General features: G+C 40.1%; 1 protein-coding gene across 7 annotated transcripts; it reads left to right on the top strand.

Moving 5' to 3' along the window:
• The first annotated feature begins 7,686 nt into the window (after positions 1-7,686).
• SLC36A4 (solute carrier family 36 member 4) lies at positions 7,687-120,216 on the top strand. Of its 7 annotated transcripts, none has more exons than XR_008746852.1 (13): positions 7,687-7,828; positions 21,043-21,166; positions 21,950-22,040; positions 23,126-23,214; positions 24,534-24,629; positions 26,250-26,334; positions 34,486-34,713; positions 36,527-36,625; positions 55,233-55,402; positions 62,335-62,504; positions 97,592-97,801; positions 98,051-98,151; positions 115,419-115,520. XR_008746852.1 is itself a non-coding variant. In XM_005230535.4 (11 exons), the coding sequence occupies exons 1-11, from the start codon at positions 7,801-7,803 to the stop codon at positions 115,724-115,726; spliced, it is 1,488 nt and encodes a 495-aa protein (XP_005230592.1). In that variant the 5' UTR covers positions 7,687-7,800; the 3' UTR covers positions 115,727-120,216. The 7 variants fall into 7 exon arrangements, 5 of the variants coding, with proteins under 5 accessions (XP_005230592.1, XP_055658040.1, XP_027632803.1 ...); XR_008746851.1 differs by lacking the exon at positions 115,419-115,520 and adding an exon at positions 99,057-101,095; XM_005230535.4 differs by lacking the exons at positions 97,592-97,801; positions 98,051-98,151 and having other exon boundaries at positions 115,419-120,216.
• Positions 120,217-144,179: the final 23,963 nt, after the last annotated feature.

A 144,179-nucleotide genomic window follows, 5' to 3' on the forward strand; every position in this document is an offset into this window, starting at 1 on the left:
CAAGCCCGCCCCTAGTTTCTCTTCTGTAGTTATCGGTTCCCACCTGCAACATTCTTTTCCCACCGCAATCTTCCTGTTATTGTGTAACAAGAACAGCCAAGGACAGTGTATTTTTGCTTTACTTCAGATAAGCTGAGAGCGATGTGCATTTTTGTCCAGCCGGCTGGACTATGTCTATGTGACCTTTCTCAGCTAGCCCGTTATCCACAATTCACCTGTTTTTATTTTGGGCGACATAGGCTTGGTTGACCATTTTCAATAACAGCGTTTTAACACAGGAAAATACACAGCTAAGCACTACTAAAACTATTACAATAATGATCAAAAATAATAATCCCGTTTGCAAAATGCCTTTAAGCCAGCCTCCTAGCCCCAACCAATTTCCCAAAGCGTCTAAGCCAAAAAAACCCCCCAAAAACCCCGGATATCTTTCTGTACACGCTGGGTGTGGCTGATAAGGTCTTGTATCTCCTTATGTATAGATTTTGAATGATCCTCTAGATCCATGCAACACATCCCGTCAAAGTCTTCACATCCATGCCCGTGGACCAGCAACTACACCTCTTATTGATGATTCCGGATTGTTGCTGAATAAGGATTTTGGTCACTTTCTTCCTAATCGCGTGAAGCTCTAATATAAGTGTTTGCTTTTGCTAAACAAATTCACAATTCCCACATTACAACCCTCGCAGTTACGTTTGATAAATCCAAAGTTCACGGTAACACCCTGCACACCATAACAATACCCGCGCCCCACAGTTACAGTTACCACATTTAAGGCAGCTGGAGTGACCAGTTGGCCTTGGGTTATGAGATTGTATCTTTGCTGTCAAAAGTTCGAGTTTTTCACGCGTGGTCCCCTGTATGTGGGATCGGAACAGATGTCGAATAGGTTCCAGAACAGGGTCTATCGCAAGGTGCAGGCGAAGCAGCGTTCTCGCGTCGAGCTCCTCCAGCGTGCTCTACAGCAGGTTTTACCCAACGGCTGGGAACCCAAATAGTGCCTGAATTGGTAGAAATACAGACATAACCACTCCCCACATAAATCACCTCCACAGGACCTACCCATTGTCCTGTTTTTGCATCCTTATACAGTACTTTCATGTGTGGTGGCCTGGGGGGTTCTGAGCCAGCGTGGTGCCTTATTATAGGTGGCTCATTACTGTCCCCAAATACACACAAATGATTAAGCACAAAAAGAGCCTTCTCTACCCTTTCTCTTACATTCTGAATCCCTTTGAACTTTTCTATATAACGTTTTAGCGTCCCGTTAGCCCGCTCTACGATTGCTTGTCCAGTTGGAGAATGAGAGATTGCAGTAACATGTTTAATATTCCACATTTGCATAAAGCGTTTAAGTAATCTGCTACCATATGCAGGACCGTTATCAGTTTTAATAGTAATAGGCACCCCTAAAACAGCAAAGCAACTAGTTAAATGCCGGCGCACGTCCCGGACCTTTTTCCCGGGCTGTGGTGTGGCCCATAACATATGGCTATAGGTGTCTACAGTAACATGCACATATTTCAATCGACCGAATTCAGGAACATGAGTAACATCCATCTGCCAAACATCATTAGACTTTAGTCCTCGCGGGTTGACCCCGCAACCGAGCCCTAAGCCTGAGTTATGGTGACTACATATAGGACAAGCCTTCACAATGGCCCGAGCCTCCTCCATAGAGAGTTTGTAGGCTCGTGCCAGCCCCTTCGCGTTTTGATGGAAGATCGAATGGGCTTCTCGGGCTCGACAATGTGGTGCTAATGGGGGTTCAGTAGCGATTGCGACGAGATGATCAGCTCGAGCATTGCCCTCTCCGAGGCCTTCTTCCCACTGATGGCTTCGGATGTGGATCACCGCATACGATTCCGATCTCTGTGTGATTGCAAGCTGCAAGCTCACAAGCAGTTCTGTCAAGCGTTGATTCTTTAAATCACGCACGCTTGCATCTCCAATCCGGCTGACTATGCCAGCAACATAGAGAGAATCTGTGACTACGTTCAGTGGGACATCTCTCCATCTAATAAATGTCCAGACCACTGCAAAGAGTTCTAGCGTCTGTAGGGAATCCTTTGGCTGCGCTTGTAGAATTTGGTGTTGCCACCCTTGCTCATCTTTCCATGTTATGGCAGCGGTCCTAGAGCGTCGACCCGCATCAGTAAAGGCCGTGAGAGCATGCGGGATAGGCTGGCTGGATCGCTTCGGCTTAACAATCCAGCCCATGTTCTCCATCCACGACAGGATGGGCGATGGGAGTGGTTTAACTATTATCGCTGCTCCATCGTGGAGTAATGCAGCCTGCAGTTCCTCGGAGTTCTGCAAGTACCACTCCAAGTCGATCTGTCTCATCGGCACCCATATCGTGCCAGGAGGAGTGCCATCCACCTGTAAGATACGGCAGCGACCTTTCTTGATCAGCTCCGACAGCGTAGAAATTTTGTCTTGTATTGTGCGTTGTGGTTGCAGCGGGGGAGCTATCCATTCCAATACGATGGTGGTGTACTCCCCTTTCTCCCCCGTTTTTATTTTTTGCTGTGTTAGAGCACCCAAGAGGTACTGAGTGCCACATAAGATAGTCAAATCAATGGGTAACCCTACAACACGCCGATGCGTGGAGCGCGTAGTCACCATTGATGCTATTTGTTGTAACGTTTGTTCTTGCTGTTCAGTAAGCTGTACTGGGGTTGAGGGATCTGTCCCTCTCAACAGGGGGTGTAGTTGATTTAACAGTTCGTTGGGGATGCCCACTACAGGCCGGAGCCATTGCAGATCACCGAGCAGTCGTTGGGCGTCGTGAAGGGTTTGGATATCCAGATGGAGTGACAACTTTTGAGGCTGAATTGTTGTATCAGTAATGCGCCACCCCAGATACTTCCAGGGGCTTGATTCTTGCACCTTTTCGGGTGCTACTACCAAGCCTCTATGCTTGAGTTGTTCTGTTAAAACCTGGTTTTGTGGGCAAGCAGCCGCTTTTTGTGTCGGCGCGGGGCAGCTCTTCCCACTGGGTCGCCTGTTTCCCGATCGACGACAAGCAGCTTCGTTGTGAGTGTCTGAGCGGCAGTTTCGACACCATACGGAGTTGACATTGCAGTCCCGTCTCATGTGTCCGGTGACACCGCAACGGAAGCACCGTAGACAAGATGGGCCACGGGCATTTGATCGCCCAGCAAAGGCTTGCAAAGGAGCAAGGGCTGCCAAGACCTGACTTTGGGTAGCCTGCGCCTGCTCCTTTAAAGTACTCCCTAGTTCTTTTATTGCCTCAACTAACATAGCCTGGGGCCCGACCGGCACTTGTGCCATTCTTTCCAAAGCTTCTTCTATGGTCCATGTCCCTGGTAGCGTAGCTAGGATGTTACGTGTGGCTGGGTTACAATTCTGTATGGCACACTGCTTTAAAATGGAGCCTTTGAGATAGTCTTGCACCCCAGCCGCCTGTATGGCGTTTGCTACCCGATCGATAAATAACCCAAATGGCTCCTCTCTTCCCTGCTTGATTCCCATATATGAAGGGATTCCCCCAGGTTCCTTTATACGGTCAAGCGCTAGTCTAGCTAGCCTCATCGCCTCCTTCGCCTTATCCAGTCCCATCAGTGCCTGAGCTTCGGTTCGAAAATAGGGTCCTAAACCCATCAGCTCCTGTAGAGTAACCCCATGCAGCGGGTCCCCTGGCTGTCTAACCACTGCTATCGATTCCTGACAAGCAGCCTGCCAATGAGCGTTAAACAGCAGCTGCTGATGTTGGCTCAAGATTAACTTCATTATACTGCGTATGTCACTCGGGAGTAAGATATTAGTTCCCCAAATATAATCTAACATTTGCCTGGTGGGTTCCCCTTTCAAACCTGACTCACTCACCGTAGCCCGTAGCTGAGTTAATAACTTCCAATCTAAGTTAGTGAGAGAAACCGTGATATTCCCCTGCGCATCTGGCTGTGAATACGTGACCGGGAAAGCCTCATGCACGATTCCCGCGGCAAAATCGCGTTCACCCTCAAGCATAGCGCTTTCTGCTATCTGCTTCCAGACCTTTTGCCTATTTTGGGCAACCCGAAGACATTCTGCAAAAGGATTCGTACATTCCCTACTCTCTACCGGGTTTTTACGCTCTAGTTCCTCGCTTACGTCATCATTCCCCGACGGAGGGGCTGAGGGATTCGAAGAGGGCGGCGACGGGAAGGGCGACTGGTCCCCCCTCCCCGCAGTCCCGTGTTGAACCGTCAGCGAACGCGCCGAGGGAGGCAGCGGGCAGTCGGGGGGGGAAGCCGATTCCCCCTGCCGTGTGGCTATTGCAGTCCCGCTTGCAACTCCCAGTCGCTCAGAGGCAGCAGCAGCCGCTCTCTGTTCGGCTCGATGTTGCAAAAGGGCATTAGCGACAGCTTGCCACGGTTTCATCAGTTTTTTGGCTGTTTTATTGTCGACTATTACTTCGGCAGACAGCGTTTCCCCATAATTACGCCACTCTGCAGGCTCGAAAACCGTATCCGGATTCCCAAAATGACCCCTCGCTACCCCATACGCTAATAACCCGGGTAATTCCTTTTTACAATCTATGCCCCGAACGCTCCGCTTTTCTAAAAAGCATTTGAGCAAATCATACGTCGCTTGTCTCTCCATACCGTCCTCAGCGCTGTTGCAGCCTTTGCGAGACTTCGGCGACGCGTGGCCGGCGGGACCCTCTGTAGGCGCTCCCGGGCGCGGGGACTGTGCCCTTCCGCCTCCCGCGCTGCTTTCAGCACCGGTACCCGATCTCCCTCGACTCGTGGCTCGCAAGTTCAGCCCTCTCTAGGGTCCCTGTTCGGGCGCCATTTGTCGCGACGGAGGGAAGACACAGTCACTCAATATGAGTGATCAGCAGGCTTCGTTTATTGTGCCTTACAGTCACCTTTTAGGCCTTGTTATAATTAGCTCATACATATTACAAAAGTTAAGCTCATTATTGGTTAGTTGCCTAAATACCAAGCCCGCCCCTAGTTTCTCTTCTGTAGTTATCGGTTCCCACCTGCAACATTCTTTTCCCACCGCAATCTTCCTGTTATTGTGTAACAAGAACAGCCAAGGATAGTGTATTTTTGCTTTACTTCAGATAAGCTGAGAGCGATGTGCATTTTTGTCCAGCCGGCTGGACTATGTCTATGTGACCTTTTTCAGCTAGTCCGTTATCCACAGGTATTGCGCTCCATCTGGCCTTGCTCTGAACCAACAAAAATAACATGAGTTAAAGCCATGATTTCCAACAGGCAAGCTGTATATGCTATTTTGAATATGAAGCCTAGGGTACATAAGCATTTGGTGACTGCAGCATTCACATCATGAAGTAATTTTGCATCGATGGATGGATGACTAGAATTTAACCAGATGTTTGCATTAAATCAAATCTTTACCAAACAGGAACCAAATGCATATTACAAACTCATGACTATCCATCACATTATAGTATCACCTAAGTTTTTTGAATATTCGTTGATCACCACTAGTTACTGAGATACTTGATATCAGGTTTTGGAGGACATTAAAAAAATCTCTCTGAACACATAACAAACCTCCTTCTGGAAGAAGGAACTTTGACGCAAATAGTGGCAAGTAGTAGAAACAAATGTTCTTCCATTGGGTAGGATGTGAAATAAAGATGTATTACAACCTTAATGTCTTCAACATTTATGTGGGATTTACTGTGAGACAAATCCTGAGGTGCAATGACAAGGTAGAAGGAATGAAGACTCCTAACTTAATATGTTTTGAATATACATTAATGACCTGATATGTTTTTCTGAACAAACTCTGGCATTGTTAGAAACAATGGAGAATACAGAATATCCATTAATATAAAGAAAATACACATACACTGTGCAAAGGCTTGAAACAAACATTGTAATTAGTGAGTTGGTTTCTTAAATCAATAACCTGCAGTCACAGATTGCCTACTGAGAACCCTTTTCCAAAATAAATTTAAGGAAACCAATAGCTCACGCACACGGCTCATTTTTTAAATGTAAGTTTGGAGAAGTACCATAACCTGAAATAAACATATATTTGACAATTGAAAATGAATGCTTTCCCCATTGGAACTTATTCACTGTAGATAAATGAATTAATGAAGCATGTCTGAAGATGACTGAATCTTCTGAGGCTTCAGAAGATTCTTGCATTTCTCCTGTGCAGAAAAAAGTCAAATTATTTTATCATACATTCCCATTGCAAACTAACAAACAAAAAAGTTCTCTTTTAGGAATCCAACAGATGGAAACTTTATTACTTAAGTCAAATCAGCCATAGATACAGGCAGAACCTTGAAAGTTTTGATGACAAAATAGATAGGTTATTCTGGGAGCGACTAGCCTGAAAGATGGGTTAAAGGGTGCATGACAGGTTAGTAGAAGATAAGTCTCTAAGTGTTCAAAATTCACAGTAGACTAAGCTTGCAAGGAGAAAGTTCTATTGAAGGTTGATTCTTTTAGACTGTAACAGTACAACTTCAGTTGAAAATCCAACAGTGTAACTTCAGTGGAAAATCCTCTGGAGCATTATGTCTTACTTTAAGATAGGACAACATTCTTTCCCTTCTTTCCCCCCTCCAACAACCCTATATTAGGATGTTCAAACAGTGAAAATAGTAAGTTCAGGAATTATAGGAGCTTTTATTGTACAAGTCTAAAATACTTAATTTCAGAGGAAAGGTTTAGAGAGTAAGGATTCTGAGCATCACTTTAGAGTGGCCTGGAGCTCTGATTATGGTTTTCATTACAGAGTACAGCAGAAATCTATTTTAGCGCCTTGATATATTTGATTTCCAAAGATTAAAAATCTAAGGAAATACAGAAAATAGTATTTTCTTTTAACATGGATAAGAACATTTACTTCTAAGCAGAGGACTTCTAAATCCATGCTGCTTCACGTTGTTTCACTATGTGCATTTCCCTCATGTTTATTTTGCTTGTTGGTGAAGCTGTTAAGAAATATTCTCACCTACAAGAGCGCACAGAGAAGATGCAGTGTTACTGTGGAATCCACAGAAAGTGGACATCAGTTTCAGGCAGTAATCTGTAATGAAACGATTAGTTACCCATGACACTTCAAAGGTTGATCCATCATTACCGCTGATTCTCACATGTCCTTTTGAATAGTTGTTTCAAATGGGGAAAAACATTTGAACTCCTTGAAGCTGACTGGCTTCCAGGAGGCCGAGCTGCAAATCACTGACAAGCCGAGCTGTGTCAAGCACTGCTGAACTCTTGACTCCCACCCTTCTTTTCACTCTTTGCTTATTAATTACTGCCCTGTGCTCCCAATGCCCTGTCCAAAGCCAGGCCCAGGCCTGCTGCTGGCGGTGGGGGCTGGAGCTCCTGCACGCCATGGCGCGGGAGCCGCGCAGGGCCACGGCGGCACGGCCAGGCCCGGGTGCCCCCGAGGCAGCGGGCAGCTCTGCGGAGAGCGAGGCCTGAGGCGGGCGGGGGGCGCCGCCATGTCGTGAGGCAGACCTGCGGCACCCGCCGCACGCAGGGGCGGGCCGTGTTCGCGCCCATGAGGCGGCTCAGGCATTGTACAGTGCGGATGCTTAAGGGGGTTCCTGTGCCAGCGAACGAAGGAAAGCACGGGCCATAAACCGGGATGCATCACAGAGCCGCCATAACACACCCAGCCTGGAGGACCCACGCCCACCCTGCCGCGCGCAGGTCTTGTCTTTCCGCCTGGTATCTATGGTTCGCTCCGGCGAGGCGCGGCCCGTCGGGCAGGGCGCATGCGCCGCGCCGTTACCGGCCGGCTCCACAGTGGCGGAAGGGCGAGCGGAGAGCCGGCGGGGAGATGGACGGCGTCGGCAAGGAGGAGCTGGGTGAGGCGTGCCGTGCGGCCCGGCGGCGGGAGCAGCCGAGGGGCAGCGGCGTAGCGGCTCGCCGCGGGGTGGAGAGGAGGCGGGGTGGGCGTGAAGAGCGGCCGGCCAACTCCCCCCCCCCTCCCCTCGGAGCGGAATGGTCCGGCCCACGGGGGGATGCGCTGCAGCCCTCAGCGCATCGAGGCGGGAGGGATAAACCATCCCGCCTGGGGGAGGGGTGGGCCCACTCGTACCAGCCCTCCGCGTCAGGCGGCGGCGGCCGGGACCTCCGGAGCGTACGGCGCCGGGGCGGGTGATGAGGGCCTGGCGCCTCGAAGCCGGCCCGGTCGCACCTGGGGCCAGGCGGCGCGGAGGGACCGCGGGGCCTTTCCTCCTGCCGCGGCCTCCTCGGGGAGGGGGACCCGGCCGGGGTCTGCGGGCAGCGGGGGCGGGGGGTGGGCAGGTCCAGCCCCGCCTGGCAGACCCCGCCGCGCCGGGCGGCCGGGCCGGCCCCTGAGGGCCTCAGCCGCACCTGGCGGGCTCTCGGGTTCAGTGGGAACTCAGAGGCCTGCATAGAACTTTGTGGAAATACTTTCTCTTCGCATCGTTTGGGGGTGCTTTTATCTACGGTGGAAAGCAGAGGCGGTTTTTTTCTGTTGCTTCTTCGTGGTTTGTCGTCCACCCCGCCCCAGCGTGTGTGGGGATGCATTAGCAGTGTTTATTGCAGATTAGTCTTCGGACCTTTAAATCTGACTGTGGGAGGGCATATACACGTTCACCTCTTAATTCATCTGTCTGTAGATGGATGACTCGTAGCAGGTGTCGTCATAAAGCATAGCTTATTCTGGGCTGGACTGGGCAGGCTGAAAATCTTATCTCAAAGCAGTGTTCCACTGTAATCTGAAGAATTTGGCCTGTCCAGTGGTAATGATGGCAAGCAGGAGTCGTGCTTCCGATTTTATTGTCCCAGGGCAGATCCATCTTGCAATGGGAGATTGCCACCTCCTGAGCAAAAGTGGTAGAAATAAAAATTATCTTTTTTTTTTTTTTTCCCGAAGGTTCTCAGAACCCTTAGAACCAGAATTTTTTATGGGAGTAACCGTTTAAAAATACAGATCAGCCAGTACCTGGTAAGATTTCAACAGAGCCAAACCGTGTAAAAAAAATCTGAGTACTTAATAAAACTTAAGTCTTACCTATGTGTTGTCACTTGAAAGTATGTTAATCCTGTAGGAATGTGTGGCTTGGTCTAGACAGGATAGTGGATTATTGAAGACTAACATCTTTCCAAACAAATGATCTGTCGTGGGCTGGGGTAAAAGTGCTTCTCTGAAAGTGTGTAATAAACTATGGAGACCTGTGTACGCTTTGGTTTAATAACTCAAGTGTCTTGGTTTATTAACCTTCTGGATTTGACAGTTATGATGCAAAAGCAAACAGTTCTTCCTGCTTCCTGAGTGGCATGATTCACTTTTGTTTAGAAAGTTGTTCTCAAGATTAATAAATTCCACCATAAAGCAGAATAAATCTACTTTATTAAGTTACAGTCTGTAATGGAGAGGAAATAAATGACATGAAGTTATATTTTCCCATGAAAAAAGCAGAATGATTCAAATAACTGCACCAAGCGTAGCTTTGAAGCTCTTGAAAACCAACAAAAGCTAATGCAAACTTTTACTATTCTGGAAAATGTATTTAATAGACATTTTTAAACCAGATGAGTTTTGCTTTTTAATTTTCATTCTGAAAAATATATTTAGTAGCAAAAAAAGGAGTGTTTTTTGTTTGTTCTTGTGTCTCTTGTATTCAGTAGGAATTGTGGTAGTAGAAAATAAAAAGGGAGCTCACTTGTGTATGGTTGAATGGGATTATCTGTTACATCCCCCTTGAACTTGAAAAATGTACAGAAGTTTATAAATCTGGACCTGTATGCTCCTAGCACTATTATACATAGTCATATTGTGTTGATTGTATTTTCTTTGGTGGTTGTGGAGGCATGTGACTGAGTAACGTGGCAGATCCTGCCAAATTCACATGTGATTCGTGGATGATGGTGTACTTTCCAGTTTGATGCCTTCTGGAGACATGCTGGGAAGGTTTATTTGTAGGCTGAAGTTTGGGGAGTGGAGAAACAGATATTTCTTTCTGTGGTTGAGGGAGTAACAGTGTTCTGGGGTGAACTGCTTACTGAACCAGTTGTAAATTCTGAAAATAATTAGTGGCAGTGTTTTCTTTGTAACTAAATTTTTCCTGAGAGTCCTGGTTCAGAACACTGAATTGAAAAGTGTTAAGATGATAAAACTGACTATCTGTAAATTGAATGCCATTTCTGGGAATACCAAGCTTTTCACGTTGTCACAGTTGTGGTTGCCGCCCGATACTGATGTGTTCTCTGTGTTATGCTGTAGTGATGTCTCCTTGACTGTGTCTGCTGTTCAGAGACTCAATCACTAATCTTGTCCCTTAAGAGCAGCCACAGGCTTGGTTAGGTGACAGAAGCTCTGGGTATGCCCTCTAGATCATGAATATAGCATTCTATAGCCTGTGAGAAAATACTAGCATAAAACCACATTTTAGGCTAATGTAAAGGTTATGTGGTTCTGATTTTTTTCTTTTATACAGCAGGCAAAACAGCTACTTATTAAATTGAGTCTATACCCCTATTGCAGAGACACTGTGTCACACTTTTAAAATAAAAAAATTTCACAGGACTGCAAATCTTGTGCTGCGTTTCTGCACAATAACATGCTAACGCAGCCAGAAGCTGACTGAGCAGTGAAGTATCTACAAGACTCCCTTTGCCTACTGCTTTTTGTCAGGTGTTTAATATACATGTGAGGTGGTGGTCCAACAAGACCTGTATGTTCCTTTTCCCATAAATGAGTAAAAACAGCTGGTGTAAACAACTATAAGCTATATCTTGTCCTCCAAATCTTTTCATGCTTATATGTCAAATCCAGTTCTCTCTGTTTGGTGCTACTGACTTCAAAACCCTCAAGGAAAAAAAAAACGTATCATATTGCAAAATTTGATTTGGAAAAGGGGTTTTAGATAGGAGGTTGGGGGGTGACCTTTTCTGAAGGAACAATGGAAGATGGTATTTGGCTTTGTTTTTAATATCTCCTTAGCCTTTAACTTGCTATGCAGCCCTAGCAAACTGCTTCACCCTTTTGTCGCTGTTTCTCCCATAAAATGAAAATGATGGAGATTAGTTTTATCCCTTGTGGTGTTAAGAGGTTCAGTTAATTTCGGAAGTGTTAATTGCTCGAGCAGTATAGAAAAATTAACTAAAGTTCTCAGTGAAAATTCATTTCTTTGCAGAGCTTTTGAACCTAAAGATTACTTGAATATGCTATGAAAGCTTTAGAATTAAGGACATTTACTAACAGCTCAAAGGTTTCTTTGGCATTATGTCCATAAATGTTGGCAAGATGCTGGGTATTTCTAAGAGATAGAAAATGACACTTGAAGATACAAAAAGAGTGGAAATAGTGGTGGTAACAATTGAAACGCTACAGATTTAATCTCATTATGTAACTAGTGATTGACTAGTGATTGGAATTGGTCAGGTGTTTTTGAGGATACAATGTTGACATTTATGCATGCTTATAGTGTGAGGCGTAATGAATGTCTCTCTCCAGTAGGTTAAGGAATCAGTTTAACATTGCCGTGGTAATTCTGGGAAAAGCTGAAATGCATTTCGTGTTGCCTTGCTTGATAGTAGTAGTACTTGCGGAGCTTTTTGGCATCCTGCTTACGTGGGTGTCCACAGAAGAAAGTGGAAACAATGACAGATATTTAAAGAACTGTTAAAGACAATCGTAAGACAACATTTGGTCGGAAAAGATTTTTGTGGTACGAGGAGAAAAGGAATTCGTAGTAGCTGAGGGAAAGACGGTGCTGAAAATTGGCTGGTACTTTGGCTAAGTACAAACAAAAGGGTGTGGAGAAGTGAATTTCCAAAGTCTTACTTGTGCTGAATAAAGATGAAGCAGAATTTTCAGTGAGTACTGTGACTGAGGACTGGAGTGGATCATTAATAGCGTATGGTGTTTGGACACGGTCTGGACAGCTTGGTGGAGCATGAACCTAAGGTAGGCTGAGGTGTGCTCTGCACTGTATGCTTTGTGAGACAGCAGGAAGCCAACTTCACCTCTGACGCAGGTATGGCATGCATATGCTGTTCTTGTAGCTGGAGTGTGAGATCACGTTTAAACTGCACATACTGAACCTTCCTAGGAAGGAATCAAAGTGAATGTGTGTATTCTGTGCTGATATTCTGGCAGTGATTGTGGTGTGATTTCCAGAATAGTTAATTTCAGGCTTGGTTAGACCAAGTAGCTACTCTTCTGCTTTGTGGGGCAGGGAAAGCTCAAGCTTTCTTGCCTGGTGTGCTCTAGACCACAAGTTTGGACCCATTAAACTCAGGTGACATAAAAACATGTCACTGTGAGCATGGACTGTGCAGTGGGGATGTAGCCACAGTATTCCAACAGTGGAGATGGATTATCAAATGAAAACCCACGCTTAGAAAGGCGCATGATCCAAACCTCGTGCTGTGTCTTAGTACCATTACTGTTAATGGATCCACGTTTTAGGCCAAAGCTATACACCAGTCATGGGATAAGGGAGGAATGATGGGGAATAGAGGCAATTCAGGGGCATTTATGTGGCTAGAATAGAGACCTTACAGCATTGCTGAGTATTTGATGTAATACAGTATTTCAGGGGAACCTGTAGTAAGCGTAGTTATCGCAATATGAGTTGGTGCTGATTGCTATTACCTGTGTTTTAAAACTCTTTTATGGAATTTATTTTCACATGAGCTATTATGTTAGAATAGGACCAGCAAACTGCCAGCCTGGGTGTACAGATAGGAAGTGGATATTCTGAGATCGAATTTAAGCTATTTCTAAGAACATGGGTGAACAGTCAATCTAATCTACTCCTGTTGCCCAGGACTGGTACGCTAAAGGATGGTTGAAGATGTTAAAAGGTACTGTTATCATGGTTATGTAGTGGTCCCACAAGACAAAAAATGTACATAATTTGATGTAGATTTGAAAGGGTTATATTGTTCTGTGGAGTTTTACAGGCGTAGAGTTCCACTGGGTGCTTGGTCTAAAATAACGTTCTTTCACTCTGTATTCAATTTCTTCAGAAGTAGTCTTGGATTTCTACTGGTTTTTCTGCTGACCTGCAAATATATTTTAGAGGCAAGAGATTTAGTCTGTAGCGGTACACAGAACTTCTCAAGACTTACTATGACCTATATACATAAATGACATAAAACATTAATTTGTGTTGTATGGGGTAAGATATTACAATAGTAATGTTTTTCTTTATTGCTGTCTACATTAAATTAAAATTTGTTGCTTTGAATCTTGTTTTTTTTATTAAAATAATTTCTTTTTTTCCAGGCATACACTCAGACAAATAATTGTCTACATCATAACGGTTAAAATAAATGCCTCTCATCTGGTAGAAAAGGCCAGTCATAGAACATAATTAACTAAGCCTCCTACTGTGCTCCAGTTGTGTGCAATTTTGGTGCTGTTGTGATCAGCTACCACCTTAGGGAAAAGCGGATGGCAGTGATCTTGGAGCTTTGGAAGGCCTGGTTGTATTTTTGAGATATATTAAATTAACTTTTTTTTCTTTTGAGGATTATCGGTTTGATCAGCATTTTAGAAGTACAGCAGTGTGGTAAACTAATAGCAGTAAAATCAGTTACACAATGCAAATACTTTGCAGTGAAGGTTGGCAAAGATTGTATCTGTAAAAATAAACATATTCAAATGTTTATTTTAATTGAATTCAGCTTTAAAAAGTTTTTTAGTGGCACTTTCTTTCTCTGTGGCCAAGTAGACCCATTTTCAATGTTTAAGTAAGGTGAAGTCCTCCCTACTCTCTGGAACAGCTGGTACTATATTCTTCACATAAGGAAATTCCCTCTAAAAACATTGTTTTGACACTTAATTGGCTTGACATGTGAATGTTGTCTGGCTTCTTCCACTTAGCTGTGTTTGAAAGAAGCATAGTTTAAAAAATCCCAAGATCCTGCTATCCTAGTAACCCTTACTGACATTCAAGTCTCCGTTCATATCAACCTGTAGACCAATGATGGACAGGTTAGCATGATGTGTAATGAAAGCAGAATGTAGGTAACTGTAGTGTGTTGTAGAAGGTCGTAATGGGTGCAGAAAATGTTCAGTTCTTGCATATAGTGACTACAGAATAGCAGCTACTCCTTCCAAATAGGAGGTTCCATCGTATTGGGACTCAAGTTTTCTATGAAATGTGTTGCCTTGTACATTGAACCACTTTGTAAATAAAACTTTATTCACTCTGAAGACCACATTAGTTTTTATGATACATTGCCTTTCTGTCCTTATCAGTGGTAGCTCATGGCTTTCAGCTGGGAAGGCAATTGAGTATGAAACTGAGATGTTCTATTGCGTAAGTGACACTAATAAAATAGCAGAATAGTGTGGGGAAACATAACTAAAAAAATATGTAGCTTATACCTCCTTAGGACTTGGAAATAAATATTCAAACCACCGTGATAAATGTATTTGCACACCATTTTTTCCCTGGAAGGATGGTCAAGTACTTAGCTTAAGCCACTTGGATAAAAAAGTGGGGATATATTAAAATCCCTGTTGCCTTCCTTTCTGGTTAAGATGATGGTGTAGTGTGGAACACCTTGTGGTGAAGAAGGAGCACAACTATGCTTGAAGTGGTCTGAAGTTGGAATAAGAAAATACGCTGAGTGCACCTGCTGACAGTTGTTTTTCTCAGTTGTGAGGTTGTGTGCTGTGCTGTAGTTCAGAGAGCTCCACTCTGATTTTTGGCAGTTTTATGGCTCTTCCTGAATCTCGTCAATGAATCGTGAGATGGCAGACTGGCTGGACAAAAGTTCAAGTACAAGAACCAAAAGGCGTAAGGAGAAGTTACAAAGAAGATTTTAATAGACATTTGTACTTTATGCAGAAAAAATGAATAGTTACGAGACTGAGAAGGAATGTAATGTCATGGAGGTAAATGCACAAGGGTGAAAATAATCGAACCATAAGTATTTTATGTGTGATTTCGAATTGGAGATAATTTAGTGGATCTAGCAGAGAGTGAAAAGATGAAAAAGAGGAACCTGTTGTAAAAGGTTGTGTGTGCTTGAAGATCATTTATATGGGAAATCATTTAAGTGAAAGCTCAAGAAACAGCATGAGGACAAAATATTCCATCACAAAAATCCAAGCCCAGTAAAGGTTAGCGTATGCAACTCATGCATCGCAATAGTTTTTCTTATGGAGGGTTACTTTTACTCACTGTGTTCCAGCAGTATATGATTGGAAATGCAAAGTCTCTCCTCCTGTGAATTTTAAAAAAGGACTATTACGATACTGTTGTTAGCTTAGGAAGTGGCATAAAATTGCACCATATGTGGATTTCCTCTGTTCAGATTTCATGAGATAGTACCCACCTGGAGTACTGCATCCAGCGCTGGGGTCCCCAACACAAGTCCAGAGGTGGGCCCTGAAAATGGCCAGGGGCTGGAGCACCTCTCCTATAAAGCCAGGCTGAGCGAGTTGGGGTTGTGCAGCCTGGAGAAGAGAAGGCTCCAGGGAGGTCTCATTGTGGCCTTTCAGTACTTCAAGGGGGCTTCTAAGAAGGATGGAGAGAGACTTTTTGCCAGGGCCTGTAGTGAGAGGAGAAGTGGGAATGACTTTAAACTGAAAGAAGGTAGATTTAGATCAGATATTAGGAAGAAATTCTTCACTGTGAGGGTGGTGAGACATTGGCCCAGGCTGCCCAGAGCAGCTGTGGCTGCCCCATCCCTGGCAGGGCTCAAGGCCAGGCTGGACGGGGCTGGGAGCGACCTGGGCTGGTGGGAGGTCCCTGCCTGTGGCAGGGGGCTTGGAACTAGATGATCTTTAAAGGCCATAAACCTTTTAAGGTTTATATTGACTACAGGTATGGACCGAAAGAAAACTTTGCGTAGGACCCCTTCTGGTGGCAAAGCTGGTTATCTTTCTTTTGGGTCAGTATAGTGGGTCACGTGGTTGGGTGCAATGTTAGGAGTAAATTGTGTGGTGAAAATTCTGTGTGAAATATACTTCCTAAAAGCTGCATCATGCTCATGTAGGTATCTCCTTAAAACTCAAATTTACTATTACCAGTAGCAAGCAGAGTAGTAGTCTACTACCCAAGTGTCCTGCTGTTTCTCCAGGAGGTGTCCCTGTAAAGCACAGTGGTTACTGGTATTTCAGATGGCAAAGGATTTTTTTCCCCCACAAGAATTAATGTCTTGGAAGTGGTGAAATATTCAAGACAGTGTGTATGGTATGAAGGCTGGAGAGGCAGGAACAGGCTCATCGGTTGGAGGAGAGGCTGGCTTTTTGGAGTGGATTGCTGGTGTAAATCTTTTAGTGTGAGCTTTCTTCCTGCCTCTTTGAGAATGCTTATGCTTTCACTAATGCCGTCGTCTCAGTCCTGAACGAAGATCGGGATGTAAGTCAAATGAGGAAGAAATGAAGAAAAGGGGTGATGGTCAGACATTCAGTCTCATAGGTGAAGAGGCTGGCTTCTCTCTGAGTGATGGTTCAGTCTGGAAAGACAGCATCTCCTCCATTTCTTGGGTTATCTGTCATCCTGGTTATCATGGTCTTCCATGACAAGTAACAGTGAATTTAAGGAAAATGGGACAGTATGCATTGTCTGACCTGCATGTATCTTCATTCTGTTCCATTAATTCTTACATCCAGAAATGCTTTGCTTTTTGTCATAATCAGTCAGCTGTTGTGTGGGACAAATGAGCTTATGGCTCAAGATCAGAGGTAAAGCTAACCAGGGCAATGGAATGGTGAGTGTCTGCTACAGACCACCAAGTCAGGAGGAAGAGGTGGATGAAACAACTGGAAGAAGCCTTCTGTGCACAGGTCCTGGTTGTCATGGGGGACTTTTACCACCTAATTCCTCCCAGGGATGCCATATGTTAGGGCCTAAGGAATTGAGGATTTTTTTGGAGTGCTTGTAGGATGATTTCTTTCATGCAAGTGCTCAATGAGCCAGCTAGGGAAAATGTGTTCCTGGTTCTGCTGCTCACGAGTATGGAAGATGGTGGATGGCAGCCTTGCTGCGGTGACAATGGGTGATGAAACTGAAGATCCTGAAAGTAAGGAAGACAAGTTCCAGATTAAAGTACACTCCATGAGGACGAACTTATGCATGTTCAGGTCATCTTGGTCAAGAGTGTAGTAAGAGTATAGTAAATGTTTTCCACTCTACTGTTACAAAATAAATAGAACAAAAATAAGAACTAGATTTTGTGTATCTCTAATTTACACAGAGAAGAAAACTTTTTTTAATGATGTAACGTAGAATTTACATAGATGCTATGCATTAGTTTCTAAATAGCTACTAGTTTATTTTCCTGCCAGAGTAGAACCCACAAAAAATCAGTGTGTTTTGCCAGTCTGATTGTGCTGTTCTTTGGTGACGAAGTTCTTTGACAGTGTCTGATGGAATACCAATAACTAGGAAAAATAGACTTGTATGTGAACTTCTTTGAAAGTTCTCTGAATATCTCTAAAATTTCTCTGTTGAAGGTTTTGATACTGAAATCTTGTTCTGTGGTGCTTTAAATTTTTGTTTGTTGGTTTGAAGATGTGAATGAAACCTACCAGTTATTGTAAGTATGTGTATTTTGCTTTGGGCTTCTTTGGTACGGTGTTTCACATGTGTGTTTGGAGTTTGCTGAAGCAATCAGGACTGGTATTTACATAGATTACAGAATAAACAAAACCCATAAAACCACTCAAAAGCAATCTTACTTAAGGACAGCTTGCTTTGAAGCAGTCCTTCAGTAAGCTACAAAACTACTTCACAGGAAAAGTTAGAAATGACAAATGTTTAAAAAAAACCCCAACTTAAAAAAAACTTAACACGGTGAACTGAGGAGGATTAGATTGCAAACTCTTCAGGGCAGAGGCTGTTTTCTTATGTTTCCATAGTTGCTTAGCAGTTCTAGACATGACAAGTTAAGTAATTATGAGAGCTTGGATAGCGATAACAATAACCCCTACATGTCTAGATGGCTTTTGATGTGGGCAGAAGAATTTAGGAGGGAAAGAATAGCTTGTTTTAGAAAAATTCCTATTACTTCAGAAATGAGGGAAATGCTTGAGTATGTCTAATCCATTCCTAGAGGACTACCTTTGCAATCAGAAGAAGGGTTGGGAAGCTGGATGGAAAGTAAAATGGGATTTCTATAAAATTCAAGAGTCTTGAGTGTGATGTGGTTGCCTGGTAAACAGTGTGGAAGTATGTGTATACCTAACGAGTCGGTAGCAGGCTGGAATGGAGGAAGAGAAATTCACTTTTCTCTCTTGACGTCTGTTGTGGATGGTCACCAGTGCTGTTTGTCCTAAGAGTTGTGTCAATCCCATCACGCTGCTAAATAGGAACCTTATTGCTGCATGTTGTCATTATTGTTTAGTATTACAAACAGCATCCTACAAAACTGGAAAAGTAATTTAACGATGGTTTATTTCCTATGTTGTTGAATCTCATGTGATCACAGACTTTGCACACTTGTAGTTTGGCTTGTTCCTAGTGACAACACTTCAGATCGTTAGACTCAATATTTTGAAAAAATGAAAATGAGCCTTATCACTTGCCCACTGGGTAAAACTTCCAGCATTGGCACTTGGCTTCCTCTGCCCCCTCTGAGGACAGACTTTTTTACTCCAGTACTAGGGTATGCAGGTCTTGGTGAGCGTGGAATGATCTCAGCAGTGGCTCAGAGCTGGGAGAGGGGGGTTGTAGCATCCTCGAGAACTAGTCAGCACAGTGCTGTGGGTGTAGCGGGAGGGAACTTCTTTGCTGACCCTACTTTTGATCAGTTCATGGACTATATGCCATGCAGTGACAGATGACTCAGTCTTGACTTGTATAATTAGAATATCACTGAGTATGAACGTGCTTTACAGTGTACTTTATGACTGAGTCTCTGACCTCTGTTTTTGCTCTCCGCTGGGCATTCTTGCTTCTGACAAGTGCTTTCATTACTGGCTTTCAACTTCATTGACAGCAAATTCAGATGACCCTTTGCTGTTTTCAGGAGAGTTTGAGCTATATGCTTTTAATTTCAGTAACCTGGATAAGCTGCCTTCTGCTTTATAGTATGTATTACACTTGTTCTGCAGTTCTTCTGTGGAAACTCCTCTTGCTTGGGATTGTCTACAGTGCCCTGCTGATGGGTCAGACAGCTTCAGGGTTTCATAAGAACCTTAACGAGTTGTTGAATGGCTGTGGTGGGTTGACTCTGGCTGGTGGCCAGGTGCCCCCCCCAAAGCTGTTCTGTCCCCTCGGCTGGGTGGGGAGGGGGATACAAGGAAAGCTCTTGGGTGAAGATAAGGACAGAGTGATTGCTCACCAGTTACTGTCATGGGTAAAACAGACACGACTTGGGGGAGATAAATTAACTTATTGCCAATTAAACAGAGTAAGATAATGAGAAATAACCCCAAATCTAAAAAGCGCCTTCCCCCCACCCCTCCCTTCTTCCCAGGCTCAGCTTCACTGCCGGCACCTCTGCTCCCACCGCTGCGCTGAGGAACGGGGCTGGGGTCGGCTGAAATCTGCCCGGCCCTGCCCCGGGGGGCTGCGGGGCTGCTGCTCGCCCCTCCCGGCCCCCCTCGCTGCCGCCGCTGTTCCCCCCCGCGGGGGTTTTTCCCCTTCTCAGCCCCTTCTCCCCGCGGCGCTGCCCCCGCGGCTGCGGGGCTCGGCCTCGGCCAGCGGCGGGCCCGGCCTGGAGCCGGGGGGCAGCGGCTCTGCCGGCCGGGGGGAGCTGCCCGCGGCACCGACGCCCGGGCACGCAGCCCCGGTACACTGGCTGGTTTTTCCGTCTTCGGTATTTCCTGTCTGGTTCTGTGTGTGTATCTTTCCACAGGAAGTACAAATTTTGATCAGATTGACCATAATAACTCCCCCAAATAAAACCCGTATTTGGCAGGTTCCTATCTATGGACTTTAAAGATGTCAGTTGACCGTACCTTCTGTTAAATGTATTTCCTGTTTCCCTGGCGTTACAGATTTCACAGCTATTCAGTTAGCATCTCTATTTTCCTTACAAAATATATAAGATTAGTCCGGTTAAGTTATTTAATGGTCATTCAAACTATAAAATATTTTTGCTTGCTGAACTGTGAAGCATGCTTTAATGCACCCAATATCTTTTGTGGTATTCTTCAGTGTTTTCAGAGTTCCCTAAATAATGCCTTAATTCCGTAAGGTGTGCTCTTGCTTGCTTAGAAATACTCAGTAATACTTTATTTTTTTTTAAATAGAAAATGTTAGATTTGTAGGGATTTCTTTTTTTGGTGAAATTGATGACAGTTGACACTTACCAGTATATTTTTTGAATGGATACTGTGGTAGGCAAGTGAAAGGTGAATAATCTTTTTTCTCTTGGCAGAATTTGTTTTGCTTAACTGTAATAATTTTAAAAATGGTTATAATTTGACCAACATTAAACTGGCATAAGCTGTTCGTTTTGCCTGAAAGGCACTTTTATTCACTGCTGGCTGCTTGCTGTTGCTTGGCGCTGTTATTTAGCAGGGCAGTGGAATTGCATTTGTTGGCTGTGGTGGCAGTTCATGCTACTTTAAAACGTTCATGAAATTGCAGCTTTCAAAGCATGCAGCCTAATTTCTTTATGTTGGTTCTCCCACTGTCCCCACTGACTGGGGACATCTTCTGTGGTACCTGTCTTACCTGTCCATTTTGGGATGGATGACTCTGGGGAGTGCCCTTGCTCAGCCCTGATTAGAGTAGACTAAATGCTTAGTTTTGCAGTAGCTAATGGTGAGTAAGATGAATCTCATCTTTTTGGAACAATGGATGACTTTTCTGTTGTGCTTTGTTGTATTAACTTGCAAAATGATCTAAACCATCAACATTTTGATGATAAAGAGTTGTTTTTCTTAATGAAAAAGTGTAGTGTTTTCCCATAATAATAATAATGATATGGATAATGAGATGGTGTGCCACTTCATTTATAGAGAGACTTTCCTGTGGGAACTTGTGCTGTGTGTTATCTATCTGCCTGAGTCAGATTTATAGTTAGGAGCACATGTAAGCCTCATGGCATGGGAAGTTTTCATCGTGTTTCTACTTCATAAACTTCTAAAGTATGTTTCTAATGGTAATGTGGTGCTAACTCTGTTGTACAGACATGGAAGTAATGAAGCCTTTAATTGATGAACAAAATTCAGATGGCATCTCAGATGAAGAGCATGAAAACAATTTCCTGCCAGTTGAGAAGCATTACCAGCTTGTTAATGAAGAAGGCATTACGTATGTATTACTCTTAAGTATTAGCTTGTTAAAATTTGTTGCCTCTGACTTGTTTCTCATGAGTAGAACTCTTAGGGGGTTTTCTTGCACCTGCAGTACAATTTTGTGGTTATACATCAGGACTTCACATGGTTCTGGCAAAAAACAGCCCACATTGCGTAGGTTGTCTGTTCTTTGGAAGCTAACAATGTACTGGTCATAAAATATTCCAGGGTGCTCATTTGTGAAGTGATTGGGTCACTGTTCAAAATAGGTTCTGATTTCTTTATGAAAAAATAAAATCAACTTCACATGCCTTTGGAAGTGATCTGTTAAAGTTTAGTTAGAAGAACTTGCAAAGGTTTGGGTTTGGTTTTTTTTTTTGGTGTTTTTGTTTTTTTTGATAAAGCTCTGGCTGTCAGACCTGTGTTTTCTGGTAATTGTTTTGAATGTTACTGTTTCTAAAATAGCATTGATGAAATTTGGTGATTTTGACTCTGAGGCAAGAGGACAAGAAAATTGCACAGAAAATAACCTTTCACAAGCTGGAGGAAGGAACTGAAGATATAACTTGGATGTAGTATTTGAATGAGCTTGCATGTAAAGATAAGAACATCATTTGAATGTGCTGGACATTCTTTAAAGTAGCTGGACCACTTCAAAGTAGTTGAAGCTCACAATTTATCCCTTTTATCAGGAAATGACAGAGGGTGTGGCTTTCTTTTTGCCCTTTTTTTTTTTTTTTTGATTGCTGCCCCCCCCCCCCCCCCCCAAATGTGACTCTTTTCTTTTTTTTATCCTCAGGTTTATACAAACACTTACACACCTCCTCAAGGGAAACATTGGAACTGGGCTTCTTGGTCTTCCTCTTGCACTAAAAAATGCTGGCATTGTGGTAAGAATTCAGTTATTTTTCACAGATTAGAAAAATTATCTAGAAAGATCTACAGATATGTGCCTGGCCTGAAAAAATAGTGTCTTGATACTTTTTTTGTTTGTCACTACCAACTTCAACAGTCATGTTCCCTTCTTTCCTCTTTAGTTAGTACTGAAGATGGAGATTTTTTTTTTTTTTGTTACTACTTCAGCCTGAAGACTTTTTAGCATGTGTTATATTTTTCCTTAGCCAAAGTGTTTTAGTCTGGCAAACCCAAACACTTTGTCAGAAAAAAAAGATTTTTATTCACTCTGACTCCTATGATGTCTCATGGGAATTGTTATTATGGGGTTGTCTTATCTTTGCCCAGACTTCTCTAGAGCCAGGTTGTTTGTCCTAGGATGCAGCATCAGCTTGCTAAATCAATCTTGTGTTTCTGCAGAAACAGGGTGTAGCACAGCTTGTTTATACCAGGCAGCAAACAATGCATTTCCTAAGGCAAGGTAAATTTAATCAGGTGAATTTTTCACCTTACAAAAGCAAGTACCTTCTGTGAAAACTTTTGGTCAGAGTTCTACCCTGAAACAAATTATTTAATTTGAAAATTATCTAGAACTTCTGTAGTAGAAGTTATCAGTGCTGTGTTTTGGGTTTGTTTTTTTTTTTTTTTAATATACTGCAGATCAAGTCTTATTAATGTAAGGGAAAGAAACTTTCATTGTTGTTGCCACTTTAAAATGGTTCAAACCACTGTTTTGAATTGTGCAGTATGTGCAGTCTTCTCTCTTGACAATTTTTTTTTGACAAATATCTTAAGCTGTTAGAGGAGTGAAGTTGTTTATGCTGATTTGGTATATATGGCTTGATCGCCCTGGAGTAACCTTCTGTCAAGTAGTGAACTAAAAGTAGGGAACGCCATAAAACTCAGCAGCAAATCCTCTGAGGGGAAAGGAATCCAGATGTGTAAATTTTAAAATTATTAATTTATTTGTTGCAGTGTGAAATTTTTGCATGTACAGATTTTCCCTCAGGATATTTTCATGAAAAATTCTGTTTATCTCCTGTGTCCTTTTTCTTTTTCTTTTATTTTTTCTCTATACCAGATTGGACCAATCAGCCTTGTGTTCATAGGAGTTGTATCTGTTCATTGTATGCACATCTTGGTACGTTGCAGCCACTGTCTATGTCAGAGGTAAATGTGGAGCTATTCATTCTGTTGCTGAGTTTGAGTATTATTTTTTTGTTTTTCTATTTTGATTTTTGGCTTAATGAATGTCTTGATGCTGTAGCAGTTTCTTCTCTTCAGTTCAGAACCTTGTACTTGAAAGAAACAACACTCAAATTCTTATTGTGCAACTATAAATGATAGCTATGCTTTGTGCAATACTGTTTTAATACATTGAAAAATTATTTGTTCTCTGCTTATACACAAAATGAAGTTGTTTTAACTTGTGTTGCCCAGTATCCTGGTCCTTGTCTCTGCTGACAGCTAACCAAGTCTTTCTCATTGCAGTTTTAATTGCTTAGCTTCAGTCTGTTAGTCCGTCTTTATCTTAATAGCTTTCTTCATTGCTTTTGAATCCTCATTGTTTTGAAAAGTGTCCAATTTATAAATACCCAGGTTTTGAATTCTTTATAAGAGTAAAAGATAAACTGAGAAATGCTGTGAATACTTTCATGATTATATGTGAGCTCGGTCTCTTTGGATTGTGACAACTTGATTCTTCAAAATTGTAGTGCTGAAGGAATGTGTTAAAGTGATGGTAGTGAGCAGATGAACACTAGATACTCCTCCAAGTGAGATGTACAATACCAGGGGGAAGCAGTTACTCAGTTTGACTGATAGAGTATTTTGATTAACAGTGACTTTTATTGAACACTTTTATCTTACTGTCAGGTGGTAAAGAGAAGCAGTGGGAATGTCTTGTATTTAAAAAGTGCAATGAAGTTTTTGAACTGAGTAGAAACACAAAACAGTTCATGTCCCTGTAGCTGGAAAAACTGTCTTATCAGTTTAATGTGATATTGTACTGTGAAGGCATCCTGTCATTCCTGAAGTCTTTGCTTTTTCCTTTGTAGTCTTGAATGGCCTTTTAAGATGTACATAAAATTAACATCACTGAAACAATTTTGATTGACTGCTTGTCCAGGAAGATCTGTTGAATCCTGTTGAAGTTCTTTGTGACTTGTAGATTTGAGATTACTTAAGATACTATAAGAACCTGATCTTGGATTAGAAACTTGTGACCAAGAAACTTGTTTTGTAAGAAACTGATTTAGTACTGTTGAACTAGGGGGAAGCCACATCGTGGTTGACATGCTTGCAGAGTGCTGAATAGCCCTTCCTGGGGAAAGAAGCCCAAACCATACCTCTAAAATTCAGCAGCTGCACAATGGTGCCAGAGATGATTACTTATTATAATCCTGGGAGGCCACCAGCGTTTTCAATGCGGGGATCTAGGCTCTCATAGTTTCTGGTAACTCCGTTCTTTCTTCACTCTTCAATTTCAGGATGAAAAAATCCTCGCTGGGGTATAGCGATACAGTTAGTTACGCCATGGAGGTGGGGCCCGTGACTGCTCTTCAGAAACGAGCTTCTTGGGGACGGTAAATTTGCATTAGAATTTAATTTAATAAATTTGTTATTAAAAAATAATGGCTACACCTGGAATGGTTAGGAGATTTCCTTTTCACTAAGATGCTACCTACATGATGAATGTGTTCTCCATGCCTGAAATACTCTGATGCAGTGTTATTTGTTCTTTCCTGCAGCCAGCTAGTAGCAGTGACATGGGAGGATTTGCGGAATGTCTCTCTCTGTTAGGCATTTCAATTTTCAGGTCTACGAGAGCTGTGAAGGAAAGAATTCTGTTTAGTAATGTGGGAAGAGATGTGGTAAAACCAGAAATGCGTTTTGTATTGCTTAATGTAGTGCAGTAATTTAAGTTTTCATTCTGTTTTGCCATAAGCACATTTCTCTGCATCACAGTTCACTCTTTAAATAGATTGACGCTGCAGATGTTAATTACTTCAATATGTTTATTCTGAGAGGAGGCAAAGAAAGTATTTGATTCCTGTTTAAATATAGCATACAAATAATGGAGAAGTATTTACTATACTTCACAATAAGGATATGTGGACATTAATAACTTGTTGTCTCTCTTAAAGTCTTAATTCCTTTTTTAAAAAAGGCCACTATTTTTTCTTTGCATTTGTTGCTGTATAGCTGTTTATGGAGTTTATTGTATGACTGCACAGTAGTGAAACTCAGAAACTGAGACGTGTTGTTCAATGTTAAAGTGGTTGTTTTCCACACTTGAGGAAGAATATTTTTTGGTCCTGTTATTTTCAAAGATGCAGCATCTTGCTTGCATCATGTGTTTTGGCAATTACTTTGTTTGAAATAAGGAAAAGGTGAGCTAGTCTTTTGAGATCTTTTGTGATGACTTCATAGGAATGGAGTAGGGCTCAGTTAGAGGGAAAAGTAGTTTGTAATGAAATAAAACGATAATTCTGTAATGCACCAAAGTGTTACAAGCCACAAGTGGTAATTTGATTTCCAGAGACACTGTGCTGCAGCAGATCCGTTCTCTGAAGCAGATCTCTGCTGTATGCCTGACTCTAGCAAAGAGTTTCGTTACACAACAGTGGCCTGAAGATACTCTCTGTAAGATTTTTCAAAAACAATCTGAACCATAGGTTAGAGTGTTTTTTCAGTGAGATGCACATTCAGAAGCTGTATCTGGATACACTGATATAGGCTCACTTAACAAACATTTTCACATCTTACTATCTTGAATTGCTAAAACTCACATAACTTTGACTATGAGAGACATTTGATCTCTGGTCCTGGTGGAAAACTGCTGTCTTGGGGGCTGACGGATGCCAGCAGATTTTATATGTGCATTGAATATGTATGTCAGTTGTTTATATTTGTACCACATTGTTAAGTCTTTGAATTTAATTTTATGCCACTTTAAAATATGTGAGTACATCTTTTTTTTTTTTTTGAGGATCTTTGATGCCTACTTAATGTTACCTTAAAAAATGAACACATAAACCCCACCCTGTTTTGCCATAAGAGGAACCTGCATTGCAGCACTTGTAAGACTAACGTGGCATTTAAGTCTAGCATACTGTGACAAGGAGCAATAATTGCATATTAGGTAGAAATGGGTTAATTGTTTTGATCCTAAGTATAATGTATATTTGTGTTTTATTCCTCAGGTATGTTGTTGACTTTTTCCTGGTGATAACACAGCTGGGACTTTGTATTGTTTATGTTGTGTTCTTGGCAGAAAATGTGAAACAAGTGAGTAATGTTACTGTATGGAAACAGTTATGGGTTTAGATTAATTTTTCCTCATTTTTTATTTCCTATCCTGATAAAGTCCACTAGAACTACTTGTAAAATATGAAGTTGACAGGTGTACAGAATGGGTTCTACCACAGTTTCCGTAAAAGAGCTTTTGGTAAAAAGGAGTAGTGTGCAAGGTGAAGTCAATTCAGATCTTGTGCAAGTATTTGTGGCTTCATTGCACTCTGATTTCTGTGTTGAATTAAACAATTGATTGTGGAAATGATAGAAAATAAGGCTGAAACTGGACTAGGAGACAGTTGTCCCTGATTGTTTGTGGTGTGTGGCTTTTTTTGGTTTTGGTTGTTTTTTTTTTTTTTTGCCAGGCCTTGTGCTGGCTTCCTTTCCCCCTCCCCCTGACCTCCTAGGCATATTTTATCCTTTTCATGTCACTGAAATATTTCTTTAGTTCTGTTTGTCCCTTCCATTTTCTAGAATGGTCTTATCTGCCACATAATCCATTGTATCTAAACCAGTCCTCGTTTTTTTTTCTTAAAAATGCCTGACATTGACATTTCTGCAGCCTCCTAGTAGCTAGTTCCAATGCTTTCTTATCTGTCAGACAGCTCTTTTTTTGTAGAAGCTTAAAATTTATCAGCATTTTAAGTCCTTTATTTCATGTTCTAGCTAAAGTAATTTATTCTTTTCTATTTGTGGATGCCTTTTATATTTTGAATATTGTTATCATGTCTCCCCTTTATTAGATCGAGGGGGGACATGACAGAACCTAATAATTCATCTTGCTTTTCTGTGGATGCTCTGTAGTTGGTCACATTTCTCTCTTTTTTTTTTTTTTTTTTTTCCCCAAGTTTTATCCCTGAAGTTGGTTATGCTACTGTAGTTGAAGTTTTACTTGTGACCAATAGAGCTGAAAGGTTATTTCACAGGTCTTACAGATCATATTTCAGACATGACACTTGAGTATAATGGTCATTTTGCAGGACCATGTCATTGCTAATCCGTGATTGATTTGTGATCCACTTTGGTCTCTTGATCCTTTAGAGCTGCATTCTAGGCAATTCTGCTGGTTCTTTCTTTCTGTACGGATGGTTTCTGCTTGTTTATAGAATCCTTTATTTTTTTCTTACTGGATTAATTTTTAACAGTTCTCAAGGTTGACTTTTAATCCTTTTCTTCAATATTCTTTCACTTTCCATCTGGAATAGATGTTTAAACCCTGCTTACTACATCTTCTGTGTTATTAATGAAAATATTAAATAGCATGGCTTGTGTAGCATTTCATGTGCTTTACTGTAACTACCATTATGCATATAATATGTAGTGTTGAACATATGGAAACACATTTCTGTATGTTGTAGATTTTTTAAATAGACTGGGTATTAATTATTAGAAAAATACTGTGCAAGTTTAAGGATGTCTAAAAAGCAAATATTTCATCATGCCATATTTGTGAAAAAGTCAATTAAAAATTTCAAATGGATCCCCACACCCACAAATGCCTATGCACCTCCCACGCAACTCCCAAACATTTCAATGAAACCCAGCTACTCCTTTTCTCCCCTACAACCACTGGTCGCTGACAAAAGCAACCAAAACCATGCCTGTCACTTTCATGACAGCTGCTCCTGCTTTAGTTCATGCTTTTTGTCTCTCATCCTCCAGCCTGCTTTAGTTCATGCTTTTTGTCTCTCATCCTCCAGTCCTTCTAGCTCTTCTTTTTCTCAGTGGTGGAGATTTTTCTGTTGATGGGTTCCTGATGTCTGTTGGTCCTTCCTCTTTGCGTGCTCAGCAACCGCAGTCAGCAGCTTGTGTGTCTGAGCAGGTGGTCCAAGGGAGGTCAGCCAGCACACGTTGGGTGCTCAAACAGGAGCCACAGGCACTTTGAACTTGGGGTGTGCTCTCCTCCATGGGCTTATTAAGATGCCAGGACTCTACCAAAGTCCTCTGCTGTGTTTTCTGATCATAAGCTTATGTTTAGTCACTTCCATAAAACTAATGGGGAAGAATCTGGGTCTGTGTCTAAGTATGTGTGCTGCTGTAATTAGTGAAGTGGGTGAGGAATAAGGTATGGCAGGTTACTGGGTATTAATCATCCCTATGGACTCTTACTCTACGCATGAGGTAGAATAAAGGTGTCTTGGCATAGCTTAATTTAATTAGGAAGAAGAGTGTCCCTTTGGGGAGTTAGTACATAGAAGATAGTATGGTTTTTTCCTCCTCTTGTAGATAAGTTCTATAGGTGAAGAACCCTGTCAAGATGAGGCAGATTTGTGTATTTGGAAGCTGGATACTCTGTAATTTGTATCTTGGGAGAGAGGGGGGGACAAAAAAAAAAAAAAAGACAACCTCAAAACTACAGTCCTACTGTCACAATCTATCTCAATACCTAAAAATCCGATTTTACATCTGATGTCCTTGTGCTGCTGAAGTGGGGATTTTTCTTGCATCGTTTGTAATGTAAATTCAAGTTAAAGACTTTCCTATCAAATAAGTGTCTAATCTGCCAGTTGTTATATATGTGTTTGGACTTTAAGCAAAAGATGAGACTGAACACTTACTGACTTTGGCTTTTGTAGAGATTGGGAGGAAAAAAACCCAACCCCAAACCAAGAAACCAACTAAAACCTTTTCAGGAAAGCCGTTTCTGCTATCTTGAAGAGAAGTTGAAAGATCTTACAGGAAAGCAACGACTGAAAAAGCAGTAGCTCCAGAGACCCGTGACATGTGCCCTATGGATAAATTAGTCATCAGCAATTCGGAAGTTCCACTTCCAAGTGCGTTTGGTTTAGCTTGCCCTGTGCCCTCTCTTCTGGCGGGGGGGGAGGGGGGGGGGAGAAGTCTGTGGTTTCTTCCGGGCAGCTTTCTGTTGCAGAAATGTGTCCCTAGAGGGCACCAAAGCACACAGGTCGGTGCTGCTTGAACTTGTTTTGGGGTGGTGGAAGGATGGGGAAGGTGACCAGGGGGAACGGGGGGGTGCGTGGGGAGCTAAGATCAAAGAAGAACATACTACAAATGTTACTAATACCACTACTTGATCAATACCTCTGCGTTGTGCTCCCTACTCTTCTGATCATGTTTGCATGTTGGTGTGTGCAAATTAAGCCCGCTGGAACTAACGGGAACTTCCACTGGGATCTTTGCTTTGATATTAGTTAAAACTAGCATCAACCCAAATTTCGCAGTCTCCTCCTTCACTTTATTTACCGTTTCAGAAAACTAAGATGTGACAGAGCATTTTAAAATGGTTCTGGCACATGAATGGAATATTCATCAGTCCAGATTACTTGGAGGTGAATATTTAGCTAGACACACAGTGGTACATGAAGTAAATATTTAGACTCACATCTTTCGAGTTCTGTGAAATGTTTTGATGCAGTATAACTTCTGGTGTTAAATCTTTTCTCATTAGTGTCTGTGGGATTAAAACAATGTTGCCTGCATTACTTTCAGATGAAGCTTTTCCTAAGGAATATTTTCCTGAGGCACCAAAGAAGCTTAAGTTGGTGGAGAGTTCTGGTTAACTCTGACAGGATGCAGTAAGGGGCTTATGGGTGATGTTGTCTAGAGTCTGAGAAGAATGATGAAACTGGAACAAAGAGCTTGGGGGTTGGCTGCAGCAATACTGGGGCAGGAACACACTGGCATAGGAAAAAGAATCTGTGCTCGAAGGAGCATGGTTCTTTTTTGTGCCATAGTTACTTTGCTTTGCCTGATTAAGCAACAGAAGACCTTAAGTAGAGCCTTGGCATTTATCAGCTTGCTCATGAATATTTGAGTTCTCTGGAGAAGTGTTCTTTTCTCATTGTTTGCTGATACAGCATGAACATGTTTTCATTTTTTGACTTTCTGGGAGCACTTTATTAGATCTTTAGCACTTAGAAGATGACCCATCAGTGGGATGCTCCCTACTAGAATTTAGATTTTTTTTTTCCCCCAGTTTTTATAAAAAGGTAAAAAACCCTCCCAAAACTTAGGTTTTGATCCTGCTAGATGTTGAGAAGTCCATAGACTCTATAACAGGAAGAGCAGGTTTTGGGGTACAGGCAAGGAAACAGGGGTCTTGGTTGAAGAGACTAAGGAAACATTTCTTGCTTCTGAGATCGTTCTTCTAAGTATCATGTTCATCAGTTGAACTGAATTTTCTGCTGTCACTAGCTGTGCATTAGTTGTTTCCTGAGTTGCCTGACATAAGGAATCTGATAACCAGGTTTGCACAAGTGTTTGATCTTCCTGGATACATCTGAAGTTGGTAGATGCTGTGCTTGGGCTATGAGACATTAGGTGAAGCACTCCTGGAAAGAAAACAGACATTACACCATAATGTAAGTTAATGTTTGAATAACTGAGGTAACTTCTGATGAAGTCACCTTGTGACTGGGCACATCATTAGCCTTTGTAGTCGCTTTGTCTAGGGACCTCAGTGGTTCTGTACTTCCTTTCTAAAACCACAATGATACTTCCACATGTGTTTTATGGAATTATTTGTGGAACTCCCAGGTGCAGTCATGATAAGCACAGAACAAAATGCAGATAATGTGTGTTCAGGTTGGAAGTTGAACAATGTTCACTGAGTTCTGTGACATACATAAAAGAATATGTATGTAAGCCTTTTTCAGTAACAGATCCATTGGATGGATAAGTGAAAAGATTCTTCTAAGTTGGCTGATATTCCATTGATATTTCAGATTATGTTGCTTTGTTCCGGAAAAAGACAGTTAGATAATAATGTCTGCTGTTCGTGGCCCAGCATGACTGCCATGTGCAGTAATGCACTAGCAACAGGAGACTGAAAGTATTTGTTGTCTGGAATAGGAATCTGAGACTATATTAATTCTAACATCGAGGAGACTAGGTTAGACAGATAGTGAGTCATAGTCCACCCTAACATAATCAGCAGTAAACTTGCACTGAGCTAAACAGCATTTGAGAAAGAGTCTAAAAAAACCCCAACCCCGCAACAAAATGTACTCCTGCTGCTTTGTATTTTGTTACTTGTTAGAAGAATTTTAAGTGTTATCTGATGAATTTTTTTAAAAAAATCTAGTAAAACACTTTCAAAGTGACCGTAATGTTAGCCTGCACTTGAACAAATCATTATGATCTCATCTTCATTAGAGGTTTCCTCCGCTGCTTCTTACTGTCACATCTCCCACAGCCATTTGTTCCACTCTAAGAAGGAGAACAGTAATCATTACTTTTTATAATTTTTGCATTTTACTTTCTGACTCAGCTTTCTTCCACTCATCAGTCACCCTTGCCTGTTTGTTTAGCTCTCCCACAAGATAAACCTTTGCTGGATGTGGTCTGGTGTGTGTCTTCTGAATCAATGTACAGAATCATTATTCTGTCATGTCTCAAAACCCACCTCTGCAGTATGGATATTGCCTGTGGCCTTGCCTAAACCCATAAGTGGTACTACCTTGACTGATGCTATTAAAGCTGCTTTATTGATATGAAGTTGATTTAAAGGTGTATATATCCACAAAAGGGGATAAACTGACCTCCTGCACTTATATGTCAGTATAACTGTGTCCATAATGACAGTTACGTGCTTACATGTACATGTATGTGTACAATAAATTAATCCCCAAAGGATTTTAGTAATGCAAAAACCTGCGTGTAATGGACATAATTAAAACACCTTGACAGCCAACAGTTGAACTGAAACTTTGAAAAGTTTCTTTTCTTTAATAAATTAAAATATAAATTTTATAAGTCATGGGCTTCACATTTTATAGCTGATGTTTTCAATGGGACTTACATGCTCAAAGCACATTATAAGTTCTTAGAAAACTGTCTTACAAGTCCTTGTGTGCAGAGCAGCTCTGGCTATCTGCAAATGATGCAAGTAAGTAAACACAAGAGACTTGTTAAAGTGTTTGTTCTGTGTTTCTATTTGAAGCATGGTGGGAAAGTAGGAAACTTGTGCAGAGAGCTGTACTTCATGTGGCATTAGGGAGGTAATTTGGTTAAGTGGTTGACATACTGCTTGGTAAAGTGGAGTTACTGCAGCTGCGTGAATTCACTAGAATTCAGTTCTAAATGTATTTAGATCTTTGTAGCTTTCTAAAAATGTTATCATAATGAAAATAACAGACATTAAATGTCTTGTAAGTGACAAGATTCTTGCAAGGTGGAAACTGTTGGTGTTTGAAATGAGTGGTGGTCTCTGCTTTCATTTAAAGTGAGATTTCTGCAAAATGTGGTTGCAGAATTGTATCTTTTGTCTTTGTCATAATGATAAAATTTGTTTAGTGCTTTTTGTTAGAGAAAAGACTCTTAATTCTGTTTTGTTGAATTTGTGGATTGGTTGAAACAATGGAAATGAAGTGAATTGTGCAATTATTTTTTCTCCTAGACTTCTGAGTTTTGGCGTACTGGCCAATTTGAATGACTTGGTTTACATACACTTGGTTTTAGATTATCAGCTGACTCCCTCCGCCTCATGACATAGTGCCAGTGTCCCTTGATTGCCTACCATATCTCCAGCCTGTCCTCTTTTCTCCACTTCGTCCTCTTCCTCAAAGTAAAAAAACCCACACAACAAAACCAAAAAGCCCTGTTGTACTGTGACCTATTAAATAAAATAAATGCCATTATGTACTGGCAATTGTAGTGCTTGCTTAGGACTGCCATGGCTACATAAAAACTTACGCTGTAATGGTAATACTTGCCCCTTTTATTTTAACAGCTTAACATGTTTGGATTTTTGAGGCAGGATCTATAATCTTACTATTTCACTTGCACAGATGATAACTGACAGTTTAAAGAACAAACCACATAGAAGGAATTGTCCGTATATTAATCAGTCTTGGGATTGTGCCTGTGAACTGTGTGATAAGGATAATAACATACAAGAATTGCTACACTTGTATGTATACTTCCACACTTCCTGGGATTATAGGGTTATACAGCCTTCCTCTGAGTTAATTTCTGTATTGACTGTGGCTAAGTAGTTGGTAGTCTGACAGTACTTAGGAATCAGAGTGTTGTCTTCAGTTGTTTTTTTATATACTGATTTCCCAATTGTGTTTAAGTCTTTGTGCTATAAGGAACTGCCCCTCCTCCCCCCTGCCTAGGTATCTTTTCACAGTTGTCAAGGCCAAGGCTTTCTGCAGCATGAACAGGTTAAGCACAGTCATGTGCTGATTTGTAAGATGGCAAATGCAATGGAAGGGAAAAGGAAAGGATACACTCCTAGGGAAAAGGCATGATAAGATTAAAAAAAAATGGATTTGAACTGTTGTTGTTTTGTAGCAAGCACGGTAATTGCCAGCTCTTGATGTTTTGATGGTGGTGTGCACATAGCACAGAATGCATTTCCACAAAACGAATGTTGGCAGTTATGGCCACATTAACGTTTTTCTGAAAGAAGCAATGAGAGCTGTGAATAGTGCCAAACTCAGTCTTCTGAACTGCACCATAGGCAACTGTTGTAATGTTATATACAAAAAACCTAATACTCTTTCATGTTGTATACTACTGTTTATCTATAAGCATTAATTTATGTCAATTTTGTGGATACAGGACTTTCAACTCCGAGCTAGTGGTTTTTAAATTGAGATAACATTGCTTAGTAAAAGAGCGAAAAATGAAATAATTTGTATTAGAAGAAAGACAGGGAAGTTCATATTCTAACATTATTTTGTATGTATGCTGCTATGATGTGTATGGCAAAGGCACAGGTTATTGGGCACTGAACTCAGGTACAATAGCAGTTGGTCATCTAACCCCTTTACTCTGCCTTAGAAAAATTCAGACTCTTAAGATTTAGGCCTAGATCCATCTTGCTTGCCTTCATTTGGTTCGTTTTACCAAACTCGCCCTTTCTGAAAGAAATCTGATCTAAACTGCTCTCGTGGCTTTCCTCTTTAGTCAGTGGTGTGATAAAGACGCTTTCAGGTCCTGATTTTATCACTTGTCTGAAGGATGAAACACTTGCTAAAAGTGCCTAGTCTTGTCCTCTGCACTGAGAGTTACAGGGATCTCAGAACACCCGACACTTAGCAGGTAAAGCAGAAGGACAAATGACACTTAGCAGATAAAGCAGAAGGACAAATTTCCCTATAGAAAAATAGTGATGTGACCATATACTCAGTGCTACCACTGTGTAACACTTTTTTTTTTTTTTTTTTTCTTCTACAGGTCCATGAAGGATTCTTGGAAAACAAGAACGCTCCCATAAATGTCAGTGCCACCAGCAGTTCTTCTGAGAAAAGGAGTACTGACTTACGAATATACATGCTGTGTTTCCTGCCATTCATAATCCTTCTGGTCTTTATTCGTGACCTTAAGAACCTGTCTGTGCTTTCATTGCTTGCCAATCTGTCCACGGCTATCAGCCTGGTGATCATTTACCAGTACATCGTTAGAGTGAGTATAAAAAATTTTATTATCTCTTTTTTCAGTGTGGCAAGTTATATTTGTTGCATATGGCAGTTGGTCTCTGATAGACACATACTGACTGACAGTTTCTGAAAGGCAGAATTATCTTGTATTTAATTGAAGCATCTTAATTTAAGGAGATGCCTTAATACTTGAGACGTATTTTAAACATAGCCTTTTAAAGTACTTTTGAAAGAAAGGATAATATTGCTGCACTTAATAAAAATATGTAATGTAATGACTTGGGGTTCTTGAGTGGAAGAATACATGAATTTTTATGGGTTGCACACAGAATGTGCAAGGTTTTAATCTGTGGTCAATCTTTTTGTTGCAACAGAAGAACAATTCCAACAGCAAAGTTTATTTCTAATGTTTCTCCAGTAGAGTCAGGAAAAATTGAAGACTTTCCCTTTAGAGAATACTTATTGCAAACTTCATCTCCTGAGAAGTTGAATAGTTGCTGCGTTTTCTGGGTTGCTGCTGTTTTTCATATTTGGAGGCATTTCATAATGAAACACATTAAACTGATGGCTTGTCGTGGTTTAACCCCAGCCAGCAACTGAGCCACATGCAGCTGCTCACTCACTCCTCCTGCATCAAGATGGATGGGGAGAGAATTGAAAAGTAAAAATGAGAAAACTTGTGGTTGAGAAAAAAGACGATTTATTAAGTAAAACAAAAGCCACGCACGCAAGCAAAGCAAACCAAGGAATTAATTTGCCACTTCCCACGGGCAGGCAGGGGTTCGGCCATCCCCAGGGCAGCCGGGCTCTGTCATGCGTAATGGTGACTTGGGAAGACAAACGCCATCACTCCAAATGTCCCCACTGATTCACGTGGGGGACATGATTCCATACGGTATGGGATATCCCTTTGGTAGGTTGGCGTCAGCTGTCCCGCCTGTTCCCTCCCAGCTCCTTGTGCCCCCCCAGCCTACATGCTAGTGAGGTGGTGTGAGAAACTGAAGGGGCCTTGGCTCTGTGTCAGCCCTGCTCAGCAACAGCTAAAACATCCCTAAATTATCAACATATTTTCAGCACGAATCCAAAACATAGCCTCATGCTAGCTACTATGAAGAAAATCAAGTCTACCCCAGCCAAGGATAGCACATGGCTGAAAAAAAAAATCACATGTAGAAACGTCTACATTTTTCTTTCTTAGGATTTTTGAAAAGTGATGACAATCACTTGCACACACAATGTAGGTAAGTGGTGAGTGCCACTGTTATTTGAGAAAGCTTTCACGTGTTATGAGACAAGTAGGAAGCGGATGGGGAGGAAGGCAGAAAAGCCAGCGAGAGGTATTGGCTGGGCAAGGAGGCAGAAGAAATTACAGAAGAGATTGGAGGAGACAATAATTAATTGTTCTGCAGGAACTCAGCTTCTGTTAAAAAGGTTTTCTTTTACTGTCCCTTATGATTATGAAGAAAATCTGTGCAGTATGAAAGCAGATTAGAAAATGCAGTACTCTGAGAAGTTTGCAGAGGATTAAGCTTAAGATGTGAGCTTCCCCTTTAGTTTTAGCTGACGCTCATTCATACACACCAGTGTGATACTTTAAATATGTAAATTTCTAGTGTCAGTAATGTGAACCTAGAATAAATATATGTGCAAAGATCTGTGGGTGAGTGGGAAGGTGGCTATAAATATGTACCAAATTTGGGAGGGAAACCAGGGATTGTAAATAGCAATGTATACACCATATGTATTGAGTTTTCTTTCCTGTAGCATAATGCATCAATCAAAATTGTAGGAACAGCTCATGTGCTTTACATAGCACTGTTTTGCTGTGTGTTCTTCAGGGTATAGCAGATCCTCGAAAACTGCCTCCTGTGGCTGACTGGAAGAAATACCCACTGTTTTTTGGGACTGCAATATTTGCTTTTGAAGGAATCTCTGTGGTAAGTGCTTTTTATTGACTCTTCAAAATACCTGAATCTGTGCTAGACGATGGGTTACGGGCAGTTTGTCCTGGTTTCAGCTGGGATAGAGTTAATTCTCTTCTTAGTAGTTAGTGCAGTGCTGTGTTTTGGCTCTGATGTGAGAACAATGTTGATATGACACTGATGGTTTCAGTTGTTGCTGGGTGATGTTTATACTAAATCAAGGACTTTTCAGTTCCTTGGGCCCTGCCAGCCAGAGGGCTGGGGGGGCATGGGACATTGGGAGGGGACACAGCCAGGACAGGTGACCTGAACTAGCCAAAGAGGAATTCCATATCATATGACGTAATGCTGAGTATATAAACTGCGGGAAGAAGAGGGAAGGAGGGGACATTTGGCATTATGGTGTTTGTCTTCCCGAGTAACCGTTACGTGTGACAGAGCCTGGCTGCCCTGGGGATGGCCGAACACCTGCCTGCCCAGGGAAGTGGGGAATGAATTCCTTGCTTTGCTTTGCTGGGTGCGTGGCTTTTGCTTTACCGATTAAATTGTTCTTATCTCAACCCTTGAGTTTTACATTCCTTTCCAATCCTCCTCCCCATCCCTCTGGGTGGGGGGGAGTGAGAAAGCAGCTGAGTGGTGCTTGGTTGCTGGCTGGGGTTAACAACAGGAGTAAAACTGTGTCGTGGTTTATTTTGTTGATTTTGTTGAAGCACTAATCTCCCATATTGGTATGAAAAGGGTTAATTTACCTTGTCAAATAAGGCAAAAATTGAGAAGCAACAGCCCCATCAAAGGGGAATTCGGTGAATACTGATTGCTACTTGGACACTTAGTACCTTCCCGAATTACAAGAATGCCTTTCTTTCCAAATAGATTGAGACACTAGTGTAATAATAACTCTTATCATAATATGCTATATAATAAAATAATACTCAGCTAATAATATGATGATACTATAATTATAAAAATTCAGCACCTCAGTTTTAGGTGATGAGTGTGTAAAAACAGAAACATATTCAGAATCCTCCTTTTCATTTGGGATCACTGAGCACAAAGTAATTTATTAGAAATGTCTTACTCTTCCTGCTGCAAACTTGTCTATAGATCTGACTTGATAGAGATGTCGATGCTAAGTAAAAGGATAGAAGTTTCAGAATATTTTTTTTGATTCATGGCCTTCTGACAGTGAACCTCAGTTCCTCATTGTTTCCTGAAAGGTGTCAATTAAATAGATCTATCATTCTGAAAATTTAGTTTTTAAAAGTGGATCTTTTTTAACGTCTTGCTCACTGCTGTTTCTAAGGGCCTTCTGATCGCATCTCACACTAGCAAAGTTTGCAAGTTAGTTAGCACTTTTGTTTCACATGGCATATTTTAAAAAGCAGCTGAAGAGGCTTCTGGGAGTGGGAGGTCATAATGTCTTTAAATTGTGAAGAAATTACTGTAGACACTTTATTTGTTACTAATATATTTACATGCTTCAGCAAGTGTTACTGTATACTTAAAACTAAAACAACAAACCACCAACTCACTCTTCTACCACCGAAAAAACCCAAATGAAAACAACAGCAAAACAGCATGCAATTAACCTGAAATGACCGTCTGTCATTGACATTACAGAAGAGTTTTCAGATCTCTTTTGTCAGCTCTGACTTGAACCAGAATATTTCACCTTGCTGCTGCATTATAACTGCTAGAAGAGCTGAACAGGAGAACCTTTTAACTCCTATTGTGTTACAAAAGTGTGTTTTCACACATGGGATATGTGGATCTAGTGACTGTGAGTCTCCATTCAAACTGTTCTGGACTGCTTCTCGAACTGAGATGACTGATGCAGAGATTTAGCTACCATATATCTGTGTGTATCTGGACATCTTTCCTTCTGTCATTTGTCTGGGATTGTTTGATGGCTACAAGTCTTGGGCAAAAACTCCACAGTCAGTAAGACAGATTGGACTACGCTAAGCTTGTTGCTCTTAAGTTGTATAGCCTGTGTAGATAAGACTGTACTTAACTGTGTGTGGGTAAACGCGAGTTATTTGCAGGACATCTGATAGGTATCTCAGTCATATTAGATTTGCTCGTGTGCTGCCTAGCCCGCAGGTGTGTATTTGTAGCCAGGAGATCCCAAATGAGAGTCCTGCGAGCCTCAGGGAAGTGTGGAAGGCTTACCATTTGGTGGTGGTAGTTTATTGAATTATAGGTAGGGAATTGGTATATGGTAACTATTTTCTGGCATGTTAGATCCCACATCAGACAGCTCCTTAAATTTACATCAGCAGTAGCAACATTGACTTCTAATGTAAACCTTTAAAGAACTGCCTAGAGCATTTGCTTGATTGAATTCCTGGAATTCTTAAAAGATGCATTAGTAACGACCAGACTTTTTCCCTTTTTTTTTATTCAGGAGCATGTAATGTAGGTTTCATTTGACTTGTACCTTTAAACCCTAAAAATACCGCTTAATATTATCAGGTCCTAGCATTATTCAGTTATTGCATGCATTTCTGTATAGGCTGTCTCAATTTCTTACTTGATCGTAATTTACTTTTCAAAGTAAATGAAGTGTTTCAGGTTTTTTACTTTTGTTCCTGGTGTTTATAAACTAATGTTTGTTCATTATGGTTTGATATACTTTGTGTGTGTGTACATTACACAAGACCATTAAAATGATGTGGCTACCTTTAAAAATTAAAATTAATCTGAAAGTGAAAATGTAGAGCTTAATATTTCTTCGTTATATGCAGAATGATATTAGTATGTCTCTGCTTCTCAGGGGTATTTTGAACATGCAGAATGTTTGCAGTGCATTCTTACGCTGTTGTTGCGTGCACCATAGAGAAGATTTGAAGAAAAAATAATTTTATGGGTTTGAATAATCAGGACTAAACAAAATTTTTGAAGCATGAAGTAAAAAAGATGAGTGAAGCAAAGTGAGACATTTCCACTTTACATAGTTAAGATTTCATACAATTCTTGGTGATTGATTTAATTGATAACTAGATGTTACAGCTCAGTAAGTTACCATCATAATTGGACTGTGATATATGTGTATGTGTGTTTGTGGCCTCTTGCAAATGTGAAGTGAGACAAGTGAGTTTAAAATTCCCTCACTGAGATGTAAGCTGTTGTGTTTTAATTCACATTGCAATGGATCAAGAATACTCGCATAGTCAGTTGCTGTTGTATAGCTGAGGTGGCGCCTTGGTACCATGTTCCTATATCCATGTGGCTGAACTGATCTGGTAAGGAAAAAAAAAACCCCACATTTAATCAGATTGGCTCCGTAGTCTGCTCTCTCTGATGAAGGCACTCAAAATGGATTTACATAATCTTGGTCTTGTTAGAGACTTGATTTTAGATTTTATTCTGGAATATATTGCAAAGAAGATTTATTACTGTGAATCTATCTGAACATTATAAACAGATGCCTTAAGGTCTTAATTTTATCAGAGAAGGTGATTGTGATTGATTCATTTTATGCAATAAGTTGGCCATAAACGGTTATGACACTTCATTTTTCCTTTTCCTTGATTCCAAGTATATGTTATGGTAATTCTCATCTGAGAACTGCCAGGTTAATGAATGTTACAAAGAAGGACAGCAAATGAAATTCTGAGATTTTTGGTCTGGTTAAATCATCTTAAGCAGAACCTGACAAAAGTGGAAAAATGCCCTTGGTGTGGTTTTTCCACCACTATTGTTCTGTGTAATATGGTCTTTCCTGCTAGGAATATTTAATGATCAACAATTCGAGTATAGGAATGAATGGTTTATAAGGCTCCCTATAAAACAGTACAGCTTAGCCATAGCAGTCAGGAGGATTTAATTTCAGAGATACTTAACTGATTTTGTTTTTATTATCAGGGGAGTGGCTAATGTAGACAAATAGTAATTGCCAGTTCATAAATGCCACGCTTAGCATGGAAACATGTTTGTCTGGTTTCTTTGAACTGAACAGTAGGCTGCAGGGGAAATACTCTAGCACCGATTTATTTTTTCATCCCACTATTCTAAAAAAATTTTTATACATTGATTTTTTTCTTTCTAGTTCAGCACTTGTCATCACTTAAAGTATGACTGTAGTTCTTCAGTAATTCTATTAAAATTAGTGAGACTAAGTAAACAGAGGAGTATAAAATCCTGTTCACTATGGGGAATGTGATTCAGGGAGGTGCAGTGATTCAGCAGATTCCTGGTAGAATTTTATTCTTCATCTTGAGACTGTATTTCTCTTTTAGACGGTGAGTGTATTAATATGGGCTTTGGTTAAAACCTGTTGTTAGTTTAGGACTCATTAGCTGTCCTTGTGTAATAAGAAAATCAGCAGTATGGAAATAATTTGGAGTATTGTTGCTTTGACTTTGGTCGATCCCTAGATAAACAGACTTTAAAAAGCTTAATTTTACTGACTTGCATCTGTAATAAAGGAGGAAGGACAGCCTATTTATAATTGAAATACAGAATCTCAAATAAACCAGGGTAGTGCCTAGAAACTAGTACTTGCATAATGCTAAGAGCTAGTTAAACATTTCATCAGCCAGTGCTATAAAACCATTTTGAGATATTTTAATTAAAAAATGTTGAATTGATGATATTAATATGATGAATTGAGCTGTTCATGTCTGCCTTCAAGGTGAATTTAAACTCCTATTTGAGGGCAGATTTGACCAATTTTGTCACTTCACTAAAGTCCAGGCCAGCTGTTCATTTGTTGCTACAACTGCTACAGCAAAGGTAAAGTTAGGGCTGTCAAAAGGCTGATTAATGTTAATGCGTGCTAAACGGAGTGATACTTGTAACAGGATGAGAAAGTGCTGCGCTGTGTTGCTTGTGCTGTTCATTCCTTTGCTCCATGTTTGAGTTGTCTGTAAAGGTGGGGTCATTGCTGATTGGTATAAGGTACCTGCTGCAAGTTGTGAACGTCTTGGCGGCCAGGTGGTAATCGCTGCTGTGTGCTAACAGGAGGAGTTGGCATCGGGGTACCCAGCGATCCCTTAATGCTGAGTTAGCAAACAGCAACTGGGAGCTCAGTACTGTCAGTCTGGTGGTTGTAATTTATAGTGGTGAGAGTTGGTTTGGGAATTCAACACTTGTAAGATTTTAAGATTATCAGGGTGACCTTGTGAAAATTGTATTGACTAGTGGCATCAGTACAGTTTGTAGAATGGTAGTAGCAACTGAAATGCAGTACTCCTAAGTGGATACAACAGACCATTTAAGATACTTGGTTTTGTTTTAATATTTAAGTGAAGGTGTTGGTTCAGAAAGGAATAACATGTTAATTAGGAGATGGAGAAAATGTATATTCAGCCCTCAGTGGACCTTTTTGAGTAGAGGGCTCTGCTGGGAGTGGGAGAATCTGCAGCTGCTTCTTTTCCCTCTGTACTTTGGCTGTGGATTCCCTGTGCCAGTTGATGCTGCCTGGTGAATCACAAGGCTGGTGTTCAGGCCACAGAAGAGAAGAGAGTACCGACACTATTTCTGGAATACAGGAGCTGCAGGTGGTATAATGGGGTGAATGTGTCTTTCACAGAACATATAACATTGTTTTGTAAGAACCATGTTTGAGAGCCTCTTGCATATTCCAAAGGCGAGTAGGTCAGTTCTTATAGTAAATGTGAGATTTTTGTTACTGAATTAAAAAGTAACTTCAGACTGTGCTCCTGAGTGTTCCCAAAATGTTGTTAAACCTCTTAAGCGTACTTTTCAGAGGAGTGTAAAAGCAAAGCCTTCAGGCTTGCGTATCCCTGTAGCATTACTATGTGCAGGTAATAGCTTTGCATAATGTTACACAGTTACACTTAATGAATATTTTGCAGTGAAAGTCTGGTTGGCTTTCTTGTTTGAAGTATAAAAACCAAATCCAAATGTGGAAGTGATGTTTTAACATGAGCTTCAGGGGGAAGGAAGATGAAATAGATTCATAACATTTAAACAAGAAAAGGATGAAATAGATCCATAATATTTAAAAAAGAAAGATAAATTTTCTTCTCTGTTCTATATAATAAACTAAGTTAAATATGGTTTCTACAATTAAGTGTGGTTTGTGGCTTTGTTTTTTTTCCCCTGTTGACTGCTGCAGACTGATTAGCCTAGCAAAGAGAAAATGTTATTTTCCAACATTAATTTCAGGTTTGGAAAATTAGGCTTCTGATATTTTAGCCTATTACTTGAAGATGTCTGTTCAAACTGCTTTTAAACTTGAATATCACAGCTTCACAGTAGAAGGCAGGGTGGTATTTGTATAGCAAAAGACAGTCTCTGGAATCTCATTAGGCAGCAGCTAACCAATTCCAGGAGATTTAAAAAAGAGAAAACTAAGTGGATTATAATTTTAAAATGTCGTTATTTGGATTTTGAAAGTGATGTGGATGAGCTTGTTAGGCCTGTGGCTTTGAGATAAAAGCCTCTCACTGTCAAAAATTCTTTTGCCAGATTAGTATTGTCCTTTAAAAAGAAATAATAATGAAACCAAATGACACTCTTCTGTTGTCTTTTAAGACCAGACTGGATTTGTCAGAAGCAGACATTTAACAGGTAGCATGACATCATCTAAATCTACTTGGCCATTTCTAGACTGGAGTGTATCAATTTCCTTTGGTGTTCTTTGAGGTGATACAAAGGCTTGTCTCCTCAAAATAGGAAAGGCGGGAGTTCTCAGAGGATGTTTTTGCATTTGGACAAACAAGCGTAGGTGACTGGAGTCGATCACTGTGGAGATGACCTGCTCCTGAATGTACGTGGTAAATGTTGTGTCAGCAAAATCTACTGTGTTGGCTACAACTACTATACATAATCACTTGGTTTGGATGTCTTCTGAAGATGAATGATGTGAGAGAGGAGGAAAAAGGTTATGGGCAGGTGGAATAGAGAATGTTGTTAGATATAGCAGATAAAAAAAGAAGTTGTATCCAAAACTGCAAAAAGTTCATCATCTGCCATATTCAGCTGAATGTTGATAAAATCTCAGGCAACTCGGTATTACCTCTTTGTCAAGTTAAATGTTCCTTACCAATATGCTGGACTTCCTGAGTATGGAGGAAGTTCCTTTGACCCTGAAGAACCATTTGTTTGTGCATATTCAAAATTTAATACATCCTGTATTGACAGTGAATCTTACAAACAGAAGACTCTGAGTACGAGTTTCTTTCAGGCCGCATCCCGTACTTGATGCTTGCAACATTCAAATGTTTCTTTTTCCTTAGAAAACCTAAGATATACATGCATTTACACAAATAGGAAAATAATGGCGTTTAAGTTTACTGTTTGGTCACCTGAAATGTTTCTTAATCATCACGTGATTCGGTGACTTTGGAGGAATGGGGAAAGAGCAAGAGTGACAGCATGCCAAGCTGTCGTGTTCTGCTTTGCCAGCTCGTGGGAGATGTGTTTTGGGGCCTGGTATACATGGCTTCAGTGAGGCACAAAAGCTAATTCTTCTGTTTAGACGTGACCCTGGTTTAGATGGAAAACTTGTCTGTCTTTAAGTATACATGCAGTAGAGCCAGAGTGAGATGCATGCTGCTTATGCTAAACATATGTATAATTCAGCAGCGTAGTTAAATAATTTCAGGTAGAAATATTTTTACGTAATTTACTTTGCTTTTCTGGTGTCAGATTTTTTTCATTCCCCCCAGCACATTATTCTGTAATCTTTCTAAGCTGCTTCTATTTTAACTTGCAATGGTCTCAGGTAAGATTTCCTCCTTTCTGCTGTTCTGAGTGCTTATCTGCAGTGTGTGAAATTGTCTAAGTAATACTTAAATACAAGTCCTCATTTTATGACAAACCTTTTGAATATAGCTATGAAGATGCAAAAATGTTAGTACTTTTTTCTGGAGAGAGCAGCTAACTGGAATAAATGCTTGTATCCTTAGTTTTAGACTTTAGTCATTTAATTGTCAGCATCTTAATTTCACCATCTTAATGATTAATTTCACTAGGATTTTTCCCACTCTCTGCAAGCCTTTTCATTGCTGAAGGTAGCATTGTAGTGTGTGTGTATATGTGACAATAATTAAAATCTAAGTTCTAGTTTCCTTCTTAAATATTTGGCCAACATAGTTGTTTTGTAGATTAAATCTACTGTAATTCATAGAATAATTTTCATTTATTCGATCAAGCATGATGGAGACAGTTTAAAAAAGAAAGTGATTTTATTGATCGGCTCAAAGTACTGATATTAATAGACCTGTGATTTTTGTCAAAGGACTTTTACACTCAGTAGTGTCCTTGAATGTTCACTAAAGAATAGTGTTCCTAACCCAAAAATTTTTTATGAATACATGTTCTCCTGATTTGAAAAAGCCCTAATCATTTGCTGTTGAACACTTCGCAAGCATCAGTAGTGGCTCCCTAATAAATATTGCGGCTTAAAATTATCATATTGATCTGTCAAGAGCAGCAGAAAACTAATCCTGTGGGAAATGGGAGAGGTGAAAAGGAAAAATTGTAATGGCAAAGGTGTTTGAAAGAAGATCATAGCAGGAAGTGCTATGTTTTGTATTCTTCAACTTGTCTTTGTTGTGTATCCTTCAACTTGTCTTGTACTGAAGCTGTTTTAGCACTTCACAGAAGCAGCGATGCGTGGCTTAGCTGTCAAGGTGCCATGCTCTCATGTCAAATGGAAGTGTATGAAACTTTCTGCTCATCTAAGAAGAGCACATATCAGTCAGTGTCTTCCCTCCCTATTTTGGATAGATTGATTTTGTTTGGAATAGGATGATTATTTGTTTTGATGATGGTCATATTAAAATGTAAGATGTGATTTGCAAAATGCTTTCTGTGTTGGACAACAAGCTTAAAAAAGTTAAAAGGAAAAAATAACTTCTGGAGAAAATGTCAGATTAAGATGGCAAGCCAAGTAGAATATATATAATTCCTTCAAGCATTGTTAAATCAAGGCCATCAGAATTGGGCAATGGATTGGTGTTTTGTGGGTATGAGTAATTATTTTTCCTGGTGAAACAAGTAGGAAGCTGCTTTGCTGGAACCCGAGAAGATGGGATTTTGGAGTGAATTAGGATTGCTCATTACATTTCAGAAGGCAGTGTTCTGTAATGAGAACCTGTCTTCTGGATTTATTTGTATAAATCTTTCATTACAGAAATGGATGTACAGTCACCATTTGGCTTGCATCTTTCCTTGGGTAATAGTAGACACACTTTCATTTGCAGTCATAAGGGATCTGTTAAGGAACGTTAGTTTGTTTATTGTACTTGTTGCAAAACAGTGAGGTTCTGCATCTTCCTCAAGAGAGTGAGCTTTAAAAATGCATCTAAAAGACATGGACTCAGAAAGCTTGTTGCTCAGAAATTTAATTAAAAATAATACCTTTTCTGTACAATGGAAGGGGAGAGGTGCAAGGACAGAGAAGCAAAACATAGCAATGTAATAATGACATATGTCATGATCCTAATTTGACTTGGAGAAACCATATTTTTTCTGCAGACATTCCCCAGTGTTCTGCGGGGTTGTAGTTCCACCTTTCAGTGAACAAATAAATACACTGGTACTTCCTGCAGACAAGGGGTGGGCCAGGCCTGGGCTGCATTGATTTACTGAGGATTCAGCCTTCTGTCTTAGGGGGTTAGGTAGTAGAATTTATGTTTGCATACCTTGAATACCTTTGATACCAGCTTCCTCAGCTTTTTTGTTTTAAATGAAAAGAGCTTTATTTTGTTACGGTAGGACATGATTATAGCTATTTTTTTTGAGTAAATATTGCTATTGGTTTTAATTTTCCAAAATTCTTGAGTTGTCTGTACCTTAATCTAATCAAAACATCTGTTTAGCTGTCTCACCTACATGAAATACTTATTTTAAAAGTTTAAGGGATGGAGAATTGCTTTATTCTTACCATTTTAGCAGTATTTCTTGGAAAAAGGAAAGATGACCGTATGCATTTAAACATTAAGCATGTCTGCTAGTAAGTTATCCATTACAGGATTAGTTTTTAGTGGCCATGACACTTAAATCACAGTTTGATTATCTTCAGGCTGAATTCTCTTGTGTTTGTTGTTTGGGTTTTTTTTTTGTCCAGTCATATAAAATATGCAGTAGAGATTTTTGATGGGAATTAAAGTCCCCTGCAGCTTAGTTGAAGGAAGACTGAGTGGAGCAGTAATTTCAAGGCCAGGAATGAGGAGGCGATGGTATTCCTGGGGGATGTTTATACCTACTTCATGCAGCTTGAAATGAAAGAGAAGGTACTCTGTATAATGGATGATGGTAGATGAACCAGGTTATTTCAGAGATTCAGTTACGCTGCTTTTCCAGTAAATTACAGGTACTTTTGAGTTTATTTGGTGGAGGGTGAGAGGAAGATGGATTATACTTATTTAGTAAATTAAGAAATCAAAGCTTGATAGTTACTAAAGGAAACAAGTAGTAAGTTTCACGGAAGCTAATAGTAGCAACGTGTGCCACTGTCTCAAAAACAACAGGAAGAATTTTGTGAGCAGGTGACAGAGGAAAAGGTGGAGGAGGGAGAAAAATGGTGGAAAATGAGAAATTATGAAAAGGATCAGTTTCAACTAAAATATCTGATTTCATAGGTGTCAAGGGCTAAGATAGGGGACTAGTGTGAACTGGGGGAAAAAGAGCATGAAGGAAACAGCAGAAAATCAGAAGCAGGAAAAAGACCCTTTAAAAAAGTCATTTTTTCTTTTTTTAAAAAAATATCTTTGCAACTCTGAAACTTAACTCATCTCATGGTTCTCTCACCTCCAGTGTTCTGCCCCTGGTGATCTTGCCTGGGAGAGAAGGCAATTCCCCAAAGTTTTCCCTGACCGTAGTATTTAACATCACTAGGTTGTGCAGTGGTTGTATATGTGGTGATAGGTTATAGGTCTGAAGAGTGTGGGAGGTATTGGACTAGATGAACGATACTGTGTGTTACAGCAAAGTGGCTGTTTGAATAAGCATATAGTAACGTTGAAGCCTTAGTGTGAGATAGTGTGAATTGACATGACATCTCTTTTGAGAGAAGGTGTTACTATGCAGGACAGAGAGAATCAGAGGTGTGGTGTGGTGCTGGTTGGTTTATTTTTTGGTTGGGTTTGTTTTTTTTTTTTCTTTCAAAGCTATTCAGTCATCTAGGTGGGGTGTTTGCTGTTTAAGGAAATAATTGAAAAGAATTGAAGAGTGGAATTAACTTCTGGCTCCAGAAAAGGTACAAGAAAGCATGTTCAGCTTCAGTGTTCCAAAAAGGAAGCAATAAACCCCCCCCAAAAAAGGATTTGGGAAAGGAACCATGTCTCTTTCACATGCAGTTTAAATGTTACGTTTTCTGAAGTTGTTGCTACAGGGACTGGGAAGAAAGGTAGAGTGACAATCTATCCGGCAGCTGCTACCCAACAGTGACATAGTGTCAGAACAAGCACTGACTGCCATCAGCCTCTGTCTCCTTATGAACACTTCATGGATCTTTGGGATCCTGATGCAGTTTAACAGTTTAGGGAGCAGGGAGTTTGGGTAATATATGTGTAATTGGTTTTCATTTGGCTTCATGTTAGTCCTGTGAAGTACAGAACTTTTCCGCTTGTCTGGAATAATTGATACAGGGGTACTGTGTAAAACCTGGCTCAGTTCTGCCAAGGGAAGCATCTCCTGCAGTGACAGCAACTGTGCTGTGTAGGGTGCCTGACCCTGGGAAGGCTCACTACTGAGGCTGGAAAAGGGGACAGGGTCACCTGGACCAAGGAATGTGGGAAAGGCTCCTCATCTGGGCAGGCTGGAGGCAAATCTAGTCCTGATACCACCTCAGGGATAAGCAGGGAGAAATTAGCAGTTTCAGATTTGAAGATCTGGTCTTTGGCTAGTGATATTATTACCCTACATTTCTTTTTCCATATCTTTTCCTTAAATTCAGTATAAATGAAGGTTGCAATGTTAAAAGGAGATTGTTGATGCGGGGACACGTTTAGATGTAGGATGTTTCATTTTGACCTAATCATTACTGAGCATGAAGTGATATTATTGAGGTTAATGAGTAAACTTGATTGTACTGGGTTTGTATGGCCAGGTTTTGGTGTTTGGGGGGGCCGGGGTGCCAGGGGCCGGCTGCAGCGGGGGGCTGCGGGCAGCTCCCCCCGGCCGGCAGAGCCGCTGCCCCCCGGCTCCAGGCCGGGCCCGCCGCTGGCCGAGGCCGAGCCCCGCAGCCGCGGGGGCAGCGCCGCGGGGAGAAGGGGCTGAGAAGGGGGAAAAACCCCCGCGGGGGGGAACAGCGGCGGCAGCGAGGGGGGGCGGGAGGGGCGAGCAGCAGCCCCGCAGCCCCCCGGGGCAGGGCCGGGCCGGGCCGGGCCGGAGGAGGCCGGGGGGGCTCCGGGCGCCGCAGCAGAGGCTCCCCGGCAGCCCGCGGGGAAGGGCAGGGCAGGGCAGGGCAGGGCAGCCCCCGGCGGGGCAGGCTGTGCCCCTCAGCCCACGGAGCCCGCGGGGGAGCAGCTCCCCCCCGCAGCCCGGGGCAGGGGGTGCCCGCGGGGGGCTGTGACCCGCGGGGGCCGCGCTGGAGCCGGCTCCGGGCAGGGCCCGTGGCCCCGCGGGGAGGAGCCCGGGCCGGGGCCGGGCTGCGGGCAGGGCCGGTGCCCCCGGGGGGGCTGGAGCCGGCTGGGCCTGAGGGGCTGCGCCCCGCGGGGGGCCCCGCCGGGACAGGCCGTGAGGAGCCGCAGCCCCGGGAGGGCCCCGCGCTGCAGAAGCCCGTGCAGGGCTGTCTCCCGTGGGAGGGCCCCGCACCGGGGCAGGGGCAGAGGGCGAGGGGGAAGGAGCAGCAGAGACAGCGGGTGATGCGCTCACCGCAGCCCCGTTCCCGGTCCTCCGTGACGCTCAGGGAGGGAGGAGGGAGGGAAATTGGAAATTGAAGTTGGGCTTGAGAAGAAGGGAGGGGTGGGAGATGGGTGTTCTTAAGTTTTTGTTTTAGTTCTCGTTACCTTACTCTATTTTGAATGGCAATAAATTAAACTAATTTCCTTCAGTGGAGTCTGTTTTGCCTATGCTGATAATTGCTAAGTGATCTGCCTGCCCTTATCTTGACCGAAAAGCTTTTTCTATTTTCTCTCCCCTATCCAGTTGAGGAGGAGGGTGACAGAGCAGCTTTGGTGGACACCTGGCATCCAGCCAGGTTCAAACCACAATGCTTAATTTAATGGATGGTTAAAAAGCAAGAGTTAGTATGCTTAAGGGAATTGTCCTATAATGTTTTTAAATAGCTATTTTATTTTCTTTAAGTCTTTTTTTTTTTTTTTTCTTGGAGAAACGTGGGTCTTCAGACTGGGGTTAAATGCAAAAGACTGAAAAATTGCAGTACAGGTAGAAGTTTAAAGGAAATTTATATTTGAATACTTCCTCTGGATGTAAGCACGTTGAACATAATGTGTGTCGCTGGTCCTTTGTTTTCCTTTATGAGCTAAGTTTGATAGACAACTCTATGACAGTCTTGTCTGCTTGTACAAATAAGTTTATTGAAATATAAAAAGCCTAAAAATAGTAATAAAATCATAACAGCTGTTAATAAATATAACAATATTTGTAGGTTGCCTGTGAGGAATTGTAAATGGTACTTGCTCTTTATTCTATTGATTTCACATTACTTCAATTCACATATTGATGTCTAGGTTGAATTTCTCATAATAATAACATTTTCAGTTTTTTCACATATGACCTATGGGAAATCATAGCATCTTGCTGAAGGTAACAATGTGCATCATTAGAACCACAGGAAAATTAAGTTGGAAAAGACCTCTGGAGGTAGTCAAGTGCAAACTTGCTCAAAAAATGCTCTACCTTCAGCTGGATGAGTTTCCTTGGGACTCTGTCCAGCTGAGTTATGAAAGTATCTGAGAATGGAGGCTCTACAATATCTTTTGGTAGTCTTTCCCAGTAATTTGCTGTTCTTTCTAAAACAATTTTTCCTTAGGTACAACTGAAAATTCCCCTTGCTGCAGCTAATCACTGTTGCTTCTCATTTTTTCATAGTGCACCTCTTAGAAATGGGCTCTGTCTTCTATGCAAGTGCTCTATCCCTTTGGTTAGCTGAGGGCTTCAAGGAGATTCCCTGCTGTCGCCTTCTCTTCAGGATGAATAAACTCTGCTCTCAGCTTCTCATGTGCTCCAGCCTGCTAGCCACCTTGACCTCCCTCAGCTGGACTTCCCCCTATGTCAATGTCTGTCTTGTGCTAGGTGGTGAAAACTGGACATGGTATCCAGGTGCAGTTCAAGTGCCACAGAGAGGAAGAATATTTGACCTGCTGCCTCTTCTCTTGCTGGTGTAGCCCATGTGCATGCACAGTCTGCTTGAAGGTGGGCTGGTGACTCATGTTTGACTTCTTGTCTGTCAGGATGCCCGGGTCCCTTTCTGCAGAAATGCTCCCTAGCATGACAGTCCTCAACTTCTACTTCTGCATGGCATTTCTCTGTCCAGTGTTGAGGACTTTGCTTTTGTCTTTGAGCTTCGTGAGGTTTCTGTCTGCCCAGTCCTCCAGCTTGTTGAAGTCCCTCCGAACTGAGGCTCTACTTTCCTTTTTATCAACTGTTATTCCCAACTTAATGTCATCTGCCAACATGCTAAGGATATGTTCTGTCCCATGATCCACGTCATTAATAAGGATATTAATCAGCATCACCCCTACTATCAACCCTGCAGGAGCAACATAAGTAACCGGTCTCCTGATGAACTTTGTACCCTTGGAGCCTTCTAGCCCAGACTGTTTTCACCCAATTTGTAATCCTGCCATCCAGTTCCTGTGTCTCTAATTTTGTTAAAAAGGATGCTGTGGGATCCTGCATAGGTAGCCTGGCTCAGCTGAAGTAAATGACATCCACTGCTTTCCCTTTATCCATAGAGCCAATCTTTTAATTTCAAAGGGCCGTGAGATTGGCTAAGTGTGGTTTATCCTTGATAAATCCATGCTGGCTTGGGGGTTCAGAGAATGCTTTGGGCAGATGAGGCAACCATTGCCCTGAGCCTTGCCTGTGAGGAAGGAGCACTTCATAGTCCCTATAGTCTTAGATCTGGATGGTGTCTTCCCTCAGGAGTTTGTCTTGGTTCAATCCCGACATGTCAGGGGTGGCCACTCAAGCTGGTGCAAGGGACCTTGCTGTGCAGCTAGTCACCACCTGTGTTATGCAGATCCAGCAGTGGCACATGGTCTTGAGCAATGTCTCCAGGCTTCCTGTGCACCCCCTCCCACAGCCATGACTGCGCCAGCTGCCTTGATCCTGGTTACTGGAGCTGCCTGGGGTCAAGTCCCTGGGAGGCTGGACCCGAGTCCCTTCACTGCCTCGCAGCATTTGCTGCTCAGCAGGAAAACTCCTGTGCTGTCTTTCAGCTCCCAACTGCTGCTTGCTTACCTCCTGGATGCTGCTGCGTGCTCCTTCCTCCTGCTCTGCTCTCTGTACAGGGAGTGGAAGCCATTCTGCATTTGTGTGTATATAAAATGTCATTACTAGTAATAGTTATTGATTAAAATCTGATGCAGTCATATAAACTTATATTCTCTTTAGAATGTCCATAAGCCGGTGTTTGTTGTACATTTGTAATGTTTTTCTATTTCAGTTGGAGGTTTAGCCAAAAGTAGGAGGTTTCTTTCTCTTCTGCATTTTTATGAATAGCCTGCAGGGCTTTTTTTGTGAAAGAAGGTGTAGAATCATAGATGAGTTTTGGTTGGAAGGGACCTTTAAAGGTTCTCTAGTCCAAGCCCCCTGCAATGAGCAGGGACATCAACTAGATCAGGTGGCTCAGAGCCCTGTCCAACCTGACCATGAATGTTTCCAGGCATGGAGCATCAATAATGTCTCTGGGCAACCTGTGCCAGTGTTTCACTACCCTCATAGTAAAAAAAAATTCTTCTTTGTATTTGGTCTGAATCTAAACTAAAAGAGGGTAAAACCGTCACCCCTTGTCCTATCGCAGCAGGCCCTCCTAAAAAGACTGTCCCTGTCTTTCTTATAAGCCTCCTTTAAGTCACAATAATGTCTCCCTGGAGCCTTCTCTTCTCCAGGCTGAACACCCTCAGATTAGCCTTTCCTCACAGGAGAGATGCTCCAGCCCTCTCATCATCTTTGTGGCCCTCCTCTGGACCCACTCCAACATAGCAAACAGTCCCATAGTCTTTGAGTTGAGCTCCTTCTGACTGTGAAACCACAGGATTTTAATTTTTTGCCCCCCTGTTAGTAGTCCCCTACAGATTGCTTTTGCAATTTCAGAGGCAGGCAGTCCCCAGCATCCCTTTTGTGACAGGAGTTATGTAGAAAAACATCAGATTTTTTTCATGACTGGCATGTGTGTCTGTGCTCTCCTTCTGCCGGGAATGTAAGGAATGAATGCTGGAGACTTCGGAAATCAAATCTCCGGGCCAGTGAACTTGAGACACTTGATATCTGTAAGCTGGGCAAGCAATTGCCACTAAAGCTCTGCAGAGATAATGTAGCTTGGAGTAAGATCTTACTGTAACAATTTATGTTTGTTAGGATTTCCAGAAGCTGTAGAACATGGCAGAACTTATGAAGAAAATGTATTCTGTTTATAATCACCAGAGAATTAACACTGATAATTTTTATTACTGGCTGAGGCTCAAATACTGTCTGTCTTTAGGAAGTCAAGAATGGGAAAACTTGGATGAAGGGAAAAATTGCCTGTAATTTTCATCCTTCAAAGCTCTTAGTAAGGAGGCATATTAAAACAATCTACTTCCAACTGAGGGCAAAATAAATTGAAATGCTCTCTGTTCTGCCTGGAAGTTTTTGATGCGAAATACAAAAAGATGACTTGCTAGGCACTATGTGGACACAGAAGCTTCATTCATTTAGAGGAATGAACAAATTTTTTGTGTGTGGCAGTAAAGTAATACTTCTAGCCACATGTCTCCTTTTGTATTTTTCCTGCTGCCTAACACTATCAATTTAAAATTGATAAAAGTTTTGAAACTCTTCTTTGTTTAGGTTTTGCATTCTCCACCAGATTAAGTTACGGTGCAAGGTCAGATTGCTTTTGGGAGGAAAAACATCAGCAATGGAAGCTCTGAATTGCATAAAGATCATCCTCATTTAAGATCTTTAACATTTTAATTGAAAATGAATGAAAATTTTGAAATGCCTCCGAATGTGCTTCTTTTTAGAGATCTCTGTGTTAGCAAGTAGAAAATGACTTCTTCAGGATTTCTAGGGTAGGAGAAATACAAATGTGTGGGATGGATTGGCAGTGGTGATGCTCAACAACAGGTCAGGAAGTGAATACCACTGAGTGACCAGAAGGAAAGGAGTAATTGCCCTATAGAAAATAATATGACAGAAATTCAAATATATCAATTTGTTAATTAGTGGATGAAAGCTGCTTTTGTCATAAGTTACATTGGTTAAACTGAAAACAGTAAATACTCAGTCATTTAAAAAGCAATTTTCTGTAATGTAATGGACGGTAACTTTTACAGGGCAACCCTCTTGCACTGAAACTGTTTTGTCTGTATTGGATTTGGCAGAAGTGTTAACCAGAGACGACAAGCTTGTTAAATTAGTTCTGTACTGTTAATCAAATATAACCTGCATGTCTACCGAAAGATAAGCTGAACTGTGGTCTTTATTCCATTGACTATATTGACTAGATTATAGTTACCTGTCTTCATTACAGAAGCTTAGATGTTTTACTTAGATGTAGACATAAAACATTAGGTGTCTTAATCTTCAGCTATATCCCATATTGAGTGTCTGAGGTGAGTGTACAGTTCTGAAAGAGACAGGGAAGATATGCTTGTCTAGGAGCATCCACATACCTTCAGTTTGTGTTTTAATGAAGACGTGAAAGGATCTGTTATGCTGATGCTATTCAAAGTGGGAAGAGCAGATTGTGAGCTTGTTGCTTGGTTTTTCTGCCTTGCCTGGAAATTTTGTCTTCGCGGCTAAAAAGTTAACTTGGAACTTATTAAGCATATTCTTCTATATGCTATACAGTTCATGTAAAAGGCAATCTTTCCCACGGACTGCATGCAGTAATAGTTGTAATGTGTCTTCACTTTGAAGTGATGGCAAGCCCAGCAAGGCTATAGTTCGGGCTCAAAGCACATACACTATGTTCAGCAAAAGCAGTGCTCAGTGTGCTTGGCCCTGTCTGCCAGAAAAATGAAAAAGAGCCTGGGTCTGTATTCTGGTAGTCATGGACTCAAGGTTCCCTGCCAGGAGAGCTGAGGCTGTCTGCTAAGCGTGAGCTTTTGTGTCAACCATGTGCGTGGTAGGTTTGTCAGTGATGCAGACTGACAGTGCAGACATACCTAATAAAAACAGAATAACCCTTGGATTCTGAATGATTCTGTTTAAAAAAAAAAAAAGTAACCTTACTCATATGTATGGGTATATGCCCACACGTATTCTATTGTCACTTTTTCTAACCTATAAATACTGCTTTGTCTTTCCACACTAATGCTGTTTTGCAAACAATATAGGTACTTTTCAGTAATTGAACTTTTCTATTGGGTGCATAAACCACTGTGATCTTTCAGGCTGTAAAGCGTTGTAGAGTACTTTTATTTATTAATAAAATCACCTAAGTTTTGGAAATTGGCTTTGAAGGGGGGGAGAAAAGTTGTTTTACTGTGAGGACGTAAAATGTAATTGATTTTCCCTCTATTTCCAGGTACTCCCATTGGAAAACAGAATGAAAGACACAACACGCTTCCCAATGGCACTGAACATTGGTATGGGAATAGTCATGACCTTGTATATCTCACTCGCTACTCTAGGGTATCTGCGCTTTGGAGATGAAATCAAAGGCAGCATAACTTTAAACCTGCCACAAGATATATGGTAAGTGCACAGGTGACTTAAAACCAGTAATCTAGAAGGCAAAAATATTGCAAGGGTTGTTCATTGCCTCAGTGCTGTCATACTTATAACTGATAGGTGCTCAAACTGTTAAAAAAAATTTCTGTATATACTGTCTCTGTGGCTTCTTTAGTATGGCTGTGATCCTGGCCAGCAATTTCTTGCATATTAAATGGAATTGCATATGGAAACGGATCGATGATCTTTATAGTAAAATATTTCAGCTCTGGCAGGCGGTAGTGCCAGATGTATTGAAGGAAGTAATATGTGGTTTCCATATTGCATATTGCAGTTCTGAAACCAGCTAGTTTTATATTGGATATAGTGGCCTTTTTTAGTGGAATCACTGAGTTTAGCAGGTAAACAACTAGAATAGAAGACATCAAAGCTGAATAGATTTGTGGTTCAGATGCAAGTCCATGGATAATGTATAATAATGGCTTCCTATCAGAAAAATGAAACTTGTGCTTGCCAGTGTCTCAGGGATATTATAATTTTGATTTAGCTTTTCTTTTTAATGCTATGGGAGCTCCACATATCACATGCTGAAGAAACACTGAAGGCTATTTCAACTGGTGCATTGTTAGTTCTGTATCTGTCTATGGATGGATATATACTGTAACTATTAATTTAACTTCAATTTGTTCAGTACCTTTGTGTCTGATGGGCCTAAAACTAGGTATATCAACAGTGCAGAAGTGTAAAAGCTGAGAAGTATTTTCATGTTTTCAGTCTGATCAAGTGATGCCTTGCAGCTTATACGCTCACATCTACTTATTTGATGTCTCTTGTGGTACCATATTGAAGTAGTGAAATCTCAAATTATGTGAAACAAATTGCTTTGCTAAGCTGAATTTTGATTCCTTTTGTTATTCTTTGAAACAAGTAGAACACATTTGGAGAATGTTCTTAATCTTCAAGTGATACTTTTTCACTCTTCATTTTCATTCCTTGGAGTCAGTGTGAGCTGTGCATTTTTCATATTATTAAAAAGGAGTTTTGTTTAATTGCCTGACTGATCCCAATGATAAATTCATGCAAGTATAATAAAATGTGCCTTGAAGGATGAGTGGTTCTTTTTTGGTTGCTAGAATTTTCATGTATCTGTTGTTGCTTGTTTGCATGTTTTGTTTTTGTATTGCTATCCTAAAAACTGAAATTTGGGCATCAATTTTTTGCCTATTTTGTGTGTTTTGGTGGGGTTTTTTTTGGTGGTGGTGGTTTTGGTGTTGTGTTTCCCTGTTTTTCTGTTTTTGGGGGCATATTGCTCATGATACGTTATTTATATCCTTTCATTGTACATACACACACATTAATAACACCCAGAAGTCTTCAAACATTTACTACATCCATTATGTCTGTATGATGCATCTGAAAGGGAAAATACTTCTATTTGTAGCATTACATGGTAGTGCTCATTGTTGATATGATTAGTGAAAGGTTTGTTTTAAATGGTGGCTCTGGGTTTATTTGTGCCCTAAGAGAAGCGATCTTAAAAAAAGGCGTGAGAGGAATGTGGAATAAGAGAGGGCCGCTACTCAGATGCTTTTTCTTGTGCTCGTGCAAGCAACAGAATGAATTTCATTCTGCTGTAATATTCTGCTTTATTCTACAGGCCTGCTGTCTAACAGGGCTATTCAAATGAGAGTTTTCAAATAGCTATTGGCTACAGTGCAGATGTGGTGATAAGATGATATTTATCCTGATGGCTTTACAGGCCTAATGCAAAGAAAGAGATAATAAAAGAGGTGGAAACTGGTGCTCTGTAAGTTGTGGAATCAGCATTATAAGTTTAATAACCTCAGAGCTACTCAGGGCACATATGTAGAGGTAAGTCATCTGTTTTTGTCTTACCCTGGATAGTACCCCAGAGCACCAAACAAAATTAGGAGAAGCAGGTCAGTGGTTGTGTTGTACAATGTTGTTGCTGTGCAGTACTGTAGGTCTACCTGATACAGCACTGATGAGCAAATGTGTGCAATTAACTGTGCTAGCAAAACAAATTTCCAGTGAACCATATGACAATATCTTGTTATTTGGTCCTCACATAAAAAGCCGTTAAGTGGTCAGATTGAACTAGAGAAACGCAAGGAGCAGATGAGTTTTTTAAGGAAGTGGTGATGTGAAAGAGCCTGGAGCATAGCTAAGCAGTGAAACTTGGCTTATGTGTTTAATTCCAGCTGGACAATTCCTGTCTTAAGAATAAGCCTTTCCTGATAAAAAAAAAAAACAAACTAAACCTAAAATTCTGCTGCTTTCTGAGTTGTGTTTGATGTTCTTATAGATGAATTGACCAGAAAGCAGACGCAGGCCCTAGAACAGTTAAGTCCTTAAGTTTAATTTAGATAGACAATTGCTCATATTCCTAAAAACATTCTGCTAGATTGGAGGTCTTGGAGAAGAGACTTGTTGCAGTTCTAGTTTAGGTCGTGTTTTGAAGTACAAATTGTCACTCAGCGTAATATATTAATTAGAATGTGTTGAAAATGGACTTAATGAAAAGAGAGTAGTTTTCAGCTTGATTTTGCTGATCTGTTACAACATCTTTTTTCTGGAATCAAAGAAATTCTGTTTTATGGCATTACATATTTTTTTCTTTCTTTATATGCAGTTATGTTTAGCTGTTTGGAATATCTTAGTAATTGTTTTTTGTATCCTCAGAAGTATACAGGGTACCTAGGGGATGGATGTTTTTGCTCAGTTTGTTGCTGACTGAGGAGAGGACACAGAGGCACAGTGTGTCGTTTACCCGATTTATCCATGATCGTGAGGTACTTCCTGACTGAAGCCAAGGAGGAGCACTGTTTGCCTAAATCAGTACATATTTATAGTAAAAAAAGTGCATAATTGTTGTCATGTGACCATCAATTTGAACCAAGTCCTGCAGCATCTGCAAATATAGATTATGGGAAATATAGATTATGGGACATTTAGTAGTGTCCTTGGTTGGGGTCTCATAGAATCATAGAATGGTTTGGGTTGGAGAGGTCGTTCGAAGATCATCTGTTCCAACCCACCCTGCAGTGGGCAGGGACATCTTTCACTAGTCCAGGTTGCTCAGAGCCCCATCCAACTTGATCTTGAAGGCTTCTTGTGATGGGGCATCCACAGTTTCTCTGGGCAACCCTGTGCCAATGTCTCAACACCCTCAGCATAAAATATTTCTTCTTTGTCTTTGGTTGGGGTCTTATTTTCTTGAGGCTGAAGGTTCTTTCCACCATTTGTTCTTTTTTAAGATGTGACAGTCTGTGCAACAATTCCCTTACTGTGAATCCCAAACATTAACTACTGTACTAATATTGTAGCACATTAAAATTCAAGATGATGTTACATGGCACTAGTTCAGGTGGAAGCTTAGCATAATTAATGCCCTATTTGGCCTAGCTGTATTGATATGCATATTTTGTTATACTAGTTTCCAATTTTTTTCCTTTGAAAGAGACACAACATCATCTAAACTGTAGAACTGAAAGAGAGGCAGATTTTTTTTTCTTCTTTTAGCACATATGAATGATTTAGAATTTTTTTAAAAAGGTAGCCTAGGGAGCCATCCTTGTCTGATTGAAATACAGTATTAAATTACTATTAAAATCAGTTTGATAATATAAGCAATTGTTTCTTAACGTGAAAAATTTGAATCCTTATAGACCTTGAAAAATAGTTACTGTAATGGAGATGCTTACTTTGAACCACTGTGTATTTAAAGCTTTGAATCCTGCTTTTGAATATCTTTTAAAAATTGTTTTTGTAAAGGTTTGGGGTGATCTGAAGCCTGAGGATTACAGGCAAATTGTGGGTAGCTGGTCAGTTTTTGTTAACCAGCTAAAATCCATCTAAGCTTCCAGAATAAGGACAGTGATGCAGAGCTGATAGAAAAGTGACTCTTTCGCTCTCCATTTCTAAAAGCTACTCAAAAATCAGTGTGTTACAAAAGCAGTGGCTTCTAAACTAGCTACACCATTATGTCACCATGTATGGTGATGTAATAGTTTTTCTGTCCCTTTTGAATATGCCTTTGGAGCTTTATTGAGTTATGTATAGTGATGGTCAAACCTTTGATGCAATTAATTTAGGACCAGTTAGTCAAAATGTATTTTTACTTAAAGTGTATTTTTCTTTTTTCCCCATATATATGCTTCTAATTCCTTCTGTATATTTGTCCAGCTAATAAAAGAGCTGATTTGTTTGTTAGCAGTCTTTCAGTATCATAAAAAATGGAAAGCTTGATGAACTGGCTTGCAGTTGTGGACTGAGAAGCACATAAAACTCATCAGCTGTATTCCTCTGTTCAAAACCACTCAAGCGTACCAAACCCGTTACTGACTGTGTGTTCAACACTTCCTTGAAAATGTTGAAGAAAGGATGATTGAGGCATCTTGTTGTGGTGGGAAAGAGCTGAGCTGTATGAATACAAATTTTGCCATGCCGTGCCATTTGGCCACAGGACAAGGGGCTAAAAGCAGCACTGGCTGGATTTTATTTGCTAATACAGATACAGGCTGTGATACTCAAAGGGAGAATTCTTTGAGTGACCCCTGCTAGGCTCTCAGAGATAGAGAGACAAAGGTCCAGTTTGTTCTTATCTTATCTTTTGCTGCTGTTTTTTTCTTTTCTTACTGTTGCAAGTTGCTTTTGCTTTCTGGTTGGAGTTGAACCTCTTTCTGAAGAACTGAAGCAGAAAAGGGTATTTGAGGCTTTGGTCCGCTTGGCGTTGTCTTCTGTTATCTTGGGTTGTTTATGAGAGATACTTCCTCTCTCATTTCTGAACACACAACACCCCATGGCAAGTGAACTGAATCCTTACCCAAAAGGTTTGATGCTGTTTTTAGTTGCGTTCTTAGAAAATCATACCAAGAGGCTCATAACTTCTGTCAGTTGACTGTAAGCAGACCTATGACAAATGCTTGTAGTTTATGCAGCATGGATTAAAAATGCATCTCAATTTAACTGTTAGTGGCATGGATAATTCTTTGTCACTTGTTTATTCAGCCAGAAGTAACAATGGTAAGAGTGTCCGCGCTTAACATTTTTTTTGGAAGATTTACTCTAGTTTCTTGAGAACTTAACAAAAATTTTCAAACTCATTTCTCTGAGACCTTCTCTTGTAGTAGACCTGCAGATGTTTTGTTTACAAAAAGGTGTAGGAAAACCTTCTAAACGGATCATGAAGGAAAAAACAATAACACTACAACCATATACAACATATGTCACTGTGTTAAGTGAGATAAGAGCATGAGCATGATATTGGAAAAAAGAATCTTGGGAGAAGAAATAGTATTTGTTACCGAGAATATGGCAAGATAGTGCCAATATATGGGTTATTTTCCAACATATATAAGGAAGCAAAATGCACAAGTCCATGCAAAATTGTATTGAAGTTAGGTTGCCAACCCATTCAGACTTTTTTTTAATTTTTAAAGTATTTTCTGTATTATACACTTGAGCCTCACCTCAGGTACTTTTATTATATTTCTTCCTGAGGTACAGTTTATATGAGGGTAGATGTGAACATTTTTCTTTGATTATTTTTTTGTTCTTTCACATTTGGTATGATACTTTTTTTTCTGATAGATACTAATAATCTTTTCCTTTACTCTTATGATAAAGTTTTCTCATTCTGCACAGATCCGAAAAAAAAATGCACAAAGACTAAAGCTGGATGATCTGATGTCAGTTAATATTTTTGGAATAATAAAGGGTATTTTGAACCAATTTAGGCAGAAAGATGTTAAATGTAGCAGAGTTTTATATTATAGGGAAACTGTCCACTGTGTTGCATTTTGGGAAAATTTTTATCTATTTTTGGTGACATGCAGGGTGCAAGAACACTAGGATGGAAAGAGATTAATAATGAGAATAGAAATACTTCCCTCTTCTTAAAATGCAGCTTGTGCCTTTTACCAGTCTGTGTAGAGATAATTTTGCTTTTTGTGTAACTAAATTCATGGAGTGGTGCAAGACACAGCAGCTTGTCTTTGTCTGGCACAGAATTTAAAACCATCCCAGAGTAAATTTTCAACAAAATACACAATGTTCTAAAAAATTCTCTTGATCCATAAAACGTTTGTCTAGTTAGAGCAGCTCTAGTCCTGTGTGTTAGGAAGGACATCCCTGCATCTGAATGAACTCTTTTCTACACATGCATACATTCCTTTTCCAGTTTCTTTTTCTTAGTAACATATCCCACCAATCCACTGCTGGTATAAGATTGGCACATTTGGGAGCTGTAGAACTTGGTGCTCCTTTGTGTTGCTATGATCCCTACGAAATACTCTGACATGGGACAGTAATTTAATGGTGTTCTGTACCTAGTGGTTTTGAAGAGAGGGGTGTGGACAGCAAGCATATTTGGTTATAGATATTTTCTAGCCTTAGAAGGTACTCCTTGTAATTATAGTAAACAGTATTTCCTGAGATGCCCGTTTCCCAGTGTGAAAAAGTCTTTTTAGGAACACTGTGAATATGCAGAAATCTGGAGGCTATTGACATTGGTCTTTAAAACATCCGGTGTTTACTGCCACTGTGACAGGTTTATCAATGTACAGATTATATTTGACGTGAATTTGGAGTTTTCTTTTCCCAAACAATTGCTGTCTGTTTAACTTGTTCTTTTAAAAGTTTATTCATTTATGATTGCTGTCTGATGAATTTGTTCTTTTTAAAGTTTATTCATTGATGACTGCATGATGTTGGAGTGGTTTGGGTTGGTTGGGGTTTTTTGTCCATATTTTGATAGTCAGCTTATCTTCTGCAATTTCATAGGCAGTTATAAGTTGCAAGCAGGTAATGTTTTCTTTTTGTTTGCTGGGGGAAAATATATATTTTATGTATATATAGCTTTAGTGCCATTAGCAAGCTAATTTTTTTATGAAGAGTTTGCAACTTACAGGAATGTGTGTGAATGTTTTCAACAGGTTGTACCAGCTTGTAAAAATTCTGTACTCCTTTGGGATTTTTGTGACCTATTCAATTCAGTACTACGTCCCTGCAGAGATTCTTATTCCAGCTGTCACCTCCAAAGTGGAGCAGAAGTGGAAGTTACTCAGTGACCTTGTGGTGAGAGCACTATTAGTCTGCTCAACCTGTAAGTATGTGCAGAATATTCATAAAAAACCTGGCTATTACACATTTTTGCATCCTGCTTATTTAAGTACATGTTTTGTTACTTAGTTTTCCAGTGCTAGTAAACCTGAAATTTTGTTTCGATGATTCAGTACGTTTTGACTTCTATGAACAAGTAAATCTAATGTTGTATTTGTGTTCTAATCACACTTTTTTTAGTAGGTGTGACCAATTCTTTGACAGCCATATCTTTTGCCAATAATACTCTAAAGCTTCCAACTTAAAAACTTTTATTCTAAGAAAATTTTCAAGTAATGGATACACATTGCTCTTTCATGTCACTTTTCTCTATGTGATCTGCAGTACATGGTGCTTATGGAGAAATCGTTTTTCTGTTGTGTTGGTCTGAGGATTAAGCCTAAGGTGTGCTGTTCTGTATCCATAAAATACCACTGGCAAACATGAATGCCTGGTCATAGAGTTCTTGGAGGGCCACTTTAGGTGATAGTGCTCCAGATTAATTTTGTGTCTCTACCCTCGCTGCCTGTTACTCCTGCTGTTTTTCTCACTTGTCCCTTACTCTTCCCATGCCTCCTACCATGTCCTTGCTTTTCTCACAGCTAGTTGATATCATAGATACTAGCGGGAATCAGCAGTGCTTATAGAGCAGTGAGCATGGTCTCACCTAGGAATTGAAACTCCTGAAGATAACAAACTCAGGAGGTGGTTTAGGTTTGACTTCACAGCTCCTATCTAAAGTTCTGGATAACATAGGAGACTTTCCTCAAAGATGTTATAAAAAATTGTTTCTAGTACAAAGCTGGCTTCTTGACTCCACCATTTCTACTGAAATGAGCTGTTTACCTTAAAAAGAATCAAAACCACCAATCAAGTGAAAAAAAAACCATCTTGTTTTTTAGGGGGGAAAGTATTGATGAAAGAGAAGAGTTTATTTTGTTGGCTCTGTTTTAGTGAATGCTGACCAGTGACTAATGTGCCGGACAGCAGCTAATAATTGTTTGTTGTCAAAGAAAATTTGAAAATCCAGTGAGACCTTAAGGTCAAACCTGTTAAGAAACAATTTATTGTTGGTGCAGGTTAATTACTGCAGTAAGCAAAGGGAAGTGCCAGTGATCTGATAACTTGCTGCTCTGAAAATATATCTGCTATGTGAAATTAAATGAAAAAGCTTTCCTGAATAATGAAGTGCAAATCTCTTGAGGCATCGTATAGCCCATGTTCTACTTCAGATGTTTATGGTACATAGCAAATCTGTTAAGATTTTAAGATTGAGGATAGATGAATAGCTCTTGTAATACCTGAGACACAGCTAGATGAAAATGCTTCAAGCTCCAAAATGCTTTTTAGTGTCTCTCCAGGACCCCAGTAAACTCTCCAGTCTTAACCAGATCTTGGTGTCATAAGGCCCTCAACTTCCACTCATTCTCTTTATGTGCCCCTTGTAACCTGCCCCGGTAATGATACCACAATAGAATTGAAAAGCTAAAATTCTTGTAGATCCAAACTGTTGTTACAGCTGAAGGTTTCGGGAATTTGTAGGTGAAAGATGTTTTCAGAGCTGTGTCTGATGAGAATAGCCTGTGGTGAGTAGGTTTAAAAGTACATTTCCCTGTTTGACTTGGGAAAATTATAAATTACTCTGTTTATAGTAGAATGTAGTCTAGTATAATCTATTGGGTATAATTAACTACATTTGGGTGAATTGGGACAGAAGAAATCTAATCCAGCACAGATTGTGGTGGCTGTCTTTCAGAGGTATGTTGACATGTATTCTGTTTTCATGCAATTGCACATTGTGATTTTTTTCCTGTTTTAAAAAAAAATTATAAAACAGCTAATGGTCTTTCTGAAGGCATAATAAATACTTTTAAATGATTCAGTATAAAGTCAATGCTATAGCTTTATTTCTTTTTAGAAATTGTGTATAGTAAAATTGGACCTGGTTTTTGCCATTGAAACTTATTTGTCATGCAGATCTCTAGAATGGATCTGCTGAAGTGTTAGAGGTGTTACTGGGATATTTGCGAGTATTAAATTGTTTGCTGCAATATACAGAAAAGTGAAATTAAAAGTTTACTCTTAAATGTTTGATATTTGCCAGGCTGTTGTGTGATATGTTGTATTTACCCTAGTTGTCAGTGGTTCCTACAAATTGTATGCATGCAGCATCTATAATACTTTTTCACCAGCAACTGTGTGTGTAAGCTCCCAGGCTTACACTCATGTTGTTTGTCATTTTTCATTGAAACAGTGGTTATAAACAGAATTGATTTAAATAATGCTTCCCTTTTATAAAGTGCAGAACATGGTTCCTAAAATGATTCAAAAATGTTTCTTGAATAGAAAAATTCCAAACCCTTTTAAATAGAGTTTTAAAAATGAAATGGTGTTGATATAAGTGACAGAGTATGTTGTAATGTCTGGACCATTCAGAGGTCATAAACTGATTAAAGGGACTCCTCTTGCTTGAAAATAATTCTCTGGAAGGAGAACCTTCAGCTGTGTTGCTAATAATGCATTAGCTTTTAAAGAGAAGATTTGAAAAATCAGTTATTACTGGTTTTGGGGCCTTTTGCATTACTCAAAAATCAGGTCATTGTTTTATTGTTGCAATATATCAGAAACTTTGCTGGTAAAAAGCATACCCTGGAGTGGTTTTGATGGTATTTTTTTGTTTGTTGGTTTGTTTTTATCTGGCAAAGTTTGCTTTAAGTAAGGATTTGACAAATGACTGGAGATGTAACATGCATCCAAAAAACCTGTATGCGTTCCTTAGATTTTTTCATTATTTACTTGCTCACTTTTGGGGACTTTGCATTGCAGGAGGGTGATCAAGTATATTATGTATTTTTAGATTTAAGTGTTTACATCCTTTGCTACTGTTTCACAAAAGAGATATTATCTGAAACATACTATGGAAAATATACTTCACGCCTAATGTCACCAGTCCAAGCCTTCAAGCTTGGGGCAGGGGAGAAGAATACCCAGCTGTTGGGAAGTGCATGGCTTGGCTGGATGGTTGTCACTCTGGGAGTGAGTCTTGGCTCACTGGGCCATTCACAAGGAGCAGTGAAATCACATGGACTCTTTTTCAAGACAGAGTTGGTAGTTAAAGCGGTTGAAAAGCTTGTTTCTTACCATATTGGAAAGGAAGTTACAAATAGATACAAGAACAAGGCTCGCAGTAGCTATCTAAAATTTCACATCTGTTCTTAGAAACTTTTTCATGGAATCACAGAACAGTCAGGGTTGGAAGGGACCTCTGGAGATCATCTTGTGCAACCCCTGCTAAAGCAGGGTCACCCGGAGCAGGCTGCACAGGATCACATCCAGGCAGGTTTTGCATGTCTCCAGAGGAGACTCTATAATGTCTCTGGGCAGCCTGTGCCAGGGCTCTTTCATCCTCAAGGGAAAGAAGTTCTTCCTTGTATTCAAATGGAACTTCCTATGTTTCGGTTTGTGCCCATTGCCCCTTGTCCTGTCGCTGGGCACCACTGAAAAGAGCCTGGCCCTGTCCTCCTGACACTCACCCTTAAGGTATTTGCAGACATCGATGAGATCCCCCCTCAGCCATCTCTTCTCCAGGCTGAACAGCCCCAGCTCTCCCAGCCTTCCCTCATCAGGGAGATGCTCCAGTCCCCTCATCATCTCTGTAGGACCCTGCTGGCCCCTCCCCAGTAGCTCCCAGTCTCTGTGGAGCTGGGGAGCCCAGCACTGGACCCAGCACTCCAGGTGCGGCCCCACCAGGGCAGAGCAGAGGGGGAGGACCCCCTCCCTCGACCTGCTGGCCACCACGCTCCTCCTGGTGCCCCCCAGGGTCCCACTGGCCCCTTGGCCACAGGGCACACCGCTGGCCCGTGGGCACCTTGCTGCCCACCAGCACTCCCGGGCCCTTCCCCGCAGAGCTGCCCCCCAGCAGGTCACCCCCAGCCCCTGCTGGTGCCTGGGGCTGTCCCTCCCCAGGGGCAGGACCCTGCTCTGGCCTTTGCTGAAGGTCACTCGGTCCCTCTCCGCCGGCTCTCCAGCCTGCCCAGGCCTCGCTGGATGGCAGCGCAGCCCCTGGGGCACCAGCCGCCCCTCCCAGTGGGGTGTCACCAGCACACGTGCCGAGGGGACACTGTCCCCTCATCCAGGTCATTGATGAGTAAGTGGAACAAGGACCGGACCCAGCGCTGACCCCTGGGCACACGGCGAGCTCCCGGCCCCCAGCTCGACCCCGCAGCACCGACCCCAGCCCCCGAGCTCTGCCGTCCGGGCAGCTCTCAGCCCCCCACTGCTCCCCTGACCCCTGGCCCGAGCCTGCCTGGGGTGCTGTGGGAAACGGTGCCAAAAGCCGGGTGGAGGTCAAGGTAGACACATCCACCGCCCTCCCCTCACCTCCCCGGCCGGTCATCCCATCGTAGAAGACAATCAGGTTGGTCAGGCATGATTTCCCATTGGTGAAACCATGCTGACTGCTCCAGATGACCTTCTTTTCCTCCACATGCTTCCAGATGACCTCCAGGATGAGCTGTTCCATCACCTTTCCAGGGATGGGGGTGAGGCTGACCGGCCTGTAGTTTCCTGGCTCCTCCTCCTCACCCTTTTTGAACTCTGGAGTGACACTGGCTTTCTTCTAGTCCTTAGGCACCTCTCCTGTCCTCCATGACCTTCCAAAGATGATGGAGAGTGGCTTGGCAGTAACATCTGCCAGCTCCCTCAGGAGCACATCCTATCAGGGCCCATGGATTTGTGGGTGTCAGGTTTGCTTAAGTGATCTCTAACGTGATCCTCCTTGACCAAGGGAAAGTCTTCCTTTCTGCAGACTTTCCCTTTTGCCTCCAGGGTCTGGGAAACCTCAGGGTCGGCCTGGGCAGTGAAGCCTGAAGCAAACAAGGCATTCAGTAACTCTGCCTTCTCAGTGTCCTTTGTTACCAGGGCACCCACCTCATTCAGCAGTGGGCCCATGTTTTCCCTAATCATCCTTGTACTTCTGTCCTTTCAGGACTCTTGACATGCTATTATTCAAGGTAAAGTCAAATACCAAGTAGTATTTCTTCTGGGAGAGTGCTAGACTTGCAAAAGCTTGTTTTTCCTTTGGTTGTAACTCCTTGTTTGTACTTTTTGAACCAGGAGACAGTGAGTGCAAATGACTCAACAGAGCTTATTTCCTAATACTTTTCTCCCTTCTTCCATTTTAGGTTGGTGTTAAAATAGCATCTTAGCATTGCATAGGTAAAAATACAAGTCAGACACTTTTGAATTTTAAGAAAAAAGAGGGAGAGTGGGAGTTTCCACTTTATTTGATATTGAACACTTATTTCATTTGTAAGAGACATTCATCTCTTCATCTTTGGTTGGATTTCACGGTGTTTGGTGTAGCGTGTTGGAAGATCACACTGTACTTCAGAAATCACAACACTAAGCTGTTTTACAAACTCAGATGAACACCGTGTGCACTGACTGGAGAGATGAGCTAGGCTTGTGTTGGAAGTTCAGACTAGAGCTGGAGACAGAGTTTGGTAATTGTTGAAAGCAGGTGGGAGCTAGTCTTGTAGCTAGCTAGGCAGAAATATAATTGAAAGCATCACTGTGGTGGGCAAAGTTGGAAATTAACAACACATACAAACAGAAGGAATAGGATGAGAGCCACCATAGGATGTTGAAAGCACTGAGAACACATGAAGGTCGTGCTTGAAGTTCATCACTACAGACCTCTATACGTGAGCGTAAAGATCTCCAGATCAACAGCAGCTGCTGGTGTTGCAGCCTCTGCCTGATGACTTGCCATCTTTGTCCTTTGGTGGGTCAGTTCAGCTTGTAATATGTAAGAGGACAGGAAATCTCTCTGATTGTGCCCAGATAGGACAACCACATCCTTACAGTTTCAGTAGGTTCTGTTACTGTTGCATATGCATTTTTGTTGAAGTGGGGTTTTTTTTATATGAAGTTTATTTTTCTAACAGATTTAACTTTGTGTTTGTGGCATTTGATTGTCAGATAACTGCAGTGCTTGGAAATATTTGTCAAGGTGTTGTTTTTTTTTTAATGTTGAAAGTATTTACCCTAACTTTAATATGTTACAAAACCAGTTTGTATCAGTGCTTGCTGCATCTGCTTGGATAGAGTTTGGGCACTGTGCCCGTGGTTGCCCCTTAGCTGAGCCCGTTAAGTGATGGGGTTGTAGCTACTGCATGTTGGATTAACCATTTTAGTGTGAGCTTTTTTGCTTCTGAAGGAACTGGACCATCCTGGGTGAATTTTTAAAACCTTTGTTAATATCTTTACATAGATCACAGTGTAAGTTTTATCTTTTGAGACACCCATTTGTCTGGGAGGACAAGAAAAAAACCTTCTACTCATTTGAGTCCTGTTTAGTGCATTGCCTGAAATAACCTGCCATTACACTATGAGAGGTTGGATTTTTTTTTTTTACTCTTCCCTGTTTACCTGGCACTGAGACCACGGTGATTCTGGAAGGGGAGAGTTTGGAGAGGTTTTATTGAGCCTAAACAGTTAATTCTATGTAATAACTTCAGAATATGCTGAGCACAGGGAGATTGAGAGATCTGGAGATCATCAGCTCCAACTGCCAAGCATTAGTCAATATTAATGCTAATAGTGTTGAATGTATTAATTTCTGTTGATGCCTCTCAGGGAAAATTGTAGTTAAAAAATTTAACGTGGGACAAGAATGTAAATTTCTGGCCTGCTGTCTAACAAAGGCTTACTCATGTCCTCTACCAGAAGGGCGTTACAAATAAGTTGTATTTGGTTGAGGTGTTGGAAGAATTAAATAAAAAAAAAAAAAAATGTTGAGAAAATAGTTTTCATCTGAATGATGGCAGCAAATCCATGAAGTAATAAAATAGAAAAGAACAATTTAAGCAGTACTTTAGTTTTTAAAGAATAAGTTGTGTTTAATTTATTAGTTTCAAGATAGTAGTGAACAAATTTTTTTCTGTGAATTGTTAAAAGCTGCTGAAGAGCATCAGCAAATGTAATGGAGAAAACTGGAGTTGGAAGTTAATAGCATCTTCCATCCATACAAGAAATATATATTTTATTTATTTATTAAAAAAAAATAGCTTAATTTTGGGCTATATTTCTGCAGCCACGGGGCTTCTGTTAAAATGAAAATTAAGCAATACTGTGTTTGACTGTGGCTGTGCAGATACTGGTTGAGTTGTCAGCTGTTTTGATTGTTAGGTTGAAATGAAACAAGTTTAATTGAATGGCTGATCCAGCTGAGCATGAACTGAGCTGTTAGTGAGCTGCTTTCCATTAAAAAAATAAATTAGCCTGATCTGAGTGAGTAATTTTACCAAGAGAATAAATGCATTATTTAGTTGAATTTATCAGTGATGCTTGTCTTAATATTTCCCCACTTTAACTGTAACGGGTTAGGAAAGAACAGTTCTTGATGCTGAACAATTAGACACAAGATAACATGATGTTTACCAGATATCTTACACTGTTTAATAATGTTGTGCCAATAAAATACTTGCTTAGAGTAGCAGCAGCAGAGGTAACATGAAGGAATTTTAAGATCTGTGTAGATTATAACACATGCTTTTAGGATTAAGGGATAATCATTTATATAGAAGTAATTTGTGTATCAGTCATTAGACACAGAATTTTTGTTAAAAGAGCTTGTTCATTTTGAAGGGTAATGTTAATGACAGATAAATTGAGTAGCTACCTTGGTGATTTAAAAAAAATTCCAAATGGGATTTAGAATATTTGTGTGGACTGTTAACAGGCCCCTCAATGTGGGCTTAAACACAAAATAATTGTTCATGAATTAGCAGAGGAATAAAATGAAATATTCGATAAATTAATTTTTTTTAGTGTGGGTTTGTTTTTGTTTTTTTTTTTTTTTAATCTGAGGGAATGATGGCCATAATTCTTGTTTCCTAGTAGAAGATACTGTGCTGCGGTTTTCAGTTGAGAGATGAGAACAAGCACCGTTGGGTGTTTTGTGTATGTTTAGGCATAAGAAATAGGAAATCCAGCTTCTTCCAACCTTTTTTAGTATCTTTGCAAGAAGAATGGATCTCTTAATATCGGTTATATCCTGATTATGGTTTCTTTCTTTTGATGGGCCATTATGAATTATGGCACACCTTAAGAGTTGCTGTTGGTGTAGGCGTCATTTTATATATGTGTAATAACACATTCTTTCTCCAAGTACAAATGTTAAACTTTTTAAATCAGATTTTAACAGATGGATACCGAAGGTCTATGGATTACGATTAATGGTTAGATGTTGTGGATTATTTGAATGGTGCTGGTAGTGTTTCTTATTACTGGTTGTTCTAGAGATGTTAACTTGTGAGTATAAGTTGTATGACATAATGGTTTAGGGATTTTCTTTCTAAAACTAGCACTGCTCCAGAAATAAGCATAAGGTCCAGCAGAATTGTCTAATGTTAATATTTATCAAAGCCTTATGAAGCCATCTGGTTTAGTTCTTCGTGTTGGTCCATTGCTTCAGCTGATGTCAGATCTTCTTTAACAGTGACTCTGATATGGACCCAAACAAGATATTACTTGCAAATTATTATATTTTTTAAACCTTGTATGGAAAGTTAAGGTTGTAAACTAAATTCCTAAAAAGTCAAAACATGTCTTGCCTTTTTTTTTTTTAATTACTGCTGTTTAAGGCTGGACTTCTATTGAGTTGTTAATTAAGATTCTGTGAATAAATTCAGATTTTGAAGTGCAGCTGTTTTCCAAAACTTTTTTGTGTTTATGGGAAAGGAAGAAAAGTACGGGCTTTATGATTGAGGCAAAAATTAGAATTTTTTTTAAGATTTGGAATAAATAAGAGAATTTTAAAATAATTTAAAATAACAGCAATGTTTTTGTCATAAAATTTGCTTGCTTTTTCTTTTTGAGGCATTTGTTTTATTATTTTTTAAAAAAAAAAAAGGAGCTTAAGAATAGATAGTGTAATAATGCCTTTATATACTCTGAAATAGTCTTATTCCAGGGCACTAATTATTTCCTAGTGTACAGACCTTATTATTTGCCACAGTTTAGTGTTTGCATTAAATATATATTTTACAACTCTGCAGCAATTCTTGTTGAAAAGCATTATGGTATTTTAATTGAAAATTGGATTAAAGTAGAGCCTTTTTTTTGTTTGTGTTGTTTTTGTTAAATTTATGGTTCCTTTTACAGGCTCCTTTACAAAATTTATTCACTTATTGTGAAGTGGAAGTTGAAGATTCATGATACCATTCACACTGTAAACCTACGTGGCACTCTGTGCTCTGAAGACTTTAGGTGACACATTGCATAAGTTGCAAAGTGCTATGTGGCTTAAGAATGAGTCATCTAGTTTAGCATGCAGAAGTCTTTGTCTGGACCTCTACACCTGCAGTGGTCATCCTAGCTAGACTCCTTGTAAGCAAGAGAGAGAAACAGGTGCTGGTAAGGGCACAATTTATCTGACCTGTTTTACATATTTTCTTCTGGATGAGTTGAACTGGGCCAAAGGAGTGCTTGTTGCCTTCTTAGGGCTATTTGAAGGAGTATAGGTCAGAAATACATCTAGTGTTTGGTATGATGAAACATTCTCAGGAAGAGTGAGAAGTGATGCTGAATGATGCTCGGTTGCCTGTAATTCAATCCCGCCTTTCCTTTATAACAATAATTGTAAAACTAATGAAACCTGCTTTTATTTTTGGTTCCACTTTGTATTTTCAATCTGTATGCGTACAAATATAATGAAATGTCAATATGAAAATTCTTTGTCCAAATAACAAAAAAATATATGTATCATCTAACTCATGGAAAGTGAACTTTGTAATATGTTCATGACTTTGTAGCGCTCTGTTATTTTGGCGCATTATATTTCTATGCATGAACTAGCTTAGAGAAGGTCATTTATGGGGTGCTTTTCTTAAATGCCATACACAAATCCATGATTTTGTGTCATGCTTATTGAGTGGAGCGGTTATTTTTGCGTGTACTCCTTATGCATTTTACATCTATGCAGTGGTTCATAGACTTGGAATTTCTGTAAGATCCAAAGATTCCTAAAGGGGAAGTAAAGGAGGAGGCAGTTGGAAAACCGTCCCTTTTTCCTAGTACCCAGTTAAGAGGAAATAGATAATGTTGCTTGGCATTGTTAAATGGCATAGGTCTTCCTTCCTCCCTTTTGATACACACCATCACAGAGTTGAAAAGGTATACTGTGTTAATGGGAATACCAAAAGTAGTAGGATGCCTTGCTGTGCTTACTTGGTTTATCTGAGCTGAATAGTATGAATATTCATCTGTACTTTTTTCACTTGATAAAATTGCAGTGTAGAAGTATTGATAAGGAGCAACACTAATTTACAGTTAGAGAAAGTCTAAGGGAGCTGTAGCACAAGTGATACCCCATTCAGTTTTTAATCTTTGTTTTCAACATCATGTTCAAGGATTCAGTAGTTTGTTCTTTCCTGTTGCATCCTGTAATTGTCTTCCTTTCTCTATTTTTTTATTTCTCTCTTTTTTTTTAATCTCTCTTTTTTCCTTTTTTTTTTTTTTTTTTTTTTTAACCTGAAACTTTTCTTTGATCTGACTTGCACTGTGACCCCCAGAACTTTGTCCTGGTACAACCAGAAGAGCTGTGTTCTAGAATTTAGGACATGGAGGGAGGAAAAGGAATATCTTTACATTTTGATGATACCCAAGTCAAATGAACAGCTTACTGCTTACAAATGTAGTGTATCTTCTCTTATCTCTGTTTTTCTTTATCTTACTGTGGTATGCAATCCCATATTTCTCATGCTGGCTCTGGCATTCATCAGAGAAGAGCAGACTGGGTTCACTAATCAGCACAAACCCCCATGTTCTGTGTTTAACTGTTTGTGTATTTTTCAGTTCAGCAAGTGATGGAATATATTGTGTTTTGACTTACAGTAATTGCTTATTGATAAAGCTGTTCTGTAACACAGAAAAATAAAATTTCTGTGTCTTGTTCTTCGAAGTCAAATTGTGTTTTTATTTCACATGGGCTTTTCTGGTAAGGTTACCTAGAATGTAGTTCTTCCTTCAGTAAAAAAAAATCTTTTAAAAAGTTACTGTCTGATAAACTAGTAACTTATTAGCAACACGTTTTTTGGGGTAAAACAAAGCATATGTAACTGATAATCATACAATATCAGGCTGTCCCTTTTTAATTATAAGCTTGAAAATTGCAGTAGGCTACTTTTGAAGTTCTGTATATTCCACATTGTTTCAGCTGAACGCCCTACCTACTGAGACTCCGTGTTCTCAGAGGGCAGTTTTGCCAAGATACCTGAGTACAGAAGACATACGGGATGCTTTGCTTCTGCATTAAGGTTGGGCTGCCTTAATTTGCATACTGTTTTGGCTAATTTTTGGGGCAATGTTTCAGACATACTCTAGTAAGAGGGCTTAAATGAAAAGGACATCAGAAGTATGTCTATGCTGTGCTAAAAATTGCTGTTTAGTATCAAAGACACTTTTCTAGCAAAGAAATATGTAGACAAATTTTCAGATTACAGCAGAATTGATGTGTGATGACTTCTGTTCACCCCAGTCCTGACTGGCTGAGGAAAAAGCCTGTGTACATTTACTCACCTTCCTTGATGGATGGGGCTTTATGGTTGTTCTCTACTGCTGCCAATAAGGAGTTGCAGTAAGACTAAAATTGTTCTTTTGATTTTTTGTTGTTGTTGTTATCTTCAGAAGCTTTGTCCTCCAGCTGAATCTCATAAGGTGTCTGTCATGCTTATGTTGGTATACAGTATGTTCTGTAATTGCAGATAATGACATTGCTAACCATAGGGGAAGAGTTCTGTTACCATGTCCCATAGAATGTAAAAAAAAGAGAAGAACATCAGTTTGGGATATGAGGCTAGAAAAGTACATATTGCTTCTTTTTATTTCTGTGTTCTCTTAGAGCGAGTAAGTTTTAAAATTCCCTTAGGTAGTCTCCTATTTTCATCTTGGTAATTGTCCAGATTACCAAGTAGCTTTACCAGATTTCAGACCAGTTCTATAAAAGTAATGAATCTTTTTTTATTTATGAATTTATGAATGAATTTAAAGAAATTAAATTACTTCAGTTAGCATGAGTAGCATGGCTGTGTAGTTGTTTTTACAGAGCATGGTTCCTAAAGAGAATCAGTGAAAGATGGCAAACAGATTTCTGCAGTTTGAATCAAAAAATTGTAGCCTTTCAGGACAGAGGTATCCTCTTGTCTTCTCGCAAGTGCTAAGATACATTATAATGCATGTTATGTAATTGTAGGGTTTGAAGCAGGTCAGGGAATTGTACAAATTACCATTTTGGCTATAGCTCTTGGGCATTGTGAGACCTTTGGTATTCAGAATCAATTCTCCATGACTACCACGACCACCAATGTGATTGTTGAGTAAGACAATCTTGAATCATTATCTTGAACAGTGTGTGCATCACAGTTCTTTTAATTGGTTGTTGGTATTTTTAGACTCTGTTTTATTTCCTTTGAATAAATTTCCTAAATAAAAGAAAAAATAAATTTCCTTTATTTCCTGTGGAAACAATGAAGTGATTTGTCTAAGCATAGTAAAGAGGAGTACACACATTTATTCAGCTCTGAAAGGGCTGAAAATTTGTTATGATCTGTGCAGTAGTTCTGTCTTGGTTTCCTCTGGTCTATTCTAGCTCAACAGACTCTGGCCAGATAATTAAGTCTTTCAAGGACAAGGAAAGTATACAGACATGAGGGAGCTGAATTTCAAGAATCTCTTCCATTAGAATCAGTATGGATGTATTGTTTCTAAGGAAACATAAGGAAAAATAATTCCTTACCAGTGAAAAGTTCCATATCAAATAAATGTTACTACTAAATATAATCCAATACCTGTTTGAAATGAGAGTTGAATTACTGTGCTGTGCCTATTTTTTGCCTTGAATTATTCCAGCTGTTTACTGTCCTTTCAGTGGCACAGTGTGCACATGCATTATCGGACCACTTGACAAGCAGTTACTTGCAGTAATGTTGCATTTGTATAACGTAAAAGAGAAGGTTTATGTCTAGATCCATAAATACTTGTGTTTCAGTTTTGAGAGGCTAAGTCAATATTTCAGTATTTTCAATATATATTCAATATTTTCTTTTAAAAGTAACATTTCTGTTTGTTCTTTTGTTCTTTTTTTCTTAAACTGAAAATTTTGTAAGCTTGTAAGTGTGAGTGATGTGCCAGGATAATTAAGAGACTCTTTCCCAGTTTTGTTCTACTTAACGTACAGGTATTATGTTTAGGCACATTAGTAGCTTATAAAAATAAGGGAAAAGTAGAAGGATGTACCAAATGCCAAGGTTGTTTTGTATTGTAAAGAAGAATCCAGGACAGAAAAACTGCTAAGTGATTTCTTCCTGTAGAATCACTTGCCCCAGCTCTAATGTGTTACTTATATTTTGGCTTTATTGCCTTCACTCTGTGAAACAGTTTAATAAAAATTAATTAAAAGTATTCAAGGAATCTGTGTCTAATCAAATAAGATATTTAGCTACAAACATTGACTGATTAGTTTAAAACATAATTTCTGCTACTGGAGACTATTTGGTTCGAAGTCAGGTTTCTGAAGGAATTAGGCGTATACAATTGTGCTATCAATGTACCCCCCAAAAGTAGCTTTTAAAATTATGAAATAATAGAAGGATTTAAGATTGGAAGGGACCCTTGAAAGTCATCTAGTCTAACCTTGTGCTCAAAGTTAGCCTAAACTCAACTTTTTCAACCACTTCTGAAAGGAGGCTGGTGGTCTGAATAATGATTGAATTAACACAAATCTTTCATAAAACCTAAGTATGAGAACCAGGCGTTTCCACAGCTGGAAAGATGGGTAGATGGGTAGAGTTTAATCTTGTGTATTCTGTTCAGCATTAGATGTTTAGCCTGAATGCTCAACTCTGCCTGCTGGTAAAGTATAACGCTGTTGGGAGGGCAGTAGGGACATGTGGAAGAGAAATTGTGGGAGGCAATTTCCAGGAGAAAGTTGAGTGGCAACACTAGCAGAATCTCCTTTGAGGAAAACACTGAGACAGCACATTTCATTTTGGGTTACTCAGGCATATATGGAAAACTCAGCCTGTACGTTGCAAGGAACGGCTATGCATTGTTTTCAGGAGGCCTGTTGAAAGCGGCTGTAAGCGCGCTGCACTATATTATTAGACTCAACAACAGACAGTCCTATACTGCCTCCTATGCAAATATTTTCATGAAACAGATTAATTTCAATATCAAGTAAACCAATGAGAAACTTACAGTTGAACAAAAACATCTTAACAAGGGAAAATGTTTCATAGGGTTAAATAACTTGTTTTATCCAAAGATCAAAGCATGGTAAATTTGGCTTCTGAAGCAGGCTTATCCCTGCTGGGGGGAAGGAGGGTGGGAAAGGGGGGAGATAGGGACGTTTTTTCTCTGGGTAGGTCTTATTTATGTGATTGATTATACCATGTTCTGAATCGTGGTAATTGAACAGATCTAGCTTGTGCCTCAATAACAGAAATACTGCGTGTAGGCCACTTACTGGAGGCTGCCATTTCTGAGAACAGAGAAGAGTGGGGTCTCTGCATCTTTTTGCCTTCGTAATGCTTTTGTGAGTGTGGCAGATGAGGAGCGCTAGCTAAATCTGCAGAGCTAGTCATTACGTTTTTGGTTACTCTTCCATCTCTACAGTCTGTTGGCACTCCTTTTAGTAGGAGTGCATCTTAGCTGAGAGTTACTAGACCTATTTTTAATAGTTATATCCTATGGTTTTTTTAAATATATATAACAAAATAAATACACAGAATGAAAGTCACGCTTTGTGATAGCTTAACCAGCATATGTATGTGTATATATATGTACGCACTATACTGTATGGATTGTGCTAGGTATTCAGATATTTGTTCTCCCATTGGCAACTTTCAGTCCTTTTGTTGTGTTTTGTTTGGTGGGTAAGTTCTCACATACTGTCTCACATATCTGATGCATGTGTGCAACACTTGTGCTCATAGGAAATAAAAACAACCTTAAACTCACAACGGGAGGATGGTGTGTAATGCTCTAGTTCGGTTCTCATGACCCCCAATTTACATATACTATATGTGTTTACATCAAAATTAGTTGTGTTGGCTCCCTCTACTGTGAAGTAAGTTTTAAACCATGTGGTCGGTGGAGTGTAAGGGGTTGAAGAATTTCATATTTGGTTAGGTGACTTGTACCTAAAATTTAATTTACAATGTTGACGTGGTCTTTACCTAATATAATGGAGTCTACACAAGTAGCTTGTCTGTAGGCATCTAGATTTAGGTGAGAATAATTCAATCCTATTTTTTTATATTTGTATAGATTTTTTTCTATGGTAAGAGGTGAACTGGTTTCTTTAATATTCTTGTTTTCCTCTGTTAACTTTATTTACCCAAGAGCCCTGAAGGAACTTAGTACTCAGATGCAGAACTGTGTGTGAACTAATACTATAAACAGCCTTTGTACCATAGGACTGACAGGCTGTCAATATAATTTTGGCATATTTAAAAAAAGGTCTAGTGGGGATGGAGATGATTATCAGACTTCGTGGGCAGTAGAATACCACGCCAGTGGTAAAGAACTGTTGAAGGAGCTTGCAAAGCTGAGAAGTTTGCAAATAGCTGGCAGATGAAATTCATTTTAGATAAATTGTTAGGTAACACATAAAGGGGGAAGTAATCTGAATTGTGTTTACAATAGTGCTGGGCTTAGAAGAACCCACTAAAACTTGGGAAGGGATCTTGCAGTCATTGTCAAGATGTTTCTGAAGCCATTAGCTCAGTGTCCACTGGCAGCAAAAAGGCCAATGAAATTGTCAGAGAAGGAGACACAGGATATAACTTTGCTGCCATATAAAACTTGGCTTCCCGTGGCTTTAAGTGTCAGTGCAGTTCTGGTCTCTATTTTGACAAGAATGTACTGGGGTAAGAGAGAGTATATCCAGAAAAGCAAGTATTCTCTGACTTCAGCCCAGATTTAGCTCCTGGAGATTCAGTGTCTTATTAATACATGCTGGTAAATATATATTTCAAAGCCATTCCTTGGCAAAAAAAAAAAAAAAAGAAAAAAAGAAAAAAAAAAAAAGAATCTGATAGTTCGGTGCAAAAATAAGTAATACAGTAGCTATTTTTTCACATTACTGTTACAGTTTCTTTGGTGATTAGCAGAAGGATCAGAAGATAATTTATTATTTTCATTTACTTTCTGAAATAAAAGGGAACAGAGAAATTATGGCTAGATTTTTTATAACATACTACTTCAGCTCTGTCACTTGGAATAGCTACACTTTGCAAATGAGAAGATTCTAGAAAAACTGATCTGTATTCAGCATAATTCATATAAGGCTGATTTTCTGTGTTGTGTTACCTGAATCTCTTTTTATGCTTCAGAGAGAACTGGAGAAGGAGTTTCTATTTAGGATATAATTACTATTTGCTATTCCAAAACAGGACATTTTGAAAGGGGTTAGCTTTTCTGTGAGGCTGCCTGGGGGTTACGTGCAACTCTAGTTATCCTACGAGCTGAGAATCAAAACAATTTTCTCTAATGATATCACAGTGAAAACAATTGGAAAATACAGTATGTAGTAGTTGTTTTGTTTCATATATTCAGATATATGTGTCTCTTTCTCATTCAGGCTACAAAACATGAGGGAGAGAAAATTTATGGAACAGACTAACCACTCATGTATAAAAAAGCCAGGTTCATGGATTCTGTCACACAGCAGTAGAGTGTAGATGAGCATTTCTTACGCTATAGGCTATAGTCTTTAGTGTATAGGCTAAGACTTTAATTCTGCAATAACAGCTGGTATCAAAATCATACGTAATGGCTAATATATTAACCTTTTCCCCTAATTGGTATGCTTGCATAGCAGCATTTCATGCACTAAAATACCAAGGCAGTTTCTGTGTTTCTCTTCCACTAAGTGTCTTTCTCCTACCTTCAGACCACTTTTCCTTGATCCACTTAAAATCTGTAGTATTTTTATTAATAAATGTCAAGCAAACTGCTTGCTGAGATACCAATAATATTTTTATCTGATACTGAAGAGTTTAAGATGGTGCATGTATTGATATATATGTGTGTGTGTGTGTAAAAGAGGGGAAACAGATAATAGGGAGCAAAGACATCTGACACATATTTGGAGTCATGAAAAAACCTAACATGTCATTTTAGTTTCATCATTGTTATCTAAAGGAATACAAATAGCTTTTCCATTCTTCAACAAAAAGCACTTTGTGATATCTCTCTCTCCTTTCACAAATTCATTGTCCTTAGAAATGGTACAACATTAATGGATATTGGACAGTGGGTACTGGAAAAGATAGCTATTGTAAGTTAAAGAAAAAAATTTAAGCAGAGTAAAATACTAGCACAAATAAGTTAATATTGTTTATTAATAACTGGGGGGTTGTACCCTTTGAAAGATGTGGCCAGAGTTGGTGTGTATGTTAATCTGTAAAGTGTGATGAAGGACAAAGCATGTGCCATTATAAACGGTAATTGATGTATGAATGGACTAGATGTTTTATGCACAGAGAAAAACATGTATCCCTGTCAGTAAAGACTTTTGATCTCAATAGAAAACAAACAAAATCAGGCAAGAAAACAAATGATTAAGTGACTACCTGAGAATTGGTCATTGAAGGCCAGAATTTGTCTGTATAGCATAAGCAGAGTCAGTTTATTGAGAAATTCCTGGCTGCAGTGATGATGATGCCAGAAGTACTTTGAGGAAAATGGGTTAAGAAGTATATGTTCTGCTGCTTAAGTCTTCACAGAGCACAGTTCAGCTGCATGCCAGTGCCTAGTGACAGAGCTTCTGCAAAGGTGGTCTATGAGGTTACAGTGAAATTGTAAAATTTACTTTAAAAAATCTGCCAATAACACAGTCCTGATACCAGGAGTCTCTCCTCCTAGGCAGACAGGCTCATGAGAAAAATGTGTCCCTTGGTGGTGGTGATTCCTTGGTTGAACCAGGAATCATTGAAAATCCTGATACTGTGCTTGTTGTGTATGAACTTCAAATAACTCTGAAATTAGAGGACCCTGAAGAGACTTTACAGAAGCTCATGGCTGACGGTATAACCAAAGAAGGACAGTGCATATTTTCAAGAGTTGGGTAATGCACATGAGGTGTCAATAATTCCTTCAAGAATCACTTAACTCTTCTTTAAGTGCGAAAGAGTAACTCCTGCATGGAGATACTTAACATTAGGAAAGTATTATCTGTGTTTGATGCAATTCACTGGACTACAGAAAACGAAAAGGTAGGGAAGATCTACTGTTACTGTTCTTTTCTGCATGAAAACACCTGCTCTTTTAAAAAAAGCTGTTATACTGTTGTTGTCCTCTCCTTGCAACTCACTTGTGCTGTGATCTCCAGTGTTGCCCAGGCTATTAAATATTTCATCTGGCTACTAGCATGTATTGAGAGGGTTTGGAAGAGATTGTGCTTGTATGTCCTTTCAAGGTCTCTTATTACCAATTTCTATTTTTTCTTTTGCCTTTCTTTTTGTGGTCAGAAGGTTAATTTGTTTGAAATTCCTGCACCACACAACAGTTTAAAATCCTTTTTCATTTCTTGCGTGTGCATGAAACCATGGAAAATTTGGAGTTTCACGTAAGTGGTTACCTAATTACAGTTTCCTAATATATAAAAATACAATGTTTTCTAAAAAAATTCCACCATAAATAGTGTTGAAATAAAAAAGTGTGGGAAAAAGTAATTTTGAAGGAGACTGTTTTAATATTTATAGGTGTTTTACTTGCAGAAATATTGGGACTGAATCATTGGTGATAAGTACATGTTTTGAGAACATGGGAATTTATAGAAACAAACATAATTTTCAACTTCTGTATCTAAGTAATTCTTTCATATTTAGTAGCTGTAAGTTCATAAAGCTAAACTTAACTCTTTTTGCTTTTCTCCATTTTTGGTAGAAGTCCTTCTGTGTTGATTTACTTTTATATTGGGGTATTTTTGCACAGAGGGTACTATTTAAATTTTGGAGCAAAGGAATTGTTTTGATTGGAGTGATAATCTCTTGTTTATAGACTAATGTGAACTTTTTGAGGTTGATGATTTCATTATGTGGTTAGTTATTTCTTGAACTCTAAGGTTGCACCAGAATCTTGGGACTTGTTTACAGTGAAAAAACAATGAATTACTTAAAATGTAAATTAGTTTGACCTTGAATTGATATAGAACATACAGTGAAGTGGTTTACTACAGGTTGTAATGTAGAACTGCGTTTCTTATGACATAATAGCTTTTTTTAAATAATGAAACTGGGTAATTGAGTATATAATTGTAGTTCCCTTAATTTTATAATTCCATAGCCTTTTCAGATGATTACACTTTGGTCTTGATCGCAACTGTTTTAATCAGTGTAGAGCTGTAATGGAGGAAGCTATAATGCAAAAGAGCAAGATTTTGGAAAAATGCTGGTGATTTTTTTGCTTTCTAATAGTGGGTTCTGGTATTGACTGCAGCACTGCTACAGAGCAGGTGATTTATTTGCCTGACCTCTGACTCAGTGAGAAGAGAGATGATGGTAAAGATTAAAACAGGCTGTTGGGGGTTTGGGAATTTCTGGAGCTCAGGTAGGGAAGGAATGTTTTATGATGAAAGGTTATGCACAGAGAAGTGGGGGCAGATGGTTGAATGGCAGGAAAAAGATGGAAAACTTCATTCTTTCCTAGAGACTTGTTGCCTCCAGGAGTGGGGAAGTGTTGATGGTGCTGGGAATATTTATTTCTGGTCCAAGGAACTCTTTTCCCTTGTAATCTACTGCTGTTCACACAGGGAGAGACCAAAGCAGTTCAATGTAACTGTTAGTGTTGTATATGCTAATCTGTTCAATGCATGAACTGATTATCTCAGATGTATTAAGCCTCTTTATTTACAAGTTCAAATCTTGGTTGTTCTGAGCAAAAAAAATTTATTTTTTTTTTTGCTTCTACATTCCAAAATTTAGTTGCATTTTTTGCTATGTTTATGTAGAAATTGAGACAAATTGCATAAGTCTACTTCAATATTGTGCTTATGCTTTTGGGGACAAACAAATTTGGACCTTACATTTTGCAATTGGTTGCCTCATTTAAAAGTGTAGGCTTCAGGGTCTGAGCTTTCCTTGAGTTGAAAACAAACATTCTGCAGTAGTGTAAATGATGGTTAAACCTCTGTGATCAGCAGTTGCTCTTTTAAAATAACTAGATTTACAGGTACAGGCAGTAGCTTCTTACCCTTCGAAGAAACAGCAGAGGATTTAAAACTAAGCAATCGTTTTCCTTGTAATAGGCATTTGAACTGATTTTTCAACTGCTCGTGTTGGGAATATGATTTTGTGTACTAGAATTCCTTTCTGAAGTGTGTAATGCAGAGATTAGTATAAGGAACCTTTTTTTTTTTTTTTTTTTCTCCCAGCTTTCTACGATTTTGCACATTTCTTTCAGGCCTTATGCTATCAGAGCCATTCCAGGTTGATCATAGGATATGTATGTATAGTGGTTTTCAGCTTCTGTTTAGAAATGTCAAGTGGTATAGCAGTGTTGTACTAAAACCACTCTATATACTTAGAGTTAAAAGAAAATGCACTAGGACCAGGGCACAAGTCTTGTTTGACTCGTTTATGGTCCTCAACAGTACTGTGTGCATCCCTGGGCTTTTTAGTGCTGGGCTTCACTCTCTCCTAAAGTTTGTCTGTAAGTGGCTTGCTTCTACTACAAGAGAGGACACATGAAAATGTGGTTTAAAAATGATAAAAAGATCAATTATTTGACAAAAAAGTCTATTTCAGTATCAAATACAGAGTTCTCTTAAAGATGGTGCCTTCACAATACAGAGGTGAAGACAGCAAAATCATTCAAAACCGGGCTCATTGCATGCTGCTGGCAGTGGCAGAGTTGCTGCAGCATCTGAATTAAGTCTTGTTTACTTACCCTGTGTTTATACTGAAATGCTATATAATGGAATAGCAGTCATGTCTTATGGATTGAGTTGCAGCTATCTTTCAGTTTCCATTTCTTTCCAGTGAACTTCATGTATGAGAAAGATGAAAACTATAATGTAGTTATAAGATTTTTCTGTTCCGTAAATGTGGATGCTTATCAGTAGATAGTAAAATAGCATAAATGAAAGTTTTACTTAGTAGTTTAGCAAAAATAATCTTCCTAGCTATTTGTGCAATCCCAAGCCTGTGAACTGAACAAAGGGTTTGGAACTGAACCTTCATGTGTGGTTTTTATAGATCCTGAGGCATAAGGTGGGTGAATAAATCTGGGAGCTGTAGCAGTTCCCAGGGGAGGAATGGGAAAAGATGAATCCTTATTTTAGAGAGGAGAAAGATATTAATTGTTATGGAGGGACAAAAGTCTTAGTGTGTCTGAGGTGGTATGTTAGAAAGAAAAATATGTAACAGCTACTGTCAAGTACAGGTGTGGAATCGGACTAGTACCAATGGCAAAATGCTGTTGATCTGAATTAAATTATCTGAAGTTTATTCTGAAACTTGCTATTTTAGCTTTGTGAAACCAACATACATTGTATTAAGACTGAAGTTCTGTAATCAGTAGTATCTTCTTTATCGTGATACAATAGCAGAGCACATGATGATACATACAGTTGCCTCAAGTCTCCATTAGAAATTATTCCTAAATTTCATTCTTTTTTACACTCAAAATTTTGCTATGGACTAAGAACACATTGTACACAGGTGCAAGGATTTCTTAATTGTCTAATATTTTAAGAATATAATTAAAATACAATGCATTTGTTATTAGTCCAGTTATAATGATATTAATGCTCATAGTCCAAATGAATTACTACAGAAAAGTTATATACAATGTGAAGTTGCTATACACAATGTAGGGTTACTCTGTAGGTACACGAGTTGCTAGATTGTTAACATACCTTGTAGTTACAGATCTAAGCTGGAACAAGTTAGGCAAAAAAAAAAAAAAAAAAAAGTTGACTGCTTGATGGCTGGAGAATTGCTCTCACAGTTAAAACAAGCTAAAGTCAGCTCAGGCTAATATAGGTCCAGACAAGTCCAGTCACCCTGTGCTGTTAGGTGTGCACAAAGCCTGTGGAGTTTTTCTGGTTGTAGCAAAATTGTATTTAATGGCTTACATGTTTAATTAAATTGTATTTTAAAATATTGTTATGGATGCTAACCAATTGCATGCAAAACTGTTGGAAAAAGGTTGCTTTAAATGTATCAGAGATTTTAAAGGCTGAATATTTCTGTTTATCCACAACACAATTCTGTACCATCTTTCCGTAGCAACAGAATCTTTGCTTAGATGAGAAACCTTCACTTCATCATTTCCTGACTTGTAAAATGTTCTCCTATGTTCTCATACTACAATATTCAGTTGGGATATGATATATTCATGGAAGAACTGAACATTACATTCTACTGTTGGAAACCAGATGTTGGTTTTGAGGCTTCATGAATGTTAAATCTCATTCATTTTTTTTTAATGTGGAAAAACAGTTATTTCTGTTTTCCCTGTTCTACATCAATAGCATCTTTCACTTGTAAAGTAGCAAAGCTAGTTTGTTGGGGTTTTTGTTAGAGGTGGTTTATGGGCTTTTTTTTGGTGTTGGGTTGAGGGTTTTTTTGTGTAGAGGAGATGTAAAACATGGTACTTACACTGTCTTCATTGTGCCTTGTCTGCTTTGTAGGGGATGGCCACTGAGCTGGTGGTGCAGATACATACTGCAAAAAAGTAGATGTTCCTTTGTTACCATCTGAGGTTCCTGCAACCTACTTATTTGTCCAAGCACTCTCAAGAGATATCCTAATTATTATGTACTTTGGAATTCTAGCTAATCGGTGCCATTTAGCACACAGGACTCATTACATGTACTCTGGTTTTGCTTGCTGTGCGGTAGATCCCCCCTTTTCCTGTTGCTAGTTGAACGGTTCAGACTGTAGAAACAAAGGGACACACTTAGATCATTTACAAAGAATTTCTGTATTGAGATTATTAGACACAGGGTGTCTAGGTTAGTATAAACCATGGATTTTTATGTTGTTAATAAAGCTGGTACGTACATTACAACCATGTAAGTTTTTAAAGTCTGTATGTTATATCCCTTTCACTCAGTTTGTTTTAGAAGTATACAAAAATCAGAGTAGAGAAATAGGCAGCCTGTTAAATGTTCGTTAGCTATCATACTACACTGAAAAAGGTAAATGCTTATATTACTGAGTTAATGCAAGTACTTCCTGTGCTTTTCAGTTCATGCTTTATGAAGTTAACCTTTCTTCTCTCTTACTTTGGGTTCACTGTTACCATTTAAATTACTTGTGCCCTTCTAATCTGTCTGCGCAACTCTATATACTTCATATGGTCAAGTTATTTTTATTCTAAGCCAACACTTTTCTTTGCTTTTGAAAATACTGATCTTCCAAGTGTTCGTGTATGTCTATGTTATTTTATGCCCCTTTCCAGGCCCTATTTCCAACAAGGGGGGAAAAGGAAAAAGCTGGAAAAAACCTGAGATGTATAGCATTTATATACAAGTGGTTCCATTATACAATTAAATGACAAAATAATCTTCTACAACATGAAAACAAATACAGAATCGCACAGCATTGGAGGCAGGAAGGCACCCTTGGAAACTGCCAGCCCTGGTCCTCTGCTCAGAGCAGGGCCAGCAAAAACAGGCTGCTCCAGGCTGTGTCCAGGCAGATTTTGAATACCTCCAAGGATGGAGACTGTGCAGCCCCTCTGGCTGACCAGTTCTAGTGTTTGACCCTCACAGGGAAGATGTTTTTTCTCCTCTCCAAAAAGAAATCATTTTATTTCAGTTTGTGCCTACTGCCTCGCATCCTGTTGCAGGGCAGCACCACTGTGAAGACGCTGACTCAATATTCTTTACTTCCTCCCATCAGCTGTGTGTACGTATTGGCAAGATCCTCCTGAGACATCTCCAGGCTGAACAGTCCCTGCTCTCTCAGCCTCTCCTCTCATGAAAAATGCTCCAATCCCTTATTCATCTTTGTGGCCCTTTGTCAAACACATAGCAGTATGTTTGTAAACTGTGCAAATGTATGTCCTTTGGATCTAAAAATACCATTTTAAAATGCATTTAAGTATTTTAAAAGCAATTTTTCTTCAGATTTCAGATCTGCTTGTTCTCCAAGCTACTTCAGCACTTTGAAAACTCAGCCTAACGCTCTGAGGCATTTAAAATAGAGAATGTTTAAGAAGATAGGATCAGAAGGGTAAAACTCACATTTACACTTATGAGCACCCATATGAGTTTTAGTTGAAAAAGGAGTAATATTTCCTGTATAAGACTGTGAACCACAACCCAGTGGAACAATAGATATATAGATAAACATATAAACCCTTAGAAAATTATACCTTGATTAGGGAGGTCTGGTACCTGACATGTAGCCAGTTCCTAAAACTCCTTTTCCATTATAACAGAGAACTTACCATCTACACATTTTTTTTTTTTTATATTTATGGCCTGCCAAATACTAAGTATTCAACACGGTAGAATGCGTCTAAATTCTTTATATTTCTGTATTTATTGTCTAGGTTTATAAGGTGGACAATATTTTAAGGAATGAAAGCCTACAAGTAATACAGTCTAAATCTAGAAATTTCCCTGATGTGTCTGAAGTGCTGAGCCACCCAACAAATTTAACTGAAGAAAAGTGGTAGTTGTTTGGTGGCTGGCATTTCTGACATCCAGCAGATGTTCGAATAGGGATTTCATAGTATAGTTCCTGATATCTGTCAGAGAGGAAGGAGGAAATGTCTTTCCTTATTCTTTTTAGTTTTGTTTTGTTATTACTGTGAGATTATCCAGCAAATTTGGAACATGTCCCCCTAGCCAAGAAGACAGATGTAATCCTTCGGCTTTGTAGTCATTTGAAAATGTTTTTAAAATCAATACATGCACTGAGCAGCAGAGGTGATAAAAGGACATAGCTCTTGTACATTGGTTATAGCTGTTGGAATCATGTCTGTCATGTTTTACAAATACTTGTAGTTTCTGAGTACTTCTAGCAGTGAAGAGTGGCTGTCTGTACCTTCCTGTGCCATTAAGCAGGACCTGAAACTCCATCGTCCTGCCCTGCTCTAGGCTGCTCTTTCTCCCAGCCTGTTGAAGAGTATAGGGCTTTCCCCTTTCCCATAGCATTTTTCTTCTCTAACTGCTGGTTCCTGTTGTCTTGAGACCTAGATAGGCAAAAATTGTTCCTACAGCTGTACTCGTTAGTTCTTGTTTATGTAGGCAATGGGAATGGTGTTGCAGGAATGAACTGGGAATCTCTTTACTACCAAAAAAATTTATAGCCTCCTGAGGAGTTGCCTGTTACCATTCAGGAAAGACTCAAAATTGCAGACTTCAAAACTTTTCAAAATGGGCTGTTTTGGTCTGTGGTAGAACTGCATAATGTTTTATCTTATGCTTTTTTTTTCCTGAGTCACACAGATCTACCCTAGCTAGTTTAAATCACAAGACCACACTCATTTGGCTTGATGCTAGACACCTACCTCTCATGCTAAAATCAGGAGCGTCAGTGCTGTCAAATTCCCATGGGAGGTTATGAATGCAACTTCAAATCCTAGAGGGGCTGGCTTCTGCTTTGAGGGCTGTGGTAGGTCATAGGTACTCAGGCAAAGTAGCGGGTGTAGCAAAAAGTTTGAGAAACAGGTAATAATTAGTGAACTACATGACTGCAGGCAGAAAAAATACACAATCATTTCATTTTAAAAATACATCTAAAACATTACCAAGTTTTTTTTCTCTATATAAGCATATCTCGTGTTGAAATATCTGATGATGAGGCAGATAGTGTGTATAGGTGCTTCTTGATGGTGATTCAATCTTCCAAATTCAGCCCAATTAAAACTCTGTACAGGAATGTACTATCAGGCATGTGAAAACTTTTTTTTCCTTTCATTTTATGCTTGTTTTTATATATTATGTGACTAGATCTTAATGTGCTCCACTTTTCATTGCATGGAGAGTCAATTCTGCTATTTTCTTTTTTTTTAGTGAAGTGAATGTTCCCATTTTAATTCTTCTAACAGTTACTGTTTTGGTTTTTTTAAGTGGTCCTGAGAAAAATGCAAGAGAATTGTCTTGCTAAAGTGGTATATGTTGGAATGCCTCAGTCACAGGTCACAGAGTTCTCCGTAATTATTTCTGCAATAATGTGATGAAATTATTTTCCAAAGGCATTTCCAATGTGTACAATTGATGTGGGTGTTTCACGTGCAGGCATCGTGTCTGTAGGGCGCCTTGCAAACATTAGTTAGGTAAACATTGCTCTTACAGTAGATAAGTATTTGTAAAATGCTATCGGGCTTGCAGGTTTGACTGCCTTCAGAAAACAGTAACACTTGAAACATATAATGATGTTGATTACTCGGTTACCACAAACTTGTCCTAAAATGTCATGCTGTACTAAGCCACTCATTTTGCATCCACATTCATGCATATCTGAAATTAACATTTGGTTTAAATAGAGCAATGGTATAATGAAAATACCTGTGATTATATACTGTGAATATGTCTAGAGGAAAAAAATAAAAGTGTGATATATGAACTCTCTGTAAAGGAAACAATTTGTTGCAGCCAAGGAAGTAAAATAGCTTACAGCACATTGTTTAAAAGTTAGAACAAAACTTGGCACAAATATCTAGCGCAGTGATGATTTACATCACATTGTTCAATTTGTAAGAACGTGTAGAAGAAGGGGAAGCAGAGAAGCAAGATGTTTAACAATGCTGGAACCGAGCTGTATTGTGAGCGTCAGGAGCAGAATGGATTATCAAGGGGAGCGCAGTTATCTGGGGAGAGATTTTTCAGCATTTTTCTATATCTGGGGAGAGATTTTTCAGCATTTTTCTAAAACTGTTCGCTTTAAAACCTTGTTCTTTACATGGCATTGTAAAATTTCATAGTAGTGTGATTTTTAATGTCATGAAATCTTCATTGGTATCACCTATACCATGCACAAGTTCTTATTAAAGAGTATTTGTGAGATGTTTCATTGCGCTCAAGTTAGAAATGATTATGCAGCAAGACATGTATTATGTACATTACAGCCGTGGCATCATTGCTGCATTTTTTAAATTCAGGCTTCTTAAACCAATGAATGAAGCGGAAAATCTTCCTCAGGAATTTCTTACTGATAATTAATAATGATTCTTAAGCATATCTACTTCAGCTGATAAAGAAGGACACCTGTGACATTGAAGAAATGATGTCCAGTTCTTTTCTGCACAAAAAGAAATATCCACATATGAAACAAAATAATAAAACCAAAATAATTTTTGTACTGTCTCCATCTTCAGAGGAGCAAAGAAAACTGATTCTGTGAAGTTTTGTGAGTTGGTAGACAAAAGGAGCAAATAAAGGGATGAAAGAAACAGGTGATGCATATCTACACTAGTCCTTGCTAATATAAATGTTATTGAACGCAGAGACACTTCTTGGGTGGTTTTTGTAGAAGAAAATAATGAAAAACAGAGATAGATTCAGTATACTTCACATCCAGCACATTACTATTGAGGAAAAAAACCCCACAAATAACCAAACAACAAAAGAATTGTGACATCCTAAGGGAACAGATGTGTATCATTTCCATATTAATTATCACTGCATTGATTTAAATCAAGTTCTTCAGGAGGCTTCCATTTACATTGGAAAATATTGTGGAAACTTCATTCCTCTCATACCCAGAGCAGCAGAGAATCCCTGATTGCCCTTAGCACTGGCTTCTCAAGGTACTCATGGAAGGCAAAACCTATTGGAAATACCTGGTGGGCCTGGTGAAGGATTTTTGTGCATTTCTGGTGCTGATCACTTGGAAATCCTGTGGGACAAAGTGTGTTGGGGAGTAGGATTTAGCGGTTTTAGTTTTTAAATGTGCTTAAAGAAAGTGTACCTGTGGCTTTTAGAAATGGAATACAACTATGGTATTTACTTGATTGACCTTAAAACACTGTGTAATGCCTTGGCTGCCATTTGTGATAGCTCGATTAAGAAAATAGAAGAAAAGAAAGAAACTGGCTGCTTGAAGGGGCAGTCCCTGTCCGTAGTTAGCAGTAACTCTTGACTCTTCCTGGAGGAAAGCAGAGAATCATCATGCATCATGGATAACATTTTTCAATCTGAAGGGCTGTTTTGAGGCACAATTGGCCATTCCTTCTAGGCTTCAGGTCTTAATTTTGTTTGATCAACTGTCAGGATTTCCGTGAGTCGGTTGCAGAATTATCACGCCTAAGGGAAAGCTTAAGGCTGTTGTAGAATCAGAAACCTTCGCTACTACTCTGACCTCAGCTGGAGAAACTGGAGGAGTTTCAGTGATACACCTAGCCTTGTGGAGCACTTGATGGTTTGTGTAATATGTAGCTTTAATGAATTGTGTTGCATTGACAGGTTGCCAGATAATTGCAGTAGAAGGTGATAAATAGATTGCTACCCTAATCCGGTTTAGAAAAAGCGCTCACAAATATTGGTTGAAACATTTGAAGTAGTGACTTAGAGCAAGTGAAGCACAAGTTTGTGGCATGTTTTTTTTAAAGGCTGTAAGTGAGGTTGAGTTTCTCCCTGCTGTTTACCTGTGCTGCTTTAACCATTCCAGTTAAAACAAACTACATGGAAATTCTGCATTTAAATTGTGCCCATGAAATAAGTACTGTTAAACTTTATGAGGCTGATGAGGAAGTTATTTAAAGGTAGTGTGAGCAGAAAACACCTGAGTGTGATGATGGGGTCTGTCAGTGTAGGTGCTTACTTAAGTTGAAGATGGGGTACGTGATTTTAGTTTTTTGTTGAAACAGAGAAGAGAGGAAAGGAAAAATGTGTTAAATAGGGGGTTCTTATGTTTTAATCAAATCAAACAACTAGAAAATCAACATTTACCACAATAAAACTTAGGAATTTTTTTTCTTGTTACTGGTGTTGTGCAGCCTTTTTTCTGTTGATTAAATACATTTGTGTGGGTGATACCAAACATTCATAGGTTATATGTTTTTCGTATGTCCATGATGGCATGAGTGATGAAAAATTGAATGGATTTCTATCTGGAAAAGTTGCCATTATTTTTTAAAAGTCAAGCATATTCAAGTCAAGCATCAATAAGTCAAGCAGCATGCACTTTTGTGTTCAAGTCTGATCTCCAGTTGTGATATCTTGTACAATTCCTTGGCCTTGCTACGAAGCTTTGACATCAAGAAACCATAAAATCAAGGTTGTCTGTACAGTCTTAACCCTTCCTATTATCTAAAGAGCATACAACATTTTGTATCTGTGTTGTGGTTTAACCCCAGCCGGTAATTAAGCACCACACAGCTGCTGGCTCACACCCCCCTCACCCCGAGGGATGGGGAGGAGAGTTGGAAAGGAATGTAAAACTCAGGGGTTACGATAAGAACAATTTAATAATTGATACAGAATAAAAATGGAAGACCGATAATAACAGTGATGGCAATAACAGTTACAATGAAAAGGCGAAGGGAAGGAATAAAATCCAGAGGGAACAGAAGGAAGGAGCACATGGTGCAGAACACAACTGCTCACCGCCCACTGACCGATGCCCAGCCAGTCCCTGGGCGATGATCCACCTGCCCTGGCCACCCCCCAGGTATATATACCAGGCATGATCCCCGTGGTATGGAATGCCCCTTTGGCTCGTTCGCGTCAGCTGTCCTTGCTGTGTCCCCTCCCAGTTCCTTGCGCCCCTCCAGCCTTTTTGCTGGCAAAGCCTGAGGAACTGGAAAGTCCCATCAAAGCCAAAACCCAGCCCCGCACTAGCTCCTGAGAAGATCATTAACTCCATCCCAGACTAAACCAATATAGAAATATATACGTTTGTATAATGTCATACCCATTATTTATGCCTACATACTCTTCAGGTTGCCAAAGATTTGGGAAAAGCATTTATATTAGAAATCTAAAGTAAGAACTCCTACTCATAAATAGGTCACTAGGGCAGTGAAAACAACAGCACTAACTCTTCTATATTATGCTTGTCAAGACCGGAGCCTTAAAAATACATCTGTATAATAAGGATGCAGAATATAGTCCTTGCTTTATTTTGAGCTCCTACAGTTTAGAGTGTCTTTGTCTTTCCCTGGTACAGCTAATGTAGGGAGGACTTTTGTCTCCTAAGACTGTATTTAGCATTTATTGAAATATCTTTCATTGAACAGGATGGATACCTTAGCCCAAATCAAAGTCACAGATATCTGAGTAAGATCTGTATTCTTTTCAAGCAAAGGCTTAAGAGCCAAAATAAATAGTCTGTCAAGCTTTATTTTTCACTTCCTTTCCAACTCCGTCTGGCTTTTAGCCATTGAATTTTTGAAACATCCTCCACAAAATCTAACTGTATTTCTACATTTTCTGTTCTCCTAGCACAGACTAATCTGATCAGTTTTTAAATCATTCCCATGCCTGCTTTTCCTTCTGATCTGCATCTTAATAAACTCTGTTGTTCCAATTTTCACCATCTCTACTTTGGCATTCAAGTGTCGACTTCATTTATGCTGAACAAGATGCTGAAGTTCCTTCACTTCTTGGCAGCCAAAGATTCAACCCTGTAGAACTGGGAAAATATAACTTAAACATTGATCTCCAAAAGTATTCCAGGTCTAAAAATTTCAAGTATTAAAGCACTTAGATTTGAGAAAGTTTAGATGCTTATGAGACAGGTGTTTTTTTCAGGTGTTTTCCTGTTGCTATCCTAGGATATTGCAAATCCCTGAGGATTTATTTTTGTTCTTCAAGTCACGCTGCTCTGTGTCTGATACTTAGGTTAAATGCTGCCATTAAGACACTTGTCTTGAATTATTCTTGGCTAATATATGTAAATAATTTTAAATTTCTGCTCATCGGTAAGAAGCAATTTATGATCTGATGAGGTGCCAAAGTGGTATTTAGCTTTGACTGTCTGGAAACACTCTGATGTTCACATATACACAGCCGATATTTTAGTGCAATGTGCCATTAAGATTGATTTCAGTAGTTTTGTCTTACGCTGCTGCAGGTGATCAGGCTGTGAGGAAAGCAGGCAGTGTATTTAGACGCCATGGTGTAGAGATAGAATACCGGGAAGATTTCATATTGAATATTTTTGAGGACCCGTGTTTGAAAATTCGTCCAGAGCAAATCTGGGGGATGAAATTATGTTGCATTGATTTCAGTTAGTCTTTCTGCAGTTAGTTCGGTATCCGTCAGTGGCAACTGTGAAGCAGAAAATCAAACTTCTTGGGCTTTACATTGGTAGCATGTGTGGTTTTTTTTTCCTGTCTTTAGCATGGTAGAATCTTGAATAATGGCCAGAACTTGCAAGTTCTACTGTACTGTGTTTTTACAAAGAGGTTTTCTAAATACAAAAAAATAAAACTATTTTTACAAAGTGTTCCTGTGCCAACACTTCTGATGTAACAAGTGTGCTTATTTGGATAGTGTTTGATTGTCACCATTCTGCAGCTGCTACGTCACACAGTGCATAGTTAAGGCATAACTAAGCAGTGCTACGATACTGATTACAGCTTGTCAGGCACTTCAGGCTGCTCCTCTGTACTTAACTGAAGTAGGTATTTTCTAAAAGTATGAGCCTCCAGCAACACCACTAAATTTCAGAAGTTTCTTTTTTATACCATGTTAAGCTATAGTATTATACAGGAAAGGATTTTCTTTAAATTGATTTTTGTTGTCTCGAATGGAGAAATGAAGTTGCTTTGGATGCTTTTCAATGTAATTTCTGACAATTTTCATTTTTAGTGTAGTATTTTGTGGGCAGTTGAACAATAAGGTAGACTACTTTTTTATCTAGAGGAGACTACCTTTTTATCTCTGACACTATAATACAAGTCTAACAAAACATAAAGACGTTTAGCATTAAAGTAGGCAGCTATTTTTGTCCTGATGTGCAACTACTGCGTCTTATATTTAGCTTTTCGTTTGATTATAGATTCTACAGGGCAGGGACTTACATACAGTAAGTATAAAGCAGCTTGTAAAAAATAGCATGATGCTGCATCAGTTTTATTCTATGGTAGGATTAAAAAGAAAATTAACTCCTCCTTGCAGCCTTTCCATGTTTGTTGATATCTGTTTACAAGAAAATTGTGCTGATGTCAAAAGTGACATTCTTGTGCACCTGAAGGCATGAGAGATTGTTCTGTAAGGAAACAGCTGTATGAAATACAATTGATCATGGTTTTATATGGCATTTAGAACAGTGAGCTCCTGCCATAGTGATACTATAGGTGTCCATATATTAAATCATCACAGTGTCTTACCTTATTGCATTCATCATCACTCTAATAATTTCTTTTGTTGAGAATCATTACTTTCTCTTTTGTTTCACTTCTTTCCATCTCCATTTCTTTCACTGCAGCTAATTCAGGGCTTCCAGAAAAGCATTACTATTGCAAGGATCTGAATCAGTCGGTGCACTGTTGTTTTCAACTACTCACGCTGGTGCAGCTTTGTAACTGTTTGACATTCAGTCCCTTGAAGTGAGAGCAACAAGTTTGCCAGTAGTAAAAGCAGTGTCTGCTCAGATCAAAAAGTGAAATATGTTTCTTTACCAACATTGAGAAAATGTGAGCAGAAAGCCATTTAAACTGCGGTAGAACTGCATGATACAGCACTTGACAGGCTGTGTGCACCATCTTGCCGCTTCTGCAACTCCTCCTCAGGTGGTTTCTCCTCTCTGCTTCTTTTGATTGCGTATTTCCTAGGGAGGAAATTAAACCATGCCTTTTTATCACATTTCCTTACATTTTCTTTGAAAATGTATGCTGATTTGTCAAAGACGTTTTTAAAATGTAATTTATTAACTTCCTTCAGAAGGAAAGTTAGAACAAAAGTTGTTTTATTTTATTTAGTAAAATCAGTAATAAGATTACAAGAAAATCTGGAATTTATTTACTTCCTCTTGACATCATAGAGACAAAGGATTGTAGATGGAATAATGCAGCCCATAAGTAATTAAGTCTCTTTTTTGCCAAAATGTCTTTGACAGTGAGTTGTGTTCCATTCCTTAGTTGTGTGTTGCTTCATATATTTTTAAATTGCAGGCAGAGATTTGTCGTAATTTCAGTTTCTTACATCAGCCAACAAAGACACTGTTGCCCACCTCTTAACTTGAGTGGGTGTACCTCCCTTTGGAAATTAGGCTGCTATGTCAGAAGCCTAGTGCAACTTTTCTGTCTTATTGAAACTGTAAGGCACTGATGATTTTGTCTCTAAAAATGGGTGTTTTCTCTACATTTCCTGTTGGAAAGTTGTAATTTTATTTGCAGCGTGACAACTGAGAATAAGATGCCAAATCAATGTGAATAAGCAGCTAATGGGGATTTCTGTTGAGATTCCTGCATGGGACCGCAGCCCTTTTTATTAAAAAAACCTCATAGCTTTCGAATAGTTGTGTGCCCCGTTAGTCCTTTTATTAAAGCCTGGGCCATTAGGTCGCAGCTTGTCAACAAATTGGTGGACTGCAGGGTTTCTGCAGACCATCTACTGATTTTTTTAAGCGCTTGAGTAAGAACCTCCTCTCATCCCTTCTGAAATGCTTTGTGCATGAAAGCCACTCTTCATCTTGGTGATGAAGAACAGGAAAAACTCTTCTGAAGGATGACTGGCATATTGTCCTTTAGGGAAAGAACTGCTGAACTCCTTGCTTGGGCCAGGAAAAAAGCATAAATATGGCCCCGTAGTAATAGAACTTCTAGCATGATCTGTTGGCCTGAACTGGCATATATAATACGGGGGTGTCTCAAACTCTATTACTTTTGTTTATGTAGAAAAATAAACAGAAGCTTCTGGGAGTAAGTTCTGTAAAGGTTGTCCACAGTTACTGTTGTCAGTTATGTAGCTCGGGTTCCAAATTGGACTTGGTTATCATTTGTCACTCGACAGAGGGATTCTAATCTTCCAAACTTTCCTATTTTCTCCAATTACGTCAGCTAGTCTAATTAAAAATACTGCTTTTACCACAGTTAACTTTATTTTAAGGAATATCTGGCTGCAAGTATGAACACTTATGATTCAGGAAAGTCAAAAGCTAATGGCTTAAAAACCATGACGTTTTATTTCTGTTTTATCTGATTTTGTTCATTCTTAGTAGATTTTTTTCTTAAAACCTCAAGTTCTTATTTTTATCTCTTGCTATAAATGACTTCTTTGCATTCCTGACTCTAGACATTACACCAGAAGTAATCAGTGTTATGCTTTACTACATTTCTTAGACTAACATGCAGTCTTAAACTGAAGACAAGAGGGAAATACTGTATTATAAAGTGTTTTCTAGATAAGTCTGGCCTTGACTTCTTGCAGTTGGTTTTATTTGTTATCAGTTGTAATTAGTTTACAGAACTCTTCTGTGCCCAGTTCCCCCTTTCCTAGTCTCAGTTGTGTTGTGCACATAAATAACACAACTTTTTCTGTCCTGACTTTACATGTACATCTCCAGTGAGTGTAGTAGCCCTTTCACCATAGTATTACTAGTCCTTGCTCCTGAGTTACTTGCTCAGTTTAACCTGTAGGTACTTCTCACAGTTGCTGCTCTCCTGCACCATGTCACCTGTAGGTACTTCCCAGGCATGCTGCTCCCCTGCACTGTGTCACCTATAGGTACTTTGCAGGGTCACTACTCTCCTGCAGCACTTCACCTATAGGTACTTTGCAGGGTCATTGCTCTCCTATACCATGTCACCTATAGGTACTTCTCACAGTCGCTGCTCTTGGGCACCATGTAACATTCTGTAACTAGCACCAGCACTGGGGATCTGAGGCTTCTGTTCTAGTTAAAAGTATAGTGGGTCTTAGCATTGAATAGATGCACTGTTCTAGAAACTTCAGAGTTTTCTAAAGACCAGGTGGGGAAAATCATACAGAATCTGTTGGTTTGTGATACTGGGGTGTTGTGGGTTTTTTAATCTACCAAAATTATAAGTAATTGTACAGTGGTAAGTTGTCATTAATTAAAGAAAACATCTTAAACATTGTAGCAGAGGTTTAAGCCATTCTGAGCCTTTTTTTTCTTTTTTTTTTTCTTTTTTTTTTTTTTTTTTGGTATTTAGCAGAGTTAACACAGCTCAGGAGGAAGTTGTGCGGAACTGGTTTTGGTATGGGAGTTAAAGATAAAACAAAAGTCTTCAGTCTTCCGATGGAGAAGCTTTGAAGAAGATTTTTAAGGGGTAATATTTGAAGAAAATTAAACTAGCATGAATAAGGATAAAATCACCATAATATCAGAAAGGAAAAGCCAATAAAAGAACTGTTTTCTGAAGGTAAAGATATCACAGTTGCATTACAAATTACAACAGTAATCTTTTAGTAAAATCTCTTTGTCTTGGTGTATGAGCAGCCAGCTGAATTGATGGCTTTTATCATGGCTGAAGCTCTCCTTTAGGTTTTGTTTGGCTTTGCATTGTTACTGATTTTCAGTGTATCGCTGTTTTGTTGTCCTTTCAGTGGTAGGTTACAGCTTACATGTCAGAAATTCTTAAAAAAAATTTTACTTTTATGACTGAAAATAGATGTTCACAGAATGTGCCTGTCTCTTCATGGAAGCCAGTTTGCAGCAAAAGAACAAATGAGGCCCACGGAGATGAGTTCTCTGTTTTAGAGCGCTAAATAAGTAAGTCTACTTTTTTAAGCTGTCTCATTAAAGAAAACATAAATTTCTGGTGTTTCTATTTATTTATATTTCTCTGCATAGGAAATAATGAAGTCTGAAGAATTTACTCAGTAAAGTCCCAGGAATTTTAGATACAGCAGCCCTAGGCAAAATTCTTGTATCTCATACATCTTTATCATGTCAGACTTGTGCTGCTGAATGGATCTGTGTTTCTTGTGGTATGCCCTTATGAATATGGGTTAAGGAAAGGGAAACCTAACTTTCATACTTATTTCTCCCTCGTTTCATTGGGATTTGTCACAAACTGTTTTCCCTTTCTTGCAAAATTGTATCTGTATTTTCAGTGTCATTCAGTCAGCCCGGAGTGACATGAGTGTTCGGTCAAGTGGTCTTCCCTGGGGCTCTGGCTTTAAAGAAGGATGGGATAGCCAATGAATCCCTTAATTAATTTTCCTCTTCGCAAGCAGAATATTTATGTAGCCAATAGAGAGATGAAAGCTAATTAGTAAGTTGGAAGATGCTGAACGTTGTCCTCTCCTGTTGAGGAGGTAGCTCAGTAAAGTTAAACATTTTAGTTAAAGAGTAGTTCAGCTTTGGGAAAAAGTAAGTACAGAAATGTTCAGGAACAACAGCTGAGCAGTATTTGCTCAAATAAATTCCTCTGAGTAACTGACAATGAAGTCTATCGAGTACTTAATAGGGAGACTTATGATGTTACTTAATATACTTTTGATAGCAATTTAGATACAATTCTGGGTTGTTTTCAGATATGTGCTATAAATAAGAACTATCAAGCAAGCCACAAAGCAAGGGAACAAATATGGCTGGGGAGCAAAGTAATTCTGTGAGGAAAGAAATTTGAAAAGTATTGTCAAAAAACATTGAGAGTGTTTGTTTCACTTCAGGAATGTATGTAAAATGTGGAGCAAAATGCTACGAGATGCTGTTACCAGTCTTTGCAACTTACATACAGAAACCATTTGTCCTTTGGAGGATTGCTTTCTAACTCAAAGAAGGAAACAAGATGAGAAGAGATTCACTAGCCAGCTATGGTCTATGGAATTTCATTTCTCTTTATGCTGTCCTTACAATAAGCTCGAAGGAAATGGTCTGAACTGGTACAGCTAACTGATTGGGAAAATGTTTCAAGCACTGATGGACACATGTTTTAATGTCTTAGCTACATGCAGCACATGAAAGATTTCACTCCTGAACAAGAAGGAAGAAAATCTGGATACATTTTGTATTTACAAGTTGTTGACATGTGGTTTTAATTTTCTAGTGGTGATTATTTTTCCTACCTGTAAGTAGACTGGCAAGATACTCAACTGTGGCTCAAGTAGAGGCAAACTGTGGTCCAGTGGATTCCCTGCTATGGATGCTGTCCATGCAGAAGGGTCACTGGAGAGTTGTGCCGGGTGTCAGTACTGGTGGGCTGGGGGGCAGCCCCCCCCATGGCTGCCAGAGCCAATGCCAGCCGGCTCCAGGGGCAATGCCGCAGGGAGAAGGGCTTGAGAAGAGCAGGGAAAATAGCTGCTAGACAACAAGCCAGGGTCAGCCCACCACAAGAACTGACACACACCTTCTGTGCATTACGTGCGTGCGGCACTCTGGGTATCACTGAACCGACAAGGGATACTTAGGTAAGATTTGGTCCACGTTTGAGAGTGCCAGGGAGTCAGCGGTTGCATTCCTCCAGCAGCGCTGCTTGGTGGGAGCAGACAGTTTTCCTGGAGAAGGCGGGGAAAGTCCAGTCAGCACCTCCGATGGACAGCAGTGTTGTGTGAGCTTATGTAAAAAATGAGTGAAAACTGTTCTTTCCCATCTGTATTGCTAGGTTAACATGAGAGAGGATTTAAAGTTTGAATAGTGAAATACCATATTTAATGGATATGGAGAGAAAAAATTTCAGAAATCAATTGGAAGTCTTTTGAAATGAGCCCCAGCAGGACATCTGCTGCTAAGGTGGGGTTGCAACTAGCAGGAGGTTCTGAATGCAGACTTCTAATTAGAAAAGGTTTTTATTTTAAAAATAATTTCCTAATTTATATAGATGGTGGAATTTTTTTTTCCTCATGCACTGATAGATCGTTTTGCAAAGTCAAATGTGCAGTTTTTCTGTCAAGACCCTAGGAATGATAGGTAGATTGCAAGTAAGCCTTTTGAAGATTGCAGTGGGTAAAGGTAGGGAAAGCATTTCTTGAAAAATATTTGAGAGCTTTTTCACTGTATATTGAAAACAATTAGCAATAAAGAAAATACTTGGGGCCATTGAAGTACAACTTTTCTGCTAGTTTGTATACAGGCATCCTAGTGCTTCTTTTTCTTTTCAAGAGAAGTGAAACATTTCTTTGCTTTAAATTGTTTCTTAAAAAAAATATTTCATAGCTGGAATTAATCACTCCAGGCATTTTCTTTGCTTAGTGCTTCAAATAAGCACAAAAGCTAAAATACTAATGATGTCTTAGTGTTATTCAAGATTGGTGCCTTGATAAGTTGATCCTCACAACTGGTTTTCAGATGTCTGTCTTGTTTTATAAAGCATTGGAGAGCAATGGCTGGGTGATAGCAGCTTCTTGTGTCTTCTGAACTGCTGTCATTAAAAATTAGCAAGTTTTACATATTTATTTTGTTTCCTCTACACTTACTGTGTGTAACGGGCAGCAAAGTTGACTTGAAATTTTGAGATAAAGATGGAACAGGATGAGAATTAAGTCCTTCATGACTTCATTATGACTTGGGACTTTAAAGATCACTTGTCATAACAGCAGTACATAGCCTTAAAACGTCAGAGCAAAATCAAGTAAGAATGTATAGCATATTTAAATGAATTACATCCTTGCAGTGTTGCATTTTCACATTACTGTTTTATTTTCTTTTTATGGGATTTTCCTTTCCCTGCTTTATTGAAACACTGCAACTTGCTGTGAAGGGGAAGATGCTTACGAACGAATGGCTGTATGCTCTGCTCATGTGGATATACTTGATCAATTCATGACATAAGCAGAAAGGCTGGATAGGACCTTGTCATTCACTCTTTCTCCTCATTGAAGGGCTTTCTTAATCCAAAAAGAATCACTTACCTTGGAAGTGGGTAAGATACTTTGTGATAACAAAAGAGAGGGATAAAAATCTGAGCATTCTTAGTACAAAAACGGTTCTTAATTTCATTTGTAATAAATCCTTCAAGGTCTTTGGGAGAGCATCTCATACACCTCACTGAGATGAAGTCTGTAAAAGCAATCCAGTCTTGAATTTGTGCCTAATCTTTCCATATTCACTGCAATTAAGTACATATTTCTTGCTATACCTTTTTGCAGTAACAGAAGTTAGGGGTTTTTTATATAATAAATCTACATTATATAACATGCAAATTTAAAAAATACTTTCAAAAATACATAACACTTTAATAATTAGTTATAATTACCCAATAAACATACTGGGTAAATTAGTCCATGGGGTACACGCTAAATTTTGTATTTACACAAATACAGAGCATTACCACCGAGGTACAGATATTCGCTAATGGGGCTGAGAACAAAATTTTGACCTACTGTGTTTTCTGACCACATTTAACACTCCTACACAGTGCTCTGTGGTGTTCAGCTGTGCCTAACCTATAAAATAATGAATTTCTGTGACATGCTGTTTATATTCAAGAATAATCCAACCATATTTTTTTTGTTTATCCGCAAAAGCAACAGTCGATACTGATTTACCTTGCCATAAGCCCCTTTTAGTTAGATTCACATCTACTATATTTTTTCATCCTTTTTCTTTCACTTACGTTGGAAAATCCTCTTAGTCCATTCTATGTATAGTTTGATATTACCATTCTTCTGTGAGTTTTCATAATTCCTTTTTCTTGTTTCTTTCCCGACTTCTTTAGAGGAAAACTAATGAGAGTAAATTCTTCCCCATCTGATCTATAAACAGCAGTATCATCTCTTCTAATTGAAAAAACTTCTGGGAATTTTATGTTCTTAATAATTCACTTGTTTTCTAAATTAATTCTTGTACTGACAATGGGTAGATCAATATTCTAACTCCATGGTTATAATCACATCCTTAAATCAGTGTCTAGAAAGCTCTTGGCAAGAAATAAACTGCTCCCTCAATTTGAGAGTAAAGCAGTGCTCCAGCATCCACATCAATGTTTTGGCAACAAAAAGCAGTGTAAGATCTTTCCTGTACTTACCCCACAAGGTTAGTTTTGTTTAACAAAAGCACTCTAAATTTGTTTATTACATTGTAAATGCAGTGTGATCCAGAGGTAACAATGAAGTCAATGCAGCAATGTTTTTGACAGTAAAAAGTTAGGGGTTTGATGAATTTCAAACATACCGTAATTCACGTTTTTGTGTTACACTATCTTTAGTAATGCAAAGACCACAGACAGCCAATGTACATAGTAATTTCCACAAGAACATTCCAATAATTTTAGGTAATGCAAGCATTTGTATCAGAGTATGGAGATGGTATTGCATACTCTCAGGATTTCTTGTTGTCTTTGTTAGTTGATCTAATTAAGACAGCTAATTTGGGGCTTATCAGAAGTAAAATAAATCTTAGCAATGATGTGACAATGAAATTTGCTTTTATTGCTGTTAGGAAGTGACAAGTGTTAACAGTCATGCAAAAAGGACATTATTTTGGAAGTCTGTTAGCTAGAAGAAAAAGATGAATATATGATTGCTGGCAATCAAAATAGTTTTATGCAAACTTGATCTTTCCAATTAAATGTGATTATTTTTTTCTGTGGGATTACTAGATTTAAAATAATTTATAAAGAGACAGATTTAAATTTAGGTTATCATCACACAAAATTATGGTAATTTATCATTGTAAAGTAACCATTTCAGATTAAATAAGTAGTGATTATATCTCATAAAGAAGCTGTCATTGAGGCCAGATACAGAATTCAGGCTATTTTTAAAGAACTGTCTAGTGGAATCAGTACTAAATGTGACACTAGTTGGTGTTTTTGCCCATCATCTGAAAATTAGAGTTAAAGCTGATAGACTGCACAGACAATACAAAGAGCAACACAACAATAATGATGAACACATAGCACACAAGCATTTTGAATAATGTTTTATATATCTGTGGGAAGATGGCATTCTAAGAAGAAAGGGAGGATAACAAGGGAAATAAGTGTTTGATCCTGAACTCAAAGTATGGTGTTGTGACTGAGGAAAGGACATAGTACTAATGTTTTTTAGGCAGAGGAGTGTCATACATTAATAACAGTCTACAACAAAAAAAGATGATGGAAAGTAGGCTTGATCGAAGGAGGATTACAAAACTCAGCTTATTGTCTTTACCAAAGAAATGGTTAAGTGACTTCTGATAGTGGATAGAGCTTTAATCACCAAGGCCAGACAGCAAAGGTTTCTTGTCTGGAGGTTAGCATCACACAAATTCATATTAGAAAACACAAACTTCTAGTGTCAAGGGTACTTGGCCACAGAGGTTGCTCACCTGTGGAGGTAGTGTATGCTCCCAGCAGGGATGGTGTTTAGGTCTGTAAGGGGCTCTCTGTTTTAGGTGACCCAAGTGTAGGTACATGTATGTACAATGTTGTATAAATAAGTGTGTAGTGTAATTTCATTTGTGTTGCATCTGTCAGTAAAGTGTCAACATCTAACGTATGGCCTAGGACATCAGGGGACTCGGCTAGGGAATCATTTTGATCTTATACCCTTTGTATTTTCTCGGGCACAGGTTTAAAAAGAGGGTAGATGATACTTATTTTCCAGACACTTCTCTAGCTTGATGCTTAACACTGTCCTGAGCAATGGGAGCTGGCAAGCTTGACTTCTCTGAGATGTGGATATTGGGCTGGACTCATCTTTACAAGAAAATATTAAGCACCACCAAAATAGATCTTTGTTTCAAGGTCTGGAAGGGGCGTAAACATGGAGATTTTAGGGTCCCAAAGAGATTCATGTGAGTAGTGGGATTTTAGGTGCTCAGCTTAGCTGCAGTGATAGTACTTGTGGATGTGTGTAGCAGCAAACCAGCTCCATAGCGGGCCTTTGTCCCAGACAGCCAGGATCGCGCCATGAGTGATGCTATCCCTGGGTGTCACCATCACATAGCTCATGCTAATTGAAAAGAAGCATGGTGGTTTTGAGGGACTGTCTGAATTGGCTTATGTTCTTCAGAGGGATGAGGCTTTCTCATAAAGCCATTTTTCCTGCAGTACTGAAACATGGTATTTTTTCCGAAGTTCAAGGGAGAATGTTCTCTAAAAGCTATGTCTAATATGAGCCCATGCTGAAACAGGTGAATTGAAGCCAATGCCTATGTTCTATGTCTCCTTTCACATGTCCTTTTATGTTGATATTGAACTTCAGGGTAACAGAACAGTTTATACAATAAAAAAGAAAATCCTATTCTCTTAATCGGTAATTGTTTAATTATACTGCTAAGTAAAATAATAATACCTAATATAAATTAAAGTTTATTTAATGACTTTTATCTGAAATCTTACTTTTAAACACTTTTTTTTTTTTTTGAGAATGATAGGGACATTGAGTTTAAATATTAACTCAATAGTAACTGTTGGGGAAAAAAACTTATGGGTTTTTTTTCCCCCCTTGCAGACAATTAGATAATGATTATCTACAGAGCTGTAGGATAGACATCAGTGCCATGCTTCACACTCATCTCCGATGAGCTATAACTGGAAGCATACTCATTTGACTTACCAGATTTTTGCATCTTTATTTGGAATGCTCCCAGCAGGCACCATTTTTATTTTGGGTTACTGCTGCTTTCAAGGGTGTTGGCAGCGGTGGTGGTAATGCCTGCTAGTTAAAAAATAGCATTATAGTGCAGTGTAATAGCTTATGTTTGATATTTAGTATTGCCTTTTATCCTGTGGGAGTCCATGCTGCTTTATAAAGTATTATTTACACATAATCATTTCACTGTCCGCTTAAAAGCATTACCAAAAGATTATGGTAGAGTTTGGTATAGGAAGAAAACTACCCCAAAAATAGAATGCAGAGCATTTGAGGTTAGCCAAAAAAAAAAAAAAAAGGTGCCTGATGATGTAACACAAGCTCAGTTTCTTATTTACCATTTATTGTGTAGGTACATGGACAAGTAAGAGTAGAGCTCTTTGGTATCAGAGTTCCAGAATAAGTATTAAAGCTCTAACAGGTACTGCAGTTATGCTAAAGTTTATTATTATTATTTTCATATTGTTTTTATCTGTCACTGATGAAGGGCCTTACAAAGGAACTCACTGTTGTTGCTGTTGTGATATGCCCAAAGCTACTGAACAACCCAGTGCAAGTGAAGCATACTGAAAACAGGTTTCCTGTGCACGGATTAAAAGCTTTATTTCTAAGGATATGGTGCATGCCCTTTGCTTATGGAGATACAAAATTACAGGACCTACAATCCCAAACATTAGAACCGTGGGGGATTTATAAGCTGTTTGAGAGATCATCTTGTTCTGAGGTTGAATAGACTTTCAACAGAGTGTTGAAAATAACTTTCATTGACCATTTCTTTAAACTAGCTGCACTGGGTTTCCCCTGATGGACTGTGAAAATGTTAATTTTCAGCCTGTAGTCCATCAAGATGCTTTGTGCTCCTTTGCTGTCTTTCCTTCTCAGGTAAGTGCTTATTTGGTGTGCTGCTGTTTCTGACCAAGCTACAGCCTGTGACTACAGCCTGTGCAGATCTGTCAAATTACTGGCCCTCACAAGTACTGGTTTTAAGAGAAAATTTCATGACATGAAGGCTGCCTTCTGTTTTATGTTGACTGTTATAGGGCAGGAAATTAAACTGTTTCATCCTTAAGTAAAAAGTCAATTTGAAATATAACTTCAGTTTACTGAACTTAGGAACAGTAGAAAACATGTTCATTTCAGAAAACTGCTTCCTTAGAAGCCATAGTGACACTTACAGCTATATCATTTGTATGTTGACAACACACACAGGTTTATAAGCGTGTTCTTTTCTTCAGAAGTGTTGAAATGGAGTTGTGTTTTAATACCCTGCAGAAATTCTGAGAATTCTGACAGAACTTCAGTAAATCAGCAATTCGGGGATCTTTTAAAAAAGAAACAAAAAAAACCCCCTAAACCAAAACTGACATAGCTTGAGTAATCTTCTGAATCAAGAATAAAATAAAATTTTTGGCAGATTTCTTTGGGTAACATAATTAACAGCATTATGTTTAGGAAAAAAAAAATTGAAAGGTAATTTTATAGTTTTCACCTACAAACCCAGCGTCTGGGGCACTGGAAGTTGGATTTAAACTTCAATCCCTTGAGGAGAACATCAAACCTGAGTCCACCTATCCCGGTGTAACCACTAGGTGATTGTTTTCCCTCTCCCATCAAGCTGGAAAGATGATGGTGGGCTCTTTGAAAATGACGGCTAAAGGACAGTATGTGGCAGTACAGGTTTATGATATGCAGTCACATATTTATGTTGGGTATTGATTCACTTGGGTCACAGAAAATTAAGAATGAGTGCTAAGGAGGATGATCCCTTCTCCTGGGCATGCATAGCACACAGCGGGTGTTTCCAGACATCTGGCAAAGTGTCCAGTGCAGCAAGCCCCAGCCCTGCAGCAAGTGCAGCTGGCTTGACATTGGGAGAAGACGGTGCTTCAGACACATGTGTGCCTGAAATTCCCTCCGCTGAGCTGGAAGCCACTAAGCAATCGGCAGTTGAGTTTTCCTATGTAACAAAGCAAGCTGCTCTCTCCCAACTTCACTTTGCAAGGTGAAATGTCAACAAATTAAGATTAAAAACATCTGCAGATGACCGCTTTTTTCTTTTTTCTTTTTCTTTTTTTTTTTTTGATGGATTTGGACTGCAGACCATAATTCAGTATTTAATCTGCCTAAGCCTGTCAACACAGGGAGCTGAACCTCAACTAGCTACTGCACGTGATTCTCTCTGGGAAGCCAAGGCACTTGGCAGCTTGTTTTTACGGTATCATCAATCAACACAGCAGGCTGCAGCTAACTCATGCCTGTGACACCAGCTGTTGCAAAGCATTATTTTGGAAATGCATTGGTCATCCCACCACAGCGTTGTTGTTATCTCCCTGTGGGCGTTATCTTTTAATTTACTTTTGATATGTTGCAGTAAATTCTTAAGTTATTTATTAGCATGTTGGTAATAATATAGTACGTGTCATATGCAATAGGTACTGATCATACCAAAAAGCTCTGTGGTTTTGCAGCCCAAAATAAGCAGGCCAACTCAGATACTTAAAAACTACGTGAAAATCCAAGCATTTGCTTATTATGAAAAGATTTTAACATTGTATGAAATCAGAGCGTGACTTCCCCTTTGAAAGTGGCTAAAAGTTCTCTGAGGACTTAAGTATTTGATTTGTAAGATACTTAGCACTGCTATTATTTAAATAAGCAATAATGGATATATTTTTAAGCCGTTGTAAAAAAAAAAAAATACCCTGTGAAGTATCAGTGTTAAAATATCAGTTTAATCCAGCTTTGAATCATGATTAAATATCAATGATTTAAGTTAATATGGACTTAAATGTGTTATCAGCCCACTTTCAGCACTACGACTTTGTGCTACAGGGATGTTTTTGTGAGACATTTGTATTGTAGTAAGGGCATTCTCATTTTCTAGGCTTAAAGAACATCATTCCTGTCATCTTAAGTGATCATTTCATGTTTTTATCAATGACAGGAAACTTTTACTTTCCTTACTAGCCGTAGGATTTTTACCAGCCTCCAGGTAGACTATAAGCCATTAACCACTGTTCTTTTTGTCCAGTAAGTTTTATACTCATCTGGTTTCCCTCCATCCAGATGCAAGAGTATTGGGGCAGTGTCAAAGACTTCTGAAGTTGCGGTAAATGGTATTTACTGGTTTCCCCTCGTTCATAAACCCAGTCATTGTACCAGAGAAGAAAATCAGGATGGTCAAGCATGACTTATCCTGCCTATATCCATTTTCTGTTCCCAGACACCCTTTTCTCCTTCACATGCCCAGAAAGTGCTCCAAGATGACTTGCTCCATGATTTTTCCAGGGACCAAATTGAAGCTAACTTGCCTGGATTACCCTGGGTTATTCTTTCGCCCTTTCTTGACATTTCCTTTCCCCCAGTCACCAGGGAGCTCCCCCAGTTTCCATGACCTTTCAAAGACAACATAGAGCGGTGTTAGAAGGACACTGGCTAGTTCTCTTCAACACTCTTGGATGCAGCCTGTCATGTTCTGTATACCTTTGTGGTTTGAGTTTTCTCAAGTATTTGCTGATTCAGTCCTCCTCCACTGATGGCAATTATTGATCTCTTTCAGTGATGGCAGGGGCTGGGACGCTGACTGAGGCAAAGGCAGCGCTGAGTACCTCAGCCTCACCTGTGTGTGCTGTCACCAAGCCCTACACCCCATTCAGCAGCAGGCTCACGCTGTCCTTCAGCCTTTTATTACCAATGTCCTTTAATTACCAATTACCAAGAACTTCTAAAAGTTCTTCTTACTGCCTTTGGCATCCCTTGGCTTCATCTGAATTTCAGCTTTCCTGAGACCATCCAGATACGTCCATGTGATATCTCTAAATTTCTCTTCTGTAGCATATCCCTGCTTCCATATCCTCTGTGCTGATTTTTTTTAGGTTAGAGCTTTGTCATGACTTCCCTCCTGAGGCAAGCTGGTCTGATACATTTTCTTGTTTTGAAATTTTGCGAATTAATGTGTTCTTGCTAATGGAAGTTGTAGCACATACAACCCCACCCAAACACAGGTTAGAGCCTCTTAGCTCAGAAGTTTTATTAAAGTTATCCAGAACAGAATCTCTTTGTTCTATAATTTATTTAAAACATGGGGGAAGGAGGGTGAGCTAACAATCTGTTGTTTAATAAATATTTAGTCCTTAGATGATAATTAGAGAGGATAATTTATCTGAGATAATTGTTACAATTTATGGCATCCTGATGGATTCTACTTTGACAAAAGGATTCCAGTAACATAGATATTTATTGTCATTTTAATCAGCTGTTCCTTTAATCATCTTTAATAAAGAAATGCAAAATTTAATTATGAAATAGGACCCTTAAAGGTGTCTTTGGCAATGTTTCTCCTTCATAGGTTTAGTATTTATGTTTAGTATTTATGGAGCTACATACTCATACATGTTTAGTGTTTATGGAGCTAAGTACAGTAGCTTCAGATTGAAGCTAAGTATGTTCAATTTAATCTTAATGACATTTTTGCTCACTGTAAATATATGATATATACATAAAAGGTATATAATGAGTTATTTTTATTTTCAAGGGTGAGGGCAAGACAAACTTTTTATATAAAATTATTTTAACTTGTTATTGCCTGAGTCTTGTTTTTGTTACGAGACAACAAAGTAGCCATGGCTCACTTGCCTACCTTCCTGTGACATAGTTTGATATACATAGTGCATCCAAGAGAACGATTGGGGAGTATAGAGTGATTACACTAAGTGGAGCAACAGATGACTTTCCAGCAGCATCAGAAGCAGCATGGCTGGCTCCTCAAGGTTTAGCTGCTGCTCTCAACATTTTACTTCACCTCTGCTCCCTGTAGCAAAACCAGTCTTGTCCTTGGATGAGCAAATAGCAGTTTTTGCTTGTGCTTTTGGGAGGCCTTCAGCTGTCTGAGAGTTGCAATTTATTTTAACAGACTGAGACAAAGAGTACAGAAGTTTAATTGCAGACTCATTTCTGGTGGGTCCATAGATTCACATGTCTAAAGGAGAGCGAGTGGTGGTGTCAACAGTGTCAGTACTGTAATGGTTTAGGATAATCCATTTGGAGCTCAATATTAATGAGTTTTGCTGTGTGCTTTACATTCATTTGTTGAATCTAGCTCCATATAGCAGTTATTTACATTACTTCGTGGAAGTATGTTTAAAAAAATTTCTATGAAAAAGTATTGGTAGCAAAGCTCAAATAAGTCTACTGCAGAGACAAATGGATAAATACAATGTTTCAAATGTAACAGTCCAACCTGATGTCATTTGTGAGCCCACGGTTTGTAGTTAATTAAACGGTGACCCACATTTGCACATAATCCAGCATGTGCTGTGCCACGTACCTGTGCTTGCTGGTTTTATGAAGATCACCTGGTGTTGCAGCTCCAGGCAACCTGCAGCGTGATGAGCTTCCGTAGCATCTCGCTGCCTGGTTTGCTGTATGCATTTACTAGGCATCCAAGAAGCGTGCTTAGTAAAAAGGCATTAATTCTGAAGATCTGATGGGGGGCAGAAAGAACAGGATGAGGAGGCCAAGCAGTTTAGTAACTACCACTTTGACGTTTGACTAGGAGTGAGCAAGTCATGCTTAGTAGTCCTGAGGAGGTGAGCGGTGGGAAGAATCGCCTTATAGCCCCGTCACTGCAACTCCGTCCTTGTCCCTGTAAATTTGTAACTGCTCATGCAGCCTCCTCCTGCACGGGATTGTTGTGACACTGAATTCTGCTTAAAATGGGTGCAGGTCCTGGAAACTGAAGCCTGAACAAATTACACTACCTGAATTTTGGGATTGTGTAAAACGCAGACAGCTACTGGGGAGAGATGTATTAGTGGAGCATGGGGGGAGCGCTGTTGTGGAAGGGGGCTCTCATACCAGTGGCATTAACCAATCCTTAGCTTTGACTGTTGGTATTTTAGGTAATCTATTAAGAAAACTGGACTCGGTGCCCCCATTAAATTGCTGTTTTGTCTGATGTCATTCTTTATGCATCTTTCTGCATAAGGAATAAAAAGACTAAATGCAAACCCTTTTGTAAATAGCTTTGAAATCTCTGATGCAAAGTGCTTGCTGTAAAAACAGAATTTACTTACGCATTTTTGAGAAACTGATAACGGAGGGCTCTGGGAAGGGATGGACCTGCCCATTCCCTAACTGGTTATTAGGGCTCTGCTGTGTGTCGGGGCAGAGTCCTGGATTACCTCTCACTGTGAAGGGTGAGGATATTTAAACCATCTTCTCCTGTATGAGTCTGGTCTTTCTAGGTTTTTTTCCACTAACAGGACAAAGCACTTATAAACAGTGAGTTGTAGCGTGAGGGCAAATGACGTGAAGTAGTTTCTGTCTTTGCATTCAGTATGTTGCAGGAAGATGATGATAAAAAGAGATTTTCATTCCAAAGGGAATAAAACCAAACCATATGATGTATATGGCTGTCCTGCATGCAAGCTGTATCCCTTTTTCTCTCCAGTGTGAAAGTAGAATTTGTCACTTCGTAGTATAACTGCAGTTTATCTTCTGCTTTGTTCCTTTTTCTGTTCAGTTTTAGTTTTGAGATTGAGCTGGTATTTAAAAGCATGCTTTTTAAGAAATTGGGTTAAGAAAACTATTTTTGGTCAAGACTGACTCTAAATAATTTTTAATTAAATTATCCTCTGTATGTATCTTATAGTCTTTTGATGTCTTAATAGCTAAAACAAACACCAACTCAAACCCTATGTTAATTAGCCTTTCTAGCCAGAAAAAATAATTTTCTAATTCACAATTACATAGTATCAGGGTCTTTATACAAAATCCTTTTTTTTTTAAACTGCATCCATCAATATGTAGATTCCTTTCTACCTGTGTGCAAAGCTCTGTAAATTATTCATAAATGCTCTTAAGTGATTATTTGCATTAGTTTATTTTCAGATTAGTATCTACTACAGGTATCTACAGGTCTCATAGTCCTTTGTACTTATGTATCAATACACAGTTTAGTTTTCACTGTGGACCTCTCAGAGAAGGCATTATTTTTTGTTACTTATTTAAATGAACAGCTTTTTATTGAAATACTAAATTTTTTAAGATTTTGTTATTCGTTTTTAAAATGTGGGGTTTTTTTAAATTGTGATGTAACATGTTACTTTTATGAAAGAGACAAATGATTTCTTGTGGTTCTCTTAAGTAAGTCTGCAATGTCCAGCTGATGTCTGAAGTATAGCCCGCACTGTTTTGTCTGCCTGCAAGTCAAGGTGGAAGATATGACTCTTGTGCAGAGCATGCAAATACAGTTACACAGAAAACACAACACGGATCCCCTGCTCAAACGGCCACTTGAGAAGACATAGCTATATTGACTTTCTAGTTGCCCAGCCTGCACGTATAAACTCCTTGCACCCAAAGCTGCTAAGCCGTCTGGAGTAGTCTGTAGCAGAGAAATGGTTTTCTATTCTCTTAGCAGGTAAAGGAAAAAAAAAATATCGGGCAATGTGGAGGAGAGTGTTGTGGAAAAGGAGGGGTGAGTTGGAGGAAAACGGGGAGGTGCTGCAGCAGGGGAGGGGATCCAGGAGACAATGCAGTAGGGAGAACGGAAGAGGATGCCGGTTTGACTGGCTACTGCAGTAGGGAAGGATGGACAGAGAGCATAGCCTGGGATACGAGAAGAGGAAGGAGGATTCGGGCTGGCATTTTGAAGTGCCGTTTTGCCTACAGACAGGATTCTTTGGCAAATGTTTTGTTGGAGGCGTTTTTTCTTCCTGGAAGGGACTCTCTTCTTGTTGTAGGCATCTGCCTCTTAAAAATACAATTTTGGTTTATGCTTTTGGAAAGTTGTATGTGTGTCGGACACCCATCTTTAATACATCAATGCTCCAGTCATCCGATTTGGTCCTGGAAGAGTGGACAAAGATCAGGACGCGCTGACTTCCTGCAGAACGGGGACCTCTTCAGCACTGTCACTGCCTTTGAAGAAAACTGCTTGAGACAGTTATGCTGCTCTTCAACTATTTGAAATTGCCACTTCCTAGTAACAGCCAATATTTCTCATACTTAAGAAACCCTTGGTCTTTTTGACCATGCATATTTATAAAATCTGCTGTTAGGACAATTTGCTTGGGCCATACTACTGATCTGGTAACATACCTATTACTTCCTTTCTTCTGAGGTACATGTTTAAATACTGCTGACCTGTTGGGGGTTTTTTGTCAGAATTATGTTTGAATACTTAGGTAAAATCTAAAATCTGGTACTATCTGGAAAGTAATTTTTTACACTATTAATATTGTGTAGCTTATTTCTTCAGTTGAGATTCCCAGAGCTTATGAACCAGAAGGTTTCATGACTGTTGATAAAGGTTCAGAATTCCTTCTTGACACTGTATTTTTAAAACCCATGCAGGACAGGGAAAATCAGGCTCCTTACCTGCAGAAATGCCCCTTGTTTACTTCTAGGGACTGGGTAACTTTCTTAACTCTTGAGGACATTTTTTGGTAGGTAATAAACATGAGTTGTATTTCTCTTGTTTATTAGAGGATAAATAAGACACTAACTAAAACCTTGAAACACGTTTCTAACCTTCCTCCCACAGCAATATCCAGATTCATATAAATTTATATGAGCCAGGCAAACATTTGATGAGATCCAAACCAACACTCAGCATTTTGCTTTTCTGTAACCTGAAGCAATTATGAACTGCAGGGGGGGTCCAATTAAAAAAATATGAAAAACATTCTCATTATTTGTATTAAAGCAGGATGTTTCAAACAAAACTATGAAGTATAAATTAATGAGTACCTTCTAAATTCAGGACATATGTAGAATTGAAAGAGTCTATTACAGAAGTTGAAAAATCTATATTTAATGCATACACCCACTACATCTATTAAACTGGCAAGATAATAAATGTGCAGCCCTCCCTTTTACTTCAGAAGAACATGTTCAACATATTCATTAGCTGAGAGTCTTACCAGTCATTGCCAAAATACTTCAGCTGCACTTTTCAATTACTTATGGACTGTGCATTGCTGTACAAATATCAAGCATGCTAGCCAGTCGTTCTGGTCTGAGCACTCATCCCATATTGTTTGGGCATTCACAGTGCCTGCTTTCATGGCTTGAATGGCGTTCTTCCTGATTGCTTCCTTCCTTGTCTTGATGAGAACCGATAGAAAATGGCAAGCAGGCAGATGCTGCGGATGTTTACGCTAATGTCTGACAGCTAGAAGGCGATATATTCATGGAAGGGAAAAAAGACATTTCCTTGGGTTAGGGCTCTAAAAGGTAGGGGATCTCTTCTCCAGCCTGGAGAAGAGACGGCTGAGAGGGGATCTCATCAATGTCTACAAGTATCTTAAGGGTGAGAGTCAAGAGGACGAGACCAGGCTCTTTTCAGTGGCGCCCAGCGACAGGTAATGGGCACGCACAACAGGTTCTACCTGACTAGCTTCTTTCCCTTGAGGGTGACAGAGCCCTGCACAGGCTGCCCAGAGATGCTGTGGGGTCTCCTGCTCTGGAGACATTCGGAACTTGCCTGGACGTGATCCTGTGCAGCCTGCTCTGGGTGGCCCTGCTTTAGCAGGGGGTTGGACAAGATGACTTCCAGAGGTCCCTTCCAACCCTGACCGCTCTGTGATTCTATGACGTACCGTGAATCATATGGAGACATGGGCTCAGTTAACCTTTGAAAGCTGGTTTCTAATAAAGGACTCAAAACATACATGTCGGCTGGCGTATCTGAGTTAATAGCAGGGTCCCTTGCCTAGGCTTTCCCGCTGAAGGGGTTAAAACCAGAAGTGGTTGTTGCCCAGCATGGTGGATTCTGTTTCTATGAATGGTACAGTTTCAGGTGGTGAGACCAGCCATACCATGCTAAAAGGCTTAGTGGGTCTTGTGTTCAGACTCATCTCTTGGAAGAGCTAAATTCTCATTTAGTTAAGCGGGCAACTCTTATAGTAGCATTTAGAAACTGAATGCAATTGTATAGACCAAGATTTCTCAAGAGGCAAGTTTGTAGGTAAAAGTGATTTAAATGATTATGAGACTGCCAAGTGACCAACAAGTTTGGTTCATTTTGAATAATTTTATGTCACTTTTAGATTATTAGTAATATATAATAATTAATAGGGATGCGTTTTTGTCCACTGTCTCCTAGGCAGCATGCAACAGCCCCTTGCCCTGCTCTTCCTCAACTTTATTCTTTCATCTTAAAAACCCAACAACTACTAATAAACTGAAACGGCTCCATACAGTTTCATATTTCTCATTTCTCTACGATTTGTGCACCAGAATTTTTTACCTGCTAAGTACAAGAACACCTTAGCTTGAAGCTCTGCCAGCTTGTGTAAAAATTCAGAATCAAAACTGAGTATCTCACATGAGTACGAAGGTGTATCTTACAAATACATGCATTGATCTGTATAGAGGATGCCACTTGTAGCTGGAAAACTAGTGAATGATAGAACTTTTTAAAAAGCCTGAGCCACTAGATTATGTGTGTGTTGCAGTTTTGTTTTTCATGAGGATATTAAATCTGAAGCCACTGTTACTTTTGTGTTTTAGGTGCTGTAGCGATTTTGATCCCTCGCCTAGACCTGGTGATTTCTTTTGTCGGAGCTGTCAGCAGCAGCACTCTGGCACTGATTCTGCCACCTCTGGTTGAAATTCTCACTTTCTACAAGGAAAACTTAAGTTTATGGATGATATTTAAAGACATTTTTATAGCTGTCATTGGAGTTGTTGGATTTTTAACAGGGACGTATGTGACAGTTGAAGAAATAATTTATCCTACATCCACAGTTCTAGTTAATTCAACAGAGAGCATCTCTGTGGGTTTAAATGCTACAGACTTGGTGACTGGTTTAAAGTAATAACTGGGTGCTGTGAGCTATTTTGTTCCTTGACAGGAATTCTTAGATGGATGGCAGACCTATGTGTGGGACATATTCCAGTGTATTTTACATAAATTTTTGAAAGATAACATGCAGCCCTTCCTCATTCTGTTGTTTGTTCTTTCCTTCATTCCTTCCCATTGCTACCTGAATTAATAACCCCATGTGCTCTCAACCTCTGCCTTATCTAGTGAAAAACTGAGTTGATGTCAGGATTTAAAATATATACATGAATATAGGAAGGAAATATGATTGTAAGTTATTTACAAGAAAAAAAGAAGAATTCTTATAAAGATAAAAAAGTCAAGATGCTTTCCTCTTCAGAAGAGGTGGAAGCCAGTCCATTCATCATAACCAGGCAGCAAGTCTGTTAAGTCACTACTGTTTTCCCTCCAACTCCGTTGTAGGGGTTGGAGTGGGAGCTCGGCGATGCATAGGCCTTTTCTTGGCTGTCTCTGACAGGGGGAATTGCACCCCAGTGAACAGAGATGCTTTCATTTTAAAAAAGAGCAGCTGTGTTTTTAATTTCTGTTGTGGGAACCTAGACGTTTGCCATGGAGAAGTGTTTGGGTAGTTGCAGTTGCCTGGCTCTGGTTCCTGGGAGTCAGTGTGTCTGGAATCGGAGTGCTCTGCGCAGAACCTGTGACCCTCTGTTGTGATTTAACCCCAGCTGGCAATTGAATACCACGCAGCTGCTCAGTCACTCCCCGCTCACCCAGAGGGATGGGGAGGAGAATCGGAAAGGAATGTAAAATTCAGGGGTTGAGATAGGAACAATTTAGCAATTGAAATAAAATGGAACCAAAAGAACAATAATAATATTAACAATGACAGTTATAATGAAAAGGAGGGAGGCTGGCAGGGGAATGAAATCCAAAGGGAAGGGAGGAAAGAAAACAAGTGACGCACAATACAGCGGCTCACCACCCGCTGAGCCATGCCCAGCCAACAGCCACCCACCCCACCCACCCCATTTATATACTGAGCATGATGCCCCATGGTATCTTTCCTAGTTCAGGTCACCCTTTGGCTAGTTCAGGTCACTTGTCCTGGCTGTGTCCCCTCCCAGTTTCCCGTGTCCCCCCAGCCCTCTTGCTGGCAGGGCTGAGAAACTGGAAAGTCCTTGACTGAGTATAAACATCACCCAGCAACAACCAAAACCATCAGTGTGCTACCAACGCTGTTCTCACACCAAATCCAAAACACAGCACTGCACCAGCTACTAGGAAGTAAATTAACTCTGTCCCAGCTGAAACCGGGACACACTTACTCAGTCTTTTCACACTGGCTCCAAGGGGCGTTCTTCAAGCAATTGGAAGGACCAAGCCCTCCCTGGTTACTACAGCAGACCACTGCTGGTGGTGGGCTCCATGTCAGTAAGTACAAAAGCATTTTTTCATGCTGACCATCTTAAGATTTAAGCTGACAAACGGGCAAGACTGTAAGGTAAGGTTTAGAGGTAAAGGTGCATCTTTTATTAGACCAAAAGGTAGCTAGTTAGGAGTGTTCTTGCCATCTTATATGATCTGTTACTATATGTTCCCGTACTGTGAGCTGTTCAGCATGGCCAGACCCCTGCTACTGGGAAATGGCAACTGTGATGCTCCGTAGAGCCACAAAGGTCTGACTGTCCAGAGCAGCTTAAAGATTCATGATGTTAATTTCTGTAGGAGGAAGGAAAGGATGCGACACTACTTTCTAGAGCGGAGCTTGTCCCATACATTCATACATAGAAGCTAGGGGTTATTTGTGAAAGAAATTGTGATTTCACAGCACTGTGAGCTGGGGGGGAGCACCGAGGATGTCTGTTTTGAAGCCCTTTCCTCCTCAAGCGCACCACCTGCCTGGAGGTTGTCTGAAGAAGTGACTCAGGACTTGCTTTCAGCTACTGGTACTTTGTAGGTACAGTTCATATGAGACGTAATGTATACATGTGAGAATAGGATTTTTTTTTTTAGAAAGTAATCATATATCCTGTTTGGATTTTGAATGAAAAGTTACAGGATGTTGTTTATCAGAGCAATATTACATTTGTGATGCAAAACCATTCAACACCACAAATGACAAGCCGTTTATTTTTGTACTTTTTGGTAACCGCTGTCCTGACCCATTTTTTAGACCATTTCTTTATCCTTGTTTTCAAGTATACAAATGTATTTATATCAATATAAATGTATTTGTATCAAAATACTGTAAGCTTTTTAACCTGTTGCTAGAAGCCTGTAGACTGCCTATCTGTATTTCTGTTGGAACATATAATAATTATTTTCGCGTTCTTCTGTCCTGCCTTAAATAGGATCTAACACGCCTTTGATGGATTTTTGCTTTTTGTCTATTTTAGAAGAAAAAAAGAACAAGTTGATAAGTTGGGTAGAAAATAATTTTGTTCAGCAAGACTGCGTGCTGAGTCCCCAGCCAGAATCCTGATTTTCAGGGTTTGTATTTGACCTTCTGGCTTACGCTTCATAGATTACTTTCACTCCAAATGCTAAATCTATATTTTTGGTTTTGTTTTCTAAAAACATTCTATATTTTGTACAGTAATAGAACTGTATTTATATATTCATTCTTACTATCAAGAAACTCCTTTTTCTAAGGAATATTTTTAATTACAGTATTCTCCCAGGAGTCAGGGTATGCTAAAACCTCTCTACTATATTCATACATATATTCATATTGCTTGCCTTCAGTAAATTCCTCAGAAATCTAACATTTGGTAATCTACTATTTGGCACTACAGTGCTAGAGTAATATACTGCTAGATATATCTGTACTTATATTTTGTCTTCAGAATATTTCGCTAGTCATATACCATGCGATGACTGTATTTGAGCACTTTCATCTTTATATTGATGAGGGCGTTCCGTTGTAGTATATAGTTCAAACTGCATGTATTTGTTCAAGCAAGAGTTCTGCATAATGCTCTTGCTTTATTTTTAGTATGGACAAAGTTAAATACTTGGCAGGCACTCTAAAGGGCTGAGTGTCTGCAGTTACAATACTACAGAATTAACCTTTCTTCTGAAAGTGCCACAGAGGAGCAAACCTAGGTGGTTAGCAGAGAGGCAAAAGGTAACCAGCTTTTTATCCTAAAGGTTTTTTAGTCTTCAAGCTCTTTTAAAAGATATCGAATCTAAGTGTTTCCATCTGATTCATAATGAATGTTTACCTAAACCATACACTACACACTGATAGAATATATTTATGTGCAGCATATTTTACTTGACATTAAATACTTCTGCATGGAACATTTTTAATAGGACCGGAGGATTTAAATGCAAGTTATTTTTCCTGTTAGTTTTGCATCTTTCTAACCCATGTATGTTTGGAGAATGAAGAACTGTCAAGTCCATTCATGTTATCTACTCTGCATTGTGTCCTAGAGAGCAGCTCTGGGAAGGTGCTTCTGCCAGGGTGCAGGAGGACTTGACCCGTTCAGAGTTTGGTGGTGATTTTTGGCTGGTGCAAGTGAATACCGGTCTAGTACTATGAATGAAGGTTTGCTGAACTGGGTACCTCGAACCTAAACAGGGGGTTTTGGTACCCAGGTAAAGGCAGCATATCTTTTTGAAAGTCAGGCAGCTCGTTTAGACGCTCAACAGGTTTGAGGAATCTAATCTTAGCCATCAAACTCTGGATAACCTGGCCCGAATACAAACCCTTACACATCTTACTGCCGTGTCTGACCAGGGAGCAGCCTGTCAAGGAGCAGCTTTCCGGACTGATGTATTGCCACTGACTGAGCAGGTATGAAGTAATGTGTTTATGCAATGGGCCAGCGTTGCCATGTCTTACAACACTGTGTCTTTTGAATCTTTAAAATGTTTATTGGTATATTTTGCACAATGCTGATCTTCCTCTAGAGGGTAGGATTTTCATTATGTTAACACTCACGCAGTGAATTTGTGTGGCCTGCTCTTTCAAACAGAAAGAGTCAGGAATCAGAGTATCTTCCTTCAAATAAGATGAAAATACCATGTAGTAAAAAACTACTAAGTCTGAATAGTAACAGTGTTCCTGTGAAACATTGCCAAAGATGTAAAAGATAGGAAATTCTGTCAGAAACCTCTTCTGAATAAGAGTCTTCATTCAGCTTTTAAAGTACTGTAATATAAATCACAATTTAAGTGAAACTGAGAGATTTAATAGGTATGGTTTACATTACTATATATTTAAGATGGAAATGTACTTTAGCATAAGCTAAATTCAACTGAAAAATATGAGTGAGTGGCTTATGTTCCTGACAAGGAACAGAAAGCTATTGTATATATATATAAGTACACGCAATTATATTTTACAATATAATATTGATAACTGTTTTAATGTAATTTAATCTTTAGCTGCACTATAAGTAACTGGATCATTTTCTTGTCTGTAACTGTTCATCCTCAAATATTGGGCAAATAAGAGGGTGGGTTTGCCTAATGTTCTGTAACTTATCTGTATCAATAAAGACTACAATAATATTACCCTGCTAACTCACTGTTATCCTGCCTGTCACACCACTACTACATCAGTAGAAGAAATAGCTGTCTTAATGCAGAATTTGTCTTTGAAGTTTTCCAAGGAATGGCAAGCGATTGAATTGAGACTGTCAGACAAGCTCAAGAACTGACTTGTCATTGATAATAGATCTAGTTTCAAAGTCACATAGTCGCTCCTGAAAAATCCCACCTCCACCCCAAGGTTTTCCATGATGACACAGTTAAAGTCAGGCTTACTGCATCTTTTTAGAGGTGCTTTAGTAAATGAGTTAATTTCTAAATGTGCAAAAGGATCCAGGAGTTTCCACTGAAATTCCAGTTCCCATCTGGAGAACTGCAAAGAAAATGGCAGACTTTTAAAAATTGGGTAAGCTTTTACATACTTGGTATGGACTTGGCCTTTAAGTATGGAGTGTTGGATAATTAGATATGGAGGAACCGATATGAAAGTTCTGGAGTTTCTGTCTTAAATTTGATTAATAGTTGGAAACAAAAATGGCAGCATAATCTTTCATGTTCTCACCAGTTATTGGATACGCATTTGGAGATCTAATTTTACAAAAGTACTTGTATTCCCCACTTTAATACAAGGCCCTTTGAAGGTATGCTCAGTGAGGCATCCAGAAACACTCGACCCATTACAGAGTTGCCTGTATAAATACAATTTAGACAGAAGTAGTATACAAATGTCCTTGAGAGTGACCCACCAAAAACCTGTGTTATAAGTAAGAAACTTAGAATGGTCTGAAAGTCCTCTAACACCAGCAGAGAGACTGTAGCTGTTAGACTGGAAAGATGCATTTCGGTCTCCTGGGAGCCAAGAAGAATTTGAATCCTTATCTCCCTAAAGGAGGAGCAAAATCACAAGTATGGTCAAATTCCCTCATGGATCTGTTTAGGGCTACGTACTTTTACAAGTGGATTTTCAGCAGCACTCCTGCTTCTGAGTCCAAGTCATTTTAACCTGAGTTTTCAGTTCCTAAATGAATGCACAAATGTCATTTTCCTTTTTCAAATTCTCATGTTTATTAGGCTGAAAACGAATACTTCTAAATTGTAGTATGTGGGAAGGAAATTAGTTTTCAAGATATGAAAGGCATCTGTGAGGGGTTTGGGCAAGTGAATGAAGCAGCAATTAGTATTGGGTAAGATAATTTAATAATTTTTACCCCTCTCCAGTTTCAATCCCTGATCTTGCAATGAACTTGATGTATATACACAAAATAATGAACTCTTGTCGATCTGGACTTGGGTGTCAATATGAATATTCAGGCATAGGATATGTTGCCCACACATAAGCATATCTTGTCATTTTAGTCACTGTGGAGTATCTTGTGTAGCATTGACCTGCTGTTGTCCAAGGAAGGCTTGGGCCTCCTGTAGATCCTGCACCATATTGACCTCTTCTGTAATTATGGATATCTTAGGCACTTCAAACAGCAGTAGGCAGCTGTGGTTAGGTACGTGAGTCATGATCTTAGAAAATATCAGTACAAACTTTTAAAATTAACCTAGGGCTCCAGTAAATTGGTTAAATGTAGGTTTTGGTGCCGTTTGAGATGCATGAGAGCCTCTAGACATCCATCTGTGGTTTTGCAGATATATGACAAGAGATCTGAGCCCTTCCTGGCAGCAGCAGGAGACAAGACAAGGTACACCAGGGCATGCCAAGGGCGGTGCGTGCCTGTGCTGGGCCAGACCGAGCCTTGGACATGTAGGTCATGGAGCTGAGAGTAACTGAGCGGCCCAGCCACTATGGGGGTATGCATCTGGCTAAACAGCACCTTGTGCCGTCTTCAGGTGTGGCTCCAGGAAAGCACGGGTTTCCCGTGTCATATCTTTGGAGGTATCTGTGCACCGCCTGTAAGGGACGAGGCCCAAGTGACTGTGTTGTGAGCCCCGGCAACGCACCAAGAGAAGGTTCCAGAGGTAGCAACAGGCAGTCAAGGGAAGTGACACCAGGCCCCCCTACCCTTGACTGACTGATGTCTCAACCACTCCTGGAACACAGGGACAAGAGAAGGTTCCAGAAGTCCAGGGCCTGGGGCCAATAAATAGGGGCACGTGGAAGCCTCTGGGGTGATCTCTACACCAAACAGCGCCACTGGCAGGTCCGACACTGAATCCAGGACTGGTGAGCCCCCTCTCTCTTTCTCCTCACTCCCCTCTCCTCTTTTTCTCTTAAAGTTGTTAGGTAATACAAGGTCTACCTCAACTTCTCATAACGTTGCATAGGTTGGTTGGATATAATTGTGAAAGGGTAATTTACTGTGTCTTTGTTCCATTAAAGCTGATGTTTATGTACGGACCTTGAATGTCACCTCACCTTAGTCTACCCTGAGGGGATTTGCGCATCTGAGTCACTCTCCCCTTCTCACAGGTGAGATGTGACACCTCCATGCAAATGTCCCAGAAATACTGTGGCATTACAAATGATACTAAATGCCTCTCTTGAGGTTTGAACTTGACCCATTTTTATGCATCTCAAGTGCACTGACTTGCTGTCGAGGCTTCAGTGACCAGTATAGGAGCTTAGACGCTCAGGTCACATATGGGCATCCGTGTCTGTGCTATGCAACCTAAATTAATCTAGATCTGAATAGCCCCAAAAGTATGCTGCTTGCTGTGGGAATAGAAGTACGTAACTCTGAAATGCTACTGATGGTTTACCACTCTGTCTTGCCCTGTCTCCTACTGCTGATCAAGAAGGACTCAGATATTTTGTCGTATCTGCTAATCACACATGGATGTCTTCATGCTCTCATGCATTCCCAGTTGTTTATAATCTAGAGGCCTCCTGCAGATGTCTTGGTTACCCTGGACCATCTTACATGGCATGAGAAGCTGAATCAAGCCCAAAGTTAGCCAAGTTACCCTCTACGCTCCAGTATGGTACTGACTAGTATAATATAGGTCTATGAGCTGACCACATCCTGGGCTTATGTACCGAAACTGGTTTAAATATTAGTTTATAATCACTATGAGTAGCTCAGTGGTTTCATATTTGAGTTATCCTAGAACACCTGGGTGAGTAGCATCTGGTAGTGGTCATTTTATTATTCTTAATTTGTTTTTCCTAAAATATTTGTATTAACAATTAAGAATTGACATTTTTTTCTACTTTTTTTTTTTTTTACAATTTATTTTTTTAAATAAATAAAAAAAAAAAATAAATAAAATTTACAATTCCGTAGACTCAGTCCATGCAGGTAATAGCTGGGGTGTAGAAAGCACCATATGGACATTTAGTTTGGGTTCAGCAGAAGTTTCAGTGCGTGCAAAAGGAGATGCCTCTCAAATTACAGAAAGAGAATCTACAAGTTTGTATGGCAGTGGGCTCATCTCCACAGACATGAAGGAGCACAGAGGCATGACCATGGGTGGATGAACCCCACTTCAAATTCACCCTTTTTTTTCATTCCTGCAGGATAAGACAATACAAAAGAGCAGGGGAGCCCCAATAACCTCATCAGAGAAATGGAGCTCTTGACAGCTGCTCTCAGGGCTGTCACAGGACAGCGATCAGCCCATGGTCCAGGTGTGAAAACCATCAAAATGGGTCAGTTGGAGAGGCTTTCCCAGGATCACCCCACAGATTGAGGGTGTTACAGCTTACAGGGGTAGGGGACACCCTGCGGGACATGTAGGAAGTGTATTTTGGGATTGTACAGGACATGTTATACACATTTAGGGTAGGAACCAAAGGTGGGAAAAGGAAGGTTTCAAAGCGTTTTGGGAAAAACAGAGGAATTTTTTGATTCTATGGTTCTGTGAATGTAGAGGTAAAAGGGTCTAGTCAATCACATGTGAGCAGGGGATGATCAGTACAGGTGTCTGTTGGTCCATGCCCTGTGCCTGACCATTGCAGTCTCCTATCTTCTCACTAAACTTCATGTACTAGCTGTCTTCTTTGGTGTCAGCAGCTGGAGACTGCGTGTCTAAAACCAGAAACTGGAGAGGTCCATATTTTGTCTCTCTATATATGTATATGTGTACATATAGGTATATATTTATATTTTTTTCGTTAACAGCCTTTCATCCTGATCAGCCAGAGAGGGGAACAGGATCAGGCCATTGGTGCTGTTTGTGTGACAGCACTGCGTTCTCTGCGTTGATCTTTGGTGCTCAGCCTCCTGCAGGCTGGACCTGGGACATGGAGCTGTGGCAGCCTCATCTCCTTTCTGCTACCAGCTTTGGCAGCTCCTAACAGACCCCACGCATATTCCCTGAGAAAACTAGATCCTCCTGGGGATCAGTCTCATTACCTGATACTGCTCAGTTTTGGCCTTTCTCTGATTTTGCAGTAGATGGTACATGTCCCCCCCCAGCACACATTTTCTTCAGATAATAGCTTCTTCAGTGTTTTTTCAACAGCTCCATCATTTTTTTAAATTTGTGGATGTGGAATTTTGTGAAGTGCTTTTCATGACTTCTGTGGATAATTTATGCTGGACAATCCTTGACTCCTGGCCTGATGGATTTACTTGACTTCAATGAGTGACCTCAAACTACTGAAGCCGGTGAAGTCCTTTCAGTTCTGTTCTAACATATGGACTCAGAAACAAAGTTTTATTTTGGGAGCGCTCCCGTCTGTATTCACATGTAGATACTTAGGGAGAGCTGATTGTTCTGTATTTTAGTTTTCAGCAGCTTTCCAAAATGGTATTGTAAACGCTCCAAAATTCATAGGAATTATATTTTTCATATATCCATTCCTCTAAATGTTGACATAAAAATGCCATTGGATAGTTCAGAGTTTATTGGTTTTGGGGGTTTTTGGGGGTTTTTTTTGTTTGTGGTTTTTTTGGTTTTGGGTTTGGTTTTTTTTTGCTATTTTCATATCTAATACAATTGCTTTGCAGAACAGAACACTTTTTATTGTTTTCAGCTGCCAGGCCTGAGAAACTTGATAGTCCTGGGAAACCAAGCCCAGTGCTCTGTTTTCCATACTTTGTCATGGTTAATAAAATCATTGAGAAGATTACGTGCTACACCATCTTCTTCAAAGCCCATGACACCATTACTGTTAATGGGTTCACATTGATGTAAAGTATTGGAGCAATTCTCCTGGCACACAAGGGAGAGGATCCATTTGCTGCCACAGCTGGGCAGGCTCTGGAGGGTGTCAGCCTAGGGCTCAGCAAGCTTATTAGCACTAAAGTGACTAAATATGACTCAGCTGCACACCCGGAGTAAGTCTGTCAAGTGAGAACTTGGCCTCTTTCCCCCTGTTGGTCTAACAAGCCACCCTTGAAAGAGTACGTAGTATGTGGGGTTTCCTGCATATACATTAGTTTTTACAACACAGGTACTACTTTACTTTAATCTCCGTAACTTTGATCGGATTCTTTAAAATTGTTGCATGAAGAGTTGGATCAGGTTCATATTGCTTTCCCCTCTCAGTTGACAGCTCTCTGTTGTCTCAAGTTTCTGTCAGAACCTGTGGTGCGTATGCTACCTCTGCAGAGTTATTGTGTCAGTGCTCTTCCTCCAGAGAGTCTGATGAGTCCACAGATAGTTTCGTGCCTTCCCAACCTAATGCTTCACCCTACCTGTCACTCAGGGATTCCTTACTTTGCTAATTTTTTAGCTTGAATTCTCTGCCATTTAAAGTTCTGTATTGCTATTATAATTGCTGAACTCATGTCAGCTTGGGTGAAAGGTTCTTATTTTTTCTATATAAATAAATATATCTCATATATATTTATTAAAATTACCCATTCTTTTCCTGTCTAAGCAATTTTCTTGCAAGTCACTGCTATGCTTTGCATCCAGTGATCTTTCTTAGCTCAGAGTGCAAGGCTTGCTCTGTCCCCGGCTCTCAATTTTAGACTAAGTCATGCTGCTTATCATCATGCTGTGGGCTGTTACTTATGCTCCACTTTGTTCATTCAAAACACCTGTATATCAGAAATGCATATCTCAATTAAATTTATTCCAGAGTCTCAATTTCTGCTTGTTTTGTTGAACCCCGTTGGCACAGCTGATTTTATAAGATGAGAATCAGAGGGAGTTCAAGGACTCACTTGGCAGTGATGCTAATAAGAAAATGTGCCCGTGTTCAGTGGAATTGTCTAAGAAATGAAACAAGGTATACTGAACTGTTGTTGTGGTTGTTACTTTAGGTGGGAAGCAGGAAAATTCCTGGGAAGGCTTCCAAAGCCACGTGTACCCTTTCTGTTACAGTGGTGCCAAAGATCACACTAGCAATGGTGTCACAAAGATCATGCGCAACAGTGGCACAATAGTCCCCAGCCAGCCAGTGGACCTAGGTGCTTTCTGAACACAGGCATAATGGTTACAGGCACAGTAAATCCCTTGTGGGGTCCCTGTTGGCTTGATATGCCCCAACAAACCACGAGACCACGTGCCTGCTACTCACAAGTGTAATGCTTGTAAGCTACAATCCATAGTGGATCTGGATATGGGGTTTTATTTGCCAATGAGATGAGAGCTTTTACCCTGCTCAGTTATCTTGGGTATTCATTCTCTCACTACCCCCCTGGTGCTATGTTCACCAGGTCCTGACGTCCACTCCCAGCAGGGAGGTGGGGCACAAAGTTTTGTTGGTTGGTGCTGTAGTTATTAGTCCTGGGCAGTACTGCCTGAGGTCTCTGGGCATTCCCCCACTGTTTGTTCCATGCATCTCCTCCATCTCCAGGATCTTCCCCGCTTCCAGGATCCTTCCTCCTGCCCGGATCTTCACCTTCTTCTTCATAGAATCATGGAATGGTTTGGGTTGGAAGAGACCACTACAGATCATCTAGTCCAACCCCCCTGCCATGGACATGGACATCTTTCACTAGACCAGGCTGCTCAAAGGCCCATCGAACTCAACCTTGAACACTTCCAATGATGGACCATCTGGAACTTCCCTGGTCCTCTTCTTTCCAAGACAACATCTTTTCAGGAAGCCTTCTTTTCTACCACTGCTCCCTGGTTTTCCCCATCTGAATAGTCTATGTGCAGAAGCACAACACATTACCGGTCTCCTGACTGGCGGTTCTGTCTCAGTTTTCTTTATTAATTGGAGGATTCAGGATTTGCCACTTCTGTTTAGTCCAGATGTTATCAAAATTTACAACCAGCCCATACGAGTTGCAGCAAGTAAGTCGCAGCCCTCTACTTCAGAGTTCAAAACCTCAGTTTTGGGCATTCACCCCCCAAAATGCATGTACACCTAATTATCTGCTGCCTCTTAGCATTTACAATTTAATCTGTTTTTGCCAGCACCACAGGCACTAAATGTCCTGCCAAGTCCCACAAAGTTGCTCAAGGCACTGGACAGAAAAGATGATCTGGCATGTCCTGAAATAACCTGTTAGACTAATAGAAAGTTCAGCTTAGAAAGCTTGGAGCTCTACAGATGAGGACTCCATGAAAGAAGCCTCTCAGGTGCACCCTTGATAAAACCTCCTTTCAATAGCAGTGCTCTTGTGACTGCAGCACAGACAGGTCAAGGAAAAGTCTTGCTTCCTTGTGCTCCCTCTGGTGATCCCCAAAGGTTGTTCGCTGGGGCACTCAGGCTGCATCTCAAATATCTATAGGTGCCCTGGTGTCTGATCTCCAGGCACCCAGGTCAAAGACGTGGCCAAAGTGAGGCATGCCTCTCTTCTGGAAAACCCAGCATTTGGGCTGGGGAGGTAGGAGTAGAGCAGGAACAGCATGGGCCATGTTTCAGCTGAAATGCAGCTGAAAAAGCTGGGATGAAGATCTGGGATGGAAGCTGGAAAGCTTTTGAGGATGTAGTCCAAGTGCATGGGGACAACCCATGCAGATCATACCCCACAAGACCTGACCCACTGTTGAGAAAATCCCACAGCAACAAGCCATGGCCCCAGCTCTTCCCTAAGACGTTTACAGGCTGTTTCTAGACTCCCAATCTTTCCCACCTATTTTCTGCAGCCTCTGACTACAGAGGTTTGCTGGATCTTGCTTCTTTCACAAAAATCTGCATCAATCAGTTAAGCTCTTGTTCTTCCTGAGATTTCCCTCTTTCTCCATTATTCAGCACACAGCTGCTGTTCCCATTGGTTTCAGTCTGCTCAGCTGACTCTTTCCTCTTTACAAATGCATTTCTACCATGTTGCATTTTATTTCTGTAACATGCTTCATCTTGCACAATCACATGCAGTGCTTGTTGCTATTTACAGCTTCTATGACTTTTTCCTGTAAATGTTGGCTTTTCCTTGATTTGGAGGCAATGCTGCAGTTCGTAAGATGCTTGTCAAACACTTCTAATTACTGTCCTGGGCTGCCACATTCGAGATGTTTTATTCATCGTATGGAACTTTTTTCCTTTGTTAAATTGTAAATGCTAAATTTTTTATGAAAATATAGCAGGAAGACCCTTCTTAATGTCCTGAATTATAATGCTCTTAATTTTTTATATAGAACGGGGCTATGAATCCTGGGACTGCTGGAGGCCAGGCTGGCATCACAATTTTTCTACCACAGTCACATTGTTAAAGAGAAATGATCCCTTACAGACATTGCAACGCCACCAAAATTTGTTGGTATAACAGTATTTTCCCAGCGCAGTTTATTTCTTTTGGGGTTTCAATAGATGAAGAAATGTGCAGTTTGTCCTGCAGTGACATGAACTACCCTATGGTAGCAAACAAGACTCCAGCTTGCCTAGAGACTTTCCCTTCAAACTGTGTAGCTTCTGGTTTCGCAGTGGTCGTTGATTGTCATATTTCAGTCTTTACTGCCACATCTCTCTGTATTTGTAAGAGAAATGTTGGGGGTTTTTTTTGGTTTGGTTTGTTTCTTTTTTATTGGTACTGTATGGTTTGTCTCTCCCTCTCCAAGTTATGTTAGAATTAGCTGAGGTGGCAAGGCAAAAGCAGTAGTAATGTTTAATAAAAAAACCATGAATCAAAAGGATATAAAGCCATCAGGATATTCTGAAATCAAAGTAAAGTAAACCCCTTACTAGCACTGAAGACAAGGTGCTGGGCTCGATAGGCAAATATAGCAAATAAATCCATTTCCCTCAGAAGGGTACCTCCTCTAAAGTCTTCAGTGCCCTCACTTATAAGCAGCTCTCATTCACTATGAATTGTCCTGAAGGCACCTCTGTAAAACAGTTCTCCAGTGTGCTATGCTTTAAGGAAATAATTTGTATCAGCTTCAGCAAGAATTTGGCTCACTGTGGCAATTAAGCAGGTGAGAATAAATACCTTTGTCTCTGGTTTATATCTTTCTTCCCTCCCTTCTTCTTTGCTTCTGAAGGAAGATACTTCAAGAGCAATAGTACGATGTATTGCTATCAAAAGATCAAAACTAGAGGGGCAATTACCCAGAACTTTCTGAAATACAGGCTCTTCTTTGCAATATCTCAAGTCAGGCATGCAAGTGAGATCCCCAGGTCTGTCATATCAACACATTTATACTTCGGAAGGGATCATCCATCAGGTAATTATGGCAGATGTTCAATGCTCTGCACACATAAATGTGCATATAGGCGGCTCACTTCATGCGGTTTGCTGCAAGCTACAGGTATTAGATTCTGTCTTCCCCATACAACACATCCTCCCCTGTAAGATAGTATGTGAGCAGTTACGTGGGTATTGTCATCTCATGCTCAATTGCCTCCATCAGACTTTGGCAAGCAACATAATTTTCTGTTTGCATCATCCATGTAATGAACAAATGTCATTGCTGTGTGTTACAAAACACCTCCCTAGCATTTATTTGTATCTTCCCAAGGTTTTTTTAACAGAAAGTTACAACACCATAGGAACTCTTTGTAAGACTCTCCTAAATTTTTCTTAAACTCTGTTAGAGACATGGGGTCATACTGCCATTAGCAGTCTGAAGGTTTATAACTAGCAAAAGATAATGTGCATCTAAAGCATCTATACTTCTTTGACTATCTCATCTGCAACTGTAGCGTTACTTTTCATCTGCCTAATTAATGAATAATCGCCGCTCTCTGCAGCCATGTGAGGAGCTCCTGGCTTAACTATAGTTTTGAAATATCTAGGAATGCTTCAACTTGTTCTGAAAAAACAGTGCAATGCAATACAGTGGGCTCCAAGCACAGCCCTTAGCATGTATCGGACAAATACCTGCAGCTCTTGGCCTGTCCCTTCCTTTCTCTGATGTACAAAATACATGGCAGGTGGAAAAACATACATTAGGAAACAAATCTTTCTGCCAGATCATCTTGAGGAACCATCACCTGATGTTTGCTTGTCTCAAACATCTCTTTCCACTGCCTCTATTGCTTTTTATAACCCCAGCTAGGGGGTCTCAGAACTTTTATCCTTGTTTTATCGCAGTGAATGGAGATCATGGAAGAAGGCACCCTTTCTAGCTATGGGTAAGTGAGCAAGTAGGTACTTTATTTAGATGCGTGCTTCAAAATGTTTTAAATCAAGAAAGTTCTCCTGTAGCACATTGCAGAACACTCCAGATCCTGAAGTACTGGCCAAATGCTGGAAGACTGAAAAATCTTCTAGACTTTGTACTTTCTCATTTCTTGGGTTTTCTGTGCTGGGGAGACGTGGAGAGAAGACTCTGGAATTGAAAAGTAATAACTAAAAATAGAAAAGATTAAATTTCATAGTCAGTTAGTTGTAGTGCCTATTAGCCAATACTCCAAAGGAAAAAATTATGAGATTTACATTTTTTCCTATTTTTCTTCCATCTTTCTCATAAATATTTATGGTCTCCTAAATGATTAATTTTGAGAAAGGTAAGTTTATTATCTAGAGGTGAGTTTAATTCTCATTTATTTTGCAGTTATCTGTGAGTAATAGCTGTGTAAATGCACTCACTGGGTTTTCAAAGGCTGGCTTTCCATGAGGCTGCTCCTGGCAAGAGCGAACACTTTTATGTTTAATCAGAACTGTTTAGGATATGGCTGCTTCAGAACTGCAGTATTTTCAGCTTACTCACTAGACAGGCCATTACAAATTCCCTAGCAGATAGGTGGTTCCCATTACACATGCCCTTTTTGCGTTAAGTTCCTGGCAAGAAGTAATGTCTGCCCTAAAAAAAAACAGAGGACAAAGAAGTGGCAGAGGAAGAAACAGGGTACCCAAGAAGTACAGTCACTGGGCACGGGTCATGCAGGGGAATATTAGGCTTGGGTATGGATGTGTGATGGTGTGACTAATACGCTGCCCTCCATCTGTGCTATGGCCTCTCCAGAGGCCTTGAGTTCTTCTGTTTTCTCCATCTAGGTAGAACGTCCTCCTGTTTCAGATCTGATGCAAAGCCTAAACATGGATTAAATCTTATTTTTAAGTCTCAATACTTACACAGTAAAAACACAGGCTGTTTTGGGGGATGGCATGTCAGTGAATTTTATTTTGGCAAAACCTCACCTTTCTTTACTTCACCATGGAGCTATCTTTTCTGTTTAGCTTGGTCATTTTTCTGGACTCTGCTTATCACTTTGGAGAAACTTGAGGGTTTTCTGAGGAGTTTTTTTCCTGCCTCAGCTGTGGAGAATACTGGAGATGGGCTTATGACCCTATGCAGTCAGGGGTCTCCAACAAGATCTGCACAGCTGTGCTCCTGAGATGCTCGATTTTCCTCCTGCTCTGCTCTTCTCTTTCCCTGTTTTCGCCAAATGGACTACTGATGTCCTGCTCTGTTACACACCCCACCGTGTGCTCTTCTGGGAATGTTGTGCTGTTTTCGTCCCTGCTCCTGCAGCAGCAGGCCCACTAGCTCTTGCCTTTGGAGGAGTTGCTCAGGGTTAGGATGGAAACTCCATGCTTAGGACTAGTTTGATGAGCTTATTGTATATGCAAATGTAGTTTGAAAGCAGAAGATGCGTAAGGCTTCCAGCTATCCCTGCCAGCAGTTAACTGTTGCTTGAAAATATATTTACTCGCCACTTTATCTAGTTTAGCCATAAATGGAGTTGTAAATATCTGGAAGTTGGACGTTTAGAAGCTCTTACCCAGTCCAATAACTCTTTCTGTCAGCAGATCCTGTTGTTCACTGGGAATACATTTCTTTTTTGAGCTGGACCTTCTTTGCCCCCTCTTTTTTTTTTTTATTTTTGTGAACCTCCCGCAGTCTCACTGAACACTGCTGATATCATCTGCCTTTTAAATGGTGTCTTTAATTGAAGCCTGATAAAGGCTTTCAATTCATTCAAACTTTCCTGTAATAACTGTATTACCTACAGCTCACAAATCTGAGCATTTTTAAAAAACTTTCTATTAAATCAATTTTATTTGACCTATAATACATATAGAGACAAAATAAGTATCTACAAGAAATACTGCAGTTCGGGATAATGGCATACTGCTGAAAAGCCTCCCAGGCAATATAAGAAAAAACTGCAGAATATATTTTGCAAAAGGCTGTATAAATACACAGAAAATACACTTCTGCTTTGCTGTTTTCACCTCATACTTCACAGACTTTAACTAGCATTTGCAAAAAATACGCAGAGGTATGTAGTCCAAGAGTATGAGTAAGGGACCAAGACCTCCCCTTTTGCTGATTACTGGATAATTCAACTGCTGGAGCAGAAATAGGTATGTATTAATAAAACGTGGACTGCTTTTAGTAAGGCTAGGCAAGAAGTGTTGGATTCCTTCTCAGTTTAGCTGGAGACTGGAAAAAAGAAAAGGAGCAGCTGTGAAAGTTTAAAGGCAATAATATATTCTTAGAGCTTAAAGATGAAAAATATATCAGGACATCAACAAACCTGAGCCCAGTGCATTACAGACTGTTACTTGACATTCAGAAACCTCAGCCCTTAAACAGAAAGGCATGAGGCCACTATGCAAGAATATCAAAAGCCTGAAAATCCCACACCTCCTCTGGTATTTTGCTCAAGAATTTAGTCTTCCTCACTGCTAGAATTTTGTTTGTAGTTTCTAATTTATATTTCTTTCCTATATGCTTCCAGACATATTTTGTTGTTGTGTGCCTTGTTTTTTGGTTTTTTGTTTTTTTTTTTTAATTCCCCAACAAAGTAAAGCCTATTCAGGACTTAGAACACTTGTATTTTCTCCCACAAAGGTATTCCAACATTTGAATGAAAAAATTTATTGGTTATCCTTGAAAACAGATTGAACTCTTAAGTCTCTCTCTGAAGAATAAACTTTTGTGATCTTTTATTTTTGTATTTTTTCACGACAGATCTGCAGTGTTTGCTCACGTTGAACTGCCTGTCCACTATAACCCTTACAGACTTTACTGTTTCCCTTCAGTGTGTAACTATTGCATTTCTTTTTGCCAGGAATATAAATTTGCACTTATTTCAATGAATCCCTTCCTCAGCATCAGTTTTCTCTGAATGATGCCCTGTTTCTGTTGCTATTTTCCACACTGCTGGTTTTTTCCATCATCAGCTCTACAAAACTCATCTTCAGTGATTTTATCTTTACTTCTGGTTCATTGATGAAAGCGTTGAATAGTCAGGTCTAGTATTGATCCCCAGCTGTGACAGCTAAGGCATTTTCAGGCTGACAAGGCAGTGAGTGGCTCTGAATGACTGGATGAAGGTCCAGGCCAGGAGACTTTTAGGTTCCATGTGAAGATACCAGTGAGAGGCAGCCCTGGGGCAGTGCTACTGGACGATACAGCTACCAGAAATCGGGGTGCATTGCTGCAGGGACATGTACTGCGTCAGCACACTATGTTGTTCAGTGCTGTCACAAAGCCATCATCAGGGACAGAAGGTTTAAAGGCTTTCCACCAAAAAGATACCAGCAAAGGGGCCCCCAGAGACTGTGGTTCAGCCCTCAACTCCGCTTCTGATCTACTGTCACTACACCCCTTGTGTCCCCTGGTGGGAGAAATAAGAGGGTATTTACCCGCATTCTCAAGTTCCTGAGAGATCATTAGACTATGGCCACTGCAGGTAATTTTGAACCACTGTCAGGTCAAACCCGGGTAACTCAGCGTTGTGTTGGCCCCATTTTAAGCCCTGCATGTTGGCATGGACATGTGCAATGGCACAGAAGCCCCTGTGGATATCAGCTCTTTCAGTGAAACACTATGTATTTCTCATTTGTGTATTCCATATACGAAGGCCAAAATAAAGCCTTATGATAGTCAAAATTTACTTTTAGCATAACATGGAAGGTCTTGAATATCCCATAATTCCCGCAGTTGGCTTTAGGGTGGAATATAAAGTGTCTTTGTAACAGTACTTACTAGGGTTTTAAAGCTATGAGAAAGACTTTGCCTTCTCAGCACTGCATCTACTCTGACTGCCATGTCAATTGCTGTTTTTAAGTTGTCCCTCACTTAAAAATGGCTTTTTATTTCCACCCTTACAGTCTAGCTTCAGTCTATAATCTTTGGGCCTTGCTATGGCATTTATCTATTACAGAGGGAATCCTTTGCATCCATTCCTCAAGGAGGTGAGAAACAGTCACACCTGAATTATTGCTTAATTTTCTCTTTAATAGATGAGTATGTCAAGTTTCTGTTTTCTCTCTGCAAAGTAGATTGCATATGGACTGCATTATTTTCTCCCTGGTGACAATGTCATCTGAAAAATTTGAGATTTTTCACCTGATATGCCAAGACAATGAATACAATAGTTGCATATGTGGATTTTTTCCTGTCATATGACCTTTTACTGACCTCAACACATTCTGGCCAATTCACCGGTCTGGTAGAAAGCACAGCTATTACCTTTAAAATTTTGTCAAAGATACTCTTCAAAGTTTTGTCAAAACACAAAAAGATGATTCTGGGAAAGGCATTCAAATGAACCTGGTGTGATTGTCATCTGCTCTGACTATTGCACTCACGTGTGGAATGTGCTGGTCCAGTGGCAGCATGCCCAAACCTTGCAAGCAACCACAGCTTGCACTAGCTTTTGCCCCTTCGGTTTCTAGGAGATGGATGGGGAGTTCTGCTAAAGGAGGGAAGGAAACAAGAGGCTGTAAGCATCATTAAACACAGATCTGTGTGATATCAGGCTTCACTAGATTTATTCTCCATGGTCCTCCATGAAGGAGGCTGTTTACATAGTCAATACCAACTGTGATAACTGGTGGGATGAGATGGATTAAGTTAGTTTACTTGGTGTTTTTTATTGTTCTCAGGCCTCATTCCAGAATCTGTTTGCATTTATAGTCTTTCATCTGGAAAGAGAGGGAACAAATAGGCTATAAAATAGAAAAATGTATTTGCAGAGAAAAAAAAACAACATTGGGCAGATACATATGGTGCTGCATTGTTTTTAACCTGTTTTGAAAATAAAAGGACTACTTGTGTGGATAATGTCCCTTCCACAGGGCCTTTGATATTATTATCACAAAACCAGAAGAGAAATGTGGGGAAACATGACAGAGAATTCTCTGGGCTGTAGATGTGAAGTAAAACTAATTGGTGTATGCCATTAGTTTCACACAGGCAGAACAGAGTGTTGATGGTCTTCTATGGGTTGATATAAAGTCCAGAAAGCATTTCTACAAGAGTGATGTTGGCAGCACAAAGTGCTGGAGCACCTTTGAAATGTTCCCCTTGACAGGAAGGCCAGAGACCAGCAGGTCTCAAAGGCTTTTCATTAGCTCATCAGTCTTAATTGACTGGCTTTCTGAGAATTAGGGTTATTTTTCAAACGATACATGGAAATAAAGTATATTCCACACAGTGACTTGATGGCAGGAAATATCAACTCATAGATGTAAACCCTGTGGCATAATTATTAATATTTTAGAGAGAGACAAAATTAAGCTTTTTTAAAAACGTGTTCTAGCAGTTTAAAAGTTGACTTAGCTTGTAGCTCTGCCTATCATCTCCTTTCCTTGATGTGATGGAAACGATTGTCCTCAGAAGGGGCCGGGAAGGCTCCATGTAGTTTCCTTCTCCTAAGCGCAGGTCATCTGTGCACCCACCTTCTGAAGTAATTATGCAAATATCGGATGAAGAAAAGAGCTTTTGTTCTGATATTAATGTGCAGCTCCTGAAAGATGTGTCTTGCGTAAAAGCAAGTATATTTTCATTTACTGAAACACCTCTAGTCTGGATTTGATTCAAGTTTGGAAGACCTTTTTTTGTAATTTTGGAGACTAAGTGCCATTCACAATTCAAGAAGGAGGATTCAGAAGACCTATGAAAGCCGGTTAGAATGGAAGAAAAAGCACCAGAGATAACATCAATTTCTTATCCTAATGAGTATAAACTAAAAATCATAACTATTACACAATGATTACAGTGTATATTTTGCCCTCCTACATGGCCTACCTGGCACAAAAGTATAGATTGTGTTTTGAGTTAGGTTTGTATTGCATAAACCTGATCTTTCTCATGTTCCTCATTTCAGTGATTTCCTCTGGGACAACAACCCATCCTGAGTCTTTGAAGGACAAAATATAGAAGGATGAAAAATAATATTTTATGTGTTAGCATGAGTAATATAACCACAAGTGAAGTATCATAATTTTCAGTAGTGTAAGGGAAGGGAGGAAGAAATAGATTATGGAGCTGTCTACTGTATGGGCTTCACTAGCACAGTATCTGAGATCTTGAATTATTTTTCCTCATAATATGCCTGCAACATGGTGAAGCTGTATTTGTATTTCATGGACAGCGGGAGAGGATTAAAGTTAGTACTTTTTAAAATTTGCTAGTACTTCTATGTTTCTAACAAACAAAGGTGTCGAGATAACTTGCAAATGAGATACATATTGTCTCAAAATGAGGAGCCAAACTCCAAAACAAGAAAAAGTCAGTATGTTGTTTTGGAAAATACTGGTCAAGATCAGCATCCAGAACTTCCTGCCTATAAGGAAGAGGAAGGCATTTGATAAAATACCCAGTGCAAAGTTGGCATAATGTTATTTACTTTTATGGAGGTATTCCAACCTAATAGAGAAATAGGCAATCAGCCTAACAGAGAAAAAGATGTGGTCCTCAGAAGCACGAGGAAAAAAAGGAATGTGTTTATAAAGAGTAAGTCTTGCCAGATTTATTTTTTATAGAATTACTAAGATGGTCATCAAGAGCAAAGCAATTGATCTAGTTTATTATGCTACTGGATTATTACACATCATTTCATTAAGCAATGAGCATGAAATACAGTGTCTGAAAAACTCACACTCAGAATTCAGATAAGCCTGAATATGACCTCTCCTGGGGCTGAAAATGAGACGAAGAACAATTAAGAGTAATAATGCAGAAGGAAAATAATATTGTGTGAATGCAACTGAGTGTCCTACACAGAGAGGTTGGGGAAGACAGAGAGATGTTGGAGATGGGAGCGAGAGCAGAAGTAAAACTAGGGTTATACATTGGAGGAGAAGGAAAGGGAGAAAATGTAACATTAGAAACAAAACCTACTGAATGTTAAAGATTCAATGTGGTTTGGGGCAGTTCGGGGCTGACACAGTCCATGAGTTGGGGTCCACTAACTGTTGTGAGAAGTTAGGCAATAAAAGGCTGGTCCCTGCTCTCCGAAGCTAACTGCTAAAATATACAGAATACATCATGGATGGAACCAGAGAGACAAAAAGCGGAAATATTTTGCTTAAATTTGCAAGCAGGTCAGCTGTAGGGATACTAGTGAAGCAGAGGTCATCTATCTGCTAGACGGCAGAAGCTCTTGAGTGTCCTTGAGGCATAGAATACCAAGTTTCAGTGTTTTGGGAAAATAAAGATTTAAGGAGTACTGGAGCTTCTCTTGAATTTATAGGGAAAAGTAAGTATCCAGGGATTAACAGGAGGTATCTTAAAAGACCTGGCACTCTAGTAAAAATGTATATGCTAAGATACAGAACTTTTAAAAGGCTGTTCATGCTCCTCATGTAATTGCAGAACAGGAACTTTTTTTTTAAATAAAGTCTCAGCTCAAATTATAACTTAAGTTACTAATCAACTGTGAATCTTTTCCATTTGCTCTTGATGATTTTTTTTTTTTTTGACAGACCTGAATAGAAGTAATGTTTGCATACGGGAATTTTAAATATGAGTTCTTTCCTGCTGGAATTCTGACTTGTCGTCTCTGAATGTGTTCATGATCTGTGAACTAGACTACAGGACAAAATAAACTGAGTGTCATGGCTTGTGTACGAGCCACACCAGGTTCCCAAGGGCAAACATGCAATATCCACCATCAAAACTGCAGAGTGCCTTCTGGAGGGAGGAATTCTATTTCCAGAAATCAGATCTTTTTACTTCTTTTCATGACTCGCCAAAAAAGAAAGTGAAAATCAACTAAGAAAAAACCGAGCATGGTTGCCTTTGCTCCATACCTTGTGTATGTGAGCAGAGAAGCCTGGGAGGAGCGTTTTGTTCTGCCGTTAGAGCTAATATTCATTGTCAGGGTTAAAGAACTATCCACAGTCAGATGATGGAGACCACTCCTAGGCAGCTAGCACAGATGACCACGTGAGGCCACTCTCAAGTTCGTGTATTTTCTCTGCCTTTCGGAATTACAAATGTACTGGGCTTGCGTGTCCAGGCGCTGCTTCGCGCCGCAGCGGGCAGCTCCCCCCGGCCGGCAGAGCCGCTGCCCCCCGGCTCCAGGCCGGGCCCGCCGCTGGCCGAGGCCGAGCCCCGCAGCCGCGGGGGCAGCGCCGCGGGGAGAAGGGGCTGAGAAGGGGAAAAACCCCCGCGGGGGGGAACAGCGGCGGCAGCGAGGGGGGCCGGGAGGGGCGAGCAGCAGCCCCGCAGCCCCCCGGGGCAGGGCCGGGCCGGGCCGGGCCGGAGGAGGCCGGGGGGGCTCCGGGCGCCGCAGCAGAGGCTCCCCGGCAGCCCGCGGGGAAGGGCAGGGCAGGGCAGGGCAGGGCAGCCCCCGGCGGGGCAGGCTGTGCCCCTCAGCCCACGGAGCCCGCGGGGGAGCAGCTCCCCCCCGCAGCCCGGGGCAGGGGGTGCCCGCGGGGGGCTGTGACCCGCGGGGGCCGCGCTGGAGCCGGCTCCGGGCAGGGCCCGTGGCCCCGCGGGGAGGAGCCCGGGCCGGGGCCGGGCTGCGGGCAGGGCCGGTGCCCCCGGGGGGGCTGGAGCCGGCTGGGCCTGAGGGGCTGCGCCCCGCGGGGGGCCCCGCGCTGGGGCCGGGCAGGGGGTGAGGACCCTCCCCCGGCGGGGCAGCAGCGGCCGGGACAGCCCGGGGTGCGCCCACCGCAGCCCCCGGCCCGGCGCCGCTCAGGGGGGAGGGACAGCGGGAGCGGAGCCGGGCCCGGGGAGGAGGGAGGGGTGGGGGGCGGCGGGTTTAGATTAGTTCTTATTTCTCATATCCTACTCTCTTGACTAAGTAGCAATAAATTAAATTAATTTCACAGAATGACAGAACGGTCAGGGTTGGAAGGGACCTCTGGAGATCATCTTGTCCAACCCCTGCTAAAGCAGGGTCACCCAGAGCAGGCTGCACAGGATCACGTCCAGGCAGGTTCTGAATGTCTCCAGAGCAGGAGACCCCACAGCATCTCTGGGCAGCCTGTGCCAGGGCTCTGTCACCCTCAGGGTAACAAAGATCTTCCTCACATTCAAACGGAACTTGTGCTGCACTTTGTGCCTGTTGCCCCTTGTCCTGTCACTAGGCACCACTGAAAAGAGCCTGGCCCTGTCCTCTCTCCCTTAAGTTATCAAGCATAAGACAAGGGTTGCAGTAACCCCTCAAGCATTCAACCAGCTACTAAAATACCAGCACTGCTTTGGGAGCACTGCTATTTTCTTCAATACTTCACACCTACACAACGATCATGGGAGGGCCAAGGTTGTATGGCCTATGACTGGACAATCCAGCTAATCACAGTCATCCCTCCTACTCCAGGTGCACCGCTTTGCTTTCTTCTATCAACCTCTCAGCACTTCTGAGCCTGTTCACATATTCACAGTACCTCTCTAAAGGGGCCTTTCCTTTGACTACAGCCTTTAAATGCTACTGCAGTATAAACGTCACCATTTTCAACGCTACCCACAATACTACCCACTATGGAGCCTCATGCTGCTTTTATTACTCTATCTTGCTACTGCTCTGCTTCTGGCTCTGGACCAATTCCTTCTTTAAAACTCCTTTTGAAAGGTTCAGCTTGAGAACACTGTTCATTTAACTACTGACAGTAGGTTCATACATTCAAAAGCACTGCTGCAGAGCACAGAAACTCACTAACTTTCCTAGACAAAATTACTCACAGTTTTTAAAATTACTCAAGAAAAAAAAATTGGCTCTTTTTCTTCTCTCTCCCCACACAAATATGTAGCTAGATGTGTGAAAAGCCATTCTGTAAACAAAATTATTTAAGCAAAATTAAACCTGTTGCTTTGGTCTTGTGCAAATCCTATGTCAATCCTGTGGTTGAATTTAACCCTGGCTTAAGGTTGCGTGAATGAAGACAACCCTTTGCTGTCTGAGATGATGTCGTAAACTGTATGGCAGAATGATACCCCTGAATGGGCAATGTGGGGTGATACACAGCATGCATCACCAACAGAGAAGTTTTCCGAGAAAGATGTACAGGAGCTGGAAGATGCAATCATCTGTGCAAAGTGTTCAAGAATTAAATCAATTGTCTTTAAATTAATTGGGCCAGGGAGATGAGATAACAGGCTGACAACTAAACGCTGCTTGGAGGGATGCAAATTTCATAAAACGGTTGGAGTACAGTGCAAGATAATTCATAACAGTGAGACAACCTATTCCACTGGACTGCAAAATTGGAAGAGCTGAAGAAGGGTCTGCAATGCGATGAGTTCTCAGTAGTTCACAACGACTGATAATCTTTGCACTTGGTTTTAGTAAAAAAACCACCCACATTCTTGTGACCTTCTTCACACTACAAAAATCCTTATTCATAAATATAGCCACCATGGCTGTATGTCACAGCTGTATGTGGAAGGGTGGGAAGGATTTTGGGAGCCTTTTTAGACATCCCTTGTCAGGGGATTGTTGATTCATGTCTGGTGTCATACCCAGTGTGACTCGGCTCTAGCTGAAGTAAGCAAAAAAATATTCTGTGATAATTTGCCTTAAGTTTTTCCTTCCCTTATCCTTTTACACAGCAGCATAAAGTAACACAATAACAAAGCAAAGGTACCATGTCCCTGTTGCAGACTGTATATGGGCTGATCATATTTGTTGTCCTCCATCCCCTCCAACAGGAAAATCTCTCCAGTGAATGGTTTCCCATCCTCATGTGTCACCTGCAGGGGAAATAAAGTTTGGAACTAGCCTCAGCATCTGGCTGACAGACTGCAATGACATCTCCTCCAGGAGAAGGAATTCCTCCTGGTGAAGAGGGGACTAACCTGATGTGAGAAAGCAGATTTGTAATAATTCAAAGCTTCAGAAAAGGAGACAGTGGCTGATTCTGGAGGCTGCCCCTCTCCTGACAGGTTTATAAGAGCACCAGAGGATTTGGCATGAATCAATGCTCTCTACACTGGGTGGCTAGAGAAGCTCATAGTGCTGCCTGTTCATTAGCAGTGCAGAAGAGAAGGGCCCTTTCATCAGTGATTGCAGACTTTTTGCTAGAGGGAGAAACAGTTTATGCTTTTTAAAATTGCCTATTCCTGAAGTACTTCTCATTATAGAAGACTGCAGAGGAAATTACAATTCTGTTATTTTTTTTTTCCACCATGTGAGTACAAAATGAAACAATTCCCTTAATGCATTAATGTGATATGTGCAAAAAAATGTGAGATAAGACTGGGACAAAACCAATGCTGCCTAAAAATCTGTGAAACTCTGATGAGGAAATTGGGCAGATTAATAAGAAAAAAAAAAGTAATTTGCTTCTGATACTAGAGCTAAGCCAATGTGATTTTCATTCCTTTTTCTTTTTCCTTCTTTCTCCCTCCAGGGAATAGTTTATTCATTATAAAATGGGGTTTTGCCAGGACCAGGTGCTATTAAGTAAAAATCCCACGTGTCTGGATAAGTGTTTTACTCACTAAGCTATTACAGAATCATGGAATGGCAGAATGGTCAGGGTTGGAAGGGACCTCTGGAGATCATCTAGTCCAACCCCTGCTAAAGCAGGTTCACCTAGAGGAGGTTGCACTGATTTGCATCCAGAATTTTCTACCAGGGTAGGGAGCAATTCAACATAGGACCGCACAGGCTAAAATACTCTCATTTTAGGGTAGTATAGGCTCTTTTTGCTATAAGTCTTGCCTCCTTTCTAGGCAAAAGCGATGCTTTCCATCTAGGCTTGGGCACAGCCTGGCACTCAGAATGACCCAGACTCACCCGCCCCTGTAGAATTTAGCAGTGGCTACTGGGGCACAGCTCTGGTTTCTGCCACATTTTAAATTCAGTGCTCGGAGGTAACTGTAAATAGCAGCGCCATGCCTTCTGCTGGCTACACAAAAATCAATGACCATTAACACTATTGATTGTATAAGAAGATGGTTTTAAAAAGTTTGCTAATTGCCCCCTTTTCCTAAAACTTTAATCACTGATGGTCCCATCACTGCTTCCACTTTGGCAGGAGTCAGCAGCCTGTTAATCCAGACCCGAGCTGCAGAAGAGGAGCTGAAAATACCACTTACTTTTTAACAGCACAGTACTACTTACCCAAGTAAATGCTTTTCATTTATATCTTCAGCAGTCCTTGCTACCTGTCTGTAGTTTCTGTGTTTAAAGTCAGGCCATAAATTATAAATGTAATTTCAGATGCAAAATGCATTGGAGACCCAATACGATTTGACAGAGATTCTCTGGACATAGTTTGATGCCTGCCTCCAATTACACCTGAGAGTTTTGTCCAACCTCTGAAAAGCAAAGTGATACAGATAGCTAACCTGGGAAAGACACAAGCCAGCAAGTCCACAGGCACACAGTGCCATGAAAACTCAGAGGAAAGCAGGGTGCAGATCAGATGAGAATTAGTCCCATGCCATGCTGAAGTTAGCAAACCCTAGTTCTCAGCCACACAACACCAGTTTATCTATTCCTTGTGAGCAAAGTCAGGATTTTATTAACCCAGGCTTCATTTCATAGTCAGACTAGACCAAGTGGGGGAGTCTGCTTGCAGCCTCTGCCTTGCTGACATGCTTTGGAAGTGGCCAAGGAGCTTTCCAACCTACTGTCATCAGAGGTCCATCTCCCTCCAGCAGATCTATCTCCAGATTTAGAAAAAATAACAGGGAACAGAAGCCAACATGCCGATCTCATAAAAGGACAACAGAAAAGCAGAATGGAAAGAAACTCCCTCTTCCTCAACATTTGCCAAAGAAATTGGACTTTCTCACCTAAATCTTTCTTAAAGTCTTCTGTGAAGTGCTGTAGAAGAATGCAGCTGGGTTAATTAGCATTGATAATATACAACTATGGGCTGGCTTCAAGGGTGTTGGGTTGGCTGATGTAGATAAGGTGCAGCTGTGGCTGTTCTGTTAGGTGGTTGCGAGCCGATGAAGAGAAAGCGGCCAAGGAAGAAGCAAAGAGAGGAAGAAGCAAGAGAAGAGAGAGCGGGTGCTGGATGAGGCGAGACGAGGAGGAGGCAGCAGAGAGACTGTATGAAGAATGTGCTGGTATGAGATGGTAAAAGAGCTTGATCGTTTGGAGGGTGCTGCAACAAAGTACCAGCAGCCCTCTGAGCTCAAGAGAAATCAGTGAAACAGAGCTCTGCATTTAATGGAAAAGCCATTTTGACTGAACAACTGTATTTCCATTAAAAAAAAAAATCTATTACAGAAATTGATTACAGACCTCATACTTGGGTATATAAGAAGAAGGGAGATAAAGAACGTAAGGTATTCATCATTTGTTTACAGATGCAGCCTCCCCAAAGGCTTAATTGTGTTTTGATGATAACAAGTATTCAGTAATGGCACCAACGCCTTAACAAAATGTCACACACAGCTTTTCCTTCAAACCACACCAGAGCCTACTGAAGTCAGGATGGTAAAGTTTATCTTGCCTAAGTTTAGATTTCTAGCTAGGTATCTTAGTTCCACTTATAATCTATGGAGAGAAGCACCCTTTCATATCATGATTCTTCAAACCTGTTATAGTCATCTGCTGTGGTATGAGATCCATCACTCTAACAGGACACAGTTCTCTCTACAGC

This window comes from Falco peregrinus, chromosome 4 (genome assembly GCF_023634155.1).
Source record: "Falco peregrinus isolate bFalPer1 chromosome 4, bFalPer1.pri, whole genome shotgun sequence".
Lineage (NCBI taxonomy): Eukaryota > Metazoa > Chordata > Aves > Falconiformes > Falconidae > Falco > Falco peregrinus.

Coding starts and splice junctions, on each gene's coding strand:
- SLC36A4 (XM_005230535.4), top strand. CDS start 7,801: ATGGACGGCGTCGGCAAGGAGGAGCTGG. Junction 24,630..26,249: donor AAACGAGCTTCTTGGGGACG/GTAAATTTGCAT, acceptor TTTATTCCTCAG/GTATGTTGTTGACTTTTTCC. Junction 62,505..115,418: donor ACTATTAGTCTGCTCAACCT/GTAAGTATGTGC, acceptor TTTGTGTTTTAG/GTGCTGTAGCGATTTTGATC.